General features: G+C 40.1%; 1 protein-coding gene and 1 pseudogene across 24 annotated transcripts; one reads left to right on the forward strand and one right to left on the reverse strand.

The window, feature by feature from the left end:
- The first annotated feature begins 37201 nt into the window (after positions 1–37201).
- Positions 37202–121264, forward strand: NRCAM (neuronal cell adhesion molecule). Of its 24 annotated transcripts, none has more exons than XM_068549896.1 (28): positions 37202–37310; positions 39497–39514; positions 42393–42498; positions 44400–44596; positions 52561–52683; positions 56973–57143; positions 57665–57721; positions 59540–59651; positions 61727–61911; positions 64027–64158; positions 74492–74635; positions 75905–76016; positions 77682–77848; positions 78253–78400; positions 79773–79897; positions 80342–80371; positions 81893–81994; positions 87500–87697; positions 87795–87865; positions 88867–89092; positions 89491–89606; positions 90944–91148; positions 94460–94582; positions 95859–96044; positions 97053–97088; positions 109776–109907; positions 110887–110965; positions 121017–121264. In XM_068549896.1, the coding sequence occupies exons 1-28, from the start codon at positions 37202–37204 to the stop codon at positions 121252–121254; spliced, it is 3648 nt and encodes a 1215-aa protein (XP_068405997.1). In that variant the 3' UTR covers positions 121255–121264. The 24 variants fall into 24 exon arrangements, with proteins under 24 accessions (XP_068405997.1, XP_068406000.1, XP_068406003.1 ...); XM_068549899.1 differs by having other exon boundaries at positions 95859–96035; XM_068549902.1 differs by having other exon boundaries at positions 95859–96035; positions 97077–97088.
- On the reverse strand, positions 70462–70580 carry LOC137768955 (5S ribosomal RNA; annotated as a pseudogene).
- Positions 121265–125090: the final 3826 nt, after the last annotated feature.

Genomic DNA, 125090 nt, shown 5'->3' on the forward strand with positions numbered 1-125090 from the left:
CCAAGAGAACAATCTTCAAAGGTTTTGACTGACAGAGCTCTTATCTCTGCCAGAAGAAAAATACCTGTCTCTTTCACAAATGTCCTGCTTTGGCCAGTTACCAACAAACAACAAAACCTTGAGTATAGAAAAATTTCCATGTGTGACTTGATAGAAAATACATTTGATTTGATACTGAAATTTGGAGATGCAGTAATGCCATTCATGGTATGAAGGCCTCAGAGTAGCTTTGTTCTTAATAAGGTCCAGCTAAACAAAAATTCGTAATGAAAATAGGTTGGGGCTTCCCTGGTGGCGCAGTGGTTAAGAATCCGCTTGCTAATGCAGGGGACACGGGTTTGAGCCCTGGTCCGGGAAGATCCCACGTGCCGTGGAGCAACTAAGCCCGTGTGCCACAACTACTGAGCCTGTGTGACACAACTACTGAAGCCCACGTGCCTAGAGCCTGTGCTCCACAACAAGAGAAGCCACTGCAATGAGAAGCCCGCCCACCACAAGGAAGAGTAGCCCCTGCTCGCCGCAACTAGAGAAAGCCCGTGCGCAGCAAAAAAGAGCCAACGCAGCCAAAAATAAATAAATAAATAAATAAGATAAATTAAAAAAAAAAAAAAGAAAAGAAAAGAAAATAGGTTGGTTACTATCTAGGTGACCAACTATCTGATTTTTTTCTAGTAATCATGTCTCCAGAAATAAATGTATAAAAAAGGGTTCTTTCTTTAAAGAGAAAGGAAAGAGAATAAGAGAGAAGCACGCAGGTATCAATCCGTTCATCCCAGACATTAGTAAGGTTCTCCGGCTTGTGCTCCATGGAACAAATTCTTTCCTTCTCTGTTAAAAATCTTAACCTTGGTCATTTCCTTAGAAACAGTATAGTAACAGCTTTTGTTCTTGTTATACTACTGAGTTGGTGCATATCCACTCTTTAGAAAAAGCTAGGTGTACTCAAAAGTACTAAGTAAATCATCACACAGGGCTGCTTGTTATTTAAGATATTTATTTATCTAACAGTTCTGTCGAAGAAGCAGGACTGCAGTGACATCACAACTTCAGCTTTTCCCACGGTGACCCTGGAACTCCTCCTCTGTAGGGCCAGTTCTCCAGCTCCTGGAAGAAATCTCCAGATTTATCCCCTTACTGATGTTTCATCAAAAGTCTTCCAGACACTTGAATCCCTGAAACTCTCTCAGTTCTGTCATTATCATGTCGAGGTTAGTTTATTCATCAAAACTGCCAACTTTATCAAAGCAATAGCTGGTGTGGGCAGAGCAGCCCTCAAGCTGGGCAGCCACTCCAGACTAATCTTTCCCAAGTGCTCTAGAGATACCCTCTCTCCCACCTCACATTTGCCACCGGGGCTCTTTTACCTGCATTTTCTGATGGGCAGATAATAAGCCCTCCCTCAGCCCCCGGGCAGCCAGCTGGACCCCCCCCAGCATCCTTCTAAATCCTTGCAAAGATCCAATTCAAATATCTCTCACCCCAGAATTTTTTTTTATTCATAATCCCAAGATAACTGGCTTTTCTCTGAACTCTCATGGCATGCTGTGCCATTCCTGGACCACTGATTTATTTATGGTACAGTCTCCAGTCTTATCTCGCCTGCTATACTCAGAGCTCTGTAAGAACTCTCATCGTTCTTTTTTTTTTATTGCTCACGATGTACAGGATAAAAAAATGGTGAAAATATTTTTTAAAAAATCAAGGCATTTATAAAATGTGTAGTTATGTTATTATCCCATGTACTATATACATAAATGTGTTGTCATTGAAGACATAGGGAAATTGCTCAAGTGTTTGTTTGATTTTGTTGATTTCATCAGGTTAAGGGGAAAAAGTAGATTGGTGTTTTTATAGTTTTTCACATATTTTTAAATGGAAACATGCGGTCACTTAAAGCAATTTATCAAAAATAATTTAAGTGGTTCCATGAAGTTATTAGCATATTTATTGTGTTATACCAAAGAGCAGGCAGCAAATTACTTATTCCCTTCAGCAAGTAACCCATTTCTAAAGACTGCTGGGATTTTAGAAGGACACTTTTTTTATCATTTAATTTTTACGTACATTTAATTCTTCCATTTTAAGAGCTTTTAGCATAATAGGCCCATTGCTTCCCTGTCTTCCCAAGGAAGATAATTCATTATTTTATTATCTTTGTTTGACCTAGTGTTAGCAGACACACCAGACTAAAACACAGCTTATTAAATATTTAAGAAATCATATTAAGGTGGCATTTGTGTCTTCTCTATAACAGCTGGTAGCTGTATCACTAGATCCTTTATTTCATTACATAAAATACATAGACATTGTTATCGCCATCAATCCAGTTAAAAATGGGCAAGGGTGAAACTATTTCCAGGAGCACCATAGGGACTAAGTGTAGGAGTTCTAGATTAACCTCTTCGTGATTTTTGAGACAGTTCAATAAAAAATATTAAGTTGAGACACAGAGTTGTGTGCATTCATTATAGTTCTGTGAGAGAGCTCTTTTCCAACTCTTACCATTCTGAGATTTCAATTCTTCTTTTTGTCTATTTATTATTTCTTTTCCATTATGGTTTATCACAGGATATTGAATATAGTTCCCTGTGCTGTACAGTGGGACCTTGTTGTTTATCCATTCTATATATGCTAGTTTGCGTCTGCTAATCCCAAACTCCCACTCCATTCCTCCCCCACCTCCCCTCTCCCTTGGCAACCACAAGTCTGTTCTCTATGTCTGTGAGTCTATGTTTCGTAGATAGGTTCATTTGTGTCATGTTTTAGATTCCACATATAAGTGGTATCTTATGGTATTTGTCTTTCTCTTTCTGACTTACTTTGCTTAGTATGATAATCTCTACGTTCATCCATGTTGCTGCAAATGGCATTATTTCATTCTTTTTTTATGGCTGAGTAGTATTCCATTGTATATATGTACCACATCTTCTTTATCCATTCCTCTGTCGATGGACATTTAGGTTGTTTCCATGTCTTGGCTATTGCAGATAGTGCTGCTATGAACACAGGGGTGCGTGTATCTTTTTAAATTGTAGTTTTGTCAGGATATATGCCCAGGAGTGGGATTGCTGGATCATACCACAACTCTTCAATAGTTCTTTTTAAAAGGAAGTCGCATTTCTCTAATGATTAGTGATGTTGACAGAGGAATGGATAAAGAAGATGTGGTACATATATACAATGGAATATTACTCAGCCATAAAAAGAATGAAATTGAGTTATTTGTAGTGAGGTGGATAGACTAGAGTCTATCATACAGAGTGAAGTAAGTCAGAAACAGAAAAACAAATACCGTATGCTAACACATATGTATGGAATCTAAAAAAAAAAAAAAAAGGTTCTGAAGCACCTAGGGGCAGGACAGGAATAAAGACACAGACGTAGAGAATGGACTTGAGGACACGGGGAGGGCGAAGGGTAAGCTGGGACGAAGTGAGAGAGTGGCATGGACTTATATATACTACCAAATGTAAAATAGATAGCTAGTGGGAAGCAGCCGCATAGCACAGGGAGATCAGCTCGGTGCTTTGTGACCACCTAGAGGGGTGGGGTAGGGAGGGTGGGAGGGAGACACAAGAGGGAGGAGACATGGGGATATATGTATATGTATAGTTGATTCACTTTGTTATAAAGCAGAAACTAACACACCATTGTAAAGCAATTACACTCCAATCAAGATGTTTAAAAACAAGGAAGTCGCGGCACAACTGAATAGGATGGGCTGACAGGATACACTCAGGTGGTGGCTCATGGGCATCCCACTAATTCTCCTCGGCAAAAAAGAGAGGCTTTTACACCACACACTAAATGTCTCATTTCTCCCTCACGTCTGAAGTCCTGGCCTCTTCCTGCCTTTTGCAGACTGGCCTTCATTCTGGTGAAAGGAGCCAGAATTGCTGGAGCTTCAAGCTCCAACAGGAAGAATCCGTTTATTTGGGGGTTACCAAAGGAAGGATGACGCCTGACTCTACCGCAGCGGAGAGGATGCCAGCCCGCACATAGCCCAGAGGGTGCCATTGACGTCTTTTCATTCTGGTCTTAATTTTATCGTATTTACTATTAAGTTGTATAGATATAAAAATTACCTGACGACACCTAAGACTTTTGTTTTTGACAGTAAGTGTTGGCGCTCTCGCTGCTGAAGCCGACAGAGCGTGCAGCTGATCACGTGAACTGCCCGTGTTCTCTTCCGCATCGGGGCTCAGATGACCTGACTTTAAAACACCCTCTGCCCATACTGATCCTGCTGCTAAATTACAAATAAAACTCATCTCCTTTAGGAAGCATAAAAATGAGGTGCATCAGTCTCCCAGTGGGGGAGGACACAAATCTCCCACACCCCAAATTCCCGGAAAAATATTTTATATATTTACATATATATACCCAGATGTATTTTATATTTGAAGAATATAAGTGTTTCAAAGCATATGAAACAAACTGCAACAACTGTGAAACCTAAGCCGGTTTGATTTGTGAGCGTGGAAAACTTTCCTATTTTTTCATGAAGATAGGAACTAAAAACAAGGAAAATAAAATGGATTAAAAACTATGATTGATCACGAGGAAAATCCATCGTCACACTCGAATAATCAGTGTCCAACTTTTTAAGCCATGCTATACTTATGCCAGGAAGCCCAACCCAATGAACACCAAATATCTAATCTCTTTACCTTACATTCTTTATTCAGATGGTTATTTCCCTGTAGTTGGTATCATGGAAAGCACAGCACACAGGCGTTATAAGCAGACACTCTCTTTCATGGCCTCTGCCTCTTACTCACTGTATGACCTTGGCAAGATAACTGCCACGCTCTGAGCCTCAGTTTCTTCATCTGTTGAAATGAGAATGCAATTTCATGATTCCTCTTCTGGAATCTTGGGGCCAGATGAGTTTTAGAATTCAGGATTGTTAAAGAATATTTATTTTAGAAAGATAACAGTGCATATACAAGTGTTACATAAAAGCGCCAGCAGGGTCTGGAGCAGAATTCTATAATCAAACACATTAGTAATTCTGCAGTAAAACGTGCATAGTCACACTTACGGGATGAAGTGTATAAGCATGGCAGATTTGTCACTAGAAGTTGCGTTTTTCCGAACTTTTGGGTAAATGAACCTGCGCCAACCCCTACTTTGAGAATGTCTTTGTTCAGCAAATAGCAATTGCTCCGACAATGGTAGCTGTTGTTTTTATTTGAATTGATGGCAGATAATGTAGACTTCATCTCTTATACAAACTGGAATGTGAATAAAGGAATTCTACTCAACATACCCCTCTGATTCCCATTGGATTTTTTTAAAAGGCCATCACCGTACTTCTAAAAATGGTGATGAACTTCGCTCTTCAAGAAGATATTCACAAGAGGGCATCAGTGCCTTCTCAAGTAATTTTAGACCCTCATATGTTACTCTGCTCAGAGATGATGGATAAGTTTAGAATTACAGATTCAGAGCAGTAAATGAGTTTTCCATTACCTACAGTTAAAATTAGTACCAAGAAATTTTTAGCTTTCTCTTTTTTTTTTTTTTGCCTTAATTCTTCCTTGAGGGGATAAAAATCAATCACTTTACTAGTTCAGCTACTGTCTGAATGCTCTAAAGTGATTGATGGGGTGTGTGCTAAGTTTTGCTTGCCAGCTTATGCTTGATGGGACCTGAGTCCAGGAGTTTTCAGCTCACTGGTGTGCCAGGGTCCATGTGAGGTGTCTCGCAAGCAGTTTTACCCGTAATAAAGTACCAGAGTTTGTAAATTACTTAAAAAATAAATGGGTGATTATTTCAGGGTACCCGCAGATAATATCCCTCTCACTTTCTTAGGTTCTAATATACTTTCTTAAATGGAAGAGAAAGGGAGGGAGTTGTGCAGGAGTGTGTCTTGAACGAATGTCATTCCTCACGTCCTGGCAGGAGAATTTTCTTTTGAGAACCTCTCTTCTGGCATATCTGCCTGTTAATCAAAGTATGTAGATTCTAATCTTTTTTAAGTATGTGTTTTATGTTACATTTGAAAGAGTAATTTTTTAAAAATTTCTTTTCTGGAAGTATGGTTGATTTACAATATTGTGTTCATTTCTGCTGTACAGCAAAGTGACTCAGTTATACATATATATATTCTTTTTCATATTCTTTTCCATCATGGTTTATCACAGGATATTGAATATAGTTCCCTGTGCTATACAGTAGAAACTTATTGTTTATCCCTTCTATATATGATAGATTGCATCTGCTAATTCCAAACTCTCAATCCTTCCCTCCCCCACCCCCATTTCCCCCTTGGCAACCACAAGTCTGTTCTCTATGTCTGTGAGTCTGTTTCTGTTTCATAAATAGGTTCATTTGTATCATATCTTAGATTCCACATATAAGTGATATCATATGGTATTTGTCTTTCTCTTTCTGACTTACTTCACTTAGTATTAATATAATAATCTCTAGGTCCATCCATGTTGCTGCAGATGGCATTATTTCATTCTTTTTTATGGCTGAGTAGTATTCCATTATATATATACACCACATCTTTATCCATTCATCTGTCGATGGACATTTAGGTTGTTTCCATGTCTTGGCTATTGTGAATAGCGCTGCTATGAACATAGGGGTGCTTGTATTTTTTTGCATTATAGTTTTGCCTGGATACCTGCCCAGGAATGGGATTGCTGGATCATATGGCAACTCTATTTTTAGTTTTTTGAGGAACCTCCATACTGTTTTCCATAGTGGCTGCACCAATTTACATTCCCAGCAACAGTGTGGAAGGGTTCCCTTTGAAAGAGTAACTTAAAAAAATTCTTACTGGCAATTGCTTCATCTTTTTGTGGTAAAATAGACACAACATTAAATTTACCATTTTAACCGTTTTTAAGTGTATAGTTTTGTGGCATAAGTACCTTCACATTGTGGTACAGTCACCATCACCATCCATCACCAGAACTTTTTCAGCTTCCCCAACTGAAACTCTGTGCCCATCAAACACTTAACTCCCCATTCCCCACTCTCTCCAGCTCCTAGCAACCACTATTCTACTTTCTGTCTCTAAGAATTTGACTCCTCTCAGTACCTCATGTTAGTGGAATCGTGCAGCATTTGTCCTTTTGCGACTGGCTTACTTCACTTAGCAGAACGTCTTCAAGATGCATCCACTTTGTAGCATCTGTCAGGATTTCCTTCCTTTTTTTCTTTTTTTTCCCTTCCTTTTTAAGACTGAATAATTCTCCATGGTATGCATATATATACCCATGTTGTTTATCCATTCGTCCATCGATGGACACTTGCCTTACTTCCCCTTCTGGCTGTTGTGAGTGGTGCTGCTCTGGGCATGGGTGGAGATAATTGTCTTGAACTAGTATAGTTATTACTTGTGTGTTCAGAGATGCTCATATCATCTTAAAACTATGCCTGTTAAAATGCTAACTTGGCTATTTAAAATCTCAATATCAGAAATTCAGCATAAATAGCAATTTTAAATTGAAGATTTAACTGTGAAACCCTGATATTTAACCTGTTGCCTACCTGTGAATTATTAAGGTGCCAACCTCTGTATGAAAAGGGCTTTGGAAAGGGGGTGCTTGGGCTTTTCTGACTAAGGATCAAACAAGAGCATCACCAGATAGTTTTCTCACGTCAGGGCCTGAAGTCCAGTTCTAACCTCAGAATCTAGGATGTACCAGAAAGGAAAATGGTTGGTTTTCCTATTGAATTATTTTTGAGTCTCAAAGTGTCACTCTTCTTATCTTGCTGCCTTTTCCCATATGACAGTCCCTCAAGTAACCACCAAATAGTCTCCTTCCAAAATGGGAATAATGAAGATTTACAAAATAGGGAAAACTGTTATTTGCCAAGCTCATGATACGTTGTGAAAATAAGAGAGGCTATGTCTGCTAAAACGTTTTGAATCCTGACAAACACAGAGTGAAGAACCAATGTCTCTTTCAGTTGTAAAATCAGAGAATGCAGTAGGTAGAGTATGGTTGATTGCTATGCTGGGAAAGCTTGCTAAGGTTTCTAGCACATTCAAACCCTTTTATATGGCTACAAAATTTTATTTATTCCTTCCTAATCCTAAAGTGCTATGGTGATAAAGGCTGGATCTTGTAGCTATGGGATGAAATAGCATCAGGGTCATATTTTCAATTTTGGTACAAATTCGAATTTGCTTTCAGCCCAGTTTCTTTTATGTTTAGCTCAATTTCTTTTATGATTTGGGCATATAGGCCTTTGATTATTTACCTAATGAAGTATATTATTACTCATTACACTTTTGTCTAGCTTTGCATTCATTATCCTTTCAGATACATAACTGTGTCATGTTTGAGTGTATAACCTGTAGGAGGCATGTCCCATCCTTCTTATGACATCCAGACCACTTCCCCCATCACACGCTCGTACCCTCCCCGTCAGATCCTTCCTTCAGCCTGTCTGGAATAAAACAGTGACCCAAGACAGACAGGCCCCTGCTCTCAGAGAGTTTACCGCCTTCTAAAGGGCAGAGGGACATTAGCAAAATAAGCACACTACATTCGTACAATTACAAACTGAAATCAGAGCTGTGGAGAAAAGAGAGATGTTTCAAAAGGAGGTTGTAGACCATAGTCTTTATAAACACAGACTCTAAAGCAAAGCCATGGCCGGGCCATATTGGAGGCTGAAGCAAAAAGGAGAAAATCTGTAATACTGTCTTGCCTTTATTTAAACTCTTGATATTTCTTCAAATGGGTGTTTTGCATTAATTAGTTTTTCAACTACTGCTTTAAGATATGATTTATCTCGATTACTGAGTTTTTTGGCGCCCCCTGAAATTTTGTACCTAAGACCAGTGCCTTACCTCACCCTCGTCCTTCAGAGCCCTGCTCTGAAGCCAAACTACCTGAGTTCAAGTCCTGGTTTTGCCACTTACTGGCTGTGTGACATTGGGCAAGTTGCTTATACTGTGTGCCTCAGTTTCCTCATCTGTAAATGGGGATAATAACAGTACTTCATAGGGTCATTAGGAGGATTAAAATAAGTTAATATTTGTAAAGCAATAGAGCAGTTCCTGGCACAAAGTGTATTTAAGAAGTGTAGTAGGGAATTTCCCAACAGTCCAATGGTTAGGACTCTGCACTTTCACTGCTGAGGGCCTGGGTTCAACCCCTGGTCGGGAAACTAAGATCCCCCAAGATGTGTGGTGCAGCCGAAAAAAAAAAAAAAGTGTAGTAAAAGAAGATGCCTCTAGACTGTTTCAATGCTGAATGAGTGATTATGAACTGGGTCCCATATGTCTGCATTCTCCAGGCAGGTTCCCCCCGCCACCCCCATTTTTGCTAAATTTACTCATATGCTCAGGACAGTCTCATAGCTAACATGGTTTTATGTTTTAACGATGAAGGACTTACTCATTGCATTTCCTCTTTCCCCCTCTTATATTTTTTACTCTGAAATAAGCAGGGAGATGGTGGGAATTCTGGTCCACCATCACCCACAGGCAACTGCCTCTTTTGGGCCCTTTCAGAGACATGGAACACTTCCTGGACTTGTGTTTTTTTCTCCCACTGAGGCAATTTCAGTCATCTCTGCATGATTGCAGTGTTGGTTTATGGGCTGCTGACAAGCCCAACTTTCGATTCTTACCCTTACTTACTCACAAATTTTTTGGGTAGTCTTTGCAGAGCACTGCACACAGATAAACAGGCCCCACTCACAAATAAACACCAATAAAAGGGCGAGGGGTGATTGGGAGAGAAGGACTGGGAGTTTGGGGTTAGCAGATGCAAACTAGTGTATATAGGATGGATAAACAACAAGGTCCTACTGTATGGCACAGGGAACTATATTCAATATCCTGTGATAAACCATAATGGAAAAGAATATGAAAAAGAATATATATATGTATAACTGAATCACTCCGCTGTACATCAGGAATTAACACAACATTGTAAATCAACCCTACTTCAATAAAATTTAAATAGATAAACAAACAGACCAGCCCCTTGTCAGGATCCCCACTTAACAAAATCCACTGCTTCTCTTCCGGTCTTTGGGGAAACTCATGGCTTTCTGCTAGCATTTATCTTTAGTGCCATTTTACATTCCACTCATGGTGATTCTACAAAGACTAATGTGCTTCTTTTTTTATTCATGCAAAAGCACTTTTTTGAAGACAATATCATTCCCTTATCTTTTACGGCAAGGCTGTTGTGTTTATACTTTAGTAGTACAAAAAGTAAATGGAAAAAAATTCCTAATTTAAAAAGTGGAGAAATGCAGTGTACATTAATTTTACTTCAAAATATTAATGTGAAAGTGGCTAAATACAGTTTCAATTTTTAAAAAATTCTGATCTGCACTAATTTATTCCATAAGACTGGGGGCAGCTATAAGCAGGAATTTAATGCTCTGTACAGATTTCCGACTAACCAGGTAATATTTTTGCTGCAGTAGATTCTGTATAATAACTGCCCTAAGGAAAATAATGTTATACCATGGAAGAAGCGAGCTTTATCTCATAGTGAATAAATGGGTTCTTTCCTATTTTACGCTCAAGCTTTGAATGAACAGTTTCTAGCTAGAGGGCCACTGGACTGGAATTAGTATCCCCCGTTGATGAGCTCTATTCATATTCTGTCTGAGATTATATGTAAGGCTCTTTCTGTCTCTTATAAAGAACCCAAATAAGCTGAACTTTAAATGCATTGTTCCAATGGAAATAATAAAGCATTAAAAATGAAAATGTTTCCCTTTAAGGACATACGTTTAGCGGTCACACTTATTAAAATGTAGTTAAACTTAGAGTATTTGTAATGAAACCCTCAATAATTAAAAAAAATTTTTTTTAATTGAAATGTAGTTGTTTTACAATGTTGTGTTAGTTTCTGGTGTAGGGCAAAGTGATTCAGTTATATATATATGCACACACACATATATATGTATATATTCTTTTTCATATTCTTTTCCATTGGTTTATTACAGGATATTGAATCTACTTCCCTGTGCTATACAGTAGGTCCTTATTGTTTATCTATTTTATATACAGTATTTTGTGTCTGCTAATCCCAAACTCCTAATTTCTCCCTCCCCCACCCCCTTTCCCTTTTGGTAACAGTAAGTTTGTTTTCTATGTCTGTGAGTCTGTTTCTGTTTTTGTAAGTAAGTTCATTTGTATTATATTTTAGATTCCACATATAACTGATATCATATGGTATTTGACCTAAATAACCTTTTATGGTTATTTAAAGAATACCTTTATACGGACAAATGTAATCAAAAGTCCTTATTTACATCTACATTCTCTCTGGAAGCTGTGGGATTCTCAGGCCCCAGGGCCAATAGCCTTGACTGAAAGCATGTGGTTGCCAATTGGAAGAGAATTGCTGTGGCTACACAGTGTGCCCCTCTGCCACAGCAAAATTAAAGGATTGCTGGGAGAAGTTTCTCCATAGGTCTCTTGCACGTCTTGGAAGCAGAGGCACTGGCTACCCTTCGTTCCAGGCTCTCTTTTTGGTGCTGTTTGTATATGAACCCCCTGAAGAGGCAGAGAAAGTGTTTCCCTCTAGAGTGAAGAGCAGGCACGCTTACAGCCCATTATAAAAGATTCAGGTTCCCTAAACTCAGAGTTCCTCTCCTGTAATGAATCTGCTGAGTGTACAAGTGTCACCTGGCCCTGTACATATCACCCTGTAGTAACTGGAACCTTGGGAGCCAGGGCAAGAAAATGCTGATACTCTGGATACTCTGGCTATTACAGTTGCTGAACCTAATAAAGTCTTGGTCTTTGACCCAGAAGTCTCGTGTCCTTTATGGGCATCTCAAAACTGTAGCAGGCTAACTTGTTAGCTTGTGAATGAGGGAAAATCTCAGATCCTTTGCACTTATTGGCAGGAATGTCCGTTCAAAAACAGATAAAGATGATCGCCAATTTTCTCCCTTTATGGGATCCCAAGGGGATGGTGGTGGGTTTAGGGATAACACGGCCTGGAGTGTAGTGTATGAATATGCATGGGTTGACAGGACATCAATTCTCAATATACAAGGTGGTGTGAGTTGCAGACAATAATTGGTATTTCTCAAAGGGTGAAGGAGGTTGCCTTTTCATGAAGACTTTGTGCACCCAGGGACAAAGAGGATGCTGGATGATTTGGAATTTTTCTCTTTTGGCTCAGATTCTCAAGAAAAACATTATCTAAATTTACCTAGAGCAATGACTAATTTACTACATGCAATGACTGGCTTACTATTGGAGATGGTGGATAATCATAATAAGCCTATAACAGCTCATTTTAACCATCATACCCAAGCCTTACCATGTCAGGACACCCAAGTCTACATCATTATGAGTGATATGGTAGCAGCACTTCTTCATGTCTACCTTCCTAGCATGGACACACCTTCAAGAAATGGACCTACCCAAAACTATAATTCGAAAAGATACATGCACCCCTGTGTTCATAACAGCATTATTCACAATAGCCAAGACATGGAGACAACCTAAATGTCCATCGACAGACGAATAGGTAAAGAAGATGTGAGATATATATATATATATATACATATATATATATATATATATATATATATATATATGTATATATATGTATATATATATATGTATGTATGTAATGGAATATTACTCAACCATAAAAAAGAATGAAATAATGCCATTTGCAGCAACATGGATGGACCTAGAGATGATCATACTAAGTGAAGTAAGTCAGAAAGAGAAAGACAAATATCATATGATATCACTTATATGTGGGATCTAAAATGTGACACAAGTGAACTTATCTATGAAACAGAAACAGACTCAAAGACATAGAGAATGACTTGTGGTTGCCAAAGGGGAGGGAGTTGGGGAGGGAAGGATTGGGAGTTTGGGATTTGCAGATGCAAATGATTATATATATATTATTATATATACTATTATTATATAGAGGATGGATAAACAACAGGGTCCTATTGTATAGCACAGGGAACTATATTCAATATCCTGTAATAAACCTAGTGGAAAATAATATGAAAAAAGAATATATATATGTATAACTGAATCATTTTGCTGTACAGCAGAAATTAACACAACATTGTAAATCAACTATACTTCAATAAAATAAATTTTAAAAATGAAAAAAAAAGAAATGGTCCTTCCAGACTAGAAGGAAATGTCTTATACTTCACCCCAAATGGTTAAGTTGAGGCCACGCCATCCTGAATAGGAGAGCCAGCATGCAGCCTTTCTGCGACCTGTTATTTCACCAGAAAGAACACTGCAGGATTTTTATATGCCATTCCCTAGGTGAAGACCCAAGTGGTCAATTTCTGTGTGTTTTGGCATAACACATGATGGAAGAGATAAAAGGACTTCACCTAAGAGAGATATTAATAAAAATAATATACAGGGGACTTCCCTGGTGGTGCAGTGGTTAAGAATCCGCCTGCCAATGCTAGGGACACGGGTTTGATCCCTGGTCCAGGAAGATCCCACATGCCGTGGAGCTACTGAGCCCATGAGCCGCAACTACTGAAGCCCAGGCGCTAGAGGGCCCAAGTGCCGCAACTACTGAGCCTGCGTGCTGCAGCTACTGAAGCTTCACACCTAGAGCCCACGCTCCGCAACAAGAGAAGACACTGCAAATGAGAAGCCTGCACACCACAACAGAGGGTAGCCCCCGCTCGCCGCAACTAGAGAAAGCCCGCACGCAGCAACAAAGACCCAACGCAGCCAAAAAAATTAAAATTAATTAATTAATTAATTAATTTTAAAAAATATACAGGAGTCTTCATGATTTTCTTCTTCACAAGCAGCTAAAGAGATTTTTCTTTGTTGAGATTGGCCAACATGAGGTTGGCCAACTTGTGCTGCCCCTCCCCCCATCCATGTCCATGGCGGCCATGGCAGATCAGTCCTGGCCTTGTAACGCCAGATTGCAGCCTCTGCCTCCTCCCCACAGTCCACCATGAGGCCATTGCCAATTGATTCAGGATGGCCTAGGAGTCTAAACCTATTTGCTCCCTTTCTGTAAACGTTTATGATGGTTCCTTAGGTTTGAGAATCATTAAGCCCCATTGAAAACAACAGTGTGAGGAAACTTTATAAAGAACACTCTGGCATTTCTTATACATAAGAGAATAGACCTGTGGTTGCCAAGTACAATCTTGTGTTAGTTTCAGGTGTACAGCACAGTGATTCAGTTTATTTATATATATATATATACACACACACACACACACACACACACGCATACACAGAGAGAGAGAGAATATATATATTCTTTTTCAGATTATTTTCCCTTATAGGTTATTACAAAATACTGAGTTTAGTTTCCTGTGCTATACAGTAGGTCCTTGTTGTTTATCTATTTTATATATAGTAGTGTGTATATGTTAATCGCAACCTCTTAATTTATCCCTCCCTTCTACCTTTCCCCTTTGGTCACCATAAGTTTGTTTTCTAAGTCTGAGAGTCTGTTTCTGTTTTGTAAATTAGTTCATTTGTATCAGTTTTTAGATTCCACCTATAGTGATGTCATATGATATTTGTCTTTCTCTGTCTGACTTGCCTCACTTAGTATGATCAACTCTAGGTCCATCCATGCTGCTGCAAATAGCATTAAGTAAATGTTGACTATTATTAAACGAAAGGAACAGTTTAAAACCTGACCATTTTGAACATGGGGAATTTCAGGAAGGAAGCCAAATTCTGCCGTGTAATTTGGAAAGTGTAAAACAGAGGTCATGTGTGAACCTGTTTCCTAAGAGGTGATGGGGAGAGGTTAGGGGGACTCTACCTAGTTGCTAAACCAGGTCAAACTGGGGCTAGGTCTCCACCCAGCTGTGCTGTGGAATCGTCCGTGTCTCACGGAGGGACAGTGAGATCCAGCGACAAGGTGACCTGCCCTCACCACTGCATCAAGGGTGAGGGCACTGGTGAGACCTTCCACCAGGTTCAGGGCTATTCCATTAGCCTGTATCCCAAAGCTCCAAGGTTTCGTGCAGGATCCAGGAGAACTGGGGAAAGGAACAGGATTCTACAGATGATAAGGGAAGGGATGGTTGGGAGTGTGCCCTGAGTATTGTCACATAGGTTTACCTTCTATACACAGCTGAACCCCCTGGAGGCCTGGGTGAGCCTTGGCTACAGCCCATTCAGCTCTGAGCATCTTTCAGGAGGTGGGGCTGAGATGAGCAGTCGGTGGTCGGAGGTTACACAGGTGCCGCCGTGGCCCCTGGGAGCACCTGATGGAGCTTCCGGCCTGGATATCTCAGCACGTGTTGAGCAAATGTAAGGTCGACATTCATTACCTGTCTGGTACTGTTCCTTACACTGTTTGCTTTTGGAGGGAGGAGAGGTGTTGAGATCGCTGCTTTTTCATGATGCCTTGCCTGGGGACAGAGAATAACTTTTTCTTTCCCTAAAGACCCTTAGAATTAGAAAGCTAGAGGCTGAATGAGGGCTTAATCCAATGAATCAGACTGGAAACAGACTCTGATTTCTGATTAAACATGACAACCCAGGGAAAGAGAATTGTGTGTGTTTGTTACAGGAACAGAGAAATGGTCTTTATTTTTAGCCGTAACTCTGGAGACAGTAAGAAGCAATGGGTTGCCAAGGAGACTAATAAAGATGGCTCCTGTCTAAACAACTGGTGCCCAGTTGTTTAGAATGATACAGTGAAGCCCTGTATCATTCAGTATAGAGCATGAATATGTCTCTGAAACATTAGTTTGTTACAGCGGTTGGACCATTTTTGGAAAGACCATTTCAAGTAAAGGGAGAATAATCCTGGTTTGGGTGAGAGCTAATGACCTGAAGGTCATTGTGATTTCCCCAAGAGTCCTAGTTGTGTGTGATCTTTTTAATTAAACCAAAAAAAACCCCCAAAAACAAAAAAAAACACATAATTCAGTTTGTGTAGAATTTCAGCATAATTAGAAATGAAATAACGCAGCATCAAATATATCTTCCTAGGTAAATGAAAAGAGAGCTTTACACAGGAAGTAGAAAAGAAGATGCTAGGCCATATTATATTTTCACGGACATAGCATTAAACTTAGTGGTAACATTAGGGTATGTTTTGGAAACAGCACGTGATGCAATGTGGAAAGACTGCACAGGGGGAAGGCCTGAGTGTATTGTAAGGTGAATAATGTTCAGGAGCTCTTTAGGCTGCCAGGCTGCTATGAAGCCTGGCTCAGGTCGCTTTCAGCTGCCTAACATGTGTTCCTGGCGGATGGCATCCACCCAACATGAGGACGAGCATTTCTGATTAAGTCATCCTCTAGGCCTGCGAGCCCAGCTCTGCGGGGTGAGTCATTCGTGGAGATGAATGACTTCTCATGTCCTAAGTGGTTTCCGTGTGACAGTTGTGCTCGTGGCGGGGGTAAGGGCTTCAGAGAAACACCCCATGATTTGAGGCAATTACCCAGCGAGGTGCATGGCTGGGAAGCGCCAGCACCTGCCAGATGGTGCTAGCAGGAAACGGGAGCCGGGCGGTGCCTGCTGGCGAAGCTCAGGGTCAGGGCAACGAGCCGCTATTGGCTCCACGGCCACTTTGCACCTGTTAGGGAAGGGGCCAGACCACTGTGTCGTTCACGCGCAGAGGATTTCTTTCTTTGTCACCTTTGGAGTTAGTGTTATTCTCATCCTCACACTTGGGGAGAAAGGACATCGATTCTCATTCCCACCAAAAAAATAAAAAAAGAGGCAAAGAAAGTCATGAAATTCTTTTCTGTGAAGATGTTGAAGAAACAGAGTGAAATGAGGCAAATAGACAAAATAATATGATTTGATGATTCCTCCTGGAGTCTGGAGTCAGGAAATTTGGGGGTCGCTGCCCCAGGGCATCAAGGTGCTCCCCGAGGGGGCCATAGAAAAGAGGCAGTTGCCCTGAGCGCCTTGGAAGCTGAATTGTTTCGGGGTCCCCATGGGCTGTGTTATGTTCACCTTCCTTCCAGTGTGTGCCCCCAAGTCAAGCTGGGAGCCAAGCTTGAGAAGCTGAAGATGTCTGAGAAACGCGTCTTCAGCTGTGGCTTAGAGAAGGAATTTGCACCGAGGGAGTTCGTAGTTATGTTTCCAGTGAGACAAAGGAGAATCAAGGGCTAAGCCACGGGGCTTCACGGTGAAAGAATGTGACCCAGAGAAAGAGAAAAGGGAAAACAGTTCTAGGCAATGCAGCAGAAATATTTTCACCCTGTGTGGGTCAGGATAAGCCACTGGGATGCCGTGTGCTCCCTGAGGTGATAGAGGACAACCAAATGCAGAGTCTCCAGGAGAAATGACCCAGCAAAAGAGTGAAGCTGCACATCTAGAGATGTGTGTCTTGTATAAAGCTTGTCCTGTAGATCTTCAGGGAACCAATAGGGAAGAAAAAGGATGCCCAAGACTTGTAGTCATAAGGACTTGTCTACTATGAACTGCCATAGGAAGATGATGGGCTTTGAAGCCACAGGACGGGGTTCAAATGCTAGTTTGAACTCTCACTGTGAGATCACGGATGAGTCATCTGGCCTCTCTGAACCTGTGTCCTCACTGCATAAAGAGGATAATGTGAACGCTGAAACAAGGCAGGGCGTAGCAGTGCCCAGGGCAGAGGTGTTCCTGATTCCCCCATTGGCCTTTGGAATAAGAGACACAAAGGAGCCCTAGAGTAGGGGTGGTGGGGACCCCAAGGGGCCAGTTGTCCTCCTGGAGCACGAATCTAGGGTGTGAGACTTTGCACCTCCAATCTAAGACCACCACCCACTTGTCTTAGTCTAGGGTCCCCTAGAAGCTGAGTCAGAGACCAAAACTTGTTTGTTTGGAGATGTCATCTCAGGGAGTAGAAATGCAGAAGAGGGGAAGTGAAGCAGAGAAATGGGAAAAGCCAGCACAAGGATGCATGATTATATTGGCTGTTGGACTCCCCAGGGACCTGTGAGGGGGTTTACGAGATGCACGTCGGACCTGGCGGCCAGGGGATGAAAGGGAGCTGCATTTACTCACTGGCTGCAGATTCCCATTGCTCAAGGGGGCGGCCCACAGCACTAAGTCTCTGGCCCTGCTGGGTCATGCGTCTTGAATGCAGGGCGGACTCCTGGGACTATTGAGCCAGAGATGCCCAAGGCAGGAAGCAGGGGGTCCCTTGTGAGGGACAGGGTGAGGCCGCTGTCCAGGTGCACCCGTGCAGAGCTGCTCCAGGCCTGCAGGGAAAGAAGACCCAAACAGCTGGGGCTGAAATTTGAGGAGCCATTGAGAGGGTTTCAGAGCCCTGCGGAAGACGGGTGAATATACCAACTCTCACAGGAATGTCTTTTTTTGTCCTTCTGCCTAGAAAGAAGGGGCATAAATAAATAAATAAACAAACAAGCCAGCCCGCCCACCCTTGGGCCTTTCAACTCTATGAGTCCCAGATATAAAAACCAAAACTTACTGAAAATGACTTGGTTAGTAAAATGTGAATGAACAGAGCAAATCAGAGCAATGGCATTTATTGTGTAGACAAGATATGGAGCAGAAGAGAGCTACAGCCAGTGTCTACTTAGAGAACAGCAGACCCAGTGTAGGCAGTTGTGATCAACTCAGAAAGCAAAGGCATCGCTGTTTGGGCTCCAAGGAAAAGCTGGTGAGAAGCCAAGTTTATTGATCCTTAGTACCATGACCATTAGCTGGGCCTTAAGTGGTTTTTATAATGATATAGGAAATCTTATTCAAGGTGAAACTTTGGAAGGGATGCCAGAATGGTTTTCTTAGTCTGAGATTTAGAACCAAAGAGAGGACATGGGGAGTCTTTCAAAGAGACTTGGCTCCAGACAAAATTATAAAGTAGATGAGGTTTGTTTTCAGCCCTTCTCTGCCCACCGGTCCCCCTAACACCCCGACACCCACTTTGCCTGCATCACATTCACCCTTTGGGAACCTAGCATCCCCACTGGACTCTCAGATGCCTCTACGCCGTCAACCAGTCAGTTTTTAATTGATGCTTACCATGGACCAAGAACCTTGCCAGGAATCAAGTGTGACAACACCCCACATTGTAAATCTTCCCCTGATGTCATCCTCCGGTGCCCAAGTCCTGCCCGCGATGGCTAGATCATTTGAAAGATTAACTTATACACATCGTGCCAGACGTCTTTCATGCTCCCCTTCAGAGCCTCTCAGCCTCTCCATCCCTTGTTCCAGCTCTGCATGGCCTCTGAGCAACTTGACACCAGGCTACGTCTCATCTCCCACCCAAGGTTCCTGTGTCAATACCACTGCAGGACCCACTAGGTGTCCATGCCTGGGAACGCACAACCCAGAACGAAGGGGGCGAACCTTTGGGTGGAGCCTGCGATAACTTCCTCCTTTCCCCACTCCATCCTAGGGCAGGTTCTGAACTGCAGTTTATACGACTTCTTGGGGGTGTGGTCTGTGGGTTGAAAGCCAGTCATGCTCTGTGGCTCAATAAACTTCTCCACACTGCCTCTCCCTCTTTCTCAGCATCTCTCCCCTTGGACCTCATTCCTCTCCAAGAGTGTATTCCCAGATAAAAGAAGAGCTCATTCACTCCTTCCGCAAATATTTGTAAGGTACATGCTATGTGCCAGACACTGCCTAAGGCACTGTGAATACAGAGATATTTTATACACAGTACTTGTCTGCCATCAGGTATTTTCCCAGGAGCCATATCATTTAATTCCCTTTCTTGGAGGCCAAGAAATCCTGGCCACGTGGCCTAGAGCTGGGCTTGCCTGTATGGGTTAGGAACCCAGAGGGGCCAGAAAGAAACGTAATCCCACAGAAGAACAACAGAGAGGCAAAGGAGGGAAGCCAGAGCCAAAAACAGGAGACAGCCCATCTGGGAAGACACACGTGGGAAGAGGCAAGAGGTCGGAAGTCAAGGAGGTCAGGAACGGAATTAAGAAGGATTGGGAATGGATGGAGAAGTGGAGTAGGCGGGCAGAACAAGGCAAAACCATTCGGGACTAACTCCGGAAAGCAAGGATATCAGGAGTTCCCTCCTTGTGGGTCTGGGGCCTCCAGAAAACGAACCCATTTAGCAAACTCTTACTGATGGGGTGGTAGTTCAGAAAGCTCACAGCTCACAGAGAAAAACAAATAATCGACAATCAAAACATGAAGCCATGAATACCGTTGTAAACGTACGCATGGGTTCTTTGGGAGAAGGTTAGCAGAGACGTTTTCCTCTAGAGCTGCTCTGTCCAAACAGGACTGTCTGTGATGATGGAAACGTTCTCTTCTGCTCTAGGCAGCCACAGGTAGCTGTGGGTCACTTGAAAGGCGGTTAGTGTGACTGAGGAATTGACTTTTTAATTGGAGCTCATTTTAATTAATTTAAATCTAAGTAGCCTCATGTGGTCAGTGGCTACTGTTTAGGGTTAGGGTTTAGGATTAGGGGTTAGAGTTAGGGTTAGGGTTTAGGGGTAGGGGTAGCACAATTCGAGAGGATGGCATCTTTACTGAGTGTCCAGGGGAGATCAGGTGTTATCTAGGCCAGGAGGAGGGTAGGTATCAAGTAGAGAGTGGGAAAAGTGTTCCAGCCAGAAGGAACAGCCAGGGCAAAGCATGGAGATCAGTGGGTCTGTTCGTTAGCTTGTGATAGAACAAGGGACAAGAAAGGGGGCTAGAAAGGGACGCACGGGCTGTGTGTGACAGGCCTTGTCACGTTGACGAAGTCCCCTTTTACTCAGGGTGTGGTAAGCTCTGCGTGTGTTGCTGTGAAAATTCCACATTCATCTCATGTATCCTCTCTCCAGCCCTGGAGCCAGGTAAATTGACCTCATTTTACAGGGAGGAGACTAAGGCACAGAGTTGATTTACCATACCAATACAGCATAGCTTCTAAGTGGCAAAGTCAGGATTTGAAGGAGGGTCTGACTCCTAGCCCATCTTCTTTCCACTTTATCACTTTTCTCCACTCGTTTTTTTTTCCCCAGATTCTTTTCCATTATAGTTTATTATAAGATACTGAATATAGTTCCCTGTGCTCTACAGTAGGACCTTGGTGTTTATCTCTTTTATATGTAGTAGTTTGTATCTGCTAATCCCAAACTCCTAATTTATCCCTCCTCCCCCTCTGCCCCCTTTGGTAACCATAAGTTTGTTTTCTACGTTTGTGAGTCTGTTTTCTGTTTTGTAAATAAGTTCATTTGTGTCATATTTTAGATTCCACATATAAGTGATATCATATGATATTTGTCTCTCTCTTTCTGACTTCTTTCATGTAGAATGATAATCTCTAAGTCCATCCATGTTGCTGCAACTGGCATTATTTTATTCTTTTTGGGGCTGAGTAGTATTCTATTGTATATATATATGACGTCTTCTTTATCCATTCATCTGTCGATGGACATTTAGGTTGTTTCCATGTCTTGTCTATTGTGAACAGTGCTGCTATGAACACTGGGGTGCATGTATCTTTTTGAATTAGAGTTTTGTCTGGATATATGCCCAGGAGTGGGATTGCTGGATCATATGGCAACTCTATTTTCAGTTTTTTGAGGAACCTCCATACTGTTTTCCATAGTGGCTGCACCAATTTATATTCCCACCAACAGTGTAGGAAAGTTTCCTTTTCTGCACACCCTCTCCAGCATTCATTATTTGTAGACTTTTTAATTATGACCATTCTGACCGATGTGAGGAAACAATAAAGAATTTACAGCACAAGGAACTATATTCAATATCTTGTAATAACCTATAATGGAAAAGAATCTGAAAAAGAATGTGTGTATCTGAATCACTTTGCTGTACACCTGAAACTAACACAATATGGTAAATCAACTATACTTCAATTTTAAAAAAAGGAAAAGAAATCAATTCATTATATGATATAAAAACACAATAATAGTATTACATCCTTTCTTATAGTTGCCAAAATAAAACTCTAAGATGATAAGTTTTTAAAAAAGAAATAGATATATTTAACTTATACTGAAACTAGAATGAGTATTATATGTGAGAGCACATACCAGGGGAAATAAAGCCATGAGTGTGTCCTCTGAAGTGTGTCTTGATTTGCAAAACACGGGGTATTCAAGTTATTTTTCTTTTTTATAGCTTTATTGAGGTAGAGTTTACATACCACCAAATTCACCCATTTTAAGTATAGTTTGATGAGTTTTAGTAAGTGTGTACCGTTGTGCAAGCTTCACTCAAATCTAGTTTTAGAACACTACCATCACCCCAAAATTCCGTCCTGCCTGTTTCCAGTCAATCTCATTTCCCACTTCCAGCCCCAGGCAGCCACTAATCTAGTTCTGATTTTGTAGTTTTATCAGATAAATGGAATCATAGAGTCTTTTATGTCTGGTTTCCTTCACTTAGCATAATTTTGAGCTTTTACCCATGTTGCTGCACACATCAGTGGTTCATTCTTTGTTACTGCAGAGTAGTTTTCCATTATATGACTATCCCTCATTTTGTTTATCTTTTCACCAATTGATGGACATTTGGATTATTTCTGATTCTTGTTTATTATCAAAAATGCTGCTAGGTACTTTTGCATACAAGTCTTTTTGAGGACATTTGTTTTCATTACTCTTACGTAAATACCTAGGAGTGGAATTGCTGGGTTTATAACAAGTGTATTTTAACTTTTAAGAAATTGCCAAACTCTCTTCCCAAGTGGTTACCTTTTTTACATTTTCATAGCAATGTAGGAGAATTCCAGTTTTCCACATGCTCCCCGACACTTGATATGATCAGTCTTTTTAAAAATAGCTATTCAAATGGGTGTGCTGGTATCTCATTTTGGTTTTAAGTTGCATTTCCCTAATGATAAATTATACCGAACATTTTTTCATGTGTTTATTAGCCATTTGTACATTTTCTTTGGGAAAGTATCTATCCAAATCTTTTGCCTATTTTTTTTTTTTTATTGTTTGTCTTACTTTTGAGTTGTAAGAGTTTTTTTATATGTTGTGGATACAAGTCCTTTATTAGTTTTATGATTTGTAAATATTTTTCTCCTAGTCTGTGGCTTATTTTCACATTTCCTTATCAGTGTCTTTTGGAGCACACATGTTTTTAATTTTGATAATGTTCAATCTATCATTTTTTATCTATCATTTTTTTCCTTTTATGGATTATACTTTTAGTATCATATCTAAGAAATCTAATCCAAGGTCACAAAGCTGTTCTTTATTTGTATTAAAATTATTGAATTTCATTCCTTTATAAAGTATCAAGAATCATCTGGGGACTTCCCTGGCAGTCCAGTGGTTAAGACTCTGCGCTTCCCCTGCTGGGGGCTCGGGTTCAATCCCTGGTCGGGGAACTAAGTTCCCCGCGCAACTTGGCCAAAAAAAAAAAAAAGAACCATCTGGATGCCACAACAGTGCCTTGGCCATCTCTGTTTGTTAGTTTTGTGCTTTAGTGGTTGTGCTGATGATAGGGATCAAGAGGCCAGGTATGCTGTTGTCATTTTAAATAATTATAACTTGGCCCCAGAAGCCTTGTATTTTCCACTCTGCTGAGCACCGTCCTCAAAAGTCTCCTTCCTGCCCGTTTGCCATCCATCTCCTCTGACCACCCCAGTGTCAGGCAGCCATTGATCTGGACATAACTGATTCTCAGATTATTGAGTTAAACTTGACTGAATCCTCTAAAATTTCCTGCACATTTTATTCTTTGTATGAGAAGGTGGCACTCCTTTTTTAAACATTTATTTTACTGAATTTATTTTATTTTATTTACAATGTTGTGTTCGTTTCTGGTGTACAGCAAAGTGATGCAGTTATACATATATATATTTCATATTCTTTACCATTATGGTTTATTACAGGATACTGAATATAGTCCCCTGTGATGTACAGTAGGACCTTGTTTATCCATTCTATATATAATAGTTTGCATCTACTAATCCCAAACTTCCAATCCATCCCTACCCCATCCACCTCCTCCTTGGCAACCACAAGTCTGGTCTCCATGTCTCTGAGTCTGTTTCTGTTTCATGAATAAGTTCATTTGTGTCACGTTTTATATTCCGCATGTAAGTGATATCATATGATATTTGTCTTTCTCTTTCTGACTTACTTCACTTAGTGTGATCATCTCTGTGCCCATCCATGTTGCTGCAAATGGCATTATTTCGTTCTTTTTTATGGCTGAGTAGTATTCCACTGTATATATATGTACCACATCTTCTTTATCCATTCATCTATCAGTGGACATTCAGGTTGTTTCCATGTCTTTGCTACTGTGAATAGTGCTGTTATGAATATAGAGGTGCATGTATTTTTTTTGAATTAGAGTTTTCATCTTTTCCAGATATATGCCCAGGAGTGGGATTGCAGGATCATTTGCAAGCTCTATTTTTAGTTTTTTAAGGAACCTCCATACTGTTTTCCATAGTGGCTATACCAACTTACATTCCTACCAACAGTGTAGAAAGGTTCCCTTCTCTGCCTGGAGTATTCTTGTTATTCTTCCAAGGCAGAGTTCAGCTCTTCATACTGAAGTCTTTCTTCTTCCCTCTTGAGCAGAATTGGTTGCATCCTACTTCCTGCTGCTAGTGAAGAACATACCACGTTGTTTTACATTTGGTTACGTTCTCCTAAAGCACACTTCCCTCTCCCAAGCCCAGATTTGAGCACATCAGGGACATGAATTATGTCGAATTTGCTTTTGAATTGCCCCCCGCCCAGAGTATCTGAAACTTAATAGGTATGCAATGAATTTTTTTTTCTTTTTTCTTAAATTGTATTAAAACAGACATAAGATAAAAGGTACCATCTTAACCATTTCTAAGTGTACAGTTCAATGGAATTACGTACATTCACATTGTTATGCAACCATTATCACCATCCATCTCCAGAACTTTTTTCATCTTGCGCAACTGAACCTCTGTGCCCATCAAACAATAACTCCCTATTCCCCTCTTCCCCCACCCTTTGGCATACTCAGAAATGCATACAGGATAACTTGTCTCCATTCAAACCCTCCCTCTCAATGGAAACCAAAAATACACCTTTCAAACATGACTATTGTTTTCTGGTTCTTATTTGTCTGTCTGACAGCTTAATCCAGTTTGCCAAGTCTGTACATAAGAACTAGGTCTCTTGAACTAGTTAAATGTAGGGACAGAGAAAAAAATGCGAATATATATATCCTGTTCTTATAACCAACTTTGATAAAACTCAGAAGTTAACCCGGAGCTGCTATTGAGTGTTGACAGATCTGCTGGAGCAATTTCTAGAAGGGTAGTTAGGCCTTCTGAAAACAAAAGCAAAATCTTTTTTTTCTCTACAAAACTTAGCAGAGAAGTTGGAGGCCAACAATTAAAGTTTTGTACTCCAGCAAAGGCCTAGAACACCCTTTTCAAAAATTCTTGAAGTAGACAGAAACCTAAACTTTGAAAGCTTTCCTCAGACAGGCTAATTGGACATATTTAAGGTGCTGCCCTTGGCCTAGTGAGGTTGGGCAAGGGGGGGCCCGATGTTTACCAACTTAATCCTGAGCCCACTGACCCAGCAGGGAGAGAAAGGACTTTTAAGTTTCTTCTGCCCATGACTGGGTGGCCCCTACACTCACACCCAATACCCAGTGAAAGCCATATCCAGCTGTTCTCTTCCGCTCTGGGAATGTCTCTGGGGTCCATCGGTCTCCAGCCTTATTCTTGGTGGTCTCCCTTGGTATCCTGTCTGTTACCTCTTTCCTGATTGCATCCTTTGCCCAGCCCTTTCACTCCTACACTCTGTCGGCCGCTCTGCCAGCCTTTTGAATTCCCTTCTCCAAAAGATGTTTAACTTGGCTCCCCTGGACACAGGGATCCAGCAAGTGACGCCCAGACCCAGAAGCCACTACCCAGCGTCAGCCGAGAGCCCCCAAGCCCACTCCCCTCTGAGAAAGCACTGGGCACAGACGTGCCTTACCTGCTTCCATCCACCTGCCCTTTGTTTGAGAGAGTACTCATTTCTGCATTCCTGCCTTGCCTACCTTTATCAGATCCAATAACCAGCAGCCTTATGGAATCTGACGCTTAGCTCTCTTTTTTTCCCTGGTTTTTAATTTTTTTTTCCTTCTGCTGTGGTATCTCAATGGCTGTACTGCTGGTGGCTACTTTATTAGATTCCACTTACATTACAGCAGGTGCAGCTCTCGTAATTCCGAGTAGGGCTGAAAGAGACCTTAGAGGTAGTCAAAGCATGAGCGCTTGTAGAGGGGCTTCTGTGTAAATGTTTTCCTTAAAATAGTTATGATTCCTTACATGTGCTTAAAAATTTTATTTTTCATAGGTATTTTTCTGCCCAGCTTCTTTATGAATTACCACAGTTTCCAAACAAAAAAGTGATAATAATGTAACTTGGAAATTTCTAACAGCTGCAGCATTTCTTCTTTCATTGCTTTGTCTTCGTCCCCCTGTCTCACTTTTTCTTCTTACTTCCCAACTCTCTTTCCGGAAAGCCACAAATATTTGTCTTTAGGAACTCAGTTTACCCACGAAAATTTTGTTCATGAATTACTCAACTGAAGAGCTGCAAAGAGGCTGTAAGTCTAGGTTTAATGTTCCTATTAACCAACTTTGATGAAAACCAGAGGCTTTCCTCTTCTGATTCTTCCAGGGAGCTGGAAACTTGGACCAAGAATGCTTTCCTCCGGATGATGCTTCTAGCCTGCTCTTTGAGTTGTTATTTCTTCCACACCATAGCAATGAAATTCCACATTTCTTCTATGAAGTCCCTTTAAGTAGTGATAGAAATAGAATATGACCTTTTTATAGAAAAGGTGGTTCCTGAGAAGGCACACAAACAGAATATTCTAGAGCTTTGACTGTTGGCTTGATTGAATCTCACATTGCAGAGAACAGTGTTTCTAACGTTCACGCTTTTGTGTGCTTTGCTTCTATAGAGAATATGGACTCCTGAGGTCTCCTGAGGAGCTAATATTTAACTTCCTGGAGACTGAATTCTATTCTAAATGCCAGGAGGAGGATGAGCTTTGAAGTAAATCTGACAAATCCTCTTCGAAGCAAATGATCACTTCCTGATTTTTTTTATAAATGCAGATTTTCACATAGCCTGTTTAAAGAAAATTAAATGTTCCAGGAATTAAATATGAATTACTCCCCTGTTTGGCTGGTAAATCCTTTGTAGTAGAAAATGCATATCAGCAAGTGACTGGGGTTTGTTCTTTATATAAAATAGCCTCTAGCTGGAGTGAAGGGTTTCCAGCTATTTAGTTGATGGTAATACACCTTCCCCAGCACTGATAACCAGTGGAAAACACGATTCTTCATGTCACGTCAGACTCCATTTCTCATTTTTACAGTCCTGCTGTGATTATACAGAGCCTGGATACCTTAGCAAAATGCATCTTGAAATGTTACTGTGAGGATTATAGTCATCTGTGACGTGGCAGGAGGGACAGCCTTTGGATTTGATCAATCTGGGCATTCTGCCTGCTCACCCCCATTCCCAGGCCCAGGTCTGGGGGAAACCCAAGTTACAGGAAAGAGGGATTCAGAAATGCAGCTGAACGGAAGGCAGAGGAGATGGTCGCAGCCAACCAGCACCCACACAGCCCTTGCACACCACCATCATCCCGCCCCCTGGATGATCACTGAGAGGAAACAATACAACGGCCCTCCTGTAGCATGTGACTTCTGAAACTCTTTCCAGAAAGGCACCTTCAGATTTACTGTGCGCCAAGCATGCTCTCTGTGGCAGAGATAGTGGTGCTCCAGAGATATTCACAGGCACTGGACATTTCCCAGAATCCCTTGTGGTTGGAGTCATTGACTCCCTCCGGTCCACGGGTGGTGAGCAACAGATGTGACATCACCTCTGGGTGGCGGCAGTTCAGAGCAGGAGAACACGGGGACTCTGGAAGCCACGTATTGAGACGGCAGCCTCACAATATGGTGGAGCCTGTCAGCCTAGAGCAGAGCCCCTTGCCCACCTCCACTGGACAGTTGCAAGAGTGGGGTATAAACTGTACTGTGCTAAGTGCTGAGACCTCTGGGTTAATTTCCGCCAGCGGTTTAGGCTAATTCTCTCTCCAGCTCTTTCTCCTCCCCATCCCCCCAACTCAGGCCATTAGGAGAAGAGCACACTGAGATCTGACCCCTGCCGTGCATCTCCACCCTGAATGGCTCATACGATTTCTCAAGAATAACAGTTTGTAAATGCTGGCTTCTTATCTTTGACATTTGACATAATTTTTTTAAAGTGACTAGCCTGCCAAGGCATTCCAAAATGCTGCTATCTACTATTAAATGGCCGCCATGTTGCCATGTGTTGTTTACTTGACAAATAGATAAGGTAGAGCCCATGTAGAATATTAATATCCTGCATGGCCTTTTCTGCTGGAGGTTTTAATAAAGTGTTTCTGATCCTTACATCTTTTCGGTGATATTTATAGAAATCTCGGTTTACAAGAAGATAAATAGAGCCAGAGCTTGGTTCGGTGACTTGACAAATGTTTCTGAATATATAACGATCGAGGCCCATATTCAGAATTAAATTTCCATTTCTCAGACTTCACCTTTAGAGAAGTTCCCTACTTTCCATTTTTAAAAATTGGAACTTTGTTTCTGTTTCATAATCTGAAGGAAATCACCTGGGAAGAGGACCTTGTGATAAAGGAGGAGACCTGTCTCTAAGGCCTGCCTTTCCCTTCTCTTTCCCCTTTTCTTCAATTCCCTGTTTAGTAGGTGAGTGCGTAGATGCAAGTAGAAGCCGAGATTGAGCACTGCAAATTCTGGTCTGATTCATGAAGATGGGAAGGTAGGGGCTACACAGGGCTCCCTCTCACCCTGTTCTCTAGCTTAATTTTTGCTTTTCTGCGTTAGAAATAGATTGATATAATCCCTAAGACTCTAAATTAGACATGATCCACAATTATTTTAGTGTAAAAAGTTTTGTTTGATGTCAGTAGTAACTATTTTCTATTTATTGAGTACAAGTTTTGTGTGAGAAATATAACTTAAGTCTGTGTCCTTTGGCTGGACCAACATATATACAAGGAAGTATATCTAGGAAAAAACAAAATGATAGATCATTTTAGAGGGAAAACTGACATCACCAGACTATTCATTTAGGATTGCTGTGGCTCCAGCCATGATCTTGTAAGAAGATCTGTGCATCTGAATCATCAGAACTCTTAAATGGGCAGATTAGCATCTTTCTGATTGCAAGAAATAGCCGATCTGAGTTTATCTTAATTAATTGTTTCAGGTATCTGTGGCTACATAACAAATCACCCCCAAATTTTGTGGCTTGAAACAATTGATTATTTTTTGTAATTCTGAGGGTTTGTTAGCCATCTGGTTGTTCTGTTCTCAGATGGTTCTTCTGTTACGTATAGTTCAACAAGTCACTTACTCAGCTGATTTTAGCTGGGAGCTCAGTAGGGCCCAAAAAGTCCAAGATGATCTTTCATCTCCCCAAGGTCTCTTTCTACTCTTTCCTCTCACCATACATAGTCTAGCTAAGCTTCCCAGAGGGAACATTACAAGAGGAAAGCCCAGTGTGCAAATGCTCATCATACCTCTGCTTGCATAATCCTTGCTAAAATCCCATTGGTCAAAGCATGTCCCATGGCCAAGCCCAGAGTCATAGTGAGAGGGGACTACACAAAGGGACACATGCTGGAGGAGTGCTTCCTGTGGACCACTGATGTAACAGTCTACCTACCATGTTAGTGAAGCCTCGCTTTAGAGTTCACACGATGGAAGACAGACAGGAAGACCTTTCAACCGCAAGCACTATTCTGGCGAACCTCATAGAGAATTGGAACGTTGCTTGGGATGCCAAGAGTTTGAGAGACCTGGTGATCACAGGGCAAGTGGAGCAAGTCCTTGGCATCACCTGCCAGGCATTCCACCAATGCCGTGGGCACTCAGTGACTGTCTGCTTCTACTGATCCTGTCGCTGCCCACTGCTTCATTCTGCTCCGGACACCTCCCATGCCCTGCTTACTCATTGTTCCTCATGCTGCCTTGCCTCTGTGTCATCCTTGGCCTTTGTTCCTGCTCCTAACTGTTGACTCATTCTCTCTTTCTGCCTCATATTCATGCTGCCCACGAGAAAGGAATTTACTACCACTTCGTTGGTCACTCTCCAGCCCTCTAAAATAGCCAAGTCATCTCACAGGCTCTACATGGCCTTTGGTCAGACACCCACGCCTGATTCTTCCAGCCCCGGTCAGGATGGTGGCGTCAGTGCCGAAAGACAGACTGTGAACATGGCAAGCATTTGAGGGAATAGTCTCCTCTCTGATCTGTTTAGCTAATTGTGATTGGATTCAGAAGTGGGGGTGAGGAAGGCTTCCTTTGAGAGGCCCTTGTCCCTTTCTCTCTTACTCCACCCATCCTTCCTTTTCTCATCAGCTCTCTCACCCCTGAAGCTGATCCTGACAACTGTCATCAGATAATTGGCTGGACAAGTGTGGGACAGGTGCCACCCTTGGTCATGGTCACCATTAGCCTCACCCATATGGACTTTTCATTAAGCATGCTTTATCCTTTGTTTTAGATCTCTCAGTTAATCATCCTTTACTGTTTCCTTTCTTGTAATTGCTGTGCTAAATTAAGGAGGTGTGAAAAAGCCCGTATCCAAATAATTTCGTGTGTTGCAAATAACTGGATTTTATTGAAAGACTTGCTGTTTTTGATCATCTAACTTCAATGGCAAAAAGGCTTTAAAATTGTTTTCTATATCCAAGCGGTCCTTAAAATATTGTGTTATGTATGATTTTAGGCCTCTTCATGCATGAAATATCCCTAGAATAGTTCACAAAACTTGGTGTTAGTAACCCTTCCAAGGGAGAAACTGGGTTGTTGTGCTGCTTACTTTGAATTATATGGTCTTTTGTACCTTATGAATGTTGTGCCATGTGCATGTATATTGCGTACTTTCTTTGAGGCATTTTAAATATTTTTATTTTTATTTTTTAATTTAAAAAATTTTTGTGGTTCCCTTTTTGTTTTAAATTGATGAATAGTTGATTTATAATATTTCAGGTATACAGCAAAGTGATTCAGATAAATATAAATATAGATATATATTCTTTTTCAGATTCTTTTCCATTATAGGTTATTATAAGATATTGAATATAGTTCCCTATGCTATACAGTAGGTCCTTATTAGTTATCTATTTTATATATAGTTGTGTTTATCTGTCAATCACAAATTCCCAATTTATCCCTCCTCTCCTTTCCCCTTTGGTAGCCATAAGTTTGTTTTCTATGTCTGTGAGTCTATTTCTGTTTTGTAAATAAGTCCATTTGTACCATTTTTTTAGATTCCACATAGAAGTGATATCATATGATATTTGTCTGTTTCTATCTGACTTACTTCACTTAGTATGATAATCTCTAGTCCATCCATGTTGCTGCAAATGGCATAATTTCATTCTTTTTTATGGCTGAGTAATATTCCCTTGTATATATGTACCACATCTTCTTTATCCATTCGTCTGTCAGTGGACATTTAGGTTGCTTCCATGTCTTGGCTACTGTGAATAGTGCTGCTGTGAACATTGGGGTACATGTATCTTTTCAAATTAGAGTTTTTGTCTTTTCCAGACATATGCCTAGGAGTGGGATTACTGGATCATATGATGACTCTATTTTTAGTGTTTTAAGAAACCTCCATATTGTTCTCCATAGTTACATTGCCTACTTTTAAAATTAACTTGCTAAAAGTGTGTCTTGCCTACAGTCTCCTACCTTGTGGTTCCCTTCAAAGGCCAGGGCCAGCATGTGGTACAATTCCAGCAGGCCCTGTTCACATGCCATCCAGTGTGAAGGGGCCCCTGAAGTTGTGCTCTGGGCCACACCGGGAAGACCTTCTGTAGATATTCACAAACCATTAGCACTTTGTTTTTTAACATCAGTGACTAAACTTGGTAATTCTGTTTGCTTATTGGCTAAATGCAAAATAAGAGGGTATGAGAAGAAGGGAAATGCTAGGGCTTCTCAGGGTGTGACAGGCTGAAAGCTCTAGAACTTTTCAGAAGAACTGGAGCTCTGGGTCTGTCACTTCACATACCTTGTGTGTGTCCTTAAGCAAATGACTTTACCATCCTGCATCTCAGGTTCCTTACCAGTAAACTGGGAAATGAAATAGAGTTTCCCTTTTGGGGTTATTGGCAAGATGAGATAAATTAATACATGGAACAAACTCAAAGTGATTCCTGGCACATAGAAGGTCTCAATGAATGATGGCTGCCATGATTGTTTTTTTCCTCACCTGTTTAATGGGTATAATACCTGCTTTCCTATTTTCTGTGATTTTTATGAATACCAAATAATGTAATCAGTTAGACTGCTCTGAGGAATGAAGATTTGAGCTGTGTCATCTATTATTTGGTTAAAAAACATGTATTAATTATTCACCTTTCCTTTGGTACTATTCCAGGTTCTAGCTACCAGATTCCTTGTAGAATCTCTATTATGGGACATCCCTTTGGGCTAGGAGGGAATTAGAAACGTGTTCCTTTGCTTCACAAAGTTTGCCTTGTTATTTGAAGAGATCGTTACAATCTCTAGAGTCACATAATCCCAAACTACTTTTTTCTAAGGCGCATTCCTGGTAGTGGAGTTGTGTAGATTTGTGTGACTTTGTTCATGTGTTAATTATACGAAGTCTTTGTCCATTTCTCTCTAATCTTCCTTCCATAGTCTCAGACTCAAAACCAGTGACTGACGAGCACAAGCACGGGCTAAGAATGGGCATTAGTGCGCTTATTCCTTTTGGTAAACGTTTAACAAAATATAAAAAGTAACCATCCCAATACTACTCAGCCATAAAAAAGAGTGAAATAATGCCATTTGCAGCAACATGGATGGACCTAGAGACTGTCATACTGAGTGAAGTAAGTCAGACAGAGAAATACAAATATATAATATCACTTATGTGTGGAATCTAAAATATGACACAAATGAAGTTATTTACAAAACAGAAACAGATTCATAGACATAGAGAACAGACTTGCGGTTACCAAAGGGGAAAGGGGTTGGGAGAGGGATAAATTAGGAGTTTGGGATTAGCAGATACAAACTACTATACATAAAATAGATAAATAACAGGGTCCTACTGTATAGCACAGGGAACTATATTTAACGTCCTGTAATAAACCATAATGGAAAAGAATATATATATACACATATACATGTGTATTGATATATAACGATCACTTTGCTGTACATCAGAAACTAACACAACATTGTAAATCAACTGTACCTCAATTAAAAAAAAAAAAAAAGTAACCATCCCGAGTTGATTGCTGAAAAACGCCTTTCACAGTCAAGATGATGCCACTTCCAGTTAGCCATCCACTCAGTGAGGCCAGCCGCCGAGGGCTCACCAGAGCAATAATTAGTGCTCCAAAGGGCATCCAGTCACATAAGCATCTTTGTTTACTGGCTTAGAGAGTAGATCGTGTTACGCTGTGCAATCAGCATTGAACCACCCATGTTGGGCAGCTGAAAAGTACAGGCAGGCTAGAATGAAGTGGTAAGTAATGCATGGCCTTCTGGTTCTCGTGGAGAGCTGCTATATTTTTTTTTATTCAAATAATTTCAGTTTTCACTTGAGAAAAACAAAGATTTTCTTTTCTTTCGAATGACAAGACTTCTTAAGCAACAAGAGAGCTATGTTTCTTGGGCTTAATATGAATCCTTTGTCAAAAACTTAGGTTTTTCTTTTAAAATATATGGTAAAAATGTGAGGCAACATGTGCTGTATGGTTTAATATGAACTTTAGGCAAAAGAAGTAAGGAAATCTTGAATTGCGTTTCTTTCCTAATGGTGAAAAGTTTACTAAAGGAGGGAGATTTTTTTTTCCTTCTGTTAAGAGATTCTGTAGGTAATACATGAAAAGTTGCTTTGACCGGAGTGAAATGAAGTGAAATAGTAAAAGGCTTTCCTGTTTATCATCACTCTGGGTTATTTTAACAATATATGTGGTTTTAAATATCAGGATGATTTATATTCTGAAGATGAACCTGTCATTTGCCTCATTCAGGCATGCTTTAAAATGTCTGTGGCAAATATTTTTTGAAAATTATAAGCTATATTGTGCTAACATGCCCTCTAGCCTTGACTAAACAAGATGCTGCTATTTCACATGGGGGTTTCATTCATTTTAATGTAATTGCATTAACCATTTAGTTTTAGTTCACGATTCTCATGTAAGAGAGAATGACCATCATTTTTCCAAGGTAAACTAAAAGACAGGTGGGCTCCTGGCAGGGCAGGGTGCTGACATCAGGACTCCGAGTGCAGAAGCAATGGTTTTTCTTTGTGAGACTTGCAAAGCCCATCACTCTTCAAGAGAGAAAGCTCAGTTTTCTGTAGCTGTATTTGATTTTCACTGTGACTGAGTGCCGGGGACTAATGCTGTCCTTGGGTGTTGGGTTATTCACCTGTGATGGCATTCATAGGAGAAGTCGGTGATTTTCCATGGGCAGGATTTGGAGGGTGGGCTGGGCCATTGCTTTGTCCTCCCCAAACAGAATCTACACTGGAGATGATTTTGTGGCTATTGGTTTAAATGAACTTACAGCTTCTGAAGAGAGACCACATCTTCATTTCCTGTAGTTCATGACCTCCTCTCACTGTGAAGATTTACTCATGTCTCTTTAAGTAAGTGTTGTTTCAGTTTTTCTTAAGATTTTTTTTTTTATATAACACTGTGATTTAATGTGGAATATTTTATTCCATCTATATTCTGAAAAGACAAAGCAGGTTGAATGATACTTTCTTTTATATGATGTTGTCTCACTGTTTCTCTGTTCTGAAGGATGAATAAATAGTTAAGGCATCCAGGCAAAATAATGAATGAAGAACTTGGAAATTGTATGTAGTTGCTTAAGATCTTACGGGCATTACGATTTCTTAGTACATCTTTTAGAAAATGTTTTAGTTCTCTGGCATCTGTTCAGAAAGCTAGGCACTTAAATTGAATAAACTCAGTTAGCTTGACACACGAATCAGGCAGGTATGCCTTTTGTTTTCTTGGTGCTTGGTTCTGTCGTTTTCTCTCAGTATGTGTAGTATGTAACATTGACTTGTTTTAGTGCCATTTGTGCCATTTATGTTTATTTTCCTTGAAGCTTATGTGTAAATTCACAATTAGCGTTTCAACAACAAAAAATCATGAGAGACCTAAGTAAGTTCGATTAAATGGTATAGATCTGCTTTGCATGCACAGAAAGACAGTCTGGTTTATATTCTGGTTAGAAATGGTTGGGCGAGCTTTTCTACCGGCCTCTCGATGTTTAATGGTCATGATTGTTTATATATTATAATACGGAAAGACAAATTTCCTGGATCTTAAATGAAACCTCACAGTATGGATGTTTCATTCACAAAATAATATTTATATATGTATAATGTCTATGTTTAGCATATTTTTTTGTATTTGTTTAGCAAGAAATGTCCAACTATAATTATAATCAGGTTCAAATCAGAACTCAGCTGCTAGCAAAACACATGTTGTCAGCATTGTTTCATTTTTCTTTTATACATTTAAGCTCTCTTCCATACACAGACATGATATGCCAGCTAATTGGACCATATTGACAAGAGTTTGGTTTTTAAATCAAGTAACGTAAATATAAATATAGCCTCAGGCAGACTGTGGTCAGAGTGCCTATCTGAATACAACCTCACCTTCCCCCTTTCCCCCCTTCACTTTTTTTCTACCAATATTTATTTACTCCCTCCCATGTGCCAGGCACTGTGATGAGCTCTGGGGACACAATGGGGAACAGGAAAGATGTGGTCCCTACCCTTCGAGGCTTTCAGTTCAGTGGGAAAGATGGACACTTTAAAAATACACGATTACACAAATAATTCAGTACTTAAGCCGTAAGAACGATCCTAGTTTATAATAATGACATCCCTACCTTCTCAAGAGAGCCGTTGGTCACTCACACTTCTCTTTATTAACGAGAAGATTAAAGCCGTCATTGCAGGTAGAGGTCTGTTGTAGGACAGAGGTCTGTATTCTGTGTGCTCATGTTCTCTTGCACTTTCATGTGCAAGGCATACTATCTTAGGTGATAGGAGAGGAATACAAGGATGGGAGAGGCTCAATCTTTGCCTGAAGGAGTAGGGGAGAGAGCATGCGTACCCCCAAAAAAGTCTATCACTGTATCTACCTGTATACTCTATGTGGCGAATAAAACGTCATTTCAGGGATTCTCAGAGAGCGAAATGCCTTCTAGTTTGAGTGATCAGCTCATGTTGGGTTGGCCAAAATGTTCGTTCAGGTTTTTCCATAAGATGTTACAAAAAAACCCAAACGAACTTTTTGGCCAACCCAATAAATGCTCTATAAAGAAATCCATTGGACGTTGTTGAGGAAATATGGTGGAGAGGGCATTCCAGGTAAAAGGAATAGAATAAACCAAGGCAAGAAGTTAGGAAAATTCAAAGCGTATTGAAGGATTGACCCAAGAAAGAAAAGCAGAATCAGACAGTCAAAGAAAAAAGAATACTTACATGACGATAGGGGGAAATGAGGTTGGTGGGATAAATTGAGACCAGGTCATTGCAGTTTTTGTGTTACTTATTTAAGGATATATTGAACTTTAATCGGGTAGGTCCCATGGGGCTACTCACAGTATTTAACCAAAGACCCTTAGCAAAACTAATCAGCACTGTTTAAGAGGGTGACTGCAGTGAGGAAGACCTGGAACTCAGAGCCCAGGCATAGCTGTTGCCACAGTCTAGGTAGGAGATGGAGAAGGCCGGATTTCTTGGTGGTTCAACCAGTAAATCAGTGTTTGGGGTTTGAAGCAAGTTGGCAACCATGCCCTGAACTTTCCCAGAGGGAATCTCTAGAAAGGAGAAGCCATTAGGCCTCCCCTTCAAAGGCACACCTTCTAACCGATTTATAAGCCAAGTTTTCCTGATCTATTAGGGACATGGTCGCCTCTAATATAAAGCAGATATTCAAAATGGGAACACCAGAAGGATGGCAAAGTTGACAGCTTTTGCTTGACATCACTACAAATATTTCTGACCTAATTTTAGCTGATTTATGAATAAGTGATTCTCCCAGTCTTCAGAGTGAAATATTTAGAAGTTAGAGTTCCATTTAGAGTTCATGTATAATACAGAACTGATTTTCTGTGCTGCCGACTCCCTCTCTTCATTTCCTCCTTTTTTAAAAAATGCACGATAATTCTTCTCCTATCCTTTTTCAGTTTCCTGCATGAGACTTATTTAAACATTGCACACACATCTTTTGTGAAAGAAGAAAAGGAAATTCAGCTTGTGGGGCTCAGCGGGAGTTCAGCTAATGCAGCTTAAAATAATGATGCCGAAAAAGAAGCACTTATCTGCAGGCAGAGCACCCCTGATACTCTTCCTGTGCCAGATGATTAGTGCACTGGAAGTCCCTCTTGATCGTAAGTATTAACGTTGGAAAGCTGTTAGGCCCGGGAGTCAGACCCTCCCCGGCATTTACCATCACTCTGAACTGTGTGGATGGAGCAGATGTCCGTGTGATCCTGAAAAGTGAATCAAAACTAATTTGGCTTTTACCTTCAGCACCCTGTGTTTATAAAGAATCAGACCCTAGAAATGGCCATTGAATCGGTCAGACACATTGTCCCTTCCCTGTCATTATCTGTCCCTCCCCTCAGGTGCTTTTGGTGTACCATGGTGGGGGACTGACCAGAGAAGGAGTGAATTGTGAACTGCCCTGATCCTCCCAACAGGCAACTCTTTATAGAAGCCGTCCTGCAAGAAAACTGTAGGAGTTGCTTTAAAATGATCACAGAGACCCCCCCACCCCACCCACCGTTTATCCTGTCGCCGCATCTCCACCTTCTTTCTTCATATGCTAAGAGTGAAAAGATCACCTCTCAGCCAACCCCACGCCCTCTGTATCCCCAAACTACCCACGGCTTGTTTCTCTGGATTCAGACAAGGCAAAATTCACTTTGGAGTTTGGGATCTTAAATATGAGTTTAGAGCTAGGAAATATATCTTATCTAAAGCCTAGTGAAAGGTCTTTGTTTTTAAAACGGTGATCAAAGACCAAGATGTCAATGTTGAGAATTAAACAAGTCTTCGGCAAAATTACTATTTAAAATGGAGCAAGTAACAGCTACTATAGGAGCCCACCCTTTCCTGAATAAAGTACTGTATGTACTGCACTCTCCCTGGGCTCGGTGGCCTGTTTGTAAGAACTAAAGATAATGCTAGGTGCCAACGGGTCACTTTGCCTGCAACGGAAAGCAGAATTTGAAATCTGGACTAATACTGTACTTCAGAACTGATTTATTCTTCATCCCTAATCAGCATGACCTCTTTAAATCCATTAGCTTCTTGAATAGAACATCTGTTTGGCGAGCTTTCCAAGGTACAAGGAAGGTACACTTTCCCGGGGCGATTCAATTGTTGGGATGTCAATTTTTTTTTTTTGCCAAAGAGGTTGCAACTGCCAGTGGGAAGGCAATTAAGAAGAGATGTGATTGGTCCCATACTTTGTTGACTCCCTTTTCTGTGCATCTGTAGTCTAAAGTGTAAGAAAATGCAACATTCTCCTTCTTTTCAAAAGATATTCATTCAGTGACCTTAATTTCAGTTAAAAAAAAAAAAAAGAAAAGAGAGATATGATTGGTTAAGCCCGTTGGAGTTGGAATGCCTAAGTAAGCATTCGCCCTAATGGGTGTATAGAAGAAAGAGCATTTGAGAGAAATGCTTTTGTTCTCTCTTCTGTTAAATATATTCCCCTTTAATCTGACTGCTCAATCTTACAATCAGAGGGAAACAGTCACCTACGGCTAACTCAGTTATCGCTGCTAATGGAGAAGAGCAGAACCATGATGAAAAGAAAGTCACAGGCAACCCAGGCGCTCCTGCATTAACCTTTGCAAGTAGTAATGACAGGCAGCACAGCAGAATCACGTGAATTGCATGCTAATGTAATGTCTTCCCTGCCCCTATTCCTTATCCCCCCTTTCCGTGAGCTGCTCCTTGGGGTGGGTACTGGCAGACCCTGGGTGACTGAGGAATTCTGAAGCAGAAACATGCTAACAGTCTGAAAAGTGCAATTACCGACTTGGCGATTAACCGTAGAAATAGAAAAACCTCAAATCAGTGTTGGATTTGGCTTGGATGGAACACTGTCATTGTAGCAATGTCCCATTGTTAGGTATTATCACCATGTGCGTAGTGATGTCTGGGATAATAGGCTCAGACACAACACAGTATGTGACAACTCAGATTAATTGTAGATTTCAGCTGTTTTTCAAATTGAATGTAATTACTTGTCCAGCACAACACGTATGGAATGGAATTAGGCGTTCCTATTCCTGGCAGAATCATTTTTTGGCCTATAGCATCCCTTTTGTTCTTCCATATGTGTATGTAGAAAGGTCTGCTTCAGGAATAAACAAAACCTTTAATGGGAGTTTCTTTCCCTTGCTACTTCACAACCTCCACCTTTGCTCTACCGGTTTTTTAGGTCAAATAAAATAGGCAAGATGCCCCTTTTATCTTCAGGGTGCTAACGTTCTTCTTACTAACACCTGATTTTCTTTAATCCTGTTTGCCCACTCACCTGCTGATATTGATGGGGAAAAAGCAAAACTTCTTGAAGACTGTAAGTGTCTTTCCGTCATTACCAGGCGGTGTGAAAATTTGACTGTGTCTTTGTTTTTGAATGAATGCTGTGAATTAAAACGCACAATTTTGTTTTCGTGACTAACGTCTTTTTAAGCGTGTGTGTTTACTGTGGCTAATCATTGCATTTAAATTCCAAGAAGCAGGTTTAATCTATTCCTTGCATGAATTCTGAAGACTCAGGTATTACTGTCTTTCTTTTACCAATATTCTGGGCTACTAACTGCTGAGCTTTGTTCACATCTGATGTAACTCAGTGAGAAAATTCACAAAATTTGAAGAGAATGTCTGGTTCGAAATGCTATTAAAGGCTTGCTGGAATAAAAACATGTCTTTGGGTATATATAGGAGGTGGGCGCATGAAAATGCTGCACCCGAGTTCGCTCTCAAACTTCTTCAACCTGTAGGACTGGGTAGACTAGTGTTTCTAAGTGTCATCAGTATAATGGCCCAGAGAATTTGAATATTGTTTTGATGTGTGCAAAAGACAGGCACCCCCATTCCCATCGTCTCCAAGTGGCGTGCTCTAATCAAAAACTGCTGCCTCTGACAGTAGGGCAACATCTGTCATCTACCTAAAAAGGTAGTTTTCAGGCATTTGAAAAATTCTTTGATATTAGATTAGCCAGGAAAATTATATAAAATCACCTTTTCCCCTTATTACTTCAAAGCCCTTGTTAGTTGCCAGATGACCTAAGCACGGTTCAAAGAGGTACATCTAGGTGGTAAACTCCTAGCAGTTATGCATGGCAGCTAAGCCAGCTCTGTTACAGACACATGAATAGAAGTTCTGGGTCTGCAACCATCGCCCTTGCACCTCTGTCACTTACAGAAAAGCACAAAGAATTGGACTGAGTCACTCCTAAAAATCCCCCTACCCACCACCTATGCCCAGCAATCCCTGAGTGGGAAATTCTAAGGCTTCTTTCCATCATCCCAAACTCTCTACTCCCAAAGCCTGAAGGATCACTCCAAAGTGAAGCTGGTCTAATTAAAACTGATTATGATGGTAATTTAAATACAGCTAACATCACTGAACCATTATAGGACTGGAATGTACTAAGAATTTTACACAAATTATTTTATTTAATTTTCCCAGCAACCCTAGGAGGTAGATACTACTTTTAAACCCTATTTTTCCTCTATGGAAACGAGGGCTTACAGAAGTTTAAGAAACTTGCTTGAAGTCTCACAGCTGGTAAGAAATAGACAGACTAGTTCTTAAGCACTAGCCCAAACTGTTAACCAGCTTTGGTAACTGCCGGCTAGAAGAATGAGTGTCCTGTGAACAGTGCTAGAGGCTGGGAAGAGCGGCTGGCTAAGGAGGATGAGGAAGGGATGGATCTTGGGAAAGGAGTTGAAATTGATGCTGTGCAGTATCCCGCAGTTAATAGGTGCACAATAAATGATGGCAATTATGAGTTTCATTTTTTATCTATATTTTAGGTGTTATTTGGATGTTTAGTAAGAGATGTCTGGTGAACAGCCCCGAGACTGCAGACAAAGCAAGAGAAGAGATCCATGTTTACAGATTTATAAGGCATTGAGCATGGAAATGATCAATTTAGCCCTGGCAACAATTCACCACAGGAAAGAAAGGCAAAAGCTGAGGACGATTATTAAGCTTTGGGAAATACTTGATTGACAGGTGGAAGAAGTTTCACAAAGGAAGCACAGAGCATAGGTGGAGAGGAAAGGGATGAGCCAGAATATGAAAAATGATCCAGATAAGTCTTTACATGGTAAAGATGTCCTGTACATTGTAAGATGTTTAGCCACATCCCTGGCCTCTACCCACCAGATGCCAGGACCACCCCCATCCCAGTGGTGACAACCAAGATGGACTCTGGATGTGGCCAGATGTCCCCCAAGGGCTGGGGGCAAATGGCCCCAGGTTGAGAACCACTGGTCTGTGTAAACAGCTCTCCTTCGAGTTGTGCAAGGCAGTGGCTTCCACCAGGAGAGTTCGCTTCTCTTCTCTGCTTTGTGCCTTCCTAGTCAAGCTATTTTGCTACTCTGAGCAACAAAAGAAGTCAAAAGGGATTATTTCTCCAGTCCCTTCCTGTTCTACACTCTGTGATTCTGATTTCACAAGAAGGAAGACGTGGTAATCTTAGAGTGACCTGAACATCAAATGTCCACGTACCAGCTTTTTTCAGATTCAGTTGCTCCAGATCAGAACGGTTTCTCCCTACAATCTGATAATAAATGATCAGATAACACTTTGAAGAGTGAAATGAGAATATTGTTTCCTAAAACAGAGAGCTTCCCAATTCAATTTCTCTTCTGAAGAAGGTTGTTTTATCTTTGTTCCTAGTAGCCACCTACCTCCTGGCTCTAATAAGACATGTCAAGTCTCTAATTTTAACCATCTTTTTCACGTTAGCTTCTCAAATATATTTGTTACCAATGTATTAATTTACATGAGCCCAGTAATGAACTACAAGTCAGTTACTGTTTCCCAAGAAAGATACAAATTTACCTCATAACTTAAATTTCATTGAAAGGCATCATTTGAATCAAAGCTATCAGAGAAATTTCTCATTGTTACATCAGAAATGAAACGATCTTAATATTAAGCTTATATTGGTAATTATTTTCCCAAACTTTCCATGTGGGAAAATGGGCTTTATGAGCACATATAAAGTTACCAAAAGGGAGTTATGCCTTGACTCCAAAATTTTAGGAGTCTTTTAGCTAAAAATCTGCTGAGGGGGTGTGTTACCACAGTAGAAATTACTAAAAACATTTGGAGCATATTTAGTCTAGGGTAAGTGATTTTGATATAGAAAAAAGTGATTGCTATTATGATATTAAATGATTTATTTCTTTACATTGTTCTTCTTTCTACCGTTAAGTGGTACAACCTCCAACCATTACTCAACAGTCTCCAAAAGATTACATTATTGACCCACGGGAGAATATTGTAATCCAGTGTGAGGCCAAAGGGAAACCTCCTCCAAGGTGGGTGTGCTTTCTGCTGTTATAATACTGATAATAAGCATTGATACTCATGTTGAAGTTAATTTCAGGTCCTGCATATTATTAAAGTATCATTTGTAGGTTCATTGTTCTGTCTCTCTGCTTAATTAAATTCAGTTGATTCTTCTTAAAAACCCAGGTGGTTGCATTTCCATACTGATACCTTTCTGTGATATGCTAAAAAATTGTGGGAAGATGTGGAAAGAGCCTTCTGATGGCCTTATGACATGGGCAAATTCCTTCTCTATGGGCCTCAGTTTACAGATAAATGTAAAATAAAGAAGTTGAACTTGACAACTTCTAAGATCTCTCCTAGCTCTCTGCAAGTCTATAAAATAGCCCCAAGTGGTTTTCCAAACATGACAGTGTTCAGCACTCAAGATTCTCCATATGCACCTTGGCATGAGCACTGCACAGCCTTTTAGAGTTGGGAGAGACATTAGACATTGTCTGGTCCAACCAGTATATCTTATAGATGGGGAACTGGTGCCCAGTAATGCTAGGTTAACCTAACCAAGGGCCCACAGCTCCTTAGTGGATGATCCGTAACTTGTCCAGTAATATATGGAAATTCTGGAGAGTTGGATTACTATTATTGAGAGATAATGTGTATTTTTTTTAAGTTATAAATAAGGGAAATTTTCTCAATATTTTATTTCCAAGTTTGTCTATGACCAGCCTTATTAATCTATCACAGACTGGCACCGGAGAAAAAAATTACCAAAGTATATCAAAAACTTCCATCAAAGGTTGGCTTCAAAACAGTCTCTTCTGTCATATTATTAGAAACGCTCGAGCACTCAGGCCCTAATGTGATGTCCTTTGATGACACCCCTTTTAGTTTAACATTTAATTAATAGCTCCTGTAACTCTCTGTTAGGCAGGATTTCTCCACCTCAGCTCTGTTGATATTTTGGGCTGGGTAATTTTTTGCTGTGGAGACAAGAGCTTTCCTGTGCATTGTGGGATATTTTGCAGCATCCCTGGCCTCTACCTCCAATAAGCCAGCAGCAGCCAACAACACTGTCCCCTACCCTAGGAGTTGTGACAACTCCTGCTATAAGGATAAGCAGTGGGAAGGGAAATCCAAGAGGGCTTGGAAATCATGGGCAAGTTTAGACATTCATGCTTATGTAAGAGCATGGCCATTGTTGATTTGTGACCTGTTATCAAGTATTTGATTACTTGGGCACTGGGACTTTTATATAAGGCAGTCTTTTACATAAATAAAACTGAAAAAGAAGACTTTCCGTTGACAATTTGAAATACTTCCTAAGAAATTTACAAAAATCATCTCTAGAATTAAAAATTCTCAAAATATATTTGATATACAATGATCACTTTTAATAACCGACACTTACCACTGAACTCATGTTTCTTCCTCTCCTCCCAACTCATACTTCGCATTTTGGCAACTTGACACTGGTCTGATCACTTTTAAACACACACATATATTAGTACTCGTGAAGGCCTTTCTTCTTACACTTCAGCCCAGAGCAAATCTTCATAGGCAGGTTATCAATTCTATGAACAATGGAGTTTACAGTAAAAATGCTAATAAAGCTCTAAGAGAGTGTGCCTCGGAGACCTACTTCCTATATTTTCTTTGAAAAATGACAGGCAATTTGTATGCATGATTTCTTTATTGAGTCAGATTTTGGTTAGTTCTAATGAAGACATGTACCTTAGTATGTATGGCCGGCACTTTTTTCTAAGTCATAATTCAATGAAACATTTTAGGTATGGAGCCTATTGCTTTTTTACTGAATACTAAAATCTAATCATTATTTAGAAATCCATAAAACTGCTAGGAATTTGTTAGAGAGGAAATAATCCTGTTTTTCTGGACTGTAAACAAGCTTAATCCTTTATGCGTTGGGCAGTTTCTCCTGGACCCGAAATGGGACTCATTTCGACATAGATAAAGACCCTCTTGTCACCATGAAGTCTGGCTCGGGAACCCTCACAGTCAACATCATGAGCGAGGGGAAAGCAGAGACGTATGAAGGAGTTTATCAGTGTACAGCCAGGAACGAACGTGGGGCTGCAATTTCTAATAACATTGTCATCCGTCCATCCAGTAAGTCGGACCTGTTCACCAAACAGGACCCTTTTTAAAGTATAGCTCCAACCCCAGCATCTGTTACACCATTTAAATACCATTACAAGAAAGCAATGTCGTTGATTCCAATCCTCTGAAAATCATCACCCCTTTCCACTTGACCTCAATTCCTCAGCCTAATGCTTTGCCAATCCAATGTGTCTTTTGTACAAGTCCAGAATAAAACACCAGGGGTAAGAAAAGTGTATTTTTCCTCAAATTGATCTAATTATTAATTTCTCATGAATCTTACGTGTAAGCGTACTCCAAACAGCCAGATGGAAATAAATTAGGTATGAAATGGGTAATTGATGTCTAAATGTTATTTCTTTAAATATTTTCTTAATTGAAGTATGGTTGATGTACAATATTATAAAAGTTACAGGTGTACAATTTTTAACTGTTATACTCCATTTATAGATATTATAAAATATTGGCCATATCCCCCATGTTGTGCAATATATCCTTGTAGCTTATTTTTTTTTAACATCTTTATTGGAGTATAATTGCTTTACAATGGTGTGTTAGTTTCTGCTGTATAACAAAGTGAATCAGCCATACATATACATATATCCCCATATCTCTTCCCTCTTGCGTCTCCCTCCCACCCTCCCTATCCCACCCCTCTAGGTGGTCACAAAGCACGAGCTGATCTCCCTGTGCTATGCGGCTGCTTCCCACTAGCTATCTATTTTACATTTGGTAGTGTATATATGTTACTACCACTCTCTCACTTCATCCCAGCTTACCGTTACCCCTCCCCATGAACTCAAGTCCATTCTCTACGTCTGCGTCTTTATTCCTGTCCTGCCCCTAGGTTCTTCAGGACCTTTTTTTTTTTTTTTTTAGATTCCATATATATGTGTTAGCATACGGTATTTGTTTTTATCTTTCTGACTTACTTCACTCTGTATGACAGACTCTAGGTCTATCCACCTCACTACAAATAACTCAATTTCGTTTCTTTTTATGGCTGAGTAATATTCCATTGTATATATGTGCCACATCTTCTTTACCCATTCATCTGTCGATGGACACTTAGGTTGCTTCCATGTCCTGGCTATTGTAAATAGAGCTGCAATGAACACTGTGGTACGTGACTCTTTTTGAATTGTGGTTTTCTCAGGGTATATGTCCCGTAGTGGGATTGCTGGGTCATATGGTAGTTCTATTTTTAGTTTTTTGAGGAACCTCCATACTGTTCTCCGTAGTGGCTGTATCAATTTACATTCCCACCAAGAGTGCAAGAGGGTTCCCTGTTCTCCACACCCTCTCCAGCATTTATTGTTTGTAGATATTTTGATGATGCCCATTCTGACTGGTGTGAGGTGATACCTCATTTTAGTTTTGATTTGCATTTATCTAATGATTAGTGATGTTGAGCATCCTTTCATGTGTTTGTTGGCAATCTGTATATCTTCTTTGGAGAAATTTCTATTTATGTCTTCTGCCTATTTTTGGATTGGGTTGTTTGTTTTTTTGATATGGAGCTGCATAAATATTGGAGATTAATCCTTTGTCAGTTGCTTCATTTGCAAATATTTTCTCCCATTCTGAGGGTTGTATCTTAGTCTTGTTTATGGTTTCCTTTGCTGTGCAAAAGGTTTTAAGTTTCGTTAGGTCCAATTTGTTTATTTTTGTTTTTATTTCCATTTCTCTAGGAGCTGGGTCAAAAAGGATCTTGCTGTGATTTATGTCATGGAGTGTTCTGCCTATGTTTTCCTCTAAGAGTTTGATAGCGTCTGGCCTTACATTTAGGTCTTTAGTCCATTTTGAGTTTATTTTTATGTATGGTGATAGGGAGTGTTCTAATTTCATTCTTTTACATGTAGCTGTCCAGTTTTCCCAGCACCACTTATTGAAGAGGCTGTCTTTTCTCCATTGTATATTCTTGCCTCCTTTATCAAAGATAAGGTGACCATATGTGCATGGGTTTATCTCTGGGCTTTCTATCCTGTTCCATTGATCTATATTTCTGTTTTTGTGCCAGTACCATACTGTTTTGATTACTGTAGCTTTGTAGGATAGTCTGAAGTCAGGGAGCCTGATTCCTCCAGCTCCGTTTTGCTTTCTCAAATTGCTTTGCCTATTCAGGGTCTTTTGTGTTTCCATACAAATTGTGAAATTTTTTGTTCTAGTTCTGTGAAAAATGCCATTGGTAGTTTGGTAGGGATTGCATTGAATCTGTAGGTTGCTTTGGGTAGTAGAGTCATTTTCACAATATTGATTCTTCCAATCCAAGAAAATGGTATATCTCTCCATCTGTTTGTGTCATCTTTAATTTCATTCATCAATGTCTTATAGTTTTCTGAGTATAGGTCTTTTACCTCCTTAGGTAGGTTTATTCCTAGGTATTTTATTCTTTTTGTTGCAGTGGTAAATGGGACTGTTTCCTTAATTTCTCTTTCAGATTTTTCATCATTAGTGTATAGGAATGCAAGAGATTTCTGTGTGTTAACTTTGTATCCTGCTACTTTACCAAATTCATTGATTAGCTCTAGTAGTTTTCTGGTAGCCTCTTTAGGATTCTCTGTGTATAGTATCATGTCATCTACAGTGACAGCTTTACTTCTTCTTTTCCGATTTGGATTCCTTTTATTTCTTTTTCTTCTCTGATTGCTGTGGCTAACACTTTCAAAACTATGTTGAATAATAGTGGTGAGAGTGGACAAAATTGTCTTGTTCCTGATCTTAGAGGAAATGGTTTCAGTTTTTCACCATTGAGAACGATGTTGGCTGTGGGTTTGTCATATATGGCCTTTATTATGTTGAGGAAAGTTCCCTCTATGCCTGCTTTCTGGAGGGTTTTTATCATAAATGGGTGTTGAATTTTGTCAAAAGCTTTCTCTGCATCTATTGAGATGATCATATGGGTTTTCTCCTTCAATTTGTTAATATGGTTTATTACATTGATTGATGTGCATATATTGAAGAATCCTTGCATTCCTGGGGTAAACCTCACTTGATCATGGTGTATGATCCTTTTAATGTGCTGTTGGATTCTGTTTGTTAGTATTTCGTTGAGGAGTTTTGCATCTATGTTCATCAGTGATATTGGCCTGTAGTTTTCTTTTTTTGTAGTTTCTTTATCTGGTTTTGGTATCAGGGTGATGGTGGCCTCATAGAATGAGTTTGGGAGTGTTCCTCCCTCTGCTATATTTTGGAAGAGTTTGAGAAGTATAGGTGTTAGCTCTTCTCTAAATGTTTAATAGAATTCGCCTGTGAAGCCATCTGGTCCTGGGCTTTTGTTTGTTGGAAGATTTTTAATCACAGTTTCAATTTCAGTGCTTGTGATTGGTCTGTTCATATTTTCTATTTCTTCCTGGTTCAGTCTTGGAAGGTTGTGCATTTCTAAGAATTTGTCCATTTCTTCCAGGTTGTCCATTTTATTGGCATAGAGTTGCTTATAGTAATCTCTCATGATCCTTTGTATTTCCACAGTGTCAGTTGTTACTTCTCCTTCTTCATTTCTAATTCTATTGATTTGAGTCTTCTCCCTTTTTTTCTTGATGAGTCTGGCTAATGGTTTATCAATTTTGTTTATCTTCTCAAAGAACCACCTTTTAGTTTTATTGATTTTTGCTATCATTTCCTTCATTTCTTTTTCATTTATTTCTGATCTGACCTTTATGATTTCTTACCTTCTGCTAACTTTGTGGGTTTTTTGTTCTTCTTTCTCTAATTGCTTTAGGTGTAAGGTTAGGTTGTTTATTTGAGATGTTTCTTGTTTCTTGAGGTATGATTCTGTTGCTATAAACTTCCCTCTTAGAATTGCTTTTGCTGCATCCCATAGATTTTGGGTCGTCGTGTTTTCATTGTCATTTGTTTCTAGTTATTTTTTGATTTCCTGTTTGATTTCTTCAGTGATCTCTTGGTTATTAAGTAGTGTATTGTTTAGCCTCCATGTGTTTGTATTTTTTACAGATTTTTTTTTCCTGTAGTTGATATCTAGTCTCATAGCATTGTGGTCGGAAAAGATACTTGATACAATTTCAATTTTCTTAAATTTACCAAGAGTTGATTTGTGACCCAAAATATGACCTGTCCTGGAGAATGTTCCATGACCACTTGAGAAGAAAGTGTATTCTGTTGTTTTTGGATGGAATGTCCTATAAATATCCATTAAATCCATCTTGTTTAATGTATCATTTAAAGCTTGTGTTTCCTTATTTATTTTCATTTTGGATGATCCGTTCATTGGTGAAAGTGGGGTGTTAAAGTCCCCTACTATGATTGTGTTACTGTCGATTTCCCCTTTTATGGCTGTTAGCATTTGCCTTATGTATTGAGGTGCTCCTATGTTGGGTGCATAAATATTTACAATTGTTACATCTTCTTCTTGGATTGATCCCATGATCATTATGTAGTGTCCTTCTTTGTCTCTTGTAGTAGTCTTTATTTTTAAGTCTATTTTGTCTGATAAGAGAATTGCTGCTCCAGCTTTCTTTTGATTTCCATTTGCATGGAATATGTTTTTCCATCCCCTCACTTTCAGTCTGTATGTGTCCCTAGGTCTGAAGTGGGTCTCTTGTAGCCAGCATATATACGGGTCTTGTTTTTATATCCATTCAGCCAGTCTCCGTCTTTTGGTTGGAGCATTTAATCCATTTACATTTAAGGTAATTATCGATATGTATGTTCCTACTACCATTTTGTTAATTGTTTTGGGTTTGTTATTGTAGGTCTCTTCCTTCTCTTGTGTTTCCTGCCTAGAGAAGTTCTTTTAGCCTTTGTTGTAAAGCTGGTTTGGTGGTGCTGAATTCTCTTAGCTTTTGCTTGTCTGTAAAGGTTTTAATTTCTCTGTCGAATCTGAATGAGATCCTTGCTGGGTAGAGTAATCTTGGCTGTAGGTTTTTCCCTTCCATCACTTTAAATATGTCTTGCCACTCCCTTCTGGCTTGCAGAGTTTCTGCTGAAAGATCAGCTGTTAACCTTTTTGGGATTCCCTTGTATGTTATTAGTTGTTTTATCCTTGCTGCTTTTAATATTTTTTCTTTGTATTTAATTTTTGAGAGTTTGATTAATATGTGTCTTGGTGTGTTTCTTCTTGGATTTATCCTGTATGGGACTCTTCACTTCCTAGACTTGATTGACTATTTCCTTTCCCATATTAGGGAAGTTTTCAACCTTAATCTCGTCAAATATTTTCTCAGTCCCTTTCTTTTTCTCTTCTTCTTCTGGGACCCCTATAATTCGAATGTTGGTGGGTTTAATGTTGTCCCAGAGGTCTCTAAGACTGTCCTCAATTCTTTTCATTCTTTTTCCTTTATTCTGCTCTGCAGTACTTATTTCCACTATTTTTTCTTCCAGGTCACTTATCCGTTCTTCTGCCTCAGTTATTCTGCTATTGATTCCTTCAAGAGAATTTTTAATTTCATTTATTGTGTTGTTCATCATTGTTTGTTTGCTCTGTAGTTCTTCTAGGTCCTTGTTAAATATATCTTGTATTTTCTCCATTCTATTTCCAAGATTTTGGATCATCTTTACTGTCATTACTCTGAATTCTTTTTCAGGTTGACTGCCTATTTCCTCTTCATTTGTTTGGTTTGGTGGGTTTCTACCTTGCTTCTTCATCTGCTGTGTGTTTCTGTCTTTTCATTTTGCATAACTTACTGTGTTTGGGGTCTCCTTTTCACAGGCTGCAGGTTCGTAGTTCTGTTGTTTTTGGTGTCTGCCCCCAGTGGCTAAGGTTGGTTCAGTGGGTTGTGTAGGCTTCCTGGTGGAGGGTACTGGTGCCTGTGTTCTGGTGGATGAGGCTGGATCTTGTCTTTCTGGTGGGCAGGACTGCGTCTGGTGGTGTGTTTTGGGTTGTCTGTGACCTTCTTATGATTTTAGGCAGCGTCTCTGCTAATGGGTGGGGTTGTGTTCCTGTCTTGCTAGTTGTTTGGCGTAGGGTGTCCAGCACTGTAGCTTGCTGGTTGTTGAATGGAGCTGGGTCTTAGCGTTGAGATGGAGATCTCTGGGAGAGCTTTCGCCATTTGATATTACATGGAGCTGGGAAGTCTCTGGTGGACTAATGTCCTGAACTCGGCTCTCCCACCCCAGAGGCACAGGCCTGACACCCGGCTGGAGCACCAAGACCCTGTCAGCCACACGGCTTCTCCGGAGAGTCTCTGAAGACCTGGTGGGCTCAGGAGGTGGCTAGCAGCCCCTGCAAGGTCCTGCATGAGGGCTCCCTGGTCTCCGGCATCTGCTGGACCCCGAAGTAAGCGGCCAGTAGAGAACAGGCAGACTGAGAGCCCTGGCAGCTGGCTGGGCCTGGGTGACCACACGGAGGCTGCCACAGGAGACAAGTGGGGGCCTGTGGGCACGTGTGGCCTGGGCCACCGCCAAGGTCTCCTACGGCAGCAACCGCGAGATGGATGGCACGGAAGCCACACTGGGGCCTATCCTTGTAGCTTATTTTATACATAAGAGTTTGTAGTTCTTAACTCCCTACCCCTATACTGCCCCTCCCCCATCCCTCTCCCCACTGGTAACTACTAGTATCTGTGAGTCTGCTTCTTTTTTGTTATATTCACTAGTTTGTTGTATTTTTTATTTATTTATTTATTTATTTATTTATTTATTTATTTATTCATTCATTTATTTATTTTTGGCTGTGTTGGGTCTTCGTTTCTGTGCGAGGGCTTTCTCTAGTTGTGGCGAGCGGGGGTCACTCTTCATCGCGGCGCACGGGCCTCTCACTGTCGCGGCCCCTCTTGTTGCGGAGCACAGGCTCCAGACGCGCAGGCTCAGTAATTGTGGCTCACTGGACTAGCCGCTCCGCGGCATGTGGGATCCTCCCAGACCAGGGCTCTAATCCGCGTCCCCTGCATTGGCAGGCAGACTCCCAACCACTGTGCCACCAGGGAAGCCCTGTTGTATTTTTTAGATTCCACATATAAGTGATATCATACAGTATTTGTCTTTCTCTGTACAAAGAGACTTATTTCACTTATCATATTGCCCTCCAAGTCCATCCATGTTGCTGCAAATGGAAAAATTTCATTCTTTTTTTATGGCTGAGTAATATATTCCTTTGTATATACGTACCACATCTTCTTTATCCATGCATCTGCCGATGGACACTTAGGTTGTTGCTTCTGTGTCTTGGCTAGTGTAAATAATGCTGCTATGCACATTGGGATGCATGTATTTCTTTAAACATTTTTATTTCAAAATTTCACTGGAAATAGGGTGACCTCACTATCTTGCTATTATTGTGGCTCTTTTTGCAATAGTCAGTACCCAGATGCTCTCAACAACCCAAGAGCATGTATTTAAAGAACAGCAACCATTTGAAGTTCTGGTCATTTTTTAAAATATTTATTATGTGTATAATATGCGTGCATTATAGAATAATTAATTATAGAATAATTATAATTATAGAATAGGTCAATTACAAATGAACAAAAAAGAAAGTTAAAAATTACTCGCAAATCCTTTCATTCAAGGAAATTACTATTCTTTCTATTTTTACCTAGGCAGATATGTATGTACATGTCGAAAACAAGCTCATTCTGAAGTACTATTTTATAACCCTTTCTGCCTTATCTAGATATCATGTATATTTTATATTAATCTTATAAATAAGTATACTTATACAATGTCTAACACTGTATGATATTCAAAGGTGTACACGTACAATTATTTGTTTAACAAATCTTTTGACCTAGAAATGTTTTTCATTCTTTCATGAAGGGCATGCTTGTAGCAAAATTAGTTTGTATCTTCTTAAAGATGTATTTAATATAAATTCTTAGACATGGAATTGCTGACTCAGAATTTATACTATTAATGTCATTTTTTAACACTGTATTTAAAATTTCTTTTGTTGTTACCTTAATGTATATAAATTTCGAGTTACTATTTCCTCAGAAGTTTGGTTTATCTTTCTTTCTAGTGCTCTTTTTATTTTCCATTGCAGAAATAACTTAGAAGTTATTGTTTTATTTCATTAGGGTCACCGTTGTGGACCAAAGAAAAACTTGAACGAATAACACTTAGAAATGGCCAGTCTTTGGTACTTCCCTGCAGACCCCCAGTTGGGTTGCCACCACCTATAATATTCTGGATGGATAATTGTAAGTTTTAAAAATAAGAACTTTCTTTCTTCAAGAGTCTTATGATTATTGGCTGTCCCAATCAGTTATTACCTCTTGTGATTCATAAGATGTTTATAAAATGTCTTAGAGATTCTCAGGAAAATAAATCACATATCCTTTCATTCAGTCACTTTATTTTATTGAACACCTACTATGTACCAGGCATCTCTCTAAATAAACGAAACAAAGGTCCTGCTCTCACTAAATTTATATTCTATGCAATGGGAATAAAAGGGGGGAGAGAAGGAAGCAGAGAATAAATGCATTTAGAAAATATGTGTCAGTTGGCAGTAAGTGCTGTGAAGAAAAATAAGCAGAGTTTTGAGCAGAAACTTACAGGAGTGAAAGAGCAAGCAGGGCCTTAAATATCTGGGTGGAAAGAGAAAAAACGGTGTAAGCCCCAAGGGCAGGAGCATCCCTGGAGTGTGTAAAATCAGCAGGGAGGCCAGTGTGCCCGGGCTGACTGACCCAAGGGCGACAGTGAGAGAAAAGGTCAGGAAAGTCCAGGGGCTCCAGTGAGAAGGGCTTTGGCTTTTGCTTTCAGTGAAGTAGGGAGACAATGAAGGAGTGGCTTCACCTGAATCAAAACAAATAGTAAGAACATCACTTCGGTTCATGTGTGGAGAACAGAGAGGACGAAAGGGAGAGAAGGACGTTCTGTTAGAAGGCCAGTGCTGTGATCTGGGCAAGAGTTGATGGGGACTCGGACTTGGGTAGTGGCAGTCAAGTAAGTAAGAAATGGGCAGATTCCAGGGACTTCCCTGGTGGTCCAGTGGTTAAGACTGCACGCTTCCAACGCAAGGGGCGCGGGTTTGACCTCTGGTCAGGGAACGTGGCCGTAAAAAAAAGAAAAAAAGAAAGGAAGGGAAGCAGGGAGGGAGGAAGGAAGACATGGTCAGATTCCAGATATAATTTGAAGGTAGATCCTCCAGGATTTATTGGGGTCAGGGTGGAGGCATGAGAGAGAGGAATCAAAGGTAACCCCAAAGTCTAAGACTGAACAACTAGTAAAATGGAATTGCCATTTCCTGAAACAGCAGAAGCCCATCAAGGGAAGGAAATCAAGCTGTTCAGGATGTGTTATGTCTTTTCTTTCAGTTTCGTTCTTTTATCCCCAACAACAGCTAATTTTTTTTAATTTAATTTTTTACTTTATATTGGAGTACAGTTGATTCACAGTGCTGTGTTAGTTTCAGGTGTACAGCAGAAGTGATTCAGTTATACATATACATACATCCATTCTTTTTCAGATTCTTTTCCCATATAGGTTATTACAGAATATTGAGCCCAGTTCCCTGCGCCATACAGTAGATGCTTATTGATTGTCTATTTTATATATAGTAGTAACAACAGCTAATATTGATTGGGCATTTACTAAGTGCCTGTCCCTTTGCTAAGGACTTTACATAAGTTATCTCATCCATTTTCTACAATAGTCCCAGGAAGCATCTTGGATGACTCTTACCACTTTTTAGATGAGGAAACCGAGGCACAGAGAAATGAAGTCATTCATTAGGCAGTTTAACATCTGTTCACCCCATCCCTATCCTTAGGGAATTGTTTGTTGCTCTGCTCTCCCATCCTTCCACACCTCCCCTTAGCATGTTACCTTGGAGACTAGGAACCAGGGTTTGGGATGTGAGAGGCTTGTGAGGCATCCTTGTGGAGGTGTCCAGCAGGAGTCAGAGCTACAGCTACGTGAGTCAAAGGAAGATTCAGGGCTCTTGCCGACAATGTGTGAATGTTAGTGCTGCAGAGATGCTCTGTAGGGCCGGGGGCTGGAGGAGAGGACGAAGGGAGGGAGTGCAGGTGGTGAACAGCAAAGCCTGGGGACTGAGGCCAGGAGCCTCCAGGGGCCAAGAACTTAGGGAGCAAAGGAAAGTCGATGAGAAGGAGCAGTCACTTAGGTAAGAAGAAAACAAAAAGAGAGGGTGTCCCCAGGACGAGGGGAAGAAAAAGTGTCAGGGAGACAGAATATCAGCTGGTTCAAATACTGCTGAGAGATCAATTTCCAGTCTGACTGAGAAATGACTATTACATTTGGCAACACGGTGGTCGCTGTTGACCTTGACAAGAGTCCTTTGGGTAGAATGGTGGGAATGGTTGCAAAATATTTGTAGGGAATATATTCTGTTCTCAGTGACATGATTTCCTCTGAAATCACCAGCTGTGCACGTTACTGAAGATAAAATTTAGCTCTCACATTTCATTTCCAGTTTTGGCTGTTTTGTATCAAAGCACTCAGAGAAAGTATCACAAAGCAATGGAAAATAAATATATAAATGAATAAATGGGCGAAGATATTTTTCCTATGATCACGTAACAGCTTTTACAGATTTTGAAAGAATAAGTAACAAATCAAATGTAAATGAGTGGGTTATGTGGTCGAGAATAACAGTATCCAAAGGTACTGCCAAAATGAGGCCCAGTATTTGGTTCTTGGTTCTTATTCAGAATTGATGACTTTTCTGCTTAATAAAGAGGCATATACATGTAAAGTCTCAGAATCATCTGAATATGTAACTAATTTTTTTCACATTGCACTGCTGGCCATGTCATTTACATACATTTTAGGCTGTAGGCAAAGCATCTGGACCTTTCAAGTGAAATTTTATCTGGATATGAGAAAAAATTCAGATCTGTGTAGCATTCTTCTGGCAAGATGACCTTGTCACGTTATTCCTATCTGCATACATTTTTGTCCCAATGTAATGCAAAGGAACTCAGTGGGCAAAGTGCTACCATCCTCATAAAACGGCATTCCCTTTCATTTGATCTCCCAACACCGGTCCATAATAAAATACCGCAGGAGAAATGGAAGAGAATAAATGTGTCCCTATCTTTAACTCTATGTATTCATGAAATAAATGTACATTATTTTTCTGAGTTATTTTTTAAAACAACCCTTTCCCTGGTTAATGGCTTCAAACCATGAATTTACAACCGCCAACCAAACCCCCATCTTGACCTAGAACTTGACTAACATGGCTAACCAGCATCCTTTCAAGGTCTGGCTCCACATTTCCCTCCCTTTTCCTGCCCAAGGGAGCTGCAGACTTTTCCCCATAATTTTGCATTTCGTGACATTTTAGATAGGGCACCTATTGCTGTAGGAGCATAGCTGCTTGACTCAGACTCGAGAAATCCTCCGGGAGACATGACACCTGGCCCCAGGCAACTAGGAGGTACAATTTTTCCTAGTTCTCTCACTTCAGAGAGAACTGAAGAACTCTCCCAGTGAACTGAGTCAGAAGCTTCCTGAGTCATGCTAGCCAGCCAAGTGTAAGTTCACACATAGATCATTGGTCCCATCTCCCTGAGTTCTTCATCACCTTAGAAAATCTCCCCTCCACGCCTGAGGCTAGACTGTTCCTTGGACCTGAGGAGAAGTCAGTTGTTAAATGTGAAACTGGAAAGTCAGAATGCTGATGGTTATTCATTTCATTATGGAGCTTCTGTGAGGGGCCAGGTGCATTTTTAGGGCTATAACAGTAGACAAAGCAGATGACAGTCTCCGTCCTTCTGGAACTTAAATTCTAGTGCGGAGGGACAGACTATAAGCCATACACATGACAGGTAAAGTACATTGTCTGTTAGAAGGTGATAGGTAACACAGAAAAGAAAAAGTAGAGGAGGTGAGGGAGGCTGGGTGTGGGGGTCCTCTGAGCGGCATGTCTGCAGCATTACACCCTGTTGTTAATTGCCTGTTTGCTGCCTGATTCTCCAGTTAGATCCCAAGCTCAGGGCAGGGAACCGGGTCTGCCTGACACCTTGCCCAGGACCTAGTTCATCACAGTTAGGTGCTGTCACAGTATAAGGTGTCTGACTGTGTATGTACTGCAATAGATGCAACCCATGGTAACATCCTTACAAGCTTCCATAATGCACTTTCTGAGATATGTGTGTATCTATGATTAACAATTAGGGATTAACTTAAATGTTAGGAAAAGTCATGCAAACTCTTTCTGTAAAACATTTTTTGGTTTATGCTTGCTTCATGAAACCCTTCACTGGACAACTCTAATCTCACCTCTACCCTCACTCCAGAGAAATTAGGGTCTGGCAGGTACAACTGGAGTTTTAATACATGTGTCTTTTTTTATTTTTTTTTTACAGTTATTTGCTTTTACTCAAAGATCTTTATAGAGAAAAAAAGCATTCAAGTGAAGTTCACAGAACTAGTTATTAGTAGATACATTTATCTCACTAATTTGGAAAGTGGCCACTTTTTGATGGAATGATCTAGATGTCTCTCCGCCTTTCTCCAGCCTTTCAAAGACTTCCACAAAGTGAGAGAGTTTCCCAGGGTCTGAATGGAGACCTTTATTTTTCCAATGTGCTCCCAGAGGATACCCGGGAAGACTACATCTGTTACGCCCGATTTAATCACACTCAAACCATACAGCAGAAGCAACCTATTTCTGTGAAGGTGATTTCAGGTAAGAGTTCAGTTTCCAGAAACTCTCTTGCCATGATGTTTACAAATGTGTGCAAATGTATTAATTATTAAATCCTACTAGCTTTGAAGTAGACAGGTTCACTGGTCAGGAAAGTACCTGTGAATAGTTGCTAAAGTGTTGGCATATGTATCAATATTATAAGGAGCTTGCCTACCTTAAATACTGTATTTTACAGTTTTTGCTGTCATTACCATTACTGTTGCCATGGTAACTTCCTGAATCTACTTAGTGTTCTGAGCATTTGTGAGTGCTTTATGCTCCACGATGCCTTTAATTGGGAGTCCTGCTGCTTCAGTTATATATTCACATATTACTGGTTGGGGGTGGCTGAGTGAATTAATGAAATAGTTCTATACAATGTAAAGCACTGTTTTTACTTGGTAGGGACGGTGCTCGGTCAGCATAGGTATATATGTTTGCTTTTGTTGCCCAATACTTTTTTTTTTACAGTCCCCTCCCCCCTACTTTTTGCATTCTTCATAATATTCTGTTTATTTCAGTGGATGAATTGAATGACACTATAGCTGCTAATTTGAGTGACACTGAGTTTTATGGTGGTGAGTTATGGTGATTGTAACTGATATTTCTCCTTCATTGTAGAATTTAGTTCACTAACTTCACCTCCATGGCTGTTCAACCTTATTTCTTTATGAAATTCCTAGTTCCATGTTTAATACCACTAGAATCAATGTATGTTTCATATGAAGTTTAGCTCTGAGCTCTCAAACATGTCACTAAAACCTGTTCCATGTTGTATGTATAATAATGAAAGTTACTATAACTGTTTTCATGTAAAGAACCATTCCACAAGATTTGGAAAAAAATCTTTCGTGTATGTTCAGAATTACATTTTTCATTTTTTGTCTGGCTCATAAACTTTTCTCATGAATTAAATAAGAGTTGGCAAGGTGCGTTAACCTGCTAAAATACTAACATCAATGTCTTAGTAACCTTTTGCAATTAATATTAAGTGGATTTTGATAGTAAATCATCGTATTTCGATCTGTTTTCACATGACCTTATCAACGTCGTATAATTAGCACTAGTATTTCTCTTAGTTTTGTTTAAAATCGAGTGACTGTCTTCAGTGGAAGTAATCTTTTTAAAAACAGAGGATTTAACTTCATTCTTTTAAAAAGAAAAGAATTTGATTTCCTTAACGGAAATATGGCTCTCAGATATACAGTCTATGTGTGAAAATTATGGGTTCTGGATATGGGGTCCTCTTAATTATCTATAAGGCAGAATTTCTGCTGTATTAATTTTTTACCTTTGAGATATGAAGTAAAAAACATTAAGGTACTATCAATGACCAGAGTAAACAGATCACAACTCCTGCCTTATTTTATTTTATCTTACCTTATTTCATTTTATCTTATTTTATGTTAAAATCCTCCTGAAAAATATGGGCCTCAAAATCATTCCCAAAGTGATTTCAGAGGGGTAAAATCTAAGGAAAACTCTAATTTATCTCCAGTATTACCTTCTCCGGTGTTCAGTTTTTTCTTCTGAGAAATGAGAAGAATTCATATATTACCTTTTCAGTTTTTATGAGCATCAAGTAGATAATACGTTAAAGTATTGAACACTGTAAAGGGCTCTTAGAACCTCAAGATGGTATGATTTCGACTTTAAGTTTTTCTGAGAGGCCATCAGAAGATAAGGCCACATTTAGGCAAGGACTACATAAAACATGAAGGTAGTCTGTAGATATCTTCCTGAGATTTCTGACTTGAGCCCTTTTTTACGTTTTTGTCGAGGAAACCAATTTCAATTGCTTTAAGTCCACCCTTAATTTATGGCACACAATTTGCCACACCTCTGCAGTCACTTTCTAGTTGTGTTTTGTTTTGTTTTCTTTTCCATAAACCTTGCAGTTTTGATATGTTAGATGTTCACCACGATTTATCTTCACGATTAATCAATGGAATTGACTATAATGTTGTCCCTAGGGTAAAGCAAAATACCCCTTCCATCGTCATATCTTCCAGAAGATAGACAGCTCATTTTCACTTTGACGTGCGCACTCATCTTAAGAGATGGATAGTTTGATAACATGATTTTCCTCTCTATGTCTACATTTTGAAAATTTGCCAACTCACCAAAAATTCATAGGACCCTAACCCAAATTAGGGAAATGTACAAGAGGAAAAATGTTCTTATTTTTAATGCTTGTGCAACCAAAATAGTTGTTACTTCCGGCTGAGTGAGTGATGGCTATTTGCAAGGCAAAGAGTGTGTATGTGTTAGTTTAACAAATTTCACAATCAAATGCTAAGTGGATTTGCAAAGGGATTAGATTCTTAGACAGTGAACTGGGCTTCTAGAAATCCGTGTTCATAACTCTGAATGCATATTGATTTTCTTGTTTGCAGCTAAATCACATAGAGAGAGGCCACCAACATTTTTAACTCCAGAAGGCAATGCAAGTCGCAAAGAGGAATTACGAGGAAATGTCCTTTCACTTGAGTGCATTGCAGAAGGGCTGTGAGTTAACACTGTCTTGATATCCACTTCTTATGTAAACATAGTAGATTGGTAGAGAGGCGTTAATATCATAACAAGAGTCATTGTCTTATGTTGATTCCATTAAGCATCAAGAAAAATGTGATAATTCCTTCCAAAACAGGCCATATAAATTCCATGTTATTAAAATATTTTGTTAATAGTGTTCCTTTTGAGATAAGTATCAGTAATCACCTTCTGACTGCTCTGATTATAATTCAGGTTATTATTTTGCTACTGTTGTCTAACAAAGCATCTCAAAACTTAGCGGCTTAAAACCAATAGCTGTTTATCACTGATCATTTGTCTGCAGGTCTGCAAGGCAGTTGTGCTGTAACAGGCTAGATCCGACTGATTTCAGTTGACCCTGTTTGTGCATCTGCTGGGCGGCTCGGCTCTGGGTTCACAGCTCTGGGTCTGCTGGCTATGAGCAGGGCAACGGAGCTCTTGACCATGAGTTTCTCACATCCCTCTAGCAATCTAGCCCTGGCTTGTTCTCCTAACAGCAGAGGCAAACATGGCCTCATAGGACCTAACCTTCTCCCTGGCACACTGTCCCAACCCCTGCTTCCTAGTGACCAGTCACCAGCCCAGCTTCTTTGCAGATGTCTCATCTGTGCAGACCTCAAAACTGACGCCACCCCCAGAATGCATGTGCCCTTGACAGGAGTCCCAGATTAGGAAAACGTTCAAGGCGAGCTTCTCTATATAGTTCCCTCTTATGCCTGGCAAAGAGCAAGTACTACTGATAAGGCACATTTGCTGAAAACATTGATTGGAATCTCGGAAACATGTTGTGATCACGTGTTATGATCTGTGCTGTCCTTGGCCTGGTGACTCAATCACCTTGGCCAGGTGATTTTCCTTCCTAAAATCCCAGAATTGGCCTCCAGGAATAATTTTACCTCCGGAGGCACATGGAGGCCTCTGCTGGCCGTGTCAGGAAATCACACTACTCACAATTCAGTTCCTCAAATATATCTGTTCAATTATTTTTATTCAACCAAACAGATGAAAAAAATTCTACAATCCATTAATCCCACTTGCATTTCTAATGATAAATACACTGTGATCTTCCTGAGGGCATGGACCATTCTTTTTTTTATCTTTATCTTCCCAACACACAACTCAGTGCTTGGTCTATAATTTAGTCTCAGTAAATGTATTGAATGGATTTTTATTTCACCCTCATGAAAACCTTCTCAAGTCACCAGATCAAAACAAGCATCATTATGCGCATTAAGGCAACAGAGAAACCTGAGGCCCAAAAAGGTCAGGGATCCAAGATCAGAGAGCAATTTAGGGATAAGGCTGGGATTTTGAAGCAGACCTTTTAACTCTAAGCCTATGTCTGGCTTTTCATCTGCCTCTATAGTTCATGATTTAATAAGAAACATAGGTGAGAAATGGTATGAGTAACACATGAGTTGGGCCTACTTCTGTCAGTTGGTATTTTAAAATATCACTAATAATGAAACTAAAGTAAGAGCACGATTCCTCTAATCACTTCATTCACATCATCAGATAGCCTGTTATAAGATAGGGAGATGCTTCCATTTGATATGGAAATGTGTGAAAAGTTCATGGACACAAATATGTATATCAGCTTTTTCTCTGGCATTTTTAACTCTAGCCGATAAAAAAATTATAACTCAGTGTCATTAATTTTATGGTCATTCTTTTGATTGACATAGTCCCTTCATGCAAAATTTTCCAAGAGTGCCTCACTGATCAGAACTTTGAAGAAAATAATTAGGTCCCTTCAGTCAAGTAAGTCTTGCTGCCATTCTCACCAGATCCCTGAAGTCCAAGTTCACAGTGTGCCATAAATTAGCACAGTTCTGCTTGTGTGAAAATGGTAACTTACAGACTGAAATGTAAGGTTTTGAGTATGACTTATAAAAGTGTGGTGCTAGTTAAAAAGTGTGGTGCTGGTGTAAATCTCTATATATTCCTCATGACCTTTATGTTTATGACAAGCTCGCATGAAAATCAACCTCAAAAGCAGCTAGGTGAACTTCTTTTCTTGTAATGTTATTGTTTATTCATCTTATCAGGCCTACTCCAATTATTTACTGGATAAAAGAAGATGGAACACTCCCCATCAACCGGACATTTTATAGGAACTTTAAGAAAACTCTGCAGATTGTTCAGGTTACAGAAGCAGACTCTGGGAATTACCAGTGTATAGCCAAAAATGCACTAGGAGCCATCCATCATATCATTTCTGTCACAGTTAAAGGTATATCATTGTCTAAAATACATGGCTCTTGCCTCCATTGAGAATCCCTGAGTCTTCAATCAAAATGCCTTTGATTATATTCAATAATAATGTAATTTATATCAACATACGTGGCACCTTGAATCTCTTCTCATTGCTATTTATAGTGCATCTAAATCAGGTGAAAAATTCACTCCCTCAGATCTTCCTTGCAGAGGATTCCAATTAATAAGTGTAGAAAGAATGAAGGAAATAGGAAATCACATTTAGAATCCCACAGTTATAACTGCTGTAGGCAAGAGCTAGTGATGAAGGCTAAAATTACGGGATGGACCTTTAAGGAGAAACAGGATATTTGCATAGCCTCAAAGTGTTTCTTCTCCCCTCACCCCCCAAAAATTAATTACTGAGACAGGTTTAATATATGTCCACAAATTCTTTACTCCTCGTGCCTTAAAGAGATGGAGCTTAATTGTCCTTCCCTTGAGTGAGGGCTGGACTTACTTGCTTCTAACGAATAGAACATGGAAAGCAGGAAAATAATAACATTACAGTGGAGAAACCTGGCAGACATCACTCTAACCAAGTGATCAAGGTTAATATAACCGCTAATAAGCCATGTCAATATCATGTACTCCCAGATATGATGGACGTCTACAACAGCAGTTACCAGTGGGGAGAGGCAATAAAGGGGTAGGGGGTTAAGAGGTACAAACTATGATGTTTAAAATAAGCTACAAGGATCTATGGTACAACACGGGGGATATAGCCAATATTTAGTAATAACTGTAAATGGAGTATAACCTTTTTTTTAAAAAAGAAGTAATTTTGATGATACTGATGGCGGTGGTTGGATGGTGATTATAATCTAAAAATCCAGGAGTTCTTCACTCAGAAATCACTAAATTTGACCTTAGATGGAAAAGCTTTTGTTCACTTAAAACCTTCCCATTGATCTATAGGAGAATTCAATAGTCACTGGTAGAAACATTCTCTAGGAATGAGAGCATGTTGAAAATGTTTCACATAATATTTTAGTTACAGATAAGAAGTAGAGAACATACCTTAGGAGAAATACGAAGATTAAGCAATTTAGTAAGCTTGATTTATCCCTGAAAGAATTCAGTTGGCTAGTTCTCCTTTGTAAGTCTGGAAGGATGTTCAAGGAAGAAACTCTCCATGAAAAAAAAAGAGATGATAGAGAACTTATTTCTAGTGTTGGGCTAGTAATTAACATTGATATGTAACACTTATGGCTAACACTGACATATATTCACTTTTCTCCATTTCTGTCCTGATAATGATGAAAAGAGGATGTTCCTTATTACAAAAAATAACCAAAAAGCTCTTGATTATTTAGAAGAAAAAAAAAAAGATGTTCTACAAAATAACTGACTAGTTGTCTTTAAAAGTCTCAGGTTCATGAAAAACAAGGAAAGAGCAAGAAACTTCCAGATCGGAGGAAACTAAGTAAGAAGATGTGACAGTTAAACGCAATGTGGTGTCCAGGACAGGGTCCTGAGACAGAAATAAGACATTAGGGGAAAAACAGGGGAAATCCTCATACAGTGTGTAGTTGAGCTGATGGTATCCAGTGTTAATTTCTTGTTTTGGTATCTGTTCCATGGTTTTGTAAGAGAAAGCTGGTGAAGGGCTTATAAGAACACTCTATACTAACTTGGCAGCTTTTCAAAAATGCAAAGCTTTAAAAACTGCTTCCCAATTTTATAATTGTATGTATTCTACAGGGCTCAGATTTATAATTGTATGTATTCTACAGGGCTCAGATTTTAAATTCATGTTCCTTAGCCCTATCTGTACCTGTAAATTCCTCTACAACGTTAGAGAAATCTGTTACCTCTTCGATGTCTGATTAACGTAATGTAAAACAAGATGACGATATTTGAATCAAAAGGCTCTAGAAATAATAAATAGATGTCACTGAGTCTTCTTAAACATTCTTCTGAAAATCTGAAGTGTTCTTTGAAGCATATATCTATTCACTCTAAAAAAAATGAAACTAACAAATGTTTTGCAAAATACTTATTTTTATTAAGATAGTTCAGTATACTAAGTTTGCTAGAATAACTTATTTGATTCAATTTTTTGTGGGTTTTTTTTCCTTTTCTCACAAAGCGGCTCCATACTGGATCATAGCACCTCAAAATCTTGTGCTGTCCCCAGGAGAGGATGGAACCCTGATCTGCAGAGCTAATGGCAACCCCAAACCCAGAATTAGCTGGTTATTGAATGGAGTCCTGATAGAAAGTAAGTTTCCTTGAGTGGCTTCAGTTGCAGTATATTTTCGGAGCATAGTGACATCTCCACAGGGTAAAAACGGTGATAAAATAACTTGGCTTAAGGAAGGAAGCCATATATAAGTTAAACAGAGGCATGAAATTACCTTTAGATTTTAATTTTAACTACCTTTAGATATAATTTATTATGACCGAATCCTTTATGCTATTTTTTTTTTCTTTTTTGGCTGCGTTGGGTCTTTGTTGCTGTGCGCAGGCTTTCTCTAGTTGCGGCGAGCAGGGGCTTCTCTTTGTTACGGGGCATGGGCTCTAGGCATGTGGGCTTCAGTAGTTGTGGCACGCGGACTCAGTAGTTGTGGCGCACAGGCTTAGTGGCTCTGCGGCATGTGGGATCTTCCCGGACCAGGGCTCAAACCCGTGTCCCCTGCATTGGCAGGCGGATTCTTAACCACTGCCCCACCAGGGAAGTCCCGTTTATGCTATTAACATAACTGTATGTGCTGGTTGGAACTTGGCAATATTTCCTCTGTTTTTTACATGGATCATAGGAAGAATGATAGGGTGAGAAATAAACATCACTGAAAAGTTCAGATTATCTTCTTTGTTCAAAATGTCAGGTGATTTGTGGAAACATCACAGGAGTCAGAGGAGATGGGTGGGGAGGCTAGGAATAGAGACGGTGGATATGACAAGAATAAGAAATACAACTGTCTTAATTTAAAGAGGTTTTCATTCCTAAGTAGAGCCCAGATGTTCCCACGTTCTCCAGTTTTGAAAGGTCACCATCCCATTTAATACCCAAAGAAGCACACATCCTCTGACCCCAGTCCTTTGCTGGGTGCTCCATCTTTGACCAGTTTTCCCTCCCTCCGTATTGCTGAGATCATCCTTGAGCGATACCTATATGGTCCTAGCTGCCACGTGTCACCTCTTCTGCCACCTTCCCTGGACCACTCCAGCTGTCTCTCAGCCAGGTTGTCCAGGCTGCCCACCCCCCACTGCCAGGAACAGTTCCCCAAAGTGTGACCACAGGCTTTCCATCAGTCTTCTAAATCACCACAAGGACCAGTTTTACAAAACTTGGTTAAAGGCTTGAGCATAATATAAGGGAATTATAGCAAAGAAAACTTAAAACGGATATTGCGTCTTTCTGCTCCCGGATTCCTAAGCCATGGCCATTCACAGGCAGCCTACTGCCTTTCCTTTGTCTTGACCCCGCTCACCACCAGCTGCTACCGAGAGGCGAATCTTTGGACATTTCCCCCTTCTTGAAGTTCAGACCTTCTCTTAGACCCAGAGAGAGAGAGAGAACCGGTTTCTGTTTAAAACCCAGCCTCAGGTTCACTCTCCCAGTCAGTAGCATAATAATCTGCAAAGATATTCTTTACCCCCAATAAAGACAACCTTCAGGATTATGATGTTGAGCAGCTTAGCTCCTCGTTGCCTCCAAGCCAGGATCAAAAATTGGTTCTACTCTTACATACCCAAAAGGGCCATTAAACTGGCTTTCCTGAAATAGTCTTCACCCTAAGATGGATCTGAAAGCTGCTGGCAGATTTTAAATGACACACGTCCCTTCTTCTCACCATCAAGGTCTTACCACTGCAGGTCTAGAGGGGGTGAGAGACCCGGTTCCATGAGTGTTTATTAGGAGTGTGTGTCACACAACACAGTACTTATCGGATCCTCAGAAACAGACAGCCTGTGTTTACTGTAAAAGGAAGTATGTTCCTGGGAGAACACAGACACTAAGGAGGCCAGCAAATCGGGTTTGGATATTTCCATTCCCAATTTTAGCTAGGATCAGGATCAGGAAAAACTGCAGAGAGTATCTTGGGGTTGTGCATTGGGAAGCTGTTGCCACTCTCAGAGGCATATAGGTGAAAACTGAGAAAAAGTGGAAGAAAGCCCAGAACTGAAAAGTAAGTTTTTTGGTAGAATATCTGATTTTCTTAGCAATGTGTTCAGAATGGCATAAAGGATGGCGCGTGCTCAGCACTTTGGCACTGTGTTTTGTATCTCAGAGGTTCTGTGCCAGTTTATGGAAGGTTAAATGTGCCCCTGAGGTCTGGCCTCAGGGAAACTGACAGGTGGGAGGGGACATCCATCATTTCTGAGCAGGAAAGCCAGGGAGCCAGGGAATGTTGGAAAGATAAATCCTCAAGCTCCGCAGCCAGAATGCAATCATAAGCAGGGGAAAATGGAGATGTAGGTGGGTCAGTGACACAAGGACGAGGGGAGATAAAATAAGGAAGCTGATCTTTCCTCCTGATGGGCTCAGCTTGTGAGCCTTCCAAACCGGGCACAGGTGGTGCCTCTCAGGGAACCCTGTAACTGCAGCTGTAATGAGTTTTGAACTTCTAGGTGTAAAATAAGATTCAAGGGTGTAATGTCCAGCACAGGGACTATAGCCAGTATTTTATAACTTTATATGGAATATAATCTATGGAATATCGAATCACTATGTTCTACACCCGAAGCTAATCTAATATTGTAAGTCAACTAGACTTTAAAAAGTCAGCTTTGAAATTGTACTCATAGACCCTCCCCTTTAAATGAAATATCTGGGGGGAGGATCAACAGTGAAAAGCCTGCATTTTGGGGACAGGGGGTGCAGGACAGTGGTCCCTGGAGACAAGTGGAACCTGTCTGCTGTAACCCCGAATCATCTGATTGGGTCCAGAACAAAATCTTTCAAATCAGGTTCCAGATCAGTTCATTTCTTCCATCCCCAAAGTATGTGTTAAGTGCACGCTGGAAGGAAAACAGGAGGCTCAGCAGAGCTAGGATGAGAGTTCCACGGTGCCTGCAGATCCAGGGCCCCTTGGCCTCTGGCGCGCCTCGGAGCAGTCATTCTGGTGGGCGAGCAGGAAGAGAAACCCCGTGCGGTCTGGCAACAAAGCCGGGGGCCCTGGCCGCCAGGCCGCCCCACAGTGCTGGGAGCAGGTGCTGTGTATTTATACCGAGGTGATGAGAAGTGTCCCTGGAAGGTTTCTTTCTCCACATCTGGTAGCCAAGCTAAAAGTGCGTGGATTACTGTTTGGAATCTCGGAACTGAAAGGTGACGTTGGGCTTGAGGCGCCGGCGGGGGGGGGACCCTCACAGCTCTCTGCACGACGGTACTGCAGGGCCACCGCTGTTCCCCATCCCCACCCTCAGCCGCTAGTCTACCTACAGCTTCTGCTGAATGACTTCTTGGCTAGACACTGTCTTTTTTTTTTTAATTTTTAATGAAAAATTTTTTTAATTTTTAATATAAAAATGTTTTAAATTGTATTCAAGTATAGTTGATTTACCGTGTTGTGTTAATTTCTTTTTTTTTAAATTTATTTATTTTTGGCTGTGTTGGGTCTTCGTTGCTGTGCATGGGCTTTCTCTAGTTGCAGTGAGCAGGGGCTACTCTTCATTGCGGTGCACGGGTTTCTCATTGCGGAGGCTTCTCTTGTTGCGGAGCATGGGCTCTAGGCGCATGGGCTTCAGTAGTTGTGGCACGTGGGCTCAGTAGTTGTGGCTCATGGGCTCTAGAGTGCAGGCTCAATAGTTGTGGCGCACGGGCTTAGTTGCTCCGCGGCACGTGGGATCTTCTTGGACCAGGGCTCGAACCCGTGTCCCCTGCATTGGCAGGCAGATTCTTAACCACTGCGCCACCAGGGGAGTCCCTTTGTTGTGTTAATTTCTGCTGTACAGCAAAGTGATTCAGTTGTACATATACATGTACATTCTTTTTCATATTCTTTTCCATTATGGTTTATCATAGGATGTTGAATATAGTTCCCTGTGCTATACAATAGGACCTTGTTGTCTATCCATTCACTATATAATAGTTTGCACCTGCTAATCCCAAACTCCCAATCCATCCCTCCCCCACATCTCCGTCTCCCTTGGCAACCACAAGTCTGTTTTCTATGTCTGTGAGTCTGTTTCATAGATAAGTTCATTTGTAGATACTAAGTCTTAAACAGCTACGTTCCAAGTGAACCCTACCTGTCCCACCCTGTGTGGACCTCTCCTGATCCAGGAAAGGGAGTAAATGAAGAAGAAGACTGTCCCCACATCAGTAGAATTCGAAGAGCCTCGTGCTTCTCCCCTGTCCACCCTGCCCGTGAATTCGGACGCCTCTAAACAGAACTGCCTTTGAGGTTTGGGTCCCATTCTGGAAACAAGAGACTGGGGCTTGTTTCTCATCTGCAGTTTGCTGAGTTTGCAACCCACAGATGCATTCAACAATGACAGGGCAAGGAGGAAGGACGGCAGAGAGGCAGGGGTAGCAGGAAAGAGCAAAATTTACCATAGTAGATAGTGGCACAGAATTGGCATGGTGAGGATTCAAGGGGAGACTAGGGTAGAACCCAGAGGTTAGCTGGGAACACAGGCTGGCTTGCTGACACCTTCTACTTAAGAGGCTGCAGAAACCTTGCGTGGACCATTTGCCAAGGGGCAGGGACAGGGAATAGCTGTGCTTCTGCAGTATCATCGTGCAGCACCCCCACCAGGTGCCTGACATCGCCGCCAGCTGCTGCACAACAGAGACATTATCAGGGGACCACAGTACCAGGTACACAGCCTCCCCACTCCTGACTTGTGGGCAATCACCTAAGGACATTGCCACTCTCTCCTCCCACCTCTGCGGGCTCTGGCTGCCAAGGGCACATGAGGACTGTAAAAGGAGAAGCTAGATCAGGAGGGGGAGGGGTCAGACTTGGGTTCTGTTAGCAAAATACAGTGGTTTTTTTCAATATGTATTTTATTTATTTATTTTGGCTGTGCTAGGTCTTAGTTGAAGCATGCGGGATCTTTTAGTTATGGCATGCATGTGAGGTCTAGTTCCCCGAACAGGGTTCGAACCCCGGCCCCCTGCATTGGGAGCGCAGAGTCTTACCCACTGGACCACCAGGGGAGTGCCAGCAAAATACAGTGTTATTGATTTGTGACTGTGCATTTCAGACCTGGCACCTACTGTTTTACAAAACCGGAAGAATTCATTCAAAAAGAGCTTGGGCTCTAATCTCAGTATCTTCCAAAGCTCTGTCCCTCCAGGAGTGGCTAGGTTACTTTTAACTTTCCTTGAAGCATAAAACAGACTTATTAAATATGGAATTTGTCCAAAACCACCTAAAATTTTTTTTTAAACCACCTGCAGAAGTCAGGAAAAAGAACACAACTGCAGAGGTGCTGGTGCCGAAAAAGAACTTTGATTTTTATTGTGTGACCCACAGTGTCTGGGAGGATGTGGAAGTAGAACCCAGGATCAGAAAGAAAATGTCCAAGGTCAAGACTGTGGACACCAAGATTCCTGTCCCTGTCCTAGAAGGCAGCATAGAGCATAACACTTGTAGGTCTTTAATGATCTCGCATGCGAGTTGGGGTAGATCTCTCAGATCCTTCCACATGGAGCATACGTAAGATCACGCTATTATTATGTTAAAAGGCCCCTTTTCTCTAAAAGATGAGAAGGGGATGGAATGAAGGGAATAAGAATGGACAGAAGACCTTCTCCTGCCACAGTTACATATTTTGCTGACATGGGAGGAACAGACTGAAAGCCAGTAACACATGATGAGCAGGCAGGGGAACGGAGGCGTGGTCCAGGATCGACCCAAGATTCCACCAAGGCATCTTTCTTCTTCCTTTTCTCAAAAGTGAAGGGCTCAGGGACTTCCCTGGTGGCACAGTGGTTAAGAATCCGCCTGCCAATGCAGAGGACACGGGTTCGATCCCTGGTCCAGGGAGATTCCCACATGCCGCAGAGCAACTAAGCCCATGCGCCACAACTACTGAGCCCGCGTGCTACAACTACTGAAGCCCGTGTGCCCTAGAGCCCACGCGCCGCAAATACTGAGCCCGCGTGCCGCAACTACTGGAGCCCGCACGCCTAGAGCCCGTGCTCCACAACAAGAGAAGCCACCGCAATGAGAAGCCCACGCGCTGCAACGAAGAGTAGCCCCTGCTTGCCGCAAATAGAGAAAGCCCGCACACAGCAACCAAGACCCAACGTAGCCAAAAATAAATTAATTAATTAATTAATAATTTTTTTTTTTAAAGTAAAGGGCTCAGTGGCATCGCTTATAGGGGATAGAATGCCTAGATGGAGAAGAAAAGTCATCTCTTCCCCCAGAGATTTGTTCTACATTATGCTCAGATGTTCAGATTTCAGGAGATGTTTATAAAGGAGACTAACTCAGAAAATCTGAGCAGTAATCAGGCATTAAACAAACCATTAAGTCTGTAGTTTCTCATCTCCGAGGTGCACATACTACTATCTACTTAATCTGTTTCACAAAGCTCTTTTTATTTTTATTTTATTTTATTTTTAAGTCTATGGCACCCAGTATTCCCAGGCAGTCTGCCATCCAAGCACTAACCAGGCCTGACCCTGCTTAGCTTCCGAGATCAGACGAGATTGGGTGCATTCAGGGTGGTATGGCTGTAGACCACAAGGCTCTTTTAAAAATCAAATTATGCAACAGATATAAAAAATATTTTAAAACTTGATAGTACTTTTTACATGTAAGGTGGCGCTCACTGTTATTATTCTCACTTTCTAAATGTTGGAAGCGTTCATGGTTTTGGCCAGCTGTGTCGGGAGAGGTAGAATAAAAGAAACCATTGTTGGGAGACTGTCACCCCAGTTCTGAACCTTACCTTTGGGGCTTTAAGTTGTATGGTGGTAATTCTATGCTCTTCAGTTTCTTTCCCCAGTGTGCATTTATGGCAATAGAAGTTGATTATTCCCAGAATTAGTTCTTATTCCTTTGAGTAATTTGGGTTTGGATACTGGAGAGTTACTCCCACCCAGTAGCCAGGACACAGAGTCCAAAGGCTTCAAGTCTCTCTGCACTAGCAATTTGATTCTTTGTCCAGTACCCGTTGAGCTTCCATATGTCACCGTGAGAGTTCCTGGGTTTGCTTGTGTTTCTTTAGTAAGTGCTTAGGGAGAATGGAGACCAAACCCCCATGGAGAAATATCTGCTTTTCCACTCTTAATACTCTCACCTAAAGGGTTTATTTAATTTCTAAATACCTCGCCAAAAATAAATATTTGGAGGCTGCACCATTTAGCAGAAATAAGGCAGATACACTCAGATGCCTCTCAAGCAAAGAATAACATTGGAAAGAGTTGATAGCAAAAAAAGAAAATGCAGCTGTGAGCTACATAAAAGCTCTTTTAAATGGTGTGTATTGTGGTTGATGAATCCCTACTAGGCGAAGATCGTCCTACTGGCTTTGTGAATTGAACTAGTCTTCCATGTTCATGGTGAAGTAACTTTTTATTGTGGTTAAAAAAACACATAACAGGTCCTACTGTGTAGCACAGGGAACTATATCCAATCTCCTCGGATAAACGATAATGGAATGTAAAATAGTTAGCTAGTGGGAAGCAGCAGCATAGCACAGGGAGATCAGCTCGGTGCTTTGTGATGACCTAGAGGGGTGGGATAGGGAGGATGGGAGGGAGGCTCGAGAGGGAGGGGATATGGAGACATATGTATGCATATGGCTGATTCACTTTGGTGTACAACAGAAACTAACACACACAAAAAAACAGATTTTTGAAAAAAGAATGTATGTATGTGTAAAACTGAGTCACTTTGCTGTGCAGTAGAGACTGGCACAGCATTGTAAATCAACTATACTTCAATTTAAAAAAAACATGCATAACAGAAAATTTACCATCTTAACCGTTTTTAAGCATAGAGTTCAGTAGTGTTATAGTACATTCACACTGTTATGAAATAGATCTCCAGAACTTTCTCATCTTGCAAAACTAGAACTCTATACCCATTAAACACACGGTGATGTAATTTTTAAGAGCTTAGTATATTCAAGGAATTTGGAGGGACTCCTGGCCCTCCACTGCCTGCTGGGTCCACAGGGGTGCAGTCAGAATGGACACGGCGTGGGCGCTGGGAGTCCCCTGAGGAGGCCCAGCACTGAGCGCTCAACTACTGGGTCCAGAAGTGCTAAGAATAATTGACAGAGAAAGAGATTCCCAAAATGCTGCTCTGTACCAGCACGCCTTGCTGAGGCAGCGGAAAGACATTGCTGAGGGTATGTATCAGAAAGGCCCCGATGATCCTGGACTTGCGATGTGGGACAAGGAACATGGGCTGCCCTGAGGGATGCTGCGTTCTCAGGGTACCTGGCCGCCGGCCGCAGCACCAGTCCGCTTCCTAGGCTAGTGTGGCGTGTCAATCCTCTGCTGTCATTAACTGAGGAAATCTATACTCTGTCAAAGGAATTGCAACTTGTATTTTTCTTCTGGTTACAGAGAACATGTTCCTTAAGGCCATTTTGAAATCATTAGCGTCATAAACAGCGGATGTGAGCTAAGATGCCAACTCGAAGCATCTTGGCTCACCTATCATTAGCTGAACTAGTTGGAGCATCTAAGATGATTTCCTAAATTAGCTACTGACTGTGGTCAGAGTGTCAGACATACAACTACATACAGAACTGTGTGATAGTAAATTTGTGTGATTTTAAGCCACTAAGTTTGGAGTAACTTGTTCAGCGTCAGTAGAAGCTAACGCAGTACAAGTAGGCATGATACTTTGAATATGTGTGATAAAACAAGGATAAATAACTATAGTTTGATTTATTTTTATTATTTATTTTCATTAATAAACCACAGACGAACCAGCTATTTGAAGCTTTTTAAAGTGATAAAGGAGTCTAAAGGCAGTGATAAATATGTCTTAGGTGCCCATCCTTTTCCTGCCATCAAAGAGGAAAAATGGGGACTTCTCTGGCAGTCCAGTGGTTAAGACTTCGCCTTCCAATGCAGGGCGTGCGGGTTCGATCCCTGGTCGGGGGAGCTGAGATCCCACATGCCTCGTGGCTGAAAAACGAAGACATAAAAAAAAAAAAAGCAATATTGTAACAAATTCAATAAAGACTTCAAACATAGTCCACATCAAAAAAATCTTTAAAAACAAAAAAGAAGAGGAAAAAGGGTGTTTAGAATGAAAGTAAAGGCTATTAAGTGGTTCAAGGTGCAAGAGCAGTTTAAGAGGAATGGTGCTGTTATTTATTTTTTTAATTTACTTTATTGAAGTATAGTTGATTTACCATGTTGCGTTAATTTCTGCTGTACAGCAAAGTGATTCCGTTTTACATATATACATTCTTTTTCATATTCTTTTCCATTATGATCTATCACAGGATATTGAATATATGGGTGCTGTTATTTAGATTTGATTTTGATCAGCATGCTGAGACAGACACCTACTACCCCTTTCAGTGTACGTTTTTTTCTTTATTTTTGGCTGCGTTGGGTCTTCATTGCTGCACGCAGGCTTTCTCTAGTTGCAGTGAGCGGGGGCTACTCTTTGTTTTGGTGCGCAGGCTTCTCATTGTGGTCGCCTCTCCTGTTGTGGAGCACGAGCTCTAGGCGTGCAGGCTTCAGTAGTTGTGGCACGTGGGCTCAGTAGTTGTGGCGCACGGGCTTAGTTGCTCCGTGGCATGTGGGATCTTCCCGGAACGGGGCTCGAATTCATGTCCCCTGAATTGGCAGGCGGATTCCCAACCACGGCGCCACCAGGGAAGTGCTTAGTGTACTTTTAAAGCCATGTAATGTCACAGCCTAAGATTTAGTGTTCACAAAAAGGAAAATATGTCCAATAGCACAGCACTTCCAAATTGTTGGGCATGCCTTGGACTGAATTCTCATATATTATATTACCAACCTGTTCCATTCTGCTTCAGTAAGGATCAATCCTGGTCTTAACATTTTTTTAAGTATTTGAGAGATTTAGCTGAAACTGCTGCCTTTAAGAGAAATCTCACATAATTTATTTCTACTTCAGCCTCAGGAATTGTCAAAACAAGAAAATACATATTTTCCCATTTGATTATTAGCCCTATATTTGTTTACATATTCTTTTATTTATCAATCTATTTCAATAAGAGGCTCTTAAAAGACTCAGGTTTGGATGATCTAAAGGATTTCTGTTTTTGGAGTAGATTTTGCTGTCTCCTCTTGATAATTAATTTGCCTCCTCAAAAATAACCATAATTTCTTTGTGAACAAGGTAATGTTTTTCTGAATTTGTATTGCAGTTTACACCTAACGTGTTGCTTTTTTTCCCTGCGCCTCTCAAAATAATACTGAGAAGAATCAATCCATTTAAAACTAAATGGTTATCAAGCATATACCCATGATGATAAGTGATAACTAAATTATGAGGAAGGAAAGCTGTGGTTTCTGCTTGGGTTGTTGGTCTTCTCTTTCTTACTGCGTATACCTAGATCAGTCTTCCACTTACTGTAAATTAGAGTTCAAGCTTTACATCTTTTAAGTAAAGAGGAATGAATATATACTTTTTATTTTTACACCCAAACAGTTGCCCCTGATGACCCCAGCAGAAAAATAGATGGCGACACCATTATTTTTTCAAACGTTCAAGAAAGATCAAGTGCGGTGTATCAGTGTAATGCCTCTAACGAATATGGATATTTACTGGCAAATGCATTTGTAAATGTCCTGGGTAAGCTCTCCCTTTATTAAAGACATGGCAAATTAAATTAATGACCGCTGTTGTTGTTCATTCATTCAGCAGAAATATATTAAGCATCTACTAGGCAGTGGCACAGAACTTGGAGCTGTAAGGGATATACAAAGATGGATAAGATAACAAACCTTGCCCTAAAGGAAATTACAGTCTGGCCTTAAAAGTTCTTTCATAACACGGTTTTTACAAAGGCAAATTCCTCATTGTAGAGATAATCAAAGAGGCTGCTCTGTTCATAGACAGTTACATTGTGTCAAACCCCTCAAAAGGAAAAGGGCATGGGTGGCTCTTCCTCACTGAATGTGACTGCTTGTTCCAGCCTTAGAAACTGACAAGCTGAATGACAATTTCATGATTCTGATTTTGGAAAGTAAGGCATTAATCATAATGTTTGGCCGTGACCTAAGTCACAGACGTACATTTATTTATCAATTCGTAATAATATGTTTAGAAAACGGTGACATAAACATACTCTGAAAGGGTTGGGTTTATGTGAACATGGTATTTCTCTTGTGGGACAAAACTACTAAAATACCAAATTTGTTAAGAATTTACGTGAGAGTTGTTTTCATGACGCCGGGGGATTATATTTCACCTCTGTAAGTGAGTAGATTCCCTTTCAAACAAAATTAGGGTCAGGAAGCCAACCGATATGTGGTATTTTTCCCCTCATGCTTGAAATGAAGGTCAGTAAATCACAGGAAGAGCTGAGCCGTTAAGATGTTGGTGGAGGGAGAGGAAGCAGTTTTGATTCTGGTGCTGTTTCGAGTCATCAGCATCCTGCCTTTTTTCTGCCGGCTTGGATGTTCGCCACCACTGCCCCCCCACCCCCACCCCCCATTATTACCCCGAGGTTCTGATGGCTCAGTCATCCAACAAAAGTGTATTTGGCCATTAGTTTTTGTGCCAGACACTGTGCTGGTTTATGGGGAGAAAACAATAAAAAGTCCCATTCCCTGCCTGCAAGGAACTCACAGTGTAGTTGGAGATATAGATAAAGAAATCAGTTATTAAAATACTGTGCCTGATTAAGATGCAGGACGTGAGGCAGAGGGAGGAAACTTGTATTTTTCCACTTTGAGTGACTGGCAGGGTCATACTTGCCTGAGAACACAAGGGGAGAGATACATTGGCTGTGCCTTAACATGAATTCTAATGGCCTGAAAAAAAATACAATAAAATACGGGTGGGCCTAAGTGTTTATTTTATTTTAATATTTACTTTACCTTTCCAAAACGTTTTTAGCTGAGCCACCACGAATCTTTACGTCTGCAGACACACTCTATCAAGTCATTGCAAACAGGCCTGCTTTACTAGACTGTGCCTTCTTTGGGTCTCCTCTGCCTACCATCGAGTGGTAAGTAGTGGCCATATCTGTTTGTCATATTTGCATTTGCCAAAGCCTTCAAATTTCTCAATATGTGGGGTTTTAGAGAACAGACAGGAAAAAGGCAGTGCAGAAGCCATCATCCTATTAATTATTAAATGTATTCACAAATATTTATTAACAACTCACTCTGTGGTAAATACTGTCACATGGATGATCTCCTTGGCAGCACGCTTTGTCCATCCCAGAGGGATATGTAAATGTTTTTGAAAGAAATTAAAGTGGCTGTATTTTACAGTGCTACGGACATCACCCGGGACGTCATGAATGATAGCGAGAGGGACGGGTTGGGGGACATTCCTTGGTCATAAAATATCATTTGGGGCAGACACAGGGTCCATAAGCTTAAAAAACAGAATTTGCTATTACCAGTGTTCCTCTCCCACTGAGTGTCCTGGCTTGGATCCAGCCAAGCTCCCCTGTATCCTTTCACTCCCTCTTTATTTTTTAAACTTTATTTATTTATTTTTGGCTGCGTTGGGACTTCGTTGCAGTGCGTGGGCTTCTCATTCTGGTGGCTTCTCTTGTTGCAGAGCACAGGCTCTAGGCGTGCAGGCTTCAGTAGTTGTGGCACTCGGGCTCAATAGTTGTGGCTCGCGGTCTCTAGAGCACAGGCTCAGTAGTTGTGGTGCACGGGCTTAGCTGCTCCGTGGCATGTGGGATCTTCCCGGACCAGGGCTAGAACCCGTGTCCCTTGCATTGGCAGGCGGATTCTTAACCAGTGCGCCACCAGGGAAGCCCATACAACCAAGCTCCCCTGTATCCTTTCACTCCCTCTTTAGACCATCCCTTTTCACGTACCACTCGTGGTATCAGTCCTGGTCATCCTCGCAGCTTGCTTTAGCATGAGCTGAAAGAGACAAGGCCAGGAGAGGCAGCAGCTCAGAAAGAATGAGTGAAAGAAAATTGGAACGTTATTTATGGATTGTCTCTCAGGTGCCAGACACTATGTGGGGCTCCACTTCCTGGTGTGAGATTAAAGCCAGGTGTAGGATTAAAGCCCAAACACGGATGCTTGTGCAGAAAATTTCCTAGCAAAGGAGATGGATTAGCGCTTAGTTTCACACGGCTTTTCATCCATCCTCACTTCTCCTGTCTGACACTAACCTGGAAGCTCAATGTGGACATACTTTACCTGCGTACTTTCTTCTTCTCCTTCCCTGAATATTTTCCTATTTATACTCTCAAAAGTACAACCCTTGTAACCTTGAAGTCAAAATCTCTTTAGAATTGTAACGTGTAGATGGAGTTACAAACACATCACAGCAGGGGGGAAAGGTCAAAAAGAGCAGTCTTCATTGTGTCTATTTTATTACTTATTAGAGATAAAATAGGTAATAATGTGTTTATTAAGTTATGAATCTCTTATAATGAAAATTACAAATTAAGTGTTTTGTCTTGTCATCCTAATCCTTCAAGCACCATTTATCACTGAATTCTCCAGTTTGACATCTGTCTTTGCATTAACCCCCCTGATTTACAAGCATGCAATATGCTTGTGCAGATTCCAAACGTCTCTGACCTTGATACTGTAATGCAGATCGTGTGGTGTGTTGGACCTTGAACAGGGCATTTCATGTCTGACTTCAAATTATAATATTTTTATTCCTCTTTGTGATCATTTTCATAATGAAGGTTTAAAGGTGCTAAAGGGAGTGCTCTTCGTGAAGATATCTATGTTTTACATGAAAATGGAACTTTGGAAATTCCTGTGGCCCAGAAGGACAGTACGGGAACTTATACATGTGTTGCAAGGAATAAGTTAGGAATGGCGAAGAATGACATTCACTTAGAGATCAAAGGTGAGGCAGAGGTGACAAACATTTTTTCAGTATTATGAGACTTTGAGCAAATTCTCCAGCTTTTTAAAAAAAATTCTCTTTATTGACGTATAGTTGATTTACAACGTTGTGTTAATTTCTGCTGTACAGCAAAGTGATTCAGTTATACATATATGCATTCTTTTTCATATTCTTTTCCATTATGGTTTATCGCAGGATATAGAACATAGTTCCCTGTGCTATACAGTAGGACCTTGTTGTTTATCCATTCTGTATGTAATAGCTTGCATCTGCTAACCCCAAACTCCCATTCCTTCCCTCCCCCACCCTCCTTCCCCCTTGGCAACCACAAGTCTGTTCTCTATGTCTTGATTCTGTTAAATTCTCCAGCTTTGGCAATGGATAACGGTAACTTTCCATTTCAGATCCAACGAGGATCATTAAACAGCCTGAATATGCAGTGGTGCAAAGAGGGAGCACGGTGTCCTTTGAATGCATAGTGAAACACGATCACACTTTAATCCCCACCGTCACGTGGCTGAAGGACCACGGGGAGCTGCCCAGTGACGGAAGGTATTTGAAGACAATTTCTTTCCTTTCTCTTCCTTCTCTCTTTAAGCTGCTCTTGAACTAAAGGTTTATTGTACAGTATCTTAATGGTTATGTTTTTAAAGTTTCTGAAGTCTGCTCTCTCTCCAAAGTAGATATACATTTTCTCTTCATGCTATAGAATATTTGGACCTAAAAAGGTATCAAGTTATAGAAATAAGACCCTGAGAATGTTTGTCTATCTTTGTGTTGGTCTCCTGTGTAATTCAGGATGTGAAAAACCTTTCAGGTTTTGAACAACATCCATTGTTTTCTAACTTGTACAGTGCACTCTCAACAGATGTTTTCATTCCCATTTTACAAATAAGCAGAAATACGATCTCTTTAATCATCAGAGTGAACCTGAATCTTCATCAGTGTTTTACAGGACACTAGTTTTTATTTGGATGGGGAGTTTTCATTTTACCTAAAGCGAGTAGAAGGAGGAGAAGAAAAAAAAACAGGTAAAGAATTTGAAAGAGCCTGAGCACGTTGCATTCCTTTAGCTTGGTATGAAAGAAAGGTCATGCCCATTTTCCAGGTGAGGCTCTCGATTTGTCAAAGTACACAGAGTCAAAGACGAGAACTTTAGCTGATGCAGAGGGGCTACAAGCAACACCCCGACGGGAATGAGTGTTGTCTGCTGGTAGAAATGGTTTCTGTGGTTTCTTTCAACTGTGCCCAAATGGTGCCCTGTTGCTTGTAAATGGTCCTTAAAAGAACTATGTGGGAATTTGGGATTAACGATACACACTACTATATATAAAATAAACAACAAGGACCTACTGTATAGCACAGGGAACTATATTCAATAGCCAGTAATAACCTATCATGGAAAAGAATCTGAAAAAGAGTATTATATATATATATATAAAACTGAATCACTTTGCTGTATACCTGAAACATTGTAAATCAACTATAGTTTGATTAAAAAAAATAATAATTAATATCAAATTATTTAAAAATACACACTTTGTTAGAAATTGAGCCCGATGAGTGGTAGCAGCAGAAACCTAGGAAAACCCTCTTTTCAGGGTAACTGGAGCTGCCCCCGCTCAGCTCTAGATGCCCCTGGTCTTAACGAAGCTCCTAAAAACTCCAGAGGCGTGGTTGAAAGCCATCAGACTAAATGACTTGACATCATTTCTAACCCAAGCTTCTCACTCATTCAAAATGTTTTCCAACTTTAATCATTATCAAAGTGGCATGTATTGTATAGGATTTTAGCTCTAATGTGCTGCAAATCTTTATCATCTTTCCCTTTTACCAAGTTCACAGTTGCTTTCATGCCAGGAAAACCGTCATTGGGTGTGGTGGGATGTCCATTCCAGCCGCTTTGAGCATGTGATAATTACAGGTTCACTGTTGACAAGGACCATTTGGTGGTCGCTGATGTCAGTGATGATGATGGTGGGACCTACACATGTGTGGCCAACACAACTCTGGACAGCGTTTCGGCCAGTGCTGTGCTCAGCGTTGTCGGTAAGAGCTAGAACACATACAGCACAACTGGCTTCCCTGCTTTAGGCTGAAAGGAAAAATTGTCAGTAGTAACTGTTTGCTTGTTACAGTTTTAGCATTTTATAGGTGAGTTAAATACCCACATCTTTCTTCTTTGAAAGATGCCCTTGAGCCAGTAATTTCAGTATAAATGTACTCTGTAGCAGCACTGCAATAAAATGGTGGTTAAGCACATTAGTGATATTTTTATGAGAAAACTGGGGGGAAATGATCTACCTTTATTTAAAATCGAAGGGGTTTTCCCCCTATGTTGTTACTGCATGTTTATCAATGCTGTGTCTCACAGCCAAGCGTAAGGCTCAGGTTTATAATCTTAATCATGCTCAGTCTTTGTCTTCTTGTGCTATCTTATATCTGTCCGCTACTAATTTTGATTAAACTCCTTTATATTACTGTCCTTTCTAGCTCCTACTCCAACTCCAGCTCCCATTTACGGTAAACTAATATGAGTCCTTTTCTCTGTTTTCTTTCAAACAATTTCACATGTACAGAAGAAGTCCATTACTTTCTTTTCTCTATCATGTCATTGTGCTTCTTTAAGGAAAAGGGCTCTGTCAGGTGTTCTGCCGTGTTGTCCATTTACTGCTATAAATCATTTCTTCATTATAACTCTGCAACTTTTCACTGAATATATTGCCACTCGCTTCCAAGTATTTCATGTGTTCTTGCAGAGTCGTTTCATTTGCTAAAAGTCCCTCTTTGACAGCATTTCCTTGTAAAGTAGCATAGTGCTTTTTCAAAAGCTATCGTCCATATTTTACAGACTGAAAAAGCAATTTCAAATATCATTCCACAACTTAGGTTTTCATTTCAATCTATTAAAAGTTGTTCTGGAAAACTAAATGTTGTTTGGGGATTCCATTTTCAAGAAATTTACATAGGAAAACAATGGCTGCTTAGTACAACATTTGACCTTTCTATCAAAGAAAACCACCAACTCACTGTGTTCACAGAAGATAAATCACTAAAGAAAGACGAAAAGGAGGACACTTTCACGTCGCATGATTTTTCTGAGTCGGGAAGTTAAATCGATTTTTTTCCCGAAATCTTCTTGATTAAAGAACCCTCATGTTTATTCAACATAAAAATACAAAAATTAATTTTGTGGTGAAAACTCAGCTGGATGTTACATAGTATTATGAATTATTCTATAGAAGACCTGTCCTTTGTAGACATTTACCGCTTCTTTACTGGTAGGAAAGAAGTGCTCATATTTTTCTATGGCCTCTGGCTCCCCCAAGAGCAAGGCCAGGAAAAGACCCAGGGGGAACATTAACTCTCTAGATCTCAGAAGCACCATTAGAAGAGGCAGACACGCTCCTCAGACACCTTCGTCCCAACAGGCATCTGTACCCTGGTGTCCTCTGAGAATAAACACACCTCCCTGTGTGCCTGACTGACTTGTACTGAGCGTCCACATAAGGTTGCATGCCGAGGGCTACCTGCATAGCATCAATTTTAGAATTCCCTTAAAAGTATAAATATTCTTCAGGTGCCCCCAAATCTGTAATTTAGCATGTTTCAGAAAGAACACTTGCATCTTCTTTTAATAGTACATACATTTGCCTGTATTTGTTTTTCAGCATTTCCTATTCTCTGTTTCCCATTTATTAGAAATTCAGCTTCCGTATTATTTTTTCTGTCTGTGCTCCTCTATGTTTATGAGAAGACACGCACTGAGAGTGCTGGAGAACCATACATGTCCTCCCCTGGCTTTGGTGACAAGGGATTTAGTTTCATTTCAAAGAGAAGCAAGCAGAGCTCATTGAGGGGTTCTCTTGGGTGTGCGTGTGTGTTCCCAGCAGCCTCAGCTGTTTTCATTTCCTTTCAGTTGCATGCTCACTGGCCATTACATGTGCTGTGTCTTTAAGAGTCCCCTCCGAGAATAGTATCATGAGTAAAGGAGAACCTCCTAAGGTCGGGTGGTTAACTATGATGTGTGTGTTTGGTCTACAGATGTCCCAAATCCTCCCTTTGATTTAGAATTGACGGATCAACTAGACAGGAGTGTTCAGCTGTCATGGACCCCAGGCGATGACAACAATAGCCCTATTACAAGTATGTGGTGTCATTTGCTTTTTCACTGATAAACTTAATGATTATTTTCAAAGCACTGTATCCCATGTAATTGAAATTCCTTGCAAAAGATATTTGCTGGCATTCTCTGCTTCATTGCTAATAGAACCAAAACATTTATTTATGTTCTGTTATTCAGAGCTGGAGTTATTCCTGGTTACAACTTCTGATTTGGGACACTAATTAATTGCTGAAGATGTTAATTAAGCAAATACACTATCGTTTTGTGTTTAAGATCCATAAGAATCACCTTTAATTTCTACCACAGTAGGAAGATGCATTGCAAGTTATTCATTTTGCCCATTAATATGGGAGAAAACAATAGAAGGACCAGTCTAGCTATTAGGAAATTGAGACTTGGTGAGTAAAGTGACTTTTCAAACCTACAGTTGGTAACAGAACTGGGGGTAGACATCAGGTCTCTTTCTTTCCATTAGCCCTGGCTACAAAGTGGCACAGTCGCCAATGTCACCTCCTCACCTTGATGACATCAGCCTAGACAATAAAATCAGGTGAGGGACCATGCCATAAGGGTACTGGAAGAGCTTAGTAAAATTAGACTATAGATAAGCTTACAAGTTTTAAAACCAAAAAGATACCTAAGAGAGTAGACACAAGTCTGTAATATATTACTACCTTCGGGTATATACTGCAGGAAGACTAAATTCCTTTCCGATGATGACCTAAGATACTGCTGAAGTGACATGTGTGTTGATTTATTGTACCTGCTGGTAAAGCAGACCAGATCCAATGAAATTAAACAAAAGCGTCCTCTCTATCTTGTGTTCTTTGGTGGTGTTCCTTTCTCAGTGGAGTTTTTGGTCCTTGATCAGAATATGTATTCATTCATGCTGAATCTTCCAGTCAATTCAGTACATTAGCCAGATTTAGCTGGTGAGGATGCTTGGAGACTCTTTTTACCCACGTTAAAATGATACCGTTAGATTTCAAGGCATTTCTACTCTTCGTTCATTCATTCAACAGACATTTATTGAGTACCTATTATGTACCAGGCATTCTTCTAAAACAAAGCAGTCAAAAATCTCTGCGCATATGAATTTTATATCTTAATTGAGAACACAAATAAGATAAAATTAATACGTGTTATGTTATTGTGTATAATGTCATTATATATATGTATATATGTGTGTAAATATATATATATGTGTACACACACACACACACACATACACACACACACACACTACTCAGATCTCCTTGTAAGAGAGAACCCACTACAAGGAATGTCAGCAACAGGCTGCATCTGCTGCCCTCTCCCTAGGTATCAGCTGCAGTGTTCCCGTGAGGCCCCTCTCTTCCTGAGCTAGTCCAGGGACTGAGCACAGCGAGGGTCCTAGATTCAGCCATGCCTCCTGCAGAACTTCACTCTGGGCTCCTCGCTGACCTGGCTGAATCTATCTGTATTGGAGACTGAGGCTTTTTCCACACAGACCTCCTTCCCCTCTCCTTTCTCAGATGTCAGACCTGCATTACGGTCTGAAGATCTTCCCTGCCGTCTCCTGCTTTCTCTCTCTTTTATATTCCATGGACTCTTCCCCAAATAAATCTCCTACACATTTAGTTCTGTCTCTGCATCTGCTTCCAAGAGGAGTCAAACACACATATATCTATACACATGATTATGCGTGTGTCCATGTTTAGGTCATGCAAAGAACAAAGCAGGAGAGGGGGAGTAAAGAATATGAGGGTCAGGGGTATAATTACAAACAGGGTGGTCAGGAAAGGCTACCTTAAGAAGGTAAGATTCCTATGGAAAACAGTATGGAGGTTCCTTAAAAAACTGAAAATAGAGTTACCAGATGATCCAGCAATCCCACCCCTGGGCATATATCCAGAAAAAATGAAAGCTCTAATTCAAAAAGATACATGCATCCCAAAGTTCATAGTGGCACTATTTACAATAGCCGAGACACAGAAGCAACCTAAGTGTCCATCAACACATGAATCGATAAAGAAGATGTGGTACATATATACAGTGGAATACTACTCAGCCATAAAAAAGAATGAAATCATGCCATTTGCAGCAACATGAATGGACCTAGAAAGTATCATGCTAGGTGAAGTAAGATGGAGAAAGACAAATATTATATGATATCACTTATATGTGGAATCTAATAAATAGTGCAAGTGAACTAATTTATAAAATAAAAATAGACTCATAGACATAGAAAACAAACTTATGGTTACCAAAGGGGAAGGGGGGGGAGGAATAAATTAGGAATTTGGGATTAACAGATGTGCACTACCATATATAAAATAGATAAACAAGGATTTACTGTATAGCACAGGGAGCTATATTCGATATATTGTAATAAACTATAAAGGAAAAGAATGGGGAAAAAGAATATAGTTATATACATCTATTTATGTATAACCAAATCACTTTGCTATACACCTGAAACTAACACAATATTGTGAATCAACTATACAGCAATTAAAAAAATAATAAATTTTAAAAAAGAAGGTAACATTTGAGTATGTCAATAAAGACATGAGGAGGGAGGTAGTGAACGCACTATGCATTTAACTGAAGCAAGACGTTTCCAGGGAGAGCAAGAGAAACAGCAAAGGCCCTGAGACAGGAGCATGTCTCTCGGAAGCCGCTGTGGCTGGCTGGAGTGAAATGAACAAGAAGAAGTGAAGGAGGAGAGAAGGTCAAAGAGGCAGAGAGTTGGTGGGTGGAGTTGGGTGTCCACTGTGCAGGGCGCTGTAGGGGTTGGGAAGGAATTGGAGGGATTTAAGTAGAGCAGTGGTCCCCAGTCTTTTTGGCACCAGGGACTAGATTCGTGGAAGCCAGTTTTTCCATGGAGGGGGAGAGGGAGGATGGTTCAGGCGGTAATGTGAGCCATGGTTCAGGCAGTAATGCAAGCGATGGTTCAGGTGGTAATGCAAGCGTTGGGGAGCGGCAGATGAAGCTTCACTCGCTCGCCTAACAAGCCTAACAAGCCACGGACCAGTATCGGTCCACAGCCCGGGGGTTGGGGACCCCTGAAGTAGAGGAATGGATCACACTGGCTATTGTATTGAAAATGGTCTAGAGAGGAACAAGAGGGAGAATGGGGAGACCGGGCAGAACTACAGTTCTCAAACCATGCATTGAAATACCATACAGAACCTCAGCAAACCTCAGGGGTGCCTCTGGATATTAAGTTTTTGATTTTTAAATTTTGGTTTTTATTTTTTTAATTTTTTTTGGCTGCGTTGGGTCTTCGTTGCTGCACGCGGGGTTTCTCTAGTTGTGGTGAGCAGGGGCTACTCTTCCTTGTGGTGCACAGGCTTCTCGTTGCGGTGGCTTCTCTTGTTGCGGAGCACGGGCTCTAGGCGTGCAGGCTTCAGTAGTTGTGGAACATGGGCTCAGTAGTTGTGGCTCATGGGCTCTAGAGCACAGGCTCAGTAGTTGTGGCACACGGGCTTAGCTGCTCCACGGCATGTGGGATCTTCCTGGACCAGGGCTTGAACCCGTGTCCCCTGCATTGGCAGGCAGATTCTTAACCACTGAGCCACCAGGGAAGCCCCAAAATTTTGGTTTTTAAAAAACACTGTGACGTCTGTCAGACACCCCATGAAATACTAGCTGGAGGCAGTTCACAGTTTCAGTATTAATAGTGCTACATCACACTGTGACAGCGTCATATCTCTGCAAAGCCTTTGTGGTGATAAAAAGCGAGTACCATGTGAAAATAAGTGTGAAACAGGAAATGAGGAAGATGGTGTCAAATCTGTTTACAAGGTTGGACAAGTTATGTGGTGCCCAGTAGATTTTAAGACATAAACACTTATTAGATTATATAGACCTAACTCCTTAATACACAGAAATGTATATCTAAATACCTATTTTTTGCATTTCTTTTTTTTTATTGAAGTATAGTTGATTTACAATGTTGTATTAGTTTCAGGTTTACAGCAAAGTGATTCAGTTATACATATATTTTTTTGACATTCTTCTTTATAGGTTATTACAAAATATTGAGCATAGTTCCCTCTGCTATACAGTAGGTCCTTGTTGGTTATCTCTTTTATATATAGTGGTGTGTATATGTTAATCCCAAGCTCCTCATTTATCCCTCCCCCTACCTTTCCCCTCTGGTAACCGCAAGTTTGTTTTCTATGTCTGTGGGTCTATTTCTGTTTTGTATTTAAGTTCATTTGTATCATTTTCTTTTAGATTCCACATATATGCAATATCGTATGATATTTGTCTTTCTCTGCCTGGCTTACTTCACTTAATATGATTGTCTCTAAGTCCATCCATGTTGCTGCAGGTGGCATTATTTCATTCTTTTTATGGCTGAGTAATATTCCATTGTATGTATGTGCAACATCTTCTTTATCCATTCATCTGTCGATGGACATTTAGGTTGCTTCCATATCTTGGCTTATTGTACATAGTGCTGCAATGAACATTGGGGTGCATATATTGTTTCAAATAAATACTTATTTTTTACAAGGGTAAAACATGTACATACCACAAAATTTTAATAGAGACAAGAGGGTAGGTATGCACTGAAAAGTAAGTCTTCCTCCCACCCCTGATTCTCAATTCCTCTGGTGACACCAGTGTTACAGTGTGTATCCTCCAAGAGGTAACACATGTACTTTCAAGCGTATGTGTATGTGTATATGTTATAGTAAATCTTTTTATTTTTATACAACTGTAGTATCCAGCACACGCTGGATTATGTTCTAAACCCTACTTGGTTTCACTTAACAATATATTTTAGAAATCATTCTGTTTCAGTACACGTGGAGCAGCCCTATTCATTTTTTACAGCTGCAGAATATTCCATTGTGTGGATGCATCATAATTTATTTAATCAGTGTCCTATTGATGAACATTTAGGTTGTTTGCAATTAGGTTGTTTCAGTTGCAAACAATGCTGCCATGTGGATTCTTTTTCATGTGCCTTCGAACATATGCATGAGCACATTTATTCAAAATAAATTGCTGGAAGCACAATTTCTGTGTCAAAGGGTCTCTGAGTTAAATATTGTTAGATGTTCTAAATTGTCCTCTATAGAAGTTGTACCAATTTACACTTCCCACAAAGTATGAGAATGCTTGTTTCCCTGTGTCATAGTTCACAAAGTGTGTTAAATATTTGATTGTTGCCAGTCTGTTTGGTGGGAAATGGTATCTCTCTGTATTTCACGTAACATCTCCTGTTATGAAAAAAATCAGTCATCTTTTTGTATGTTTAAACTTTCCTAGGAATATGTGGGTCACTTCTAAACAGTTTTAAGGAGCTAAACTCAGCATGCTAGAGAAAGCATACTCTTATTGGATTTGCTTAAGTGTTGAGGACGCTAGGCTTCTGAAATCAAAATATTCTAGTGAATTTTTCTTGAAAGTGAGATAATTCACGTTCAGCTGCTCTTGTTAGATTGTCCTGTTTGTTATCCTCGCAACCTACCATTGGGTGACTGAATTCATGTCTTGGATTTGTTGTGTGTGTGTGGTGTGGCCAGAATTCATCATCGAATATGAAGATGCAATGCATGAGCCGGGGCTGTGGCATCACCAAACTGAAGTCCCTGGAGCTCAGACCACAGCCCAGCTGAAGTTGTCGCCCTATGTCAACTATTCCTTCCGAGTGATGGCAGTAAACAGCCTGGGGAGGAGCTTGCCCAGCGAGGCATCTGAGCAGTATTTGACTAAAGCTGCAGGTAAAGCAGGACTTCTGTGATATGAAATAAAATGGAAAGGTTTTCCACTGTTTGCAAAAGACCAAAGTTTACAAGTATGTGGCTGTTTAACTTCTAGAACCAGATAAAAATCCCACGGCTGTGGAAGGGCTGGGATCAGAGCCGGATAATTTGGTGATTACGTGGAAGGTGAGCTATGTCTGAAATATTCAACTATATTTTAGAGTGAAAAGAAAAGTCGTTTTTAAATAATACCTGTATTAAAATCCCCTTTCACACATTTTTTGGAATATATACCTATATCATATATTTATTAATCGTGTAGTAGTTAAAAGCTTGATCCTTGGAGCCAAAATGAATGGTACAAATCCCAGCTTTGCCACTTAGTAACTGTGTGACTTTAAGGCATTTCTTTAACATCTCTACTGTGTATCTGTGTGATGGGAATAACAATGAATCAACCTCATAAGATTAAAGGAGTTAATGCACTTATAACGCACTTAGAGCGGTGCCTATCACATAGAATGTGCTCAGTAAATGCTAGCTTGTATTGTCACCATCGTAGAGAACCATCTAGAAGACAGGTACCAGTAGTCAACTTCTTCTGCTTTTTTCTTTTTTGGCCTGCCTATTTTCTGGACTTGGAAAATTAATATATATTTACTTGTGTGATCTAAAAACTTATTTTAGATAGATCCAGACATCCATACTTAGATACATACATGTTTGTATATACTAAGATACATACATGCCTGTAGAAACAGGATAGAAAGACAAGCCAATCTCTTTTTTTTTTTTTAAGAAAGAAGTAGTTCACAATTTCAGTCTCCAAGTAAAATAGACAGTGAGGTGCTGTCACACAACCAGGAACACATAAAGGAAACTATATACCTGGAAAGTTTTATGTCACCTACCCATGACTGTGGAGCCAGAATCTGAGAGACCTAGGTGGTTTTTACTACTTCAGGATAGAAATTAACCACCTTTGAAATGCTGATCCCAAACAAGCTGTGAATCTCATCACAGGTGAAAAAAAGGACAAAAGGTCCCTGGAGAAAATTGTTCATAGCTTGTACTTTAGTGGCGCAGCGCTCACCGTCTTTATGTCTGAGAATTGAATTTGCCGTTCCAGTAAGAGATAGCACTGCTGATCTGTTTTATAAGCTCTGATGGTCTGGCTTTTCTTGTAGCCCTTGAATGGTTTCGAATCTAATGGACCAGGCCTTCAGTACAAAGTTAGCTGGCGCCAGAAGGATGGTGATGATGAATGGACGTCTATGGTTGTGGCAGATGTATCCAAATACATTGTCTCGGGCACCCCGACCTTTGTCCCATACCTGATCAAAGTTCAGGCCCTGAACGACGCGGGCTTTGCTCCAGAGCCAGCTGTGGTCCTGGGACATTCTGGAGAAGACCGTAAGTGCCTGATGCTACTTCATGTCTATTTTTCCCCAGCAAAGCAGACTTACCAAAGTGCAAGTCAAGGCCATGTCCAGAGGTGCTGAGATTGGGAGGGAGGATGGGAGGCAGCCATGATTTAGCTCAACATTTCTACATCTAAACAGCCTGCTACGTAGAAAATAGGTTCAGCGTGTTAAAAGGTATTACTTTTTAAAAAGATATGTTGTTCTCACAAAGTCAAATGAACAGAGCTCAAAAAAAAAAAAAAAAACTAACATCTATTCTCCATCCTTGATAATACATAGAATCAGGCTGCGGCATGTTTCAAGCCAAAATTAGGAGACGGTGACATTTTTTGCATGAAATTCAAAATGACACTGATACTTCTACCCCCCTTTCTCATCTTTCCCTAGTCCCAATGGTGGCTCCCGGGAATGTGCACGTAAACGTGGTAAACAGCACCTTAGCCGAGGTGCACTGGGACCCGGTACCTCTGAAAAGTATCCGAGGACACCTGCAGGGCTATCGGGCAAGTGAAAGAGACCTTTCGTGTTCTTTTCTTAGAAACAGTCCGTTGGCCAATGCCAGACGCCCTTTGCTTGGCCGGAGGAGGCCTTGAGAGTTCATCAAGTGTACTGCCTCAGGAAGCCTGCCTCTGAAGCATCCCAGCTAGAGCTGGATTGACATCTCACTGCACACAAAGGGAGAAAAAAATTCTTCCTCCATTTTTCCCACAGATAGTCTACATTCTGCCAACCCAACAGTTACCGCATGCACGAAATGGGGAAAACCAATGTTCAAAACACTAGAATGTAATGAAATGCACCTAGCTTTAAAACCACACTGACTGTGGTTTTAAACAAAGAAAACTATGTGTTCAACAAACAAAACTATCCAGAAAACAATGTAGACTTTTGTTTTAAATAGTTTATAGTTCAAGATCATAGAGTTCCAACTCAGTCATTCTTATAAACATCAGTTATCTGTGTTCTTGGGAAGCGCAGAAAGACCGATTCATAGTTTTGATTGAGAGGTGGTCAAAGAACTTTCACTCCTACCAAGGAAGTCAAGGCTTTGATTGGTCAAACCCTGACCTCTAGAGGTCAGTTTTTGCACTGCATCATGTTCAACTTCCGGTTTTTGGTTTTTCTTCCTCTAAGATGGCCAGATTCTGTATATATGTTGATTTCTCTTGAAAGTGCCTGTAAACTCCTAAGACGACTTTAAGAGGACTTAGTGAACAACAGTTCTGGATTTCTATCCAAAGTTAATCAACGCTTTATCACTTCAAAATCTGTGTCTACAATTTCATACCAAAAAATAAGTATTTTTAATTAAGTGATGCAGTTTGGCATAGTGAGAAAGCCCTAGACTTGAAGTGGAGGGTCTTCTTACCTCTTGATAGCCCAGGGGCTCTTCTGTACTGTAGGAGTAGTAATAATAAGAGCTTCACTGTGGTTTTTAGTATTAAACTAAATGGTATATTGTACATGAAGTTGTATTAACTCTGGAAAAGTATGTAAATATTGGGCAGTAATTTTTACCGTTAGAATATTTTATACAAGTAAAGGACACTTAAATCCTTCTGTATGGGTCTCATGCGGTTTCATTTCTTTGGTTTATTTCACTTAGACTTCTCCAACAACATGGCATAACCGAGCTTCATCACAATTTCTTAATTTCCCTCATTACCTGTGCCTCCTACTCTCTTGCCTCAGAATTGATATCTGTCAGTTGTTCCACTAGTCTAAAATGTACCAAGGGAACTTTCTGGGAAAAAAGATAATAATAAAGCTTTAATTTTGTGAGCCTGAGGATTCTGTTGGCTCCCTTGTCCATCCCTGACTTTTACTCTTGCCGTTTCAGATTTACTACTGGAAGGCACAGAGTTCATCAACAAGAAACAGACGCCATATTGAGAAAAAGATCCTCACTTTCCAGGGCAGCAAGACTCATGGCATGTTGCCCGGGCTGGAGCCCTTTAGCCACTACACACTGAACGTCCGCGTGGTCAATGGGAAAGGGGAGGGCCCAGCCAGCCCCGACAGGGTCTTCAATACCCCGGAAGGAGGTAGGGTGGACATGTCACTGAGATCCTAGCAGCGTGTGGTGGTGCATCCTGAGAGACTTTGCGTGACCGATGGGCCCCCAAAGAAAGTATATTCTGGAAGCCAAATGTGATTTTCCCACAGATGAACACGGCACACACAGAGCTGACAGAGTGTCAGCTTGTCTATGGCCTGAGGGTGTGGGGAAGGCTTCAGAGGCTTCCCTGAAACCCCCTTTCTCTTGACTTAAAATTTTTCTCCACAGTTAATCACATGGTCAAAAATTTGCTAATTTTTTGTTTTTAATTTTTAAAATTTTTATACAATTTTTTTTTTTTGGCCGAGCTGCATGGCTTGCAGAATCTTAGTTCCCCGACCAGGGATTGAACCTGGGCCCTGACAGTGAAAACACCAAGTCCTAACCATTGGACCACCAGGGAATTCCCTATTTTTATACAATTTTTAAATGTTACTTTTCATTTACAGTTGTTACAAAATATTGGTTATATTCCCCATGTAGTAAAGTACATCCTTGAGCCTGTCTTACCCCCAGTAGTCTGTACCTCCCACTCCCTCACTCCTGTATTCCCCCTCCCTCCCACTGGTAACTACTAGTTCATTCTCTATATCTGTGAGTCTGCTTCTTTTATGTTGTATTCACTACTTTATTGTATTTTTTAGATTCCACATATAAGCACTATCATACAGTATTTATCTTTCGCTGTCTAGCTCATTTTACTTAGCATAATACCCTCCAAGTCCATCCATGTTGCTACGAATGGCAAAATTCCATTCTTTTTTATGGCTGAGTAGTATTCCATAGTGTGTGTGTGTGTGTGTGTGTGTGTGTGTGTGTGTGTGTGTATATATACCACAGCTTTTTTATCCATTCATCTATTGATGGACACTTAGGTTGTAGAACCTTGCTAATTTGATGCTGACTTGGGTCATTAACTTTCTGACCTGAAGCAAGTTATACAATTTCTCTAAACCTCAGTTACCTTAGCCAGAAAGCGTGAGAACTAGATGTGATCACCTAAGAAAAATATCTAGAAAGGAAAAGAATCCTCTACGTTGTAGTTTACTTCTTTCTCAGTGCACCTTTGCAGTTCATGCTAATGTGGAACTGAGTTAGAAGGTTGTCGGTCTTGACAGAATGTGTTGGAAAGAGAAAGGAAGAATCATTGCAAGTGTGGGCCATGGCAAGGGGAGGAGGAAGGGAGAACCAAACACAACTGATGTAGGAGCGGGGGCCAGAGGAGTCAGGACACAGCCACCTGGGAGCCTAGTGGATGAGGAGAGAGGGCCATGTAGTAAGAAAGGCACTAGCATGGCCTTTGCTTATCTTGAATTTTGCCTCAAGCCAGTATTGAAAATGATCCAGATAGCTTCTGTGGATTGCTTAGGTCTTTTGTTTTTTAAATAAACATTTTGGTTACAATTTTATTTTAGAGGACAATTCTTCTTTTATTGAAGTATAGTTGCTATACAATATTATGTAAGTTACAGGTGTATAGTCTTTTTTATGACTGAGTAGTATTCCATTGTAGTTATGTACCACACCTTCTTTATCCATTCATCTATTGATGAACACTTAGGTTGCTTCCATGCTTGGGCTATTGTAAATAATGCTGCTGTAAACGTTGGCGTGCATGTATCTTCTTGAATTAGTGTTTTTTTTTTTTTTTTTCTGATATATACCCAGGTGTGGTTAAAAGCAGTTCACAGACAAACCCTGTCCTGGCTCCTGGTTGAAGGGCTCATGGTGTTGGCAGCTGCCCAACAGCCTCTGAGAATCATCTGTGTCCACCTCCTATCTCATTACAGTGGCTTGTCCTCAGCCTCGTTGCTCCTTGGAGGTTTAGGGCTCCTTCCACTAGAGGCTTTCGCTAGTGAGACCCTACACTGGCCCTTTAGATGGCTCAGGGGAAGGTGCCATAGAAAAGAGAACCAGGGGATTAAAGAACAGACAAGAGAAGAGTAGTCTGTCCAAAGACACAAAGGTAGGAAACATCATGGCTCCTTCAGGGAACGGTAAGTCAGGCAGCCGAGAACGGTGAGAAAAGGGAGGAAGGTCAGCTAGGGAGGACCAAAACAATGGATGGTCTTAAATGCTATGGATATTAACCCTCAAGCCAGGAGCTCTTAACCTGAGGACGGCAGTCTCTTCAGGTGTCAATGAGTGGGTTTAAGGAGCTCCGTGAACCCCCTAATATTATATACAAGGTGCGTATATTTTTCTGGGGAGAGTTTGGGGCTGTCATCAGATTCTCAAAGGGGTGATTTGCGGAAGCTTAGAACTATGGGCCAGGACTGTTCTAGGCAAGGCCACCAAGGGTCTGAAGGGGGGCAGTGGCGGAGAGACGAGGAGGGAATGGATACAGTTGAGGTTAGCAGGGTGGATGTGGCAGGATCTAGTGTCCCAGGAGATGGTGGAAATGAGGCAGAGGGGGAAATTCAGCTCGACTGCCTGGTTTCTGGCTAGAGGGACAGGAGGTTTTAGGGAACGTGGTAGGTTGGGTAGAGAAGGTCACGATCGTGAGGGAGGGCTGCCATCGTCCATCATGCTCTGAGGAAGTGAATAAAAGAAGACCGGGCATGTTTCCGCTGGTAATTTGCCAGCCTCTGCCACGGAGAACCTGACACCCTGCGCTCCTTCCCCAGAGCCAGGGCTGTGCCAGCACCCAGGCTCTTGTCCATCACTGCGAGCTGCCGGGCGTCTCTCAGCTCTCCGGATAAGAGCTCCTCTGCACTTGGGGGGGCTGGCTCAGGCCCAGAGCCTGGCAGGCAGGATGTTCTGACTGGAGACACCTGGTTTGCTGGAGAAAACAGTCCTTAATAGCCCAGAACACAGCTGCTTCTGCTCAACGGTCTGGTTAGAATAGTTCCACTCAGTCACTAGTTTGCTTTTATTAAGACCCCATTCACGAAACAAACAAGTACCATCTCTTTTAAAACCATTGGTTTGGATCCATATAAAGGCAAAGCCCTTATGTATTTGGAGAGGATGGTTTTAATGAATCTAAATGGAAATGGTGAGGGAAAAAGAGGAAAAGCGAAACAGGTTTCTATTAACGTATTTTCAGCTGAATCAGGAACAAAAATGAGTTACAGAAGACAAAAATCTTGAGGAATTCCCTGGCAGTCCAGTGGTTAGGACTCCGCACTTCTGCACGGGTTCGAACCCGGGTCAGGGATCTAAGATCCCGCATGCCGTCTGGCGCAGCCAAAAAAAAGAGTCTTGATGAGTTGTGTGGACCTGGTGAAATATGTCACTTTAATACAGTTTGAAACATTCAGAAACCTTTGTGTTGACTGTATGTCTCATTTGAAGTCCCCAGCGCTCCATCCTCTTTGAAGATTGTTAATCCAACGCTAGATTCTCTCACTTTGGAATGGGAGCCACCAAGCCACCCGAATGGCATTTTGACAGAGTACACCTTAAAATATCAGCCAAGTAAGTTATGGGGAGAAGGAAACAGGGAAATACGGTTTACGAAGGAAAAAGACTGTTATCTTAAAATACAAACGGGGTATTTCTTTACAGCTGTAGAATATATACATATACCTTCAAGTGTTATTCTAGAAGGAACTTCAAATCATACTTTTTAAAGAAAAATGACATGTGCTTTTGAAAATTAAATAACATGTAGAATAATACAGACCTTGAGCATGGGGTTTAGGTGCATGCTGTCATTATGTGTGTAGGCGTCATGTATTGTATAACCAGCAAATGGTAAGAAGAGGGGTTCCTTTGGCACAAGGCCTCTGAAGATGAGATTTGGGGTTATTTAACAACCCATGACTCCGCCTGCAAAAACAAAGACATGAGAAATGCTATTGCGATTCAACCAGAAAATCCTCCCAGCTTAGAAGCCCATGGAAAATGTATTTCCCCTTGTTACACCATATTATAGGATTTTTTTTTTTATGGTTTATCCCATAGTTTATTTTTTTATATTTAAAATGTATGCAAAAACAATTAAATATCTATGTATATATATTTACATATATACATACATACATTAATATATGCATTTGTATTAGAATCGCAGTGTGACCCTTGAGATTATCATTTTTTAAAATTTTTATTGGAGTATAGTTGATTTATAATGCTGTGTTAGTTTCAGGTGTACAGCAAAGTGAATCAGTTATACATATACATATATCCACTCTTTTTTTAGATTCTTTTCCCATACAGGTCATTACAGAGTGTTGAGTAGTGTTCCCTGTGCTATACAGTAGGCCCTTATTAGTTATCTATTTTATATATATAGCAGTGTGTGTATGTCAATCCCAATCTCCCAATTATAGGACTATGTCAGGTTATCAATTATGTCAGACAAAGAGTGAGTAGGATTACAAAAGTCAGTGTAGTCCAGGTTTAACATTTTTGGTTGACACATTTATTTACGATAGTCTTCCTACAGCAATGAACGGGGAATGCACTTTGTTCTTTTTTTTTCATGGAGGTAACATTGGTTTATAACATTATGTAAGTTTCATGTGTACAACACTGTATTTTGACTTCCATATACACTACAGTGTGCCTACCACTAAAAGTTTAGTTTCCATCCGTCTCCATACAGTTGACTCCTTTACCCATTTCAACCTCCCCCCATTCCCCTTCCCTTCTGGTGACCATTGTTCTGTTCTCTGTATCAGTGTGTTTGTTTTCTTTTGGCTTTTTCATTTATTTTATTACTTTATTTTGTTTATATTCTTATTGACAGTTAACAGCACCCATGAATTAGGCCCTCTGGTAGATTTGAAAATTCCTGCCAACAAGACCCGCTGGACTTTAAAAAATTTAAGTTTCAGCACTCGATATAAATTTTATTTCTATGCACAAACAGTAGCAGGATCAGGAAGTCAAATAACAGAGGAAGCGATAACAACTATGGATGAAGGTAAGATGGGTATGTATAAAATCCATATAACGAGAAGTATCGTGAGACAAAAATCTTTAAGTTTATGCTTTTTCTTTCCTTCTTACCATGGAAGTATCCATGCTACCCAATTAATACAAACACTTATCTGTAACCTCTCATTCTGATATATATATATATATATATATATATATATGCGCAGCTGTTTAATTCATACTGGAATAATGATTTGATGTTTGTTTTTTAAGTCCCTATGAAATTTTTAAACTTATATTAAAATATTGAGGTGAGAGTGGGAAATTACAGTATTTTGCCACACTTAAATTCAAAGTTCACGGCAATGTTTTTTCCTATCTGCAACTTTACCTATATACACACATACACATATGTGTAATACACGCACACACAGACATGCATACCTACACACAAATAAATATATGTAACTGTGGTTCTGGTCTTGATTCACCAGAAAATAATTTGCTAGTCTGCATACTGATTTAGGTTTTCTAGCAAGGAAATCAAAACAGTTATTAAATAATGCATGTACTTTGTGTTTGAGCATGGGACTTCATAGTTTGCTATGCCATCTGGTACAGAAAGCAAAAGAGCCCCATTAAAGTATTTAGAAAAAGAATGAACACTTCTTTAATACTTCTAAAAATGATTTTGAAAAACTTGAGATTCAATGAAAATGATCAAAAACATTGTAGAGGGTTTTGCATGTCTCTAAATTGTAGAATTGCTTAAGGATCATTTATTTGATTATCTTCCATAGCATAAGAAATTGACATTTTTACCCCAAAATTGGCTTGAAATCTCCTAAGCCTTCTTACATAATAGGCAAGTATGAATAAAGCGCTTTAAGTAATGTGGAGATTTGATTACTGGTAAGTTTGGGAACAAAAACGTACCTTTGTCCCCTGTACCTGATGTGGTACGCTCCATTCTTCTTGCATGCTTTAGCATTTTAAGAAGTGTTTTTATGTAGCTTTACATGCTAACTATATAGTGTCCTATTTCTGTTTCCCTTCATGAAAGCTGGTATTCTCCCACCTGATGTAGGTGCAGGCAAAGGTAAAATCATTCAACTGCATGACTTTCTACATGTGTGAAATTTGCCATGTTAACCATGGGGAAGTGCAGCATGGGTTAAAAGAGAAAATATTTAAAATAAGCTTTGAAGCACCAAAAGGAAGATAAGATCCTGCAAGATCTTGACTTTAAAATTCATGTCTAGTCTTTTTTACAAGGAGAAGGCCACCCATTGAATTCACCTTTTCTCAAGACTTATCCCAGGTCCAAATCCTAATCTTGGCTTTTAATGCTATGACCGTGGCTAGACCAGACAGGACCCAAACTGTACCTTTGCCGCAGACCCTCATGATGGCCATGCCGTCTGTGAAGGGTTCAGAAACGTTAGTCCGTGATAAAAACAGCCAGTCAGAAATCAGACCAGCCGAGCTTCCTGTTCTAATCTGATTTACCTGTACCCCTCCTAGACACAGTGCACACGTTGCTGGCATCACACTACGCTGTCCACCCGGAATTTCAGCTTAGCCGTACTCCAGCTGCCCTGGGACTGAAAGCCTCCCCAGCGGGATCCCCTCTGACCAAGTGTTCAGGCAGCCCGCATGCTCTGCTCAGCTGTGTTATTCCATTTCTGTCTTCGCCAGACTGCTTAAGTCTCCTCCTGGGGAAGAGCCAACAATCACAGTGAATTACTTTTGTTCTCCTTTATTGCTCACAGCTCTCTGGATGAGGAGGATTGGTTGGGAGAATGGTGCTGGAATGAATTGTAGTATTTCTTCCACCCAAAGATCCCCCCAATCTTTGACTCTTGGCTCTTGGTAGATTTGTCAGCTTTTTAGGGAGCAGTGGAGGCCGCCCTGCCTCACATGGCAGTGTTCTCATATAGAGCACCCCTGGCCAGGGATTTTCTTGGGCTTTGACAGACTGAACAAGTACAAATTGGAATGAAGAAAAAGTTGACCAAAAGAAATAAGTGCTTTGCCCTAAGTTGTTCAAATCTTGGGAGCTTAGGCCTGATCATATCTTCTCTTTTCTTACAAATCTTATATTCAGAGTCTTGGTAAATTTTAAAACATAGATCAGGTAGATTTGGGAATGATTGAATAAGAACTGTAGCCATTTTCAAGCATCTTAATAATGTTTTATAGGTGTTTTTACCCTTGAAAGAACAAAGTTGTAAACATTCAAAATGTTTGCAAGATCGTGGAAGGATGGGAACCTCTCTTTTATATGTGTGCTTCTTTCTGGGGATGATTAGATATCCATTAAAATCCATGGTGGTTTTACAATAATTTACTGCTGGGTTCCCCTTAGACCCTTTCATGGAAGCATTCCAGAGAAAGCCTGGCCGCTTTCCCTGTGCAGTGGCCATGTCACTGGGGCTCAGCCTAGAGGCAGTAGCCGATTAATTGAGCTGCAGCAGGGCAGTTTGTGTTTTCCGTTGACTTGTCATATTGGAGGAGGACGTGCATGCCACTGGAAAAAAACATCACCCGCTGATTTTTTTTTTTTTTAAATTTTATTTATTTATTTATTTATTTATTTATTTATTTATTTATTTATTTACTTATGGCTGTGTTGGGTCTTCGTTTCTGTGCGAGGGCTTTCTCTAGTTGCGGCGAGCGGGCGCCACTCTTCATCGCGGTGCGCGGGCCTCTCGCCATCGCGGCCTCTCCCGTTGCGGAGCACAGGCTCCAGACGCGCAGCCTCAGTAGTTGTGGCTCACGGGCCTAGTTGCTCCGCGGCATGCGGGATCTTCCCGGACCAGGGCTCGAACCCGTGTCCCCTGCATTGGCAGGCAGATTCTCAACCACTGCGCCACCAGGGAAGCCCCTCACCCGCTGATTTTAATGAATTCAGACTAACTAAAAGAAATGTCAATTAATATAGTTGAGGTTTTACCATTTGATCTTACTAAATTGAATTGTGAATTACTTCTGATTATAGAGACAAGCAAAAAGAGAGTCTCCGAAGGTTCCTAAAGCCCCCAGTGTTGAAATCTGGTGGAACTCGGATATAAAGAGAAAAGGTGTTTAAATTTTTTTTTAAAAGCTAAATCTAACCTTCTTTTCTATATTGTTTCATTTAATAGTGCATCAGTAAGTAAACATTGCTTGCATAAAATGATGATATTTTACCATGATGAGACTTTAAACTGCTAGAGAATAATTTGTTTCCCTGGGTTTCCCTTCCTTAAAAATATTTCTTTTTTCAATCTAGGAATGAATTCTATCCTCTTCTCTGTTTTCCTTCTTCGTGTAGAGTTTAGGGACGTTCTGGGAGACAAGAAAAATAAAAATTCTCCACAATCCTTCCCAATTTTAGTATTTTTAATATATCTTTTATATATATATTTTTAATCTTTTATATTTTAATTTGAAGCACCATGAAACAGAGTAAGAGATGAACCATTGAGAGAAAACAGGTGTGATATCCTTGGCTATAGAAACATCAGCCTCTAGGGATTTTCATTCACTTATGAAGAGAGGAAAAGAGATGGCTCTGAGTTTACATTTTAAAATTTTCTTACAGACTTTAAGAGATGTGAATGAAACCCAAGCTTCCAAATATACAATTACATTGTATGCATTTTGTATACAATTACAAAATGATTATCTAAACCATGAAGTAGAAGCCAGGAGAGTTCAGTTAGCTGTATTATGCCAGGCTAACCCTTTTCCTTACCGTTATCCTCAGTTTGAGCATGGAAATAGGTACTCGAAATCTTCAGGAGTCACTTATTTTGGTCTGTGTCTTTGTTTGGTCAAAACTCTCAATATCGGTGTAAGAAACTGTAGATGTTTGGCTGCTTTTGTTCAATTTCTTTGTCCATTTAAATAACTTCAGGGTCTGGGGTTCTAGGAAATAGACCTGTCAAGGCATCTATAGAAATGAACTGAAAACACGCAGGTAATGGATTTGACTTATGGTCCCAGTATTGCTGATGGATGGACCCTGCTTTATCTGTGGATTATTGTCTGCTTTCTCACCTTGGGACCAGTCATCAGGACACTTTTGTGAGGTGACTAGTTGGGGCACAGGAATAGGGAGAAACTAACTGGAAAGTCAGGAACTGAACCTGGCTCTTGACCTAATTAGCAGCCGACTGTGGTCAAACAGGACAGAGCAGAGGACGGCACTGAGGCGCAGGTGACGAATCCTCTCTGTGGTCAGACTCTCACTGTATCATTACACCAGAGTCCACTGCACAGCTACCACTTAGGTCAAGAAACAAGGCCAGTGAGTAAAAATCAAGTTTAAAGTTCACAACTTTATTTGGCCTGAACTAAACCAAACCAAACAAACAAACAAAACAGAAATCTCCAACTATATAGAAGGTTCAGTCGATCAACAGCTCATGTCTATCTGGCCCATGAAAAGCATCAGCCTTTTTTAAGGCACTGTGTGTTAGGACAGTAAGGCAGACTCTGCCTTTGATGTGCTTACAATCTGGCAGGTAAGACAACACATAAAAAAAGAGTGAAAAGAGATGGAATTTGAACAAAATGTTACCTGAGCTTAGAGGAGTGAGCCATTTATTTTGCCAAACAAGATCAGGAAAAGCTTCCCAAAGAAAGTAATATTGAACTTGAAGGACGGATAGAATTTTGGCAGATGAGTCAGGGGGGTGGGGTGTATAAATTCTTAGGAGAGGGAATAAGCCAAGGCATGGGGTTTAAAAATCCACGGGATGTTTGGGTTATACCCAGCGGTCCACCTGTGGGCAGAGGTAAGCCATCCACATTTGAAACAGGGAAGTGACAGGATCAGAGATGTAGTTTCGGAAGCTAAAACGTAGGTAACCACGCTGGTGGGCTGTACAAAGAAAGACTTAGAGTAGGAAGAGAGATTAGATACAGATTTAAGAAAGCCTGGAGGAGAAATGACAATAGCACATCCAAGGAAACATTGCCTGGCATGTCATAGGTGCTCAGTGAGTGTTAGTTCAGTAAGTGCATGAGTGGGGATTAAAAGCAAGGAGGGTTAGAATTCTCCATGATAAAAGGGGCCAAACCGCATAACCTTAGGAAATTGCACTGTCTTCTCTGGGTGTCTTTAAAAATAAGCTGATTGCTCTTCTGTTGGAAGGTATGGTTCTGCCTTGAACATCTTCCATAATTACCCCAAGACTAAATTCCTCAGTTTCATGATTCCAGAAATTTTTAAAGAAAAGTAATGTTTTGCCTGGGTTCTTTGCCACTGATGTGTTACACACATGTTCATTAGTACTGTTGTAAATATGTCTCTGTTGCTTGATCATACTCCTATCATTATTCCTTTAATAGGAGAACCTCAGACAACTGAAGTCAGTTAGGTCCACAGAAAGACTATATATAATTCCATAATCAGTTTTGTGTTCTGCTGTTTCCCACCCTTAGCACAGAGGGGCACACAGTATATATGTGATGGTGCTTTAGATCACAGAGGTCAAATGCATTATTGAATTTCCTTAATATACTTCTCTTTTTGATCCCAGGAAAGGCTATTTCATCGAATTTGTTGCAGTGGAGGGCTTTAGCTTCTAAATTATATAACATATTTGGGAATTTTAGAGTCTGAGTAGCCCATTCATGCTTTCTGGTTTACTATGCTAGGATGTTTTCCCAGGGATAATAATTGATCTTATCATTGTTTAACTATCCAAATTAACATAGCTGTAAATGTGTCATTTTTACTTTAGGCTATTGAGGAAAGGCTGATGGAATTGTCAGGCTTAGGTAGCCAAATAACATCTTTTAATGACTGTAGATGTCATCTTAACTAGGTGAAAAGCATATAGCATCGCGTAGGCTCCGTAATTTGGTGTTTCAGGCAGCCGTTTAGATTGCACTATGATTTTTCAGAACATGATATATAATGAACACCCGGCAGGTAAGATCGTCTTGCTCTCTGGGGTGTGTCAAGTGAAATAGTTCTTCTTCCTTTTATTTCTTGGTTCTTCACTTCTGATAAAGAGTATTGGGCTTTTTTTTTTTTTTTTTTTTTTTTGCAGCTTCTCTTCCAGCGTGCCCTAACTATCCAACCTTCTTCAGAGTAGGTGCTCCTCACCTGGGGTCCCTGAACTCCCTAGAGGCAGATTCTTAAAGAAATGTGTGACTCGAAATAAGTCAGAAGCTGGTATTCTAAGAAGCATCTTTTTCTCACCCAACACAAATTCCTTAAAGACCTGCACTGAGATGATAAATAGCGTGGAAAAGCAGCCACTAGTATGGGGTTTTACCTTGCAGTCTCCCATGTTCTGTGACCTCTGCCCCCGGCATTGTTTGGCAGCTCCCTTCCCGCTGTACATCAGTAAATGGAGACTCTGATGTTCCCTGGGACTGTCTCTCACGGACAACGGTTTACACTGTTCAGGACCCACATCACAGAACTCATACATTTTAATTCAATAGAACTCATTATTTCTGATTACTAATTTATTTCCTAATGCTGTAGTTTAAGAAATGAAAACCCTTTCTGTAATGAAAGTGAAGTAAGAGGGAACCCTGAATTTCAACAGTCAGTTCTAATTTCATTTTACTGGAACAATTTCAGGGTACTTAAACTTATTTTACATGTTGTGTGTGTACGGTTTTGCAGTTTGATTGTCTGTCTGTTTTATTTTTCTATTGTATATTTACTTCAAGCAGTAAACCCCAGGATCAGCAAACTTACTACTGCCACTGCTGAGACCTCAGCCAATATCAGTTGGGAATATGAGGGACAAGAGCATGTGAATTTTTATGTTGAATATGGTGTAGCTGGCAGTAAGAAATGATTTTGTTACCCGGTTTTTAATTTGGGGGCTGCATTTGAGGAGATTGAGAACATTTTCAGGATGTACTGTGGATCATGTTGAAAAATAACTTGATCCAAATAAATGGATCAGATGTATCTGAAAAAATCAGAGTGAACCATCAACCTATATATTTTATACATAACTAGGAATCTCTTTGGTTCATGTTATTAAATACAAGGGACATAGTAAGTTCCATTGCATATGTTATTTTCAGGTTGTGGTACCTAAAACTGTTCTTTACCCACGACTTGTAAACTAGAGCAATAATGAATAATTATATTTCAATGTTTAATGGATCCCCAAGTCAGGCACTCTACTACATCCTGGCCACATCTACTAGGAGATGGGGCAGCTTTAGTTTTCAGCAGTTTATGAGAACCCAGTGCCCCCTCCTTAATGAAGTATGCTCTGCACGTAATGAGCTGGGTGGCCAGTGAGTGCTTGTGACAAAATGTTGAATATAGTCCAACTTTCTGTTTAGGCCTTTATCATGCAAATAAATATTAAAAATAAAACAAAACTATGGGTTTAGAAAAACCAATACTTGGGAAAGGTTGAATCTATAACTTGGATAAATTTTAAGGTATTTAAGTTTACCGAAAGATTCATCTTGTGAACCTTAAAAAACAATCCTTTCCATGGTTCGATCCAGCTATTTAATGTATAACAGTTCTTTTTAGAAATATCATTAGAGAAACTCAATAATTTCACAAGGCAAGGTTCAGATCAAGAAGCTTCCTTTGTATCAAAAAGATTTAACCCAATGGGAATATATGCAATTAAAATGCAATCTGATATCCAGTCGATTTTTCTCTAAGGACGTTTTCATGTAGTTCTTCATTTTCACTGATTTATTTGACATGACTCAACTTATAATCATCTAAGATGATAAACTGAAGCACCCTAGATTTTGTCTTTCGCTTATAAAGTGTATTTTCCTTTCTGGAAGCATTAAGTGACTTCTGTTCCCTTAAAATATTCAAATGTGTTGTTTTTGCAAAATTTCCATAGACAAAGAAGAATGGAGGAAAGAAACTGTAAATGGTTCTCGGAGCTTCTTTGGGTTATAGGGTCTAATGCCAGGAACAGCGTACAAAATTCGAGTTGGTGCTGAGGGGACTCTGGTTTTGGGGGTTCAGAGGGTATGTTTGAGACAGGCCCAGGTGAGGCACACACCACGCCCGTTCTGGCTCCCAGTCGGGGTGAGGCCACCCAGCGCTCCAGCTGGAGGCGGGAGTGCTGGTGGAGCTGTGTTTTGGGTAGGGTTGTCAACTGTGCGGCCCAGTTGGGTGGGGAGTTGGGTTCTTGATTGTCTTTGGCTCTTTATATCAAATGAATTACAGAATTGAGCACATCATCTTCTAATCACACGATGGCCAAAACCATTACAAAAGCAGAGGGAAATATGATTCTTAACCTACATGATTTGGATGATTCAATTTTTCACATCATTTACATGTCTAAACTTTCCCTCGGAGTTAGGATGGAATTTTTGAAATGCTTTAGAGCTGAAATAACTCGTTGATAAAGTCACAATTTTTTATGCCAGAATGGACTGTAATCCAGCAGAACCCTGCAGTTTGGGTCAGACAACTGATGCAAAGAACGTTAAACTGGTATAGAGCAAAGAAATTGTTCAATGCGTGTATTTCATTATCATACCATATTTGACTGCCTGTATGTATCTTAGTTATGTGAACATTATCACAATACACAAGGACATTACAGTTTCTAAAATAAAGAAAAAAGTTTCTAAAATAAAGAAAAATGTTCTTGTAAGATGCAAGAATATTCCTATTTACTCATAAGATGGAAAACAATCCCCACTTGCTTCAATTTTAAGAAGGGTCGTGTGGTGTGTGTTCATTTTGTTATTCATAAAATCGTGTTATATTCAGTCACTTCATGCATTCTTGGGGGCATGTTGCATTTCCTGTAGAACCTTTAGGCAAAAATGTGTTTTTTTGTGTGTCTTTCCTTACCCAAGCATTATGATTTTTAAAATCATTTCTTCTAATTTAGAAAAGATACAAACGTGAGTGGTTTTTTGAAACAGAAAGAAACCAAAGGTAATAGTCAATAACTTATTAAATAAAGGTAATATTAAAATACCTTATAAAAATATTCATGTGCTAAAATCATAATGCTTAAGGAAAAAAATTTTTTTCCTTTTTTTGTTTTTGTTTTGGATTTTCATATCCACTTGCGTACAGAGTTCTAGGCAAATACTGTTTTAAACTTAAAAGAGGAATATCCATTCACAGCTAGTGGGATGAGGTACTCAAGTAGATATTCTGCCCATATTTACAGCTAGGTTGCTAATAATAGTAACAGCCGTGGCATTTATTCAGAGCTAATCTGTACTAGGTGAATGGTTTTCTTGGCTTTTCTCCTTCGGTCCTTACAACAATCCTGTGAAGGAGACAATGTTGTTACCCACTCACACCCCACGTCAACGACCAGTAATGAGAGGTAGAGGGCCTACCCTGTCACCCAGCTAGAACGCAGGAGAGCTCAGCCTTTCAACACTGAGGAGAGGCTCTCACTACACCCTCTGTTCAGGGCCACAGAGGCCCACATCCCAAGGGGAACGGGTTGTCTCAAAAATGACCACTCCGTTCAGCACTTGGGGCATCTTTCCAGCTATTCTGGACCCTTCGTGGCCCCAGTGTACTCCCCACCTTGCAGATCTAGCTAGAATTGGATTCTACCCACAAAATCCAGTTGGGGCATATTTTTTTGGTCCTCTTCTAGGACAGAGGGCAAACCCTTTAGAAAAACATTTTGTCTTCGGTGTTACTATACCTAAAGTAACAGCTGCAGCTGGCAGGTAAGTTCAAGGTGAACAACTATCATGGGTGGGCCATTTTTGTGTGCCAGCGAAGGAGAAATAGGACAAGGTCACAACCACTTATTGTCACCTTTGACGTGAGAGAATAAATATCTATTAAACCCTAGTGACTTTAGTTAACATATTACCTCTAGGAGCAAATACTGTTAATCCAACTTCCTTGTTCTTCCGGTTTCCATGTCTGTCCTGTAGGGATGAACTCCAGGGCGACAGTATTGTCTTCTGCTGCTCTTGCTTTTCGCTCCTCCAGCTAGGTTTTGAGGTGTGAATGCCAGTACTTGGCGTGGAAACATACCATCCTGGCTGATTTTTTAACTCATTGAGTGAATGAGCTCCTTCTCTCTCTGAGTTCTGCTTATTTCAGGAACCTAGACTCGACTTTCATCTGTGCTTGTTTTATGAATCTTCTTAGCATGACACCGTCTCTGCCTTTGATAGTCTGGATTTTTAAGGTCTATTTCTTAATTTTTTTTCCTATGGCACACACTGGAAAACAAATCAAAGAAGACTAGAGGCGGTGTCCTGGTGTCATGCTTCTCACCCACACTTTTGTTAAGACCCCACCTCCTCTTCTTGCTTTCTCCCCTCCTTCCCTCCATCATTGTATCTCTTCTCTCCTTTCACAAAAGATTTAGAGCAGGTTTGCTTTTACTGGGCCCAACAGTTGGGGTGTGTTTTTTAGTGGATTGTGTTTTTTTGGTCAACTGCCTCCAAACTTTGGCCAAGGTCATTGTTTTCCCTTTCTAAACATTTCTAACTGTTTTAACAGGACACTTTTATACATAATGGGTTCTTCAAAAATAGCCATTTATCTCACTCTTTTTCTTCCATGTTTTTAAATTTTTTTTAGTTTTTATTTTATATTGGAGTATAGTTGTTTAACAATGTTATGTTAGTTTCAGGTATACAGCAGAGTGATTCAGTTATACATATATTCATTCTTTTTTAGATTCTTTTCCCATTTAGGTTATCCCAGAATATTGAGCAGAGTTCCCTGTGCTATATAGTAGGCCCTTGTTGGTTATCTATTTTAAAAATAGTAGTGGGTATATGTCAATCCCAATCTACTAATTTATCCCTCTCTTCACCTTTCCCCTTTGGTAACCTTAACTTTGTTTTCTAAGTCTGTGAGTCTGTTGTCTGCCGTGTTTATTCTGTTATTCTAAGTACTCAAGGACATTTTCCTCAGAGACCTACTCCCACACAGCACAGGTTAAACATGAGACAACAAGCAACGTGATGGAGAAGATTGTTGTTAAGACTAACTTCTAGGAAACAAAATCAGTTTCATGCCTCTGGCTTCTTTTCTGTTTTCGGATTCTTTATATTTGTCTATTTGTTTAATGTGTTGCTCTATGGCTTATTCAAGTAATACATGAATATAATTTTACTGTAAAAGTTTTAAATAAAGGGACAATCCTCTGTCACTTTCCTGCCCAATCCAACTATTACCCACCCACTGAAACTCAGATTCAAGAAGAGAAAGCCTCACAGGCTTCATTGTGTATATGTGTGTGTGTATATGTGTGTGATGCACAGTGGTGGCCATGACTTGGGTTTGTATGTGCATCTGTAATTAAGATGATTTTGGAATGTCCTGGGAACACTTGAAGCCTCTTATAGTCATTCTGGGCTTCAGATCCCTTTTTATATGGATGGGAAATCAATAGAAGCTATTTTCACTTACATAATTTTTGTTTTATAACAACTTCTGGTGCGTTTGTGTGTGTGTATGTATATGTGTGTGAGCATGCGTACACGTGCACCTCTTAACATACTGTGTCCGCCCAGTCTTAAATAAATGGCATAGTGACATATTTGAAACTTTTTTCTTTAGACATAGGGGCAAAAATTCAAAGTCAACTTGGATGTTCCTTTATCAGCTGTCAAGAAACATTTCTACTTTGTGCATAGTTGCATAGCTGCAAACTGCCAGCCAGCAGTTCAATTTTGACAGTTACCATCTCTGTTAAGACAGTGTCTGTGCTAATACTTGAGGATCTTATTGCAGTTTGCCCTTACCAGTTGCATTTAATTAGATGAAAAACGTAAATGCAGATACTATTTATTAAAGGGCTGTAAATCATTAAGCATATTAAAAACAAGGACTCTGTAACTTCAGCCAAATTCTCCATAGACTTACACCAGTTGGTTTTTGGTTCAGTTTCAAAGAAAATGTACACATCAGAGACCATGTGTGAATTGACAGAACTGTGTTGCCAAAGAGTATGTACTGATGGACTTTTAAAATATTTCAAAGATAGAAAGTCCCTACAACATTTTATTCTCCGTAAAGACTTCTGCAGAGTTGATGCCTGGATATCAGTGCATTGTAGCAGTAGCGCATAATGGCTGGTACCATGTTCTTTGGAGTCCGCAGTCTTGGGTGAAGCTCCGACTCTCAGGCAAGGTCTTTACCCTTTCTGAGCATGGGTTTATTCCTCATGCCTACCTCACAGGATTTTTGTGAACACTGAATGAGATTTTGCCCTCATCACAGTGCCTAGTATAGAGTAAGTTTCAAAATGCTAGCTCTCGTTATCATTGTTTTCATCTCCATCCCGATGATGGTTATGGTATGTGTATGGTAGGGGGGCCCTGCCCGTACTCATGTTTCAGTTGTGTCTAACGATGATACAACTCAAAACCCCGATAACCAATGAGACACAAGGGGCTACTGGGGAAAGGCTACTGGCAATTTAATTTATACTCCAGAGAATGTATTTCCACTTCTCATTTTATTTCTTCAACACACATCCACATATTTTTCACATTCCTCTTCACACTTGATTTTAAAAATTTCATTTTTCTCCCTATCCTTTGGGTGGAGAAAAAAGGCAATGAGGTGCTATTTTTGCAACATAGAGCAGAGCCTGGGATAGGTGTCACCATGCTTCTTTCTGCATCCAGCAATCACATACATCTAACCCAACCATGTTAAGTGGATTCAGAAGAAATTTAATCAAAAAAGAATGATATAGGCATTCTTATGAATTAAAAAAAAAAAACCTTTTACCTTGATTATGGTCAAAAGAGAAAAAAATCAAGACCTTTTTTAAAAAGATTCATACCAGTGTTTTCAACAAATTCTCATGGGCTTGTCTGAATAGCCATTGATGCTGCACTTTGTCCCATTTGATTGTCACTTTTGAATAATACTGGAAATGCTAATTATTCTGTGTTTTTCTTAGGAGATTTGCATACTATGATTGGTTGAATAAGGGGCTTCACGTTATTTGACTCAAAACAGAATAGAGGAAGACTTAAAGTACATGTATACATGTGAATGAGTATTTTCTTTCTAAACTGGCCACTTATTCCAATAATGATACCACTGATCAAGATATATCTCAAAGTCTTTTGATTGGATTCTGAATGATATTGAATATTGCTTACTGATCCTTTGAGGGTAAATAGGATTTTTCAGAAATTTCCCCAAATCCTTCAGAACCAACTCTTATAAATGAGATGAATAACAACTGAGATGAAAAACAAATCTAAGTAATATTTTGGGTACAAGTCGAGATGTTATAGAAAATAATAAGGTTGCTTATCTTATGTGGACAGGTTTCATGTGTGGAAAGTATTCTTTTTAAACAGAAGGTTTCCAACACGTTTGGGAAAATTGCAACATCATTGCAATGATATTTTAGCCTCCCAAAGTGGTTCCTTTGAAAGAAAAATACTCAATTAGATGTATACATTCTGTTCTGTTTAAAATGGTTTTCTATTCTTATCATTGTAGTTAATGTACAATTTATCCCATAAACAGTAAAAATTTTAATTGGTTTGGGACTGTGTTTCTGTTGAAAATATATAGTGAAAATAACTATGAACGCAATGCTCAGCAGGGTTTGTTAGCATTGAATGGTGTTAGCAGTCGGATTTCTCTATTTGAATTTTTTTAATTATTGAAGATTTTTCAGAGTTAAGTATTTATGTAACTCCTGATCGGTAACTGACAGATTCCAAGGCGGGGCCACATGTAAAATATAGAAAAGCTTATGTACTATGGCAGGGTTTTTTTTTTACTACAAGTGACTACAACAGTTGTCACCTCCCCCGAACCCATTCACACTGACACCATTGATTTGTTTTCCAGCGATGGCAAGCCGGCAGGTGGATATAGCGACTCAAGGCTGGTTCATTGGTCTAATGTGTGCTGTCGCTCTCCTGATCTTAATTTTGCTGATTGTTTGCTTCATCAGAAGAAACAAAGGTGGTAAATATCCAGGTAAGAAAGAAAGATTGAAATTGCCGTATAATACTGCATGATGATCTATTAATGATCCATTAAACTAAAAAGAAATCATGAGAGTAATCACAGAGATTGCAATAAGTGTATCTTCCCAGAGCCATACATTTGGACTTTTCTTTTCAAACAATTTTTATATGTAATGGAAGACTCAACATTGCCAAGGATCAGAAGACACTTGGGGGAGCAGATGAATCAATCCTCTGAAGGTATTAGTGACTCTGCTTCCTTAGGCTTTTACATGAGTCATAGATGCTGAAATAGCACCTAAAACCAACAGGCAGAGGGAGAAGGTACCTGAAGTTTTCCAGAAGTGATGCATGAACTGGGTCTTGATATCATGATGAGTACTGTTGCTTTCCCTATATGGTTAATGTTTTGTTCAATTTAGTGGATCCAGTGAATTTCTATTTTCTTTACCTGGCCATTTCCCCTTCAGTGGCAGAGAAAAAATCTGCAAAAAATTAGATTTACAAAAACAGTTTGTAACCATGAATATAGTTAATAGATAGATTGGTAAAATAGAGGGAAATCTAGAAGCTTCAGACTTATTCCTTTAGCAGGTGAGTAAGAGACTTGTGCCAAAATGCTTATTATATGAAGTCAACTCTGTATGTTAATTAGATGTTCATTCTACTAATTTACCTCCAAGAAACTAGAACATCAAAATATATGCATAGGGGGTTCCCTGGTTGCCTAGTGGTTAGGATTCCGGGCTTTCACTGCCGTGGCCCGGGTTCAATCCCTGGTCAGGGAACTAAGATCTGCAAGCCACATGGCAAGTAAATAAATAAATAAGTAAATAAATAAATAGCCACATGATACATCTGGTTGTATAACTCTATGGTGTATAGAATTATTTCCCGCTGCTGTATAGCTCATAGAGTGCACTCCTAAAAACTTTGAATAAGGAAGCCCAGGATCAATAGATAATAATGTCATTTTGGCATTTTTTTAGTTAAAGAAAAGGAAGATGCCCACGCGGATCCTGAAATCCAACCTATGAAGGAAGATGACGGCACTTTTGGAGAATACAGGTGAGCCCTTGCTTCTCAGCCACCCTTCCCCCTCCCTGCCCTGAACAGACACCACACTCAGTCTCCCTAGAATGGGATTCAGACAGGAATGCGCTCTGCCTGGGATTTCCTATTTATCTCAAAAATTAGTTTAGAGACACTTGCGTGTCTAAATGTTTACACACCCCACACAGTTAAAATAATCTCACTTTCATTAAAAAATAAATTTCCATCTTAGTGGTAGGTTTGGAGATGGAATATCTTCCACTCTGTCCTATTTTCCAGAGACCTTTGCTGTAATTGATCAACATAGAAAAGCTGGTGTGTGATAATAAGAGTTAAAACAACAATAAAGACCCTACAAACCTGCATTGTAAAGCAAACTATCCCTGTCATTCTCTAAGCAGTGCTTTTGTAAAATTTATGTTACTCTTTTCCATCTTGGATTTGAAGCCTTTTTTTCCAAAACAGGTACCTGTACCCCCTCCTATTAATCATGAAATGATGACCAGGCTGTTTTAGAAGCCGTTAATTATTAAGAAATATCACAGCCCTGGAGGCAGTGTATTAACTCACAAGGTTTTGCTAAAACATTCTTGGCTTGGCTCTGTCTTTAAGGACAAATTTAATGTAACCTATGTGCTAAATACTTTTTTTAAAAAAAAGGAAGAAAGAAACTGTTTAAACAAAGATATTCTTGCCTAGGGGGTATAGGTCTTTTTAAAGAGAGATAAGTGGTTATTTTAGATATGTTCAAAAACAAAAACAAAAGATATATTTATTCATTTAAAAGATTGGGATTTTGGTGTTCCAAAAGAATACATCTATTAATCAAATGCCTTTGCACAGTGTTCTTTCTTTCTATAAGCCTCTTGTTTATATAAAGTATAATCTTTTAAATATGTGCTGAGCCGGTGCTGAGGCTTTTTTTCATATCCATTATTCAGTGATCAACTTGTAAAATAAACCCTAATGATATTCATTATATCCAAAGAAATAAATAATCAAAGCAAGAGGAGAAATGAATGAAATTGATGACAGATGCAAGAGTTTATTAATAATGTTAGCTGCTGGTACTTTGAAAAGATCCTAAAAATTTTTTGCCAGAAGAAAAGGCTTTTAGGTGAAATAAAACATGTCACTATTGTGATTGGCAGATGACATTTACAAATAAGATATGTGTCTTAATTTTCACCTGTCTCTAGAGCTCATTTTTGGTGTCTCCATGTCAATATCACAAGGGGCAAAATAATGCCAAGGATAAGAAATATGAGAACTGATTGAGAAAAACTGTGTATTTTTTTTACAAAATTAGATTCACGCCAGTCTCCACACAGATACAAGTGTTTTTCCTGTATATCTCGGCACCTCAGCTTTCATTCTGATCCCCTTTTCAGAGGAGATGACTGTGATTTTTAAAACTCTTCAGAATTCTGTATCTTAGGATACAGAAAAACATCTAATGAGGGTTGTCTTGATGTCAGATGTTGACTCTGAGACTGAAAGGGTATGAAAACCTCATTCAGCATCCGCACCTGTCCACCCACAAGGTTTTATAACGCATTAAAGCAGCCTGCAGATGGCCACAGCCTAGGGTTGCCAGGCCTTAGGTTGGGTGAGTTGAAACCTTTGCTGATTTCATTCACTCTTCTACACATTTCTCCTGTAAAGCAGGGGAGCTCATAATTACTAAATAACTTGTTATTTTTAGTGTTCCTGTGACTAGAATTCTACCCAGGATATGCACACCACTCCCTTATTTGTAGTGCTAAAGCTGGATCTTTAATATAACCTGAAAATATCATGTATTTGCATGAACTGAAAAACAAACCATTGCACTCCATACATTCTTCACATGGTGATGGGTTTCTGTTCTACATTATCATGCCCAAATGAATCTGGCAATGTACTGCTTACTCCATGCGTCTCAAATGTCAGCTTGCTCTTAGAGTGATGTGAAACCATGATCTGATGTGATATGACTTTCTCAGGGTCCCTCTGCTGCCTACTCCATTAAAACGTGATTGAAATTGAAGTTGAATGTGAACTCATCTGGAATCAAGAGACTTAGTTTTACTGTCAACTCAGCCACTACCCTTGATTTCTTTAGATATGGCGTTTAATCTGTCTCATTTTTTTCATCTATAAAATGATAGAGTTGTTGAAGTACGAGATGATCTCCAAAGATTTCTAGTTCTATGATTGATTTCTGTGCTCCTTTACAAACTATCTGCTAATGAGTTTTAATGTGATTTGGGGTTTCAGAGCAGTACATAGCAAATATTTTGTTACTGGCCTCATTATTACTGTGTTTACATTTATTTGGTCATATTTATTTGTCTTGGTGTTAATTCATATGTGATATGTTTGTGAAGCATTTTCAAATGGCTGTCTTTAGCTTGTGCCCTGAGTTTCTCAGAAGAGAAAGATTTTTCCTTGGGCTTATTGAGTACACACACATTGGTTCGTGTGTGAAGAAAAAAAAAAACGTGTAATTCCGTTGATCTGGGAGTTGCCAAAGGAAATAAAGTTCTGACGGGTGTCTCAAACCTGAAACACAACTCAGTGACTTTTTTTCACTGAAGCTGAAAATTCATGAGGACAATGTCACAAGTGAGATCACTTCCGAAAACACCCAGCCACCCTTTGCTACAGAGGTGGCTTTGTCCTGTGACTTCCTGACATGACCTCAGAATTTTTTCCCTTTGGTTTCTTTTCTACTGAAAAAAACTAAAAGACCTTTCATTTCATAGATGTCATAATGAATGAAAATGGTTCCAACTGTTTATTACAGAATTTTTTAAAATAATACATTTAAATATCATTCTTCTCCGTCAATCACAAAAGTCCCTTCTCTGCTTTGCACCTTCTAGAAATTTTGAGTTCTGTATTATTTATTGATTCTTATTCTTTTTCATTCTGAAAATAAATTAATATGCTGATCACACACAGACACACACAAAATCAGGGCTATTGCCTAAATGTAAATGAATTCTGTTGATGATTTGCTCGTTCTCAGGCTTGAAGATGAAACCATTTCTACATGGTTGGCTCTGAGCCAGCAGGTATTTCATAGTGCAAAGAGGGATGGAACGTCAGTGGCCAAATTTGATGTTTTTTTCATGTGCTCTAATCTTGTACCCTCACTCCAACACCCACCCCCAAGCAGTCACCCTCTGGTGGAAGCCTGCAGCTGTCTTTGTTTGTTTCTTTAATTATACAGACAGTAGGATCTGCACCCTTACTAGCATATAGAAAAATCAGAGAAACAATGCAACCAACCGTGTAAGTATTTTTTTATTCTTCAGATCCATTCCTTTAAAAACCAGAATGAACATAGGTCATAAGCCATATGACCATCGTACTTGAATTCATACCATAAATGGAGGCTCTTGGCATGGGAAGCTTGTCACATGAACTTGACCCTGCTGCAAGCATGTTAACCCGTGCTTGTAAGGCTTGGATGATGTGAAGATGTGTTGCATTTGTTATATACTTTAGATTTATTCTGCTCACAGACATAAACTGATATGTGAGCAGTATAAATAATGACAGACTTTCACAGGGAGTGTTTGGGTCGTGAATGTCAAAAAAACCCTGCAGTATGGTTTGGCCATGGTAGGATGGTGACTACAGGAAAATCAGACCCAACGATCACAGATGTATCCATCGTTGCCGCATTTTACTCAGCAGGCATTCAATGGATACCTTCTGTGTGCACAATCCTGAACAAAGTGCTGCTGAGAAAAAGTGAACTCCCTAAAATTCATTCTTTAGGGTAAGGGAAAGGAAAGAGTATGTTCCGATGCTTTGTCTCACATCATAAAATTGATGAAGAAGAAATGAAAAATGTGTTAAAGTTAGAATTTTGAAGAATTTCCAAAATGCCCACTCTCTCTTTTATTGTTATTTTACAACGAATTCATTCAACCAGTATTTATTGAGTGCCTACTGTATGCTAGGCTATGGGGATATTAAAACCAATAGAGTGTTATCTCACTAGTTTATAGTCTAGTGAGGGATGCAGGGAAGTAAAAGAACAAACTGAGCATAGTGTGAAGAGTGCTATGAAAGGGAAGGGATACTGCTGAGGCACCAAGGGGGCAGGGGCAGGAAGCCAAAGCCAAGTGCATGGCCTTGAAGGAGGTGGTACAAGAAATCTTCCCAGAGGGAGTAATGCAGGAGCTGAGTTTTGAACATTCCTATCATGGCACAACTTATAGCAATGAATAAAGATAATCATGGATGTAAGTATCAAAAATATATTTTATGGCTGTATATACTATTTTATGACTGTTTTATTACTTATTTTGAAATTTGTTCAATCTTTGACATTCTAGGCTAAGAACATCTGACACCTCCTGTCCTTAAAAAATTCTTATAAAAATGTGGATTTTTTTAAGCTTTGAATACTGTACAGCTAAATAACGATGTGACTATTCAATCATCTTCTGTAATTTCTAAATTCCTCTCATTTGGGAAACTAGCCTTTCACACTTAAACTTGACCAAGCAACTTCCCTTGGCACAATGTCAAAAATAGTTGACTTACTCTTTCATTTGAAAATTCATCTTTGAGTTGAAAAGAGGCAAGCACTCACCCAGAGCTTCAGCAGAGACTTGTCACTGCTCATCACATCTGGAAAGTTCTAAGTGTGTGTGTTATACAAGGGATTTCTTAGAAAAAATATCTCTCTGAGGTGGGGTCTGGAGTGGAGAGAAGAGGTGTGATGGCAGGTGGTGATTTGTTAGGTACAAATCACGTGCCAGGCACTGTGCTGGTGCCTCATATACATTTTTCTCATTTAACCAGATTGTAATTCCTGAAGTAGGACATTACATCACACCACTTTCTAAGAAGTCTTAAAAAGATCTTGAGATGCCTTTGAACAGCTTTTTCTGGAAAGACTCTGTTTGTGGGTAGAGCCTCCCTTTTCTTTACTTCTCTTCTTTCAAGCACAGCCCATGTTGCTGTAGATTCTCATCCACTATGGCCATTAAGCTGGAAACGATGTTTCCAGGGAGCCCCTTCCCTGGCCATTACTCATGACTGGTGTGATTGTGTGTATAAAAATCCAAATGAATCTGCAGGAAAATATTAGAATTCATAAGAGAGTTTAGTAATGTTGCCTGACACAAAATTAACATAAAAGTCAATTATATTTCTTTGTACCAGCAAACAGTTGGAAAATAGGATTTTAAAAATGATTCCAGTTATGATGACATGAAAATTTGATGTAGGAATAAAGCCAAAAAAAGATCTCCCTGTATTCTATTCCACTGATCAATTCGTCTACCTCTGCCCCAAAACTACACTGTCTTAATACAGTAGCTTTGAATGAGTCTTGATAGCTGGTAGGTCAAGTCCTCCAACTTTGTGATTCTTCCTACAGAAGTTTTTAGATATTCTTGGCCCTTTTCACGTACATATACATCTTAGAATCAGCTTGCCAAGATCCACATAAAAACCTACTGTGTTTTTATTGGAAATAAATTGAATCTAAAGAGCAATATAAAGAAAGTTAACATATTTACCATGGGTCTTCCTGTCCATAGTTATGGTATATCCCTCCATTTTATTTACCTCTTATTTAATAGCTCTGAACACGAGTTTCATTTTCATGGGGGTCTTACACATATTTTTGTTCGATTTGTTCTTATCTACGTCATATTTTTATGGTATCCAAAATGGAATTATTTTTTAAATTTCATTTTCCACTTGTTTGCAAGTACTTAAATAAAATTTACTTTTATGCTAATATGGTATTAAGCAACATTACTAAACTCTGTTTTTATTCTGATGTTTGCCTGTAGGTTCTTTTGGATTTTTTACATACATAATCATATCATTTATGAATAATGACAGTTCTTTTCTTCTTAATACACATCTTCTATTTCTTTTTCTTATCATATTGCTTACTACTTCCAATGCAGTTTGTTTGCTTGTTTGTTTTTGGGTGGCTGTGTTGGGTCTTCGTTGCTGCACGCGGGCTTCCTCTAGTTGCAGCGAGTGGGGGCTACTCTTCATTGCAGTGCGCGGGCTTCTCATTGCGGTGGCTTCTCTTATTGTGGGGCACAGGCTTTAGGCACGTGGGCTTCAGTAGTTGCAGCACATGGGCTCAGTAGTTGTGGCTTGCGGGCTCTAGAGCACAGGCTCAGTAGTTGTGGCACACGGGCTTAGTTGCTCCACGGCATGTGGGATCTTCCCGGACGAGGGCTTGAACCCGTGTCCCCTGCATTGGCAGGCAGATTCTTAACCACTGCACCACCAGGGAAGTCCCTCCAATACAGTTTCGATTAGAAGTCCTAATTATTATTTCTGATGTCAAACAGAAAACTTTCAACATTCACCATCAAGGATGACATTAACTCAAAGTTTCTTATAGACACAATCAGATTAATGAAGATACTTCTGTTCCCAGTGTATGAAAGTTTTTTTGTGAATGTGTGTTGGATTTTACCATATACCTTTTTTCTAAATCTACTGAGATGATCATAAAATATTTTTCTTTTCTTCTGCTAAAATAGTGAATTATATGAATTGGTGTTTAAATGCTAAAACAAGCTTGCATTCCTGGAATGCAGGAATGCAACCCAACCTGGTCACGATATATTATCTTTTTAGCAGATTGCTAAATTCTATTTGCTCATGATTTCTTTGGGATTTTTTCATCATTTGTGTTCATAAATGAGATTAGCATGTAATTTTACTTTCTCAGAGTGTTCTTGTTGGTTTTAGATATCAGTGTTATACTAGACTCACAAAATGATTAAAGGAGTGGTTCCTCTGATGTGTCAAGCTTGAACACGTCCAGAACTGAACCACTGATCTTCCAGCCAAAACATGCTGCGCTCCTGAGTAAGGGTAACTCCATCCTTCCTGCTACTCAAACCAAAAACGTTGGTGTTGTCTTTTTCTCTGTTATTCCATATCCAATCCATCAGCAGATCCTGTTGGTGCTACCTTCAAAATATGTCTGTAATGACCACTTTGGACCACTCCCAGTGTTCCACTCTGGCCCGAGTCATAGCCCTCTCACTCCTGGATTATTGCTGTAATTCCCCTAGCCCCCTAGAGCAGGGGTTGGCAAACTTTTTCCGTAAAAGGCCCAATAATAAGTATTGTAGATTTTACAGGCCACACAGTTTCTGCTGCAACTCTACAATTCTGTTGCAATGCAGAAGCAGCCAGAGACAATACATAATAAATGGGCATGGCCCAATTTTGCTGTAGTTTGCCAACTCCTCCCTCTAGGGTAGGCTATTCGTAACACTGATGACAGTAATCCTTTTTTTTCTATAAATTTATTTATTTTATTTATTTATTTTTGGCTGCGTTATGTATTCGTTGCTGCGCACGGGCTCTCTCTCGTTGCTGTAAGAGGGGGCTACTCTTCGTTGTGGTTCGCGGGCTCCTCACTGTGGTGGCTTCTCTTGTTGTGGAGCACGGGCTCTAGGTATGCGGGCTTCAATAGTTGTGGCACGTGGGCTCAGTAGTTGTGGCACGTGGGCTCTAGAGTTCAGGCTCAGTAGTTGTGGCGCATGGGCTTAGTTGCTCCGTGGCATGTGGGATCTCCCAGACCAGGGCTCAAACCCGTGTCCCCTGCATTGGCAGGTGGATTCTTAACCACTGTGCCACCAGGGAAGCCCGACAGTAATCCTTTTAAAATGTAAATCAGATCATGTCACTCATCCATTGAAAACTCTCCAGTGACTTCCCATCTCACTCAGAGTTAAAGACAGAATCCTTACAATGTCCTACAAGACCCTGATCTAGCTCTATTACCTCTTTTACTTTAATCTCTCTCTCTCTCCCTCCCTCTCCCCCGCTCCGCCCCCCACCTCCCTCTGAGCTCCTTTGCCATTCCTAGAACAGGCTTGCCCCACCTCAGGGCATTTGCACTGCTGTTACTCCTGTCATAATGGCTCTCCCTCCAGCTATCCACCTGGCTAACTCAACCCTTTTAAGTCTTTGATCAGATGTCACTTCTTAACAGGGCCTTTTTTGGACATCCTATTTGAATGTCAGTCTTCCATCCCCTCCCCTGACACCTTCCATCCTCTTTACTCAGCTCTATATTTTCCATAGCACTAATCACCTGCTGACACACTCTATAACTAATTTTTAAAATATGTTGATTGTCTATATTTTCCCCTACTAGAAGTAAGCCCAGTGAAGTCAGGGCTTTAGTCTATTTTGTTGCTGCTCTATCCCATACGACTAGAACATTATGTCTTAGAGTAGGCACTCAGTAAACATTTATTAGATGTATCATGGATGGATGGATGGATGAATCAAAGAAATGCCATAGACTAGAATTTCCTGAAGTGTACACCTTGGAACACTAGTTCTACAAAGCAGAATAATACTAATAGTTGGAATCCAGGTGACAAAATTCTGCTCACTATTGAAATCCTTAGTAGAATTAAGTGTCTCACCAAGTCATGGGCAGTATTTCACAGGAAGTATTCGAGCACAGCCTAGAAGCTAATGATTAAATTCCAAAAATGTGCAAGTTATTCTTACAATGGGTTGGAGAACTGGATGCTATGTTCCCTACAATGCCCCAAACACAGGCCACCCCAAGACTCTGTGATACCTCCCCAGCTGTTTATTAAAATGATAATATCATTTATTTAATTTGTGACAAGCACTTGTGTATTGCTAAAACAGGTAATTTTCAATAGCATATGCCAAAGTCATGTGAAGCCAGTATTATTTTCTAGTCTTGAAATTTTCTCCTTGGTGAAAAACTGGAGACCCTAGTAGAAATTATTGGCCGAAGAGCCAGAATGTTTGTGCATCGTGAAATATTTGTATCTTGGCTAAAAATAAAAAAGAGTTACTCTTCAAAGGAGAGGGAGCAGTTAAATCCTAACACAAATTCCTAGGTGAGATACTGCAGCTCATGGGACCTGTCTTTTACATGAAATCTTTTTATTTTTTACTAATGTTGTTTATGTTTCCCATTTTTGCCTTGGATTTTTGTTCTTTGAAAGAATACAAAAGATGTCATTGCCTTTTTTTTCCTTTTTTTTTGAAACCAAATGTTACCTGTTAGGGACTAGGTCAGTATGCATACCTAGTTACTTGACGTGTGAGTGAATGTTCTTAAACATAGTGATTACACTGCTACTTCCAGATATTGTGCTTAGGGGTTCAAAAGAGACATAAGCAAATATAGAGAGAGAGTCCTACACATTTTTATAAAATTACACTCCTCAGATTCCACACTGCGGAGAAGGGAGTAGTAAGGTAAAAGTGAGGGCAGGAAATCTTTGCTTTTGCATTTGCACTCACACTCTTCAGAATATATTGACATGCCATTAATAGTACAGATGTAGTGCCCTGAAGTTAAAGTATGTCTCTTTCCAAATTAATAAATCTTTACCCATTAACTAAAATTCTTACAGAAAAAAAAAATACTGTATACAATCAGTATAAGGATTTTGCTTTTCTTCTTAGGCTATTTTCATTTGTTTCTTCTGCATCCTTTTAATGGAATATGTAGGTCTCTTGAAAGGTAAGGTTCAAGTTTACAAGTCTGGCCTGTACTCAGTAACAAAAAGATTTGAGATGCAGGATTTTGCTTCTTGCTCAGAAAAACAAAAATCCATATTTCACACTTAACCAAAATCATTCTCCATTCATATCCAAGGAATCAGAGATATTATGCAGTTTAACATACTAACTTCTCAACTTGTCATAAGCTTTTACCCCCTTTCTAATTCTATTAAAGTAGTGATGATTTTCAGCTTTTCTCAATTCTTCCTTTTGTAATGCTTGTGATGATTTCTGAATTGCTTCCAAATCAGTAGCCAGAATGTGTCACTGATATTGACATGCACCCTACAAAGCCATCCACCTACCGAAGACTTCATGATTAAACCATTTCTGCACTTGCCTTTCATTCCAACCATGTCCCGGTCTTTGGAGGCCACCTGACGATTAGATTGGGCTAGAGAAGCTCAGGGCTCCAAATGCTTTCTCATAATTTGCATGCATGATCTTTGGGAACCAAGCCTTTTACCTAAATGCCAGTCTTGATGAAAATGTTTTCTCTTTTTTCCAGTGATGCAGAAGACCACAAGCCTTTAAAAAAAGGCAGTCGAACACCTTCAGACAGGACTGTGAAAAAGGAAGATAGTGATGACAGCCTAGTTGACTATGGAGAGGGGGTGAATGGCCAGTTCAATGAGGACGGCTCCTTTATTGGACAGTACAGTGGTAAGAAAGAGAAAGAACCAGCTGAAGGAAACGAAAGCTCAGAGGCACCGTCTCCGGTCAACGCCATGAATTCCTTTGTTTAATCTGTGAGCTCTTTGCCAATATCCCACTTTTCTCGAATGTTTATCTTAAGTATTTGTCTGTCCACCTTCTCATACTCTGAACATTGAGGCAGAAAGTCTGTGTTCTGCTGTGTGTTCATATGATGAGAACCATCAAAGCAAGAACCTAACTCAGTCAAATGATATCTTAATGTGAACTGCAGTGCAAAGTGCATACTTTTTCATTCAACATAGGTTATCTTGATTTCCTAAGAACTGATAAAAAATAACACAGTGTCATCAACAGATCATGTTCTTCCCTCTTCGGGATACAGTTCACTAGGATGCATGAAAAATGCTACATCTTTAAAGAATATACCTGTGTGTGTTATTCAAACATGGGTTGGTACTTTGTTTATACTCTCCTCCGCTGAACCCCTAAATATGAATTCCGTTTTCATTGTCAAGAGTGTTACTGTAGTATTCTCTAGAACTTCAATGTCTTTGTGGGCATTGTCGTGAAATTGGTGACTCTATGTCTAGCTGTCGTTAGTCTTTTTGGGAGACTGTTAGGAACAGTGTGTACAGTCTCTCCTTGCTGAATGAGTTAATTATGACAGGTGCGTTTGCTGATGCTTACTGACACTCTCTTACCTGCTCTTTGCCCCTCTTACTCCATAGACTTCTTAGTCGTCCAGGTATTACAGCGGTAGTGTTCTACCTTTGACATCCTCTCTCCTTTCAGTGCTTTTTAGGCATAAACAATGCGTATTGCAATGCATCTTGGCATTTGTGGCAGACCGAGAGAATACCAAACAGATCACTCCAATTCAGTGTCAAAAATTATTCCAGAAAGCACAGGGCAAGACACATGCAGTGCCTTCAGACGATAAGCATTCCACAACGTACCACCTTCTGTATCATTCGGTACAGTCGACTCGGAGTCGTAGATTACTATCATTGTCTAAAAGTAACTTTGAAAAAGCATAGTTCATGAAAACTGCAATGCTGAAAAAAAGAAAGGAACTGTGAAAATAAAATTAGGAAGACAGTTTATTTTAAGGAGCATGATTTCCCCCATAGGTATAAAAAGAAAAGCTTTATCACCAACTGGAGCAAGTGATGATTTTGTGGTCTTTTATGGGTCCTATTAATACAAGTCACATTCAGTAAGAAAGATGTCAACTTGGTAGGTAGAAAATTTAAAAAAAAAAAACAAGTTATTCCAGAACTAACAGGATACAACAGCACACCAACAGGAATATATTTTCCTCTAAGTCTTTATGTATGTGGCAGCTTTTGAAACTCTGCAGCATTAAACAATGTGTATACAAATTGCATGGATGCCTTGCAGAATCTAAGAAATCTGACAAGTGCTAACAAGGCCAACAGTCAAAGGGATTACATCTCCAGTTTCAAAAAGAAGCATATATATTCTATCATATTCATAAATAATATCTATCAAATGGTTTCCTTCCAAATATGAAATTCTATAACAACCTATGGTTGAAGGAATGCTCAGTTTCATTTGCCAATAAATTGGTTTCTCATAACTTGCATCAAGTTTAATTTTAAGTAAAGCTTTTTATATGTAGATATTTTGTTGAATCTGTAAATACACTTAAAGTGTAGATGCTATATGCTTATAGGTGTTACGTGCAAATAAACATGCCAGCGATGTTTATGTTGTACTGTATAAGATGTTAGCTAATTAATACAGTGCATGGGATTGGAAAGCATTTACTTAAATGCCTTTTGGGTTTTTATTTTCCCTTTTTGCTGTGAAACTGAAAGAGTGAACTATTTTCCATATTGACAGCAGGTTTCTAGAAGAAATCTTCAGAGCTTTGCCTAAGCACAGTTTGAAGTAATCCCAGGTAAAGATGGCCCTACCTAGTTTCATATCTCCAATATTCACTTTTCACAGATCAACCTTTCTAGTGGAAATCCAGAAAGACAAAACAGGCTGCCTTGCCATCCGAGAGCACAAAGATAAGTTACTTAAAATTTGCCAGTGTGTGCAGGGACAAGAAAAGTACAGTTTTTCCTCTTCCATAATGGTAGATGCTAAATTTGTGCATGAAGGGGTCATTTCTGTACTTGTGCAACAGAGTTTGTATTAAAAATTAAATGTGGTTTTAGAAGTCCCTCTCTCTTTTGTAATATATCATGTTCCTAGTGGAGTGTGAATGTCCAAGTAATGGTATATGTAACGGTACAGGCAGATGTGACTGGATTTCCATCAAAAAAGTGACTATTAAACAGTCGTGATCTCTTTGTGATTTTTAACTTCTTCAAACCTAGATTTCCTAATGTTTTATTTTATTTAATTTTTTATTGGCCGTGCTGCGCAGCTTGCGGGATCTTACTTCCCTGACCAGGGATCGAACCCGGGCCCCTGGCAGTGGAAGTGCAGAGTCCTAACCACTGGACCGCCAGGGAAGTCCCTCCTAATGTTTTAAAATAGCGCAAATTTTGATTTTTGCTTTTAAAAGGCAGAGGAAATTAAATGCAAAACTGGACGCAATATAAAAGAGAGCTAATAAAAGAAGGGCATATCAAACATTGTAATGCAAAGGCAAAGTAGATATTACCAGCCTTTGGAGAAACAGTCTGAGAAGCCAGGTGCTGCTTCCTTTCCTGAAGCCTGACCTCTGCAGGCCTGTTCCCTGGTGCCTTTGGTCACCCTCTCTTCTGCCCTCCTGGACCTCCACTGTCCCTGGCCACGGCAACTGGATTCCTTAACCTCTCCTGCTTGATGACACAGTTTGGGCGTTGACGGGTATCACTCCCGGGTGTGTCATCCACTCCCTTCTCAACAGCCCAATTCTTCTCGTGTCTCACACCTGTCCAGCTCTGCAAACAGCCAAAACCTGGCTTGTTCCTCTGTCCCTCCACCTGCCCTTGGTCCCCTGGTCCCAGCTTTCCATCCACAAGACCTCCTGCTGGCACAGAGCTCCCTCTCCCTATACAGTTACTTGGATAACAACATGATATATATATCAACGTAAGATGCTAATAGACCCTATGTAGACCTTCTTATTAGTCTTTTTACCGCGGAGAGCATTCACTTCTGAGCAGCAAGTCAGGGTCTCCAGTCTACACCGTGGGCCAGATTCACAATCTACATCCTCAGGCCACGTCATCAGTCACAGGTCTGTTTAGCAACGGGGGCTGGCCAGTTGTAAAGCCTGACTACAAAAAGCATTGGTCTGTTGATGCCTTCTTGTTCAGATGATTTATAATGGCCCGGCCCTGGTTTCCTTTTTTTTTTTTTTTCATAAATTTCAAATTTTATTGAGGACCTACGATGTGAAAATTCTCCAAAAAAATGTAATTGATATTTCTGTATTTTAAAGCGTAATGATTAATTTTACTTTCATAATTTAAGTAATTTTAGCAAACTTTTTTTTATCATTCAGTTCCTTAAGATCTGTATTTATAAAGTTGACTTTGCAGGGTGAAGAAGAAATTAGACAATTGATATAACCCAGTGTAACCGCGTTTACTTTTAATGTCTGATAAAATAATTGGAAATAGCTCGTGGAGGCAAAGGAAAGAAATGCAAAGAACTGAGAAGTCTCACCTGAACTGAGCAAATCTCTCCGACTCATGAGATTTTTCTACAAATTACCACCAGAGGGCTCCCGTACTTTATTCAATGCAAAAGAAACTGCAGGAAAATGAAGCCTCTGGAGAAACAATGCCAACCGCCTTTGATAGTCAGACTGGGTCTGATCATGCAGAAAATGATTGCCTGCTGTAACCGGGGACAATGCAGTTACCAGCTTCCTCTGACAAGTTCACGACCTCCAGGGAGTATGCCTGTGTCACCTTGAGCCTTGTTAATCTCCTCCCTCGTATTGATTGTGGCTGGG

The sequence above is a fragment of the Eschrichtius robustus genome, chromosome 8, assembly GCF_028021215.1.
Source record: "Eschrichtius robustus isolate mEscRob2 chromosome 8, mEscRob2.pri, whole genome shotgun sequence".
NCBI classification, from domain to species: domain Eukaryota; kingdom Metazoa; phylum Chordata; class Mammalia; order Artiodactyla; family Eschrichtiidae; genus Eschrichtius; species Eschrichtius robustus.

Coding starts and splice junctions, on each gene's coding strand:
- NRCAM (XM_068549888.1), top strand. CDS start 37,202: ATGCAGCTTAAAATAATGATGCCGAAAAAGAAGCACTTATCTGCAGGC. Junction 42,499..44,399: donor AAAGGGAAACCTCCTCCAAG/GTGGGTGTGCTT, acceptor TGCGTTGGGCAG/TTTCTCCTGGACCCGAAATG. Junction 89,093..89,490: donor GGGACATTCTGGAGAAGACC/GTAAGTGCCTGA, acceptor ATCTTTCCCTAG/TCCCAATGGTGGCTCCCGGG.